Here is a 144,179-nt window from a genome sequence, read left to right as displayed (position 1 = left end):
TTAACAGAACACTAAGCAGTTTCTCAGAAAGCTTCTTTCCAGATTTCATCTGAGGATATTTCTTTTTTCACCATAGCCCTCTATGGGCTTCCAAATATCACTTTGCCAATTCCACAAGAACTGTCTTAGCGATAGGCTTCTTGAGGGGAAAGCTGTAACTCTGTGAGATGATTTCACAGAACACAATGAAGTTTCTCAAAAAGCTTCTTTCTCTTTGTTATCGGAGGATATTTCCTTTGGCCCTATAGTTTCCAAAGGGATCCGAAATATCTGTTCTCAGATTCCACAGAAATAAGGCTAGCAAAGAGATCCACGAAATACAGATGTAACTCTGTGAGATGAATTAACACCACACTAAGCAGTTTCCCAGAAATCTTCTTTCCATATTTCGTCTGAGGATATTTCCTTTTTCACCATAGCCCTCTATGGGCTTCCAAATATCACTTTGCAAATTCCACAAGAACTGTCTCAGCGAAAGGCATCTTGAGGGGAAATCTGTAACTCTGTGAGATGATTTCACAGAACACAAAGAAGTTTCTCAGAAAGCTTCATTCTCTTTGTTATCGGAGCATATTTCCTTTGGCTCTACAGTCTCCAAAGGGATCCAAAATATCTGTTCTCAGATTCCACAGAAATAAGGCTAGCTAAGAGATCCACGAAATACAGATGTAACTCTGTGAGATGAATTAACAGAACACTAAGCAGTTTCTCAGAAAGCTTCTTTCCAGATTTCATCTGAGGATATTTCCTTTTTCATCATAGCCCTCTATGGGCTTCCAAATATCACTTTGCCAATTCCACAAGAACTGTCTTAGCGAAAGGCTTCTTGAGGGGAAAGCTGTAACTCTGTGGGATGATTTCACAGAACACAACGAAGTTTCTCAGAAAGCTTCTTTCTCTTTGTTATCGGAGGATATTTCCTTTGGCCCTATAGTCTCCAAAGGGATCCGAAATATCTGTTCTCAGATTCCACAGAAATAAGGCTAGCAAAGAGATCCACGAAATACAGATGTAACTCTCTGAGATGAATTAACAGAACACTAAGCAGTTTCTCAGAAAGCTTCTTTCCAGATTTCTTCTGAGGATATTTCCTTTTTCACCATAGCCCTCTAGGGGCTTCCAAATATCACTTTGCCAATTCCACAAGAACTGTCTTAGCGAAAGGCTCCTTGAGGGGAAATCTGTAACTCTGTGAGATGATTTCACCGAACACAAAGAAGTTTCTCAGAAACCTTCTTTCTCTTTGTTATCGGAGGATATTTCCTTTGGCCCTATAGTCTCCAAAGGGATCCGAACTATCTGTTCTCAGATTCCACAGAAATAAGGCTAGCAAATAGATCCACGAAATAGAGATGTAACCCTGTGAGATGAATTAACAGAACACTAAGCAGTTTCTCAGAAAGCTTCTTTCCAGATTTCATCTGAGGATATTTCTTTTTTCACCATAGCCCTCTATGGGCTTCCAAATATCACTTTGCCAATTCCACAAGAACTGTCTTAGCGAAAGGCTTCTTGAGGGGAAAGCTGTAACTCTGTGAGATGATTTCACAGAACACAATGAAGTTTCTCAAAAAGCTTCTTTCTCTTTGTTATCGGAGATTATTTCCTTTGGCCCTATAGTTTCCAAAGGGATCCGAAATATCTGTTCTCAGATTCCACAGAAATAAGGCTAGCAAAGAGATCCACGAAATACAGATGTAACTCTGTGAGATGAATTAACACAACACTAAGCAGTTTCTCAGAAAGCTTCTTTCCAGATTTCATCTGAGGATATTTCCTTTTTCACCATAGCCCTCTATGGGCTTCCAAATATCACTTTGCAAATTCCGCAAGAACTGTCTTAGCGAAAGGCTTCTTGAGAGGAAAGCTGTAACTCTGTGAGATGATTTCACAGAACACAAAGAAGTTTCTCAGAAAGCTTCTTTCTCTTTGTTATCGGAGCATATTTCCTTTGGCCCTATAGTCTCCAAAGGGATCCGAAATATCTGTTCTCAGATTCCACAGAAATAAGGCTAGCAAAGAGATCCACGAAATACAGACGTAACTCTCTGAGATGAATTAACAGAACACTAAGCAGTTTCTCAGAAAGCTTCTTTCCAGATTTCATCTGAGGATATTTCCTTTTTCACCATAGCCCTCTATGGGCTTCCAAATATCATTTTGCCAATTCCACAAGAACTGTCTTAGCGAAAGGCTTCTTGAGGGGAAATCTGTAACTCTGTGAGATGATTTCACCGAACACAAAGAAGTTTCTCAGAAAGCTTCTTTCTCTTTGTTATCGGAGGATATTTCCTTTGGCCCTATAGTCTCCGAAGGGATCCGAAATATCTGTTCTCAGATTCCACAGAAATAAGCCTAGCAAAGAGATCCACGAAATACACATGTAACTCTGTGAGATGAATTAACAGAACACTAAGCAGTTTCTCAGAAAGCTTCTTTCCAGATTTCATCTGAGGATATTTCCTTTTTCACCATAGCCCTCTAGGGGCTTCCAAATATCACTTTGCCAATTCCATAAGAACTCTCTTAGCGAAAGGCTTCTTGAGGGGAAATCTGTAACTCTGTGAGATGATTTCACCGAACACAAAGAAGTTTCTCAGAAAGCTTCTTTCTCTTTGTTATCGGAGGATATTTCCTTTGGCCCTATAGTCTCCAAAGGGATCCGAACTATCTGTTCTCAGATTCCACAGAAATAAGGTTAGCAAATAGATCCACGAAATAGAGATGTAACCCTGTGAGATGAATTAACAGAACACTAAGCAGTTTCTCAGAAAGCTTCTTTCCAGATTTCATCTGAGGATATTTCTTTTTTCACCATAGCCCTCTATGGGCTTCCAAATATCACTTTGCCAATTCCACAAGAACTGTCTTAGCGATAGGCTTCTTGAGGGGAAAGCTGTAACTCTGTGAGATGATTTCACAGAACACAATGAAGTTTCTCAAAAAGCTTCTTTCTCTTTGTTATCGGAGGATATTTCCTTTGGCCCTATAGTTTCCAAAGGGATCCGAAATATCTGTTCTCAGATTCCACAGAAATAAGGCTAGCAAAGAGATCCACGAAATACAGATGTAACTCTGTGAGATGAATTAACACCACACTAAGCAGTTTCCCAGAAATCTTCTTTCCATATTTCGTCTGAGGATATTTCCTTTTTCACCATAGCCCTCTATGGGCTTCCAAATATCACTTTGCAAATTCCACAAGAACTGTCTCAGCGAAAGGCATCTTGAGGGGAAATCTGTAACTCTGTGAGATGATTTCACAGAACACAAAGAAGTTTCTCAGAAAGCTTCATTCTCTTTGTTATCGGAGCATATTTCCTTTGGCTCTACAGTCTCCAAAGGGATCCAAAATATCTGTTCTCAGATTCCACAGAAATAAGGCTAGCTAAGAGATCCACGAAATACAGATGTAACTCTGTGAGATGAATTAACAGAACACTAAGCAGTTTCTCAGAAAGCTTCTTTCCAGATTTCATCTGAGGATATTTCCTTTTTCATCATAGCCCTCTATGGGCTTCCAAATATCACTTTGCCAATTCCACAAGAACTGTCTTAGCGAAAGGCTTCTTGAGGGGAAAGCTGTAACTCTGTGAGATGATTTCACAGAACACAATGAAGTTTCTCAGAAAGCTTCTTTCTCTTTTTTATCGGAGGATACTTCCTTTGGCCCTACAGTCTCCAAAGGGATCCGAAATATCTGTTCTCAGATTCCTCAGAAATAAGGCTAGCAAAGAGATCCACGAAATACAGATGTAAATCTGTGAGATGAATTAACAGAACACTAAGCAGTTTCTCAGAAAGCTTCTTTCCAGATTTCATCTGAGGATAATTCCTTTTTCAACATAGCCCTCTAGGGGCTTCCAAGTATCACTTTGCCAATTCCACAAGAACTGTCTTAGCGAAAGGCTTCTTGAGGGGAAAGCTGTAACTCTGTGGGATGATTTCACAGAACACAACGAAGTTTCTCAGAAAGCTTCTTTCTCTTTGTTATCGGAGGATATTTCCTTTGGCCCTATAGTCTCCAAAGGGATCCGAACTATCTGTTCTCAGATTCCACAGAAATAAGGCTAGCAAATAGATCCACGAAATAGAGATGTAACCCTGTGAGATGAATTAACAGAACACTAAGCAGTTTCTCAGAAAGCTTCTTTCCAGATTTCATCTGAGGATATTTCTTTTTTCACCATAGCCCTCTATGGGCTTCCAAATATCACTTTGCCAATTCCACAAGAACTGTCTTAGCGAAAGGCTTCTTGAGGGGAAAGCTGTAACTCTGTGAGATGATTTCACAGAACACAATGAAGTTTCTCAAAAAGCTTCTTTCTCTTTGTTATCGGAGATTATTTCCTTTGGCCCTATAGTTTCCAAAGGGATCCGAAATATCTGTTCTCAGATTCCACAGAAATAAGGCTAGCAAAGAGATCCACGAAATACAGATGTAACTCTGTGAGATGAATTAACACAACACTAAGCAGTTTCTCAGAAAGCTTCTTTCCAGATTTCATCTGAGGATATTTCCTTTTTCACCATAGCCCTCTATGGGCTTCCAAATATCACTTTGCAAATTCCGCAAGAACTGTCTTAGCGAAAGGCTTCTTGAGAGGAAAGCTGTAACTCTGTGAGATGATTTCACAGAACACAAAGAAGTTTCTCAGAAAGCTTCTTTCTCTTTGTTATCGGAGGATATTTCCTTTGGCCCTATAGTCTCCAAAGGGATCCGAAATATCTGTTCTCAGATTCCACAGAAATAAGGCTAGCAAAGAGATCCACGAAATACAGATGTAACTCTCTGAGATGAATTAACAGAACACTAAGCAGTTTCTCAGAAAGCTTCTTTCCAGATTTCATCTGAGGATATTTCCTTTTTCACCATAGCCCTCTATGGGCTTCCAAATATCATTTTGCCAATTCCACAAGAACTGTCTTAGCGAAAGGCTTCTTGAGGGGAAATCTGTAACTCTGTGAGATGATTTCACCGAACACAAAGAAGTTTCTCAGAAAGCTTCTTTCTCTTTGTTATCGGAGGATATTTCCTTTGGCCCTATAGTCTCCGAAGGGATCCGAAATATCTGTTCTCAGATTCCACAGAAATAAGCCTAGCAAAGAGATCCACGAAATACACATGTAACTCTGTGAGATGAATTAACAGAACACTAAGCAGTTTCTCAGAAAGCTTCTTTCCAGATTTCATCTGAGGATATTTCCTTTTTCATCATAGCCCTCTATGGGCTTCCAAATATCACTTTGCCAATTCCACAAGAACTGTCTTAGCGAAAGGCTTCTTGAGGGGAAAGCTGTAACTCTGTGAGATGATTTCACAGAACACAATGAAGTTTCTCAGAAAGCTTCTTTCTCTTTGTTATCGGAGGATACTTCCTTTGGCCCTAAAGTCTCCAAAGGGATCCGAAATATCTGTTCTCAGATTCCACAGAAATAAGGCTAGCAAAGAGATCCACGAAATACAGATGTAACTCTGTGAGATGAATTAACAGAACACTAAGCAGTTTCTGAGAAAGCTTCTTTCCAGATTTCATCTGAGGATAATTCCTTTTTCAACATAGCCCTCTAGGGGCTTCCAAATATCACTTTGCCAATTCCACAAGAACTGTCTTAGCGAAAGGCTTCTTGAGGGGAAAGCTGTAACTCTGTGGGATGATTTCACAGAACACAACGAAGTTTCTCAGAAAGCTTCTTTCTCTTTGTTATCGGAGGATATTTCCTTTGGCCCTATAGTCTCCAAAGGGATCCGAAATATCTGTTCTCAGATTACACAGAAATAAGGCTAGCAAAGAGATAAACGAAATACAGATGTAACTCTCTGAGATGAATTAACAGAACACTAAGCAGTTTCTCAGAAAGCTTCTTTCCAGATTTCATCTGAGGATATTTCCTTTTTCACCATAGCCCTCTAGGGGCTTCCAAATATCACTTTGCCAATTCCACAAGAACTGTCTTAGCGAAAGGCTCCTTGAGGGGAAATCTGTAACTCTGTGAGATGATTTCACCGAACACAAAGAAGTTTCTCAGAAAGATTCTTTCTCTTTGTTATCGGAGGATATTTCCTTTTGCCCTATAGTCTCCAAAGGGATCCGAACTATCTGTTCTCAGATTCCACAGAAATAAGGCTAGCAAATAGATCCACGAAATAGAGATGTAACCCTGTGAGATGAATTAACAGAACACTAAGCAGTTTCTCAGAAAGCTTCTTTCCAGATTTCATCTGAGGATATTTCTTTTTTCACCATAGACCTCTATGGGCTTCCAAATATCACTTTGCCAATTCCACAAGAACTGTCTTAGCGAAAGGCTTCTTGAGGGGAAAGCTGTAACTCTGTGAGATGATTTCACAGAACACAATGAAGTTTCTCAAAAAGCTTCTTTCTCTTTGTTATCGGAGATTATTTCCTTTGGCCCTATAGTTTCCAAAGGGATCCGAAATATCTGTTCTCAGATTCCACAGAAATAAGGCTAGCAAAGAGATCCACGAAATACAGATGTAACTCTGTCAGATGAATTAACGGAACACTAAGCAGTTTCTCAGAAAGCTTCTTTCGAGATTTCATCTGAGGATATTTCCTTTTTCACCATAGCCCTCTATGGGCTTCCAAATATCACTTTGCAAATTCCACAAGAACTGTCTCAGCGAAAGGCTTCTTGAGGGGAAATCTGTAACTCTGTGAGATGATTTCACAGAACTCAAAGAAGTTTCTCAGAAAGCTTCTTTCTCTTTGTTATCGGAGGATATTTCCTTTGGCTCTACAGTCTCCAAAGGGATCCGAAATATCTGTTCTCAGATTCCACAGAAATAAGGCTAGCAAAGAGATCCACGAAATACAGATGTAACTCTGTGAGATGAATTAGCAGAACACTAAGCAGTTTCTCAGAAAGCTTCTTTCCAGATTTTATGCGAGGATATTTCCTTTTTCATCATAGCCCTCTACGGGCTTCCAAATATCACTTTGCCAATTCCACAAGAACTGTCTTAGCGAAAGGCTTCTTGAGGGGAAAGCTGTAACTCTGTGAGATGATTTCACAGAACACAACGAAGTTTCTCAGAAAGCTTCTTTCTCTTTGTTATCGGAGGATATTTCCTTTGGCCCTATAGTCTCCAAAGGGATCGGTAATATCTGTTCTCAGATTCCACAGAAATAAGGCTAGCAAAGAGATCCACGAAATACAGATGTAACTCTGTGAGGTGAATTAACAGAACACTAAGCAGTTTCTCAGAAAGCTTCTTTCCAGATTTCATCTGAGGATATTTCCTTTTTCACCACAGCCCTCTATGGGCTTCCAAATATCACTTTGCCAATTCCACAAGAACTGTCTTAGCGAAAGGCTTCTTGAGGGGAAAGCTGTAACTCTGTGAGATGATTTCACAGAAAACAAAGAAGTTTCTCAGAAAGCTTCTTTCTCTTTGTTATCGGAGGATATTTCCTTTGGCCCTATAGTCTCCAAAGGGATCGGAAATATCTGTTCTCAGATTCCACAGAAATAAGGCTAGCAAAGAGATCCACGAAATACACATGTAACTCTGTGACATGAATTAACAGAACACTAAGCAGTTTCTCAGAAAGCTTCTTTCCAGATTTCATCTGAGGATATTTCCTTTTTCATCCTAGCCCTCTATGGGCTTCCAAATATCACTTTGCCAATTCCACAAGAACTGTCTTAGCGAAAGGCTTCTTGAGGGGAAAGCTGTAACTCTGTGAGATGATTTCACAGAACACAATGAAGTTTCTCAGAAAGCTTCTTTCTCTTTGTTATCGGAGGATATTTCCTTTGGCCCTACAGTCTCCAAAGGGATCCGAAATATCTGTTCTCAGATTCCACAGAAATAAGGCTAGCAAAGAGATCCACGAAATACAGATGTAAATCTGTGAGATGAATTAACAGAACACTAAGCAGTTTCTCAGAAAGCTTCTTTCCAGATTTCATCTGAGGATATTTCCTCTTTCATCATAGCCCTCTATGGGCTTCCAAATATCACTTTGACAATTCCACAAGAACTGTCTTAGCGAAAGTCTTCTTGAGGGGAAAGCTGTAACTCTGTAAGATGATTTCACAGAACACAAAGAAGTTTCTCAGAAAGCTTCTTTCTCTTTGTTATCGGAGGATATTTCCTTTGGCCCTATAGTCTACAAAGGGATCCGAAACATCTGTTCTCAGATTCCACAGAAACAAGGCTAGCAAAGAGATCCACGAAATACAGATGTAACTCTGTGAGATGAATTAACAGAACACTAAGCAGTTTCTCAGAAAGCTTCCTCCAGATTTCATCTGAGGATAATTCCTTTTTCAACATAGCCCTCTATGTGCTTCCAAATATCACTTTGCCAATTCCGCAAGAACTGTCTTAGCGAAAGGCTTCTTGAGAGGAAAGCTGTAACTCTGTGAGATGATTTCACAGAACACAAAGAAGTTTCTCAGAAAGCTTCTTTCTCTTTGTTATCGGAGGATATTTCCTTTGGCCCTATAGTCTCCAAAGGGATCCGAAATATCTGTTCTCAGATTCCACAGAAATAAGGCTAGCAAAGAGTTCCACGAAATACAGATGTAACTCTCTGAGATGAATTAACAGAACACTAAGCAGTTTCTCAGAAAGCTTCTTTCCAGATTTCATCTGAGGATATTTCCTTTTTAACCATAGCCCTCTATGGGCTTCCAAATATCATTTTGCCAATTCCACAAGAACTGTCTTAGCGAAAGGCTTATTGAGGGGAAATCTGTAACTCTGTGAGATGATTTCACCGAACACAAAGAAGTTTCTCAGAAAGCTTCTTTCTCTTTGTTATCGGAGGATATTTCCTTTGGCCCTATTGTCTCCGAAGGGATCCGAAATATCTGTTCTCAGATTCCACAGAAATAAGGCTAGCAAAGAGATCCACGAAATACAGATGTAACCCTGTGAGATGAATTAACAGAACATTAAGCAGTTTCTCAGAAAGCTTCCTCCAGATTTCATCTGAGGATAATTCCTTTTTCAGCATAGCCCTCTATGTGCTTCCAAATATCACTTTGCCAATTCCGCAAGAACTGTCTTAGCGAAAGGATTCTTGAGAGGAAAGCTGTAACTCTGTGAGATGATTTCACAGAACACAAAGAAGTTTCTCAGAAAGCTTCTTTCTCTTTGTTATCGGAGGATATTTCCTTTTGCCCTATAGTCTCCAAAGGGATCCGAAATATCTGTTCTCAGATTCCACAGAAATAAGGCTAGCAAAGAGATCCACGATATACAGATGTAACTCTCTGAGATGAATTAACAGAACACTAAGCAGTTTCTCAGAAATCTTCTTTCCAGATTTCATCTGAGGATATTTCCTTTTTCACCATAGCCCTCTATGGGCTTCCAAATATCATTTTGGCAATTCCACAAGAACTGTCTTAGCGAAAGGCTTCTTGAGGGGAAATCTGTAACTCTGTGAGATGATTTCACCGAACACAAAGAAGTTTCTCAGAAAGCTTCTTTCTCTTTGTTATCGGAGGATATTTCCTTTGGCCCTATAGTCTCCGAAGGGATCCGAAATATCTGTTCTCAGATTCCACAGAAATAAGGCTAGCAAAGAGATCCACGAAATACAGATGTAACTCTGTGAGATGAATTAACAGAACACTAAGCAGTTTCTCAGAAAGCTTCTTTCCAGATTTCATCTGAGGATATTTCCTTTTTCACCATAGCCCTCTATGGGCTTCCAAATATCACTTTGCCAATTCCACAAGAACTGTCTCAGCGAAAGGCTTCTTGAGGGGAAATCTGTAACTCTGTGAGATGATTTCACAGAACACAAAGAAGTTTCTCAGAAAGCTTCTTTCTCTTTGTTATCGGAGGATATTTCCTTTCGCCCTATAGTCTCCAAGGGATCCGAAATATCTGTTCTCAGATTCCACAGAAATAAAGCTAGCAAAGGGATCCACGAAATACAGATGTAACTCTGTCAGATGAATTAACAGAACACTAAGCAGTTTCTCAGAAAGCTTCTTTCCAGATTTCATCTGAGGATATTTCCTTTTTCACCATAGCCCTGTGGGGCTTCCAAATATCACTTTGCCAATTCCACAAGAACTGTCTTAGCGAAAGGCTCCTTGAGGGGAAATCTGTAACTCCGTGAGATGATTTCACCGATCACAAAGAAGTTTCTCAGAAAGCTTCTTTCTCTTTGTTATCGGAGGATATTTCCTTTGGCCCTATAGTCTCCAAAGGGATCCGAAATATCTGTTCTCAGATTCCACAGAAATAAGGCTAGCAAATAGATCCACGAAATAGAGATGTAACCCTGTGAGATGAATTAACAGAACACTAAGCAGTTTCTCAGAAAGCTTCTTTCCAGATTTCATCTGAGGATAATTCCTTTTTCAACATAGCCCTCTAGGGTCTTCCAAATATCACTTTGCCAATTCCACAAGAACTGTCTTAGCGAAAGGCTTCTTGAGAGGAAAGCTGTAACTCTGTGAGATGATTTCACAGAACACAAAGAAGTTTCTCAGAAAGCTTCTTTCTCTTTGTTATCGGAGGATATTTCCTTTGGCCCTATAGTCTCCAAAGGGATCCGAAATATCTGTTCTCAGATTCCACAGAAATAAGGCTAGCAAAGAGATCCACGAAATAGAGATGTAACTCTCTGAGATGAATTAACAGAACACTAAGCAGTTTCTCAGAAAGCTTCTTTCCAGATTTCATCTGAGGATACTTCCTTTTTCACCGTAGTCCTCTATGGGCTTCCAAATATCACTTTGCCAATTCCACAAGAACTGTCTTAGCGAAAGACTTCTTGAGGGGAAAGCTGTAACTCTGTGAGATGATTTCACAGAACACAAAAAAGTTTCTCAGAAAGCTTCTTTCTCTTTGTTATCGGAGGATATTTCCTTTGGCCCTATAGTCTCCAAAGGGATCCGAACTATCTGTTCTCAGATTCCACAGAAATAAGGCTAGCAAATAGATCCACGAAATAGAGATGTAACCCTGTTAGATGAATTATCAGAACACTAAGCAGTTTCTCAGAAAGCTTCTTTCCAGATTTCATCTGAGGATATTTCTTTTTTCACCATAGCCCTCTATGGGCTTCCAAATATCACTTTGCCAATTCCACAAGAACTGTCTTAGCGAAAGGCTTTTTGAGGAGAAAGCTGTAACTCTGTGAGATGATTTCACAGAACACAAAGAAGTTTCTCAGAAAGCTTCTTTCTCTTTGTTATCGGAGGATATTTCCTTTGGCCCTATAGTCTCCAAAGGGATCGGTAATATCTGTTCTCAGATACCACAGAAATAAGGCTAGCAAAGAGATCCACGAAATACAGATGTAACTCTGTGAGGTGAATTAACAGAACACTAAGCAGTTTCTCAGAAAGCTTCTTTCCAGATTTCATCTGAGGATATTTCCTTTTTCACCATAGCCCTCTATGGGCTTCCAAATATCACTTTGCAAATTCCACAAGAACTGTCTTAGCGAAAGGCTTCTTGAGGGGAAAGCTGTAACTCTGTGAGATGGTTTCACAGAAAACAAAGAAGTTTCTCAGAAAGCTTCTTTCTCTTTGTTATCGGAGGATATTTCCTTTGGCCCTATAGTCTCCAAAGGGATCCGAAATATCTGTTCTCAGATTCCACAGAAATAACGCTAGCAAAGAGATCCACGAAATACAGATGTAACTCTGTGAGATGAATTAACAGAACACTAAGCAGTTTCTCAGAAAGCTTCTTTCCAGATTTCATCTGAGGATATTTCCTTTTTCATCATAGCCCTCTATGGGCTTGCAAATATCACTTTGCCAATTCCACAAGAACTGTCTTAGCTAAAGGCTTCTTGAGGGGAAAGCTGTAACTCTGTTAGATGATTTCAGAGAACACAAAGAAGTTTCTCAGAAAGCTTCTTTCTCTTTGTTATCGGAGGATATTTCCTTTGGCCCTATAGTCTACAAAGGGATCCGAAACATCTGTTCTCAGATTCCACAGAAATAAGGCTAGCAAAGAGATCCACGAAATACAGATGTAACTCTGTGAGATGAATTAACAGAACACTAAGCAGTTTCTCAGAAAGCTTCTTTCCAGATTTCATCTGAGGATATTTCCTTTTTCACCATAGCCCTCTAAGGGCTTCCAAATATCATTTTGCCAATTCCACAAGAACTGTCTTAGCGAAAGGCTTCTTGAGGGGAAATCTGTAACTCTGGGAGATGATTTCACCGAACACAAAGAAGTTTCTCAGAAAGCTTCTTTCTCTTTGTTATAGGAGGATATTTCCTTTGGCCCTATAGTCTCCAAAGGGATCCGAAATATCTGTTCTCAGATTCCACAGAAATAAGGCTAGCAAAGAGATCCACGAAATACAGATGTAACCCTGTGAGATGAATTAACAGAACATTAAGCAGTTTCTCTGAAAGCTTCCTCCAGATTTCATCTGAGGATAATTCCTTTTTCAACATAGCCCTGTATGTGCTTCCAAATATCACTTTTCCAATTCCGCAAGAACTGTCTTAGCGAAAGGCTTCTTGAGAGGAAAGCTGTAACTCTGTTAGATGATTTCACAGAACACAAAGAAGTTTCTCAGAAAGCTTCTTTCTCTTTGTTATCGGAGGATATTTCCTTTGGCCCTATAGTCTCAAAAGGGATCCGAAATATCTGTTCTCAGATTCCACAGAAATAAGGCTAGCAAAGAGACCCACGAAATACAGATGTAACACTCTGAGATGAATTAACAGAACACTAAGCAGTTTCTCAGAAAGCTTCTTTCCAGATTTCATCTGAGGATATTTCCTTTTTCACCATAGCCCTCTACGGGCTTCCAAATATCATTTTGCCAATTCCACAAGAACTGTCTTAGCGAAAGGCTTCTTGAGAGGAAATCTGTAACTCTGTGAGATGATTTCACCGAACACAAAGAAGTTTCTCAGAAAGCTTCTTTCTCTTTGTTATCGGAGGATATTTCCTTTGGCCCTATAGTCTCCAAAGGGATCCGAAATATCTATTCTCAGATTCCACAGAAATAAGGCTAGCAAAGAGATCCACGAAATACAGATGTAACTCCGTGAGATGAATTAACAGAACACTAAGCAGTTTCTCAGAAAGCTTCTTTCCAGATTTCATCTGAGGATATTTCCTTTTTCACCATAGCCCTCTGGGGGCTTCCAAATATCACTTTGCCAATTCGACAAGAACTGTCTTAGCGAAAGGCTTCTTGAGGGGAAATCTGTAACTCTGTGAGATGATTTCACCGAACACAAAGAAGTTTCTCAGAAAGCTTCTTTCTCTTTGTTATCGGAGGATATTTCTTTGGCCCTATAGTCTCCAAAGGATCCGAAATATCTGTTCTCAGATTCCACAGAAATAAGGCTAGCAAAGAGATCCACGAAATACAGATGTAACTCTGTGAGATGAATTAACAGAACACTAAGCAGTTTCTCAGAAAGCTTCTTTCCAGATTTCATCTGAGGATATTTCCTTTTTCATCATAGCCCTCTAGGGGCTTCCAAATATCACTTTGCCAATTCCACAAGAACTGTCTCAGCGAAAGGCTTCTTGAGGGGAAATCTGTAACTCTGTGAGATGATTTCACAGACCACAAAGAAGTTTCTCAGAAAGCTTCTTTCTCTTTGTTATCGGAGGATATTTCCTTTCGCCCTATAGTCTCGAAAGGGATCCGAAATATCTGTTCTCAGATTCCACAGAAATAAGGCTAGCAAAGGGATCCACGAAATACAGATGTAACTCTGTCAGATGAATTAACAGAACACTAAGCAGTTTCTCAGAAAGCTTCTTTCGAGATTTCATCTGAGGATATTTCCTTTTTCACCATAGCCCTCTATGGGCTTCCAAATATCACTTTGCAAATTCCACAAGAACTGTCTCAGCGAAAGGCTTCTTGAGGGGAAATCTGTAACTCTGTGAGATGATTTCACAGAACACAAAGAAGTTTCTCAGAAAGCTTCTTTCTCTTTGTTATCGGAGGATATTTCCTTTGGCTCTACAGTCTCCAAAGGGATCCGAAATATCTGTTCTCAGATTCCACAGAAATAAGGCTAGCAAAGAGATCCACGAAATACAGATGTAACTCTGTGAGATGAATTAACAGAACACTAAGCAGTTTCTCAGAAAGCTTCCTTCCAGATTTTATGTGAGGATATTTCCTTTTTCATCATAGCCCTCTACGGGCTTCCAAATATCACTTTGCCAATTCCACAAGAACTGTCTTAGCGAAAGGCTTCTTGAGGGGAAAGCTGTAACTCTGTGAGATGATTTCACAGAACACAAAGAAGTTTCTCAGAAAGCTTCTTTCTCTTTGTTATCGGAGGATATTTCCTTTGGCCCTATAGTCTCCAAAGGGATCGGTAATATCTGTTCTCAGATTCCACAGAAATAAGGCTAGCAAAGAGATCCACGAAATACAGATGTAACTCTGTGAGGTGAATTAACAGAACACTAAGCAGTTTCTCAGAAAGCTTCTTTCCAGATTTCATCTGAGGATATTTCCTTTTTCACCACAGCCCTCTATGGGCTTCCAAATATCACTTTGCCAATTCCACAAGAACTGTCTTAGCGAAAGGCTTCTTGAGGGGAAAGCTGTAACTCTGTGAGATGATTTCACAGAAAACAAAGAAGTTTCTCAGAAAGCTTCTTTCTCTTTGTTATCGGAGGATATTTCTTTTGGCCCTATAGTCTCCAAAGGGATCCGAAATATCTGTTCTCAGATTCCACAGAAATAAGGCTAGCAAAGAGATCCACGAAATACACATGTAACTCTGTGAGATGAATTAACAGAACACTAAGCAGTTTCTCAGAAAGCTTCTTTCCAGATTTCATCTGAGGATATTTCCTTTTTCATCGTAGCCCTCTATGGGCTTCCAAATATCACTTTGCCAATTCCACAAGAACTGTCTTAGCGAAAGGCTTCTTGAGGGGAATGCTGTAACTCTGTGAGATGATTTCACAGAACACAATGAAGTTTCTCAGAAAGCTTCTTTCTCTTTGTTATCGGAGGATATTTCCTTTGGCCCTACAGTCTCCAAAGGGATCCGAAATATCTGTTCTCAGATTCCACAGAAATAAGGCTAGCAAAGAGATCCACGAAATACAGATTTAAATCTGTGAGATGAATTAACAGAACACTAAGCAGTTTCTCAGAAAGCTTCTTTCCAGATTTCATCTGAGGATAATTCCTTTTTCAACATAGCCCTCTAGGGGCTTCCAAACATCACTTTGCCAATTCCACAAGAACTGTCTTAGCGAAAGGCTTCTTGAGGGGAAAGCTGTAACTCTGTGGGATGATTTCACAGAACACAAAGAAGTTTCTCAGAAAGCTTCTTTGTCTTTGTTATCGGAGGATATTTCCTTTGGCCCTATAGTCTCCAAAGGGATCCGAAATATCTGTTCTCAGATTCCACAGAAATAAGGCTAGCAAAGAGATCCACGAAATACAGATGTAACTCTCTGAGGTGAATTAACAGAACACTAAGCAGTTTCTCAGAAAGCTTCTTTCCAATTTTCATCTGAGGATATTTCCTTTTTCACCATAGCCCTCAAGGGGCTTCCAAATATCACTTTGCCAATTCCACAAGAACTGTCTTAGCGAAAGGCTCCTTGAGGGGAAATCTGTAACTCTGTGAGATGATTTCACGGAACACAAAGAAGTTTCTCAGAAAGCTTCTTTCTCTTTGTTATCGGAGGATATTTCCTTTGGCCCTATAGTCTCCAGAGGGATCTGAACTATCTGTTCTCAGATTCCACAGAAATAAGGCTAGCAAATAGATCCACGAAATAGAGATGTAACCCTGTGAGATGAATTAACAGAACACTAAGCAGTTTCTCAGAAAGCTTCTTTCCAGATTTCATCTGAGGATATTTCTTTTTTCACCATAGCCCTCTAGGGGCTTCCAAATATCACTTTGCAAATTCCACAAGAACTGTCTCAGCGAAAGGCTTCTTGAGGGGAAATCTGTAACTCTGTGAGATGATTTCACAGAACACAAAGAAGTTTCTCAGAAAGCTTCATTCTCTTTGTTATCGGAGCATATTTCCAATGGCTCCACAGTCTCCAAAGGGATCCAAAATATCTGCTCTCAGATTCCACAGAAATAAGGTTAGCAAAGAGATCCACGAAATACAGATGTAACTCTGTGAGATGAATTAACAGAACACTAAGCAGTTTCTCAGAAAGCTTCTTTCCAGATTTTATGTGAGGATATTTCCTTTTTCATCATAGCCCTCTACGGGCTTCCAAATATCACTTTGCCAATTCCACAAGAACTGTCTTAGCGAAAGGCTTCTTGAGGGGAAAGCTGTAACTCTGTGAGATGATTTCACAGAACACAAAGAAGTTTCTCAGAAAGCTTCTTTCTCTTTGTTATCGGAGGATATTTCTTTTGGCCCTATAGTCTCCAAAGGGATCCGAAATATCTGTTCTCAGATTCCACAGAAATAAGGCTAGCAAAGAGATCCACGAAATACACATGTAACTCTGTGAGATGAATTAACAGAACACTAAGCAGTTTCTCAGAAAGCTTCTTTCCAGATTTCATCTGAGGATATTTCCTTTTTCATCGTAGCCCTCTATGGGCTTCCAAATATCACTTTGCCAATTCCACAAGAACTGTCTTAGCGAAAGGCTTCTTGAGGGGAATGCTGTAACTCTGTGAGATGATTTCACAGAACACAATGAAGTTTCTCAGAAAGCTTCTTTCTCTTTGTTATCGGAGGATATTTCCTTTGGCCCTACAGTCTCCAAAGGGATCCGAAATATCTGTTCTCAGATTCCACAGAAATAAGGCTAGCAAAGAGATCCACGAAATACAGATTTAAATCTGTGAGATGAATTAACAGAACACTAAGCAGTTTCTCAGAAAGCTTCTTTCCAGATTTCATCTGAGGATAATTCCTTTTTCAACATAGCCCTCTAGGGGCTTCCAAACATCACTTTGCCAATTCCACAAGAACTGTCTTAGCGAAAGGCTTCTTGAGGGGAAAGCTGTAACTCTGTGGGATGATTTCACAGAACACAAAGAAGTTTCTCAGAAAGCTTCTTTGTCTTTGTTATCGGAGGATATTTCCTTTGGCCCTATAGTCTCCAAAGGGATCCGAAATATCTGTTCTCAGATTCCACAGAAATAAGGCTAGCAAAGAGATCCACGAAATACAGATGTAACTCTCTGAGGTGAATTAACAGAACACTAAGCAGTTTCTCAGAAAGCTTCTTTCCAATTTTCATCTGAGGATATTTCCTTTTTCACCATAGCCCTCAAGGGGCTTCCAAATATCACTTTGCCAATTCCACAAGAACTGTCTTAGCGAAAGGCTCCTTGAGGGGAAATCTGTAACTCTGTGAGATGATTTCACGGAACACAAAGAAGTTTCTCAGAAAGCTTCTTTCTCTTTGTTATCGGAGGATATTTCCTTTGGCCCTATAGTCTCCAGAGGGATCTGAACTATCTGTTCTCAGATTCCACAGAAATAAGGCTAGCAAATAGATCCACGAAATAGAGATGTAACCCTGTGAGATGAATTAACAGAACACTAAGCAGTTTCTCAGAAAGCTTCTTTCCAGATTTCATCTGAGGATATTTCTTTTTTCACCATAGCCCTCTAGGGGCTTCCAAATATCACTTTGCAAATTCCACAAGAACTGTCTCAGCGAAAGGCTTCTTGAGGGGAAATCTGTAACTCTGTGAGATGATTTCACAGAACACAAAGAAGTTTCTCAGAAAGCTTCATTCTCTTTGTTATCGGAGCATATTTCCAATGGCTCCACAGTCTCCAAAGGGATCCAAAATATCTGCTCTCAGATTCCACAGAAATAAGGTTAGCAAAGAGATCCACGAAATACAGATGTAACTCTGTGAGATGAATTAACAGAACACTAAGCAGTTTCTCAGAAAGCTTCTTTCCAGATTTTATGTGAGGATATTTCCTTTTTCATCATAGCCCTCTACGGGCTTCCAAATATCACTTTGCCAATTCCACAAGAACTGTCTTAGCGAAAGGCTTCTTGAGGGGAAAGCTGTAACTCTGTGAGATGATTTCACAGAACACAAAGAAGTTTCTCAGAAAGCTTCTTTCTCTTTGTTATCGGAGGATATTTCCTTTGGCCCTATAGTCTCCAAAGGGATCGGGAATATCTGTTCTCAGATTCCACAGAAATAGGGCTAGCAAAGAGATCCACGAAATACAGATGTAACTCTGTGAGGTGAATTAACAGAACACTAAGCAGTTTCTCAGAAAGCTTCTTTCCAGATTTCATCTGAGGATATTTCCTTTTTCACAACAGCCCTCTATGGGCTTCCAAATATCACTTTGCCAATTCCACAAGAACTGTCTTAGCTAAAGGCTTCTTGAGGGGAAAGCTGTAACTCTGTGAGATGATTTCACAGAAAACAAAGAAGTTTCTCAGAAAGCTTCTTTCTCTTTGTTATCGGAGGATATTTCCTTTGGCCCTATAGTCTCCAAAGGGATCCGAAATATCTGTTCTCAGATTCCACAGAAATAAGGCTCGCAAAGAGATCCACGAAATACACATGTAACTCTGTGAGATGAATTAACAGAACACTAAGCAGTTTCTCAGAAAGCTTCTTTCCAGATTTCATCTGAGGATATTTCCTTTTTCATCCTAGCCCTCTATGGGCTTCCAAATATCACTTTGCCAATTCCACAAGAACTGTCTTAGCGAAAGGCTTCTTGAGGGGAAAGCTGTAACTCTGTGAGATGATTTCACAGAACACAATGAAGTTTCTCAGAAAGCTTCTTTCTCTTTGTTATCGGAGGATATTTCCTTTGGCCCTATTGTCTCCGAAGGGATCCGAAATATCTGTTCTCAGATTCCACAGAAATAGGCTAGCAAAGAGATCGACGAAATACAGATGTAACCCTGTGAGATGAATTAACAGAACATTAAGCAGTTTCTCGGAAAGCTTCCTCCAGATTTCATCTGAGGATAATTCCTTTTTCAGCATAGCCCTCTATGTGCTTCCAAATATCACTTTGCCAATTCCGCAAGAACTGTCTTAGCGAAAGGCTTTTTGAGGAGAAAGCTGTAACTCTGTGAGATGATTTCACAGAATACAATGAAGTTTCTCAGAAAGCTTCTTTCTCTTTGTTATCGGAGGATATTTCCTTTGGCCCTATAGTCTCCAAAGGGATCCGAACTATCTGTTCTCAGATTCCACAGAAATAAGGCTAGCAAATAGATCCACGAAATAGAGATGTAACCCTGTTAGATGAATTAACAGAACACTAAGCAGTTTCTCAGAAAGCTTCTTTCCAGATTTCATCTGAGGATATTTCTTTTTTCACCATAGCCCTCTATGGGCTTCCAAATATCACTTTGCCAATTCCACAAGAACTGTCTTAGCGAAAGGCTTTTTGAGGAGAAAGCTGTAACTCTGTGAGATGATTTCACAGAACACAAAGAAGTTTCTCAGAAAGCTTCTTTCTCTTTGTTATCGGAGGATATTTCCTTTGGCCCTATAGTCTCCAAAGGGATCGGTAATATCTGTTCTCAGATACCACAGAAATAAGGCTAGCAAAGAGATCCACGAAATACAGATGTAACTCTGTGAGGTGAATTAACAGAACACTAAGCAGTTTCTCAGAAAGCTTCTTTCCAGATTTCATCTGAGGATATTTCCTTTTTCATCATAGCCCTCTATGGGCTTGCAAATATCACTTTGCCAATTCCACAAGAACTGTCTTAGCTAAAGGCTTCTTGAGGGGAAAGCTGTAACTCTGTGAGATGATTTCACAGAACACAATGAAGTTTCTCAGAAAGCTTCTTTCTCTTTGTTATCGGAGGATATTTCCTTTGGCCCTACAGTCTCCAAAGGGATCCGAAATATCTGTTCTCAGATTCCACAGAAATAAGGCTAGCAAAGAGATCCACGAAATACAGATGTAAATCGGTGAGATGAATTAACAGAACACTAAGCAGTTTCTCAGAAAGCTTCTTTCCAAATTTCATCTGAGGATATTTCCTTTTTCATCAAAGCTCTCTATGGGCTTCCAAATATCACTTTGCCAATTCCACAAGAACTGTCTTAGCGAAAGGCTTCTTGAGGGGAAAGCTGTAACTCTGTAAGATGATTTCACAGAACACAAAGAAGTTTCTCAGAAAGCTTCTTTCTCTTTGTTATAGGAGGATATTTCCTTTGGCCCTATAGTCTACAAAGGGATCCGAAACATCTGTTCTCAGATTCCACAGAAATAAGGCTAGCAAAGAGATCCACGAAATACAGATGTAACTCTGTGAGATGAATTAACAGAACACTAAGCAGTTTCTCAGAAAGCTTCTTTCCAGATTTCATCTGAGGATATTTCCTTTTTCACCATAGCCCTCTAAGGGCTTCCAAATATCATTTTGCCAACTCCACAAGAACTGTCTTAGCGAAAGGCTTCTTGAGAGGAAATCTGTAACTCTGGGAGATGATTTCACCGAACACAAAGAAGTTTCTCAGAAAGCTTCTTTCTCTTTGTTATAGGAGGATATTTCCTTTGGCCCTATAGTCTCCAAAGGGATCCGAAATATCTGTTCTCAGATTCCACAGAAATAAGGCTAGCAAAGAGATCCACGAAATACAGATGTAACCCTGTGAGATGAATTAACAGAACATTAAGCAGTCTCTCAGAAAGCTTCCTCCAGATTTCATCTGAGGATAATTCCTTTTTCAACATAGCCCTCTATGTGCTTCCAAATATCACTTTGCCAATTCCGCAAGAACTGTCTTAGCGAAAGGCTTCTTGAGAGGAAATCTGTAACTCTGTGAGATGATTTCATAGAACACAAAGAAGTTTCTCAGAAAGCTTCTTTCTCTTTGTTATCGGAGGATATTTCCTTTGGCTCTACAGTCTCCAAAGGGATCCGAAATATCTGTTCTCAGATTCCACAGAAATAAGGCTAGCAAAGAGATCCACGAAATACAGATGTAACTCTGTGAGATGAATTAACAGAACACTAAGCAGTTTCTCAGAAGGCTTCTTTCCTGATTTTATTTGAGGATATTTCCTTTTTCATCATAGCCCTCTATGGGCTTCCAAATATCACTTTGCCAATTCCACAAGAACTGTCTTAGCGAAAGCCTTCTTGAGGGGAAAGCTGTAACTCTGTGAGGTGATTTCACAGAATACAAAGAAGTTTCTCAGAAAGCTTCTTTCTCTTTGTTATCGGAGGATATTTCCTTTGGCCCTATAGTCTCCAAAGGGATCCGAAACATCTGTTCTCAGATTCCACAGAAATAAGACTAGCAAAGAGATCCACGAAATACAGATGTAACTCTGTGAGATGAATTAACAGAACACTAAGCAGTTTCTCAGAAAGCTTGTTTACAGATTTCATCTGAGGATAATTCCTTTTTCAACATAGCCCTCTAGGGGCTTCCAAATATCACTTTGCCAATTCCACAAGAACTGTCTTAGCGAAAGGCTTCTTGAGAGGAAAGCTGTAACTCTGTGAGATGATTTCACAGAACACAAAGAAGTTTCTCAGAAAGCTTCTTTCTCTTTGTTATCGGAGGATATTTTCTTTGGCCCTATAGTCTCCAAAGGGATCCGAAATATCTGTTCTCAGATTCCACAGAAATAAGGCTAGCAAAGAGATCCACGAAATACAGATGTAACTCTGTGAGATGAATTAACAGAACACTAAGCAGTTTCTCATAAAGCTTCTTTCCAGATTTCATCTGAGGATATTTCCTTTTTCACCATAGCCCTCTATGGGCTTCCAAATATCACTTTGCCAATTCCACAAGAACTGTCTCAGCGAAAGGCTTCTTGAGGGGAAATCTGTAACTCTGTGAGATGATTTCACAGAACACAAAGAAGGTTCTCAGAAAGCTTCTTTCTCTTTGTTATCGGAGGATATTTCCTTTGGCTCTACAGTCTCCAAAGGGATCCGAAATATCTGTTCTCAGATTCCACAGAAATAAGGCTAGCAAAGAGATCCACGAAATACAGATGTAACTCTGTGAGATGAATTAACAGAACACTAAGCAGTTTCTCAGAAAGCTTCTTTCCAGATTTTATTTGAGGATATTTCCTTTTTCATCATAGCCCTCTATGGGCTTCCAAATATCACTTTGCCAATTCCACAAGAACTGTCTTAGCGAAAGGCTTCTTGAGGGGAAAGCTGTAACTCTGTGAGATGATTTCACAGAACACAAAGAAGTTTCTCAGAAAGCTTCTTTCTCTTTGTTATCGGAGGATATTTCCTTTGGCCCTATAGTCTCCAAAGGGATCCGAAACATCTGTTCTCAGATTCCACAGAAATAAGGATAGCAAAGAGATCCACGAAATACAGATGTAACTCTGTGAGATGAATTAACAGAACACTAAGCAGTTTCTCAGAAAGCTTCTTTCCAGATTTCATCTGAGGATAATTCCTTTTTCAACATAGCCCTCTAGGGGCTTCCAAATATCACTTTGCCAATTCCACAAGAATTGTCTTAGCGAAAGGCTTCTTGAGAGGAAAGCTGTAGCTCTGTGAGATGATTTCACAGAACACAAAGAAGTTTCTCAGAAAGCTTCTTTCTCTTTGTTATAGGAGGATATTTCCTTTGGCCCTATAGTCTCCAAAGGGATCCGAAATATCTATTCTCAGATTCCACAGAAATAAGGCTAGCAAAGAGATCCACGAAATACAGATGTAACTCTCTGAGATGAAATAACAGAACACTAAGCAGTTTCTCAGAAAGCTTCTTTCCAGATTTCATCTGAGGATATTTCCTTTTTCACCATAGCCCTCTATGGGCTTCCAAATATCACTTTGCCAATTCCACAAGAACTGTCTTAGCGAAAGGCTTCTTGAGGGGAAAGCTTTAACTCTGTGAGATGATTTCACAGAATACAAAGAAGTTTCTCAGAAAGCTTCTTTCTCTTTGTTTTCGGAGGGTATTTCCTTTGGCCCTATAGAATCCAAAGGGATCCGAAATATCTGTTCTCAGATTCCACAGAAATAAGGCTAGCAAAGAGATCCACGAAATACAGATGTAACTCTGTGAGATGAATTAACAGAACACTAAGGAGTTTCTCAGAAAGCTTCTTTCCAGATTTCATTTGAGGATATTTCCTTTTTCATCATAGCCCGCTATGGGCTTCCAAATATCACTTTGCCAAAACCACAAGAACTGTCTTAGCGAAAGGCTTCTTGAGGGGAAAGCTGTAACTCTGTGAGATGATTTCACAGAACACAAAGAAGTTTCTCAGAAAGCTTCTTTTCTTTGTTATCGGAGGATATTTCCTATGGCCCTATAGTCTCCAAAGGGATCGGTAATATCTATTCTCAGATTTCACAGAAATAAGGCTAGCAAAGAGATCCACGAAATACAGATGTAACTCTGTGAGATGAATTAACAGAACACTAAGCAGTTTCTCAGAAAGCTTCCTTCCAGATTTCATCTGAGGATATTTCCTTTTTCACCATAGCGCTCTATGGGCTTCCAAATATCACTTTGCCAATTCCAGAAGAACTGTCTCAGCGAAAGGCTTCTTGAGGGGAAAGCTGTAACTCTGTGAGATGATTTCACAGAAAACAAAGAAGTTTCTCAGAAAGCTTCTTTCTCTTTGTTATCGGAGGATATTTCCTTTGGCCCTATAGTCTCCAAAGGGATCCGAAATATCTGTTCTCAGATTCCACAGAAATAAGGCTAGCAAAGAGATCCACGAAATACAGATGAAACTCTCTGAGATGAATTAACAGAACACTAAGCAGTTTCTCAGAGAGCTTCTTTCCAGATTTCATCTGAGGATATTTCCTTTTTCACCATAGCCCTCAATGGGCTTCCAAATATCATTTTGCCAATTCCACAAGAACTGTCTTAGCGAAAGGCTTCTTGAGGGGAAATCTGTAACTCTGTTAGATGATTTCACAGAACACATAGAAGTTTCTCAGAAAGCTTCTTTCTCTTTGTTATCGGAGGATATTTCCTTTGGCCCTAGAGTCTCCAAAGGGATCCGAAATATCTGTTCTCAGATTCCACAGAAATAAGGCTAGCAAAGAGATCCACGAAATACAGATGTAACTCTGTGAGATGAATTAACAGAACACTAAGCAGTTTCTCAGAAAGCTTCTTTCCAGATTTCATCTGAGGATATTTCCTTTTTCACCATAGCCCTCTAGGGTCTTCCAAATATCACTTTGCCAATTCCACAAGAACAGTCAAAGCGAAACGCTTCTTGAGGGGATAGCTGTAACTCCGTGAGGTGATTTCACAGAACACAAAGAAGTTTCTCAGAAAGCTCCTTTCTCTTTCTTATCCGAGGACATTTCCTTTGGCCCTATAGTCTCCAAAGGGATCCGAAATATCTGTTCTCAGATTCCACAGAAATAAGGCTAGCAAAGAGATCCACGAAATACAGATGTAACTCTGTGAGATGAATGAACAAAACACTAAGCAGTTTCTCAGAAAGCTTCTTTCCAGATTTCATCTGAGGATATTTCCTTTTTCACCATAGCCCTCTATGGGCTTCCAAATATCACTTTGCAAATTCCACAAGAACTGTCGCAGCGAAAGGCTTCTTGAGGGGAAATCTGTAACTCTGTGAGATGATTTCACAGAACACAAAGAAGTTTCTCAGAAAGCTTCTTTCTCTTTGTTATCGGAGGATATTTCCTTTGGCTCTACAGACTCCACCTGGATCTGAAATATCTGTTCTCAGATTCCACAGAAATAAGGCTAGCAAAGAGATCCACGAAATACAGATGTAACTCTGTGAAATGAATTAACAGAACATTAAGCAGTTTCTCACAAAGCTTCTTTCCTGATTTTACTTGAGGATATTTCCTTTTTCATCATAGCCCTCTATGGGCTTCCAAATATCACTTTGCCAATTCCACAAGAACTGTCTTAGCGAAAGGCTTCTTGAGGGGAAAGCTGTAACTCTGTGAGATGATTTCACAGAAAACAAAGAAGTTTCTCAGAAAGCTTCTTTCTCTTTGTTATCGGAGGATATTTCCTTTGGCCCTATAGTCTCCAAAGGGATCCGAAACATCTGTTCTCAGATTCCACAGAAATAAGGCTAGAAAAGAGATCCACGAAATACAGATGTAACTCTGTGAGAAGAATTAACAGAACACTAAGCAGTTTCTCAGAAAGCTTCTTTCCAGATTTCATCTGAGGATAATTCCTTTTTTAACATAGCCCTCTAGGGGCTTCCAAATATCACTTTGCCAATTCCGCAAGAACTGTCTTAGCGAAAGGCTTCTTGAGAGGAAAGCTGTAACTCTGTGAGATGATTTCACAGAACACAAAGAAGTTTCTCAGAAAGCTTCTTTCTCTTTGTTATCGGAGGATATTTCCTTTGGCCCTATAGTCTCCAAAGGGATCCGAAATATCTGTTCTCAGATTCCACAGAAATAAGGCTAGCAAAGAGATCCACGAAATACAGATGAAACTCTCTGAGATGAATTAACAGAACACTAAGCAGTTTCTCAGAGAGCTTCTTTCCAGATTTCATCTGAGGATATTTCCTTTTTCACCATAGCCCTCAATGGGCTTCCAAATATCATTTTGCCAATTCCACAAGAACTGTCTTAGCGAAAGGCTTCTTTAGGGGAAATCTGTAACTCTGTTAGATGATTTCACAGAACACAAAGAAGTTTCTCAGAAAGCTTCTTTCTCTTTGTTATCGGAGGATATTTCCTTTGGCCCTAGAGTCTCTAAAGGGATCCGAAATATCTGTTCTCAGATTCCACAGAAATAAGGCTAGCAAAGAGATCCACGAAATACAGATGTAACTCTGTGAGATGAATTAACAGAACACTAAGCAGTTTCTCAGAAAGCTTCTTTCCAGATTTCATCTGAGGATATTTCCTTTTTCACCATAGCCCTCTAGGGTCTTCCAAATATCACTTTGCCAATTCCACAAGAACAGTCAAAGCGAAACGCTTCTTGAGGGGATAGCTGTAACTCCGTGAGGTGATTTCACAGAACACAAAGAAGTTTCTCAGAAAGCTCCTTTCTCTTTCTTATCTGAGGACATTTCCTTTGGCCCTATAGTCTCCAAAGGGATCCGAAATATCTGTTCTCAGATTCCACAGAAATAAGGCTAGCAAAGAGATCCACGAAATACAGATGTAACTCTGTGAGATGAATGAACAAAACACTAAGCAGTTTCTCAGAAAGCTTCTTTCCAGATTTCATCTGAGGATATTTCCTTTTTCACCATAGCCCTCTATGGGCTTCCAAATATCACTTTGCAAATTCCACAAGAACTGTCGCAGCGAAAGGCTTCTTGAGGGGAAATCTGTAACTCTGTGAGATGATTTCACAGAACACAAAGAAGTTTCTCAGAAAGCTTCTTTCTCTTTGTTATCGGAGGATATTTCCTTTGGCTCTACAGACTCCACCTGGATCCGAAATATCTGTTCTCAGATTCCACAGAAATAAGGCTAGCAAAGAGATCCACGAAATACAGATGTAACTCTGTGAAATGAATTAACAGAACATTGAGCAGTTTCTCACAAAGCTTCTTTCCTGATTTTACTTGAGGATATTTCCTTTTTCATCATAGCCCTCTATGGGCTTCCAAATATCACTTTGCCAATTCCACAAGAACTGTCTTAGCGAAAGGCTTCTTGAGGGGAAAGCTGTAACTCTGTGAGATGATTTCACAGAAAACAAAGAAGTTTCTCAGAAAGCTTCTTTCTCTTTGTTATCGGAGGATATTTCCTTTGGCCCTATAGTCTCCAAAGGGATCCGAAACATCTGTTCTCAGATTCCACAGAAATAAGGCTAGAAAAGAGATCCACGAAATACAGATGTAACTCTGTGAGAAGAATTAACAGAACACTAAGCAGTTTCTCAGAAAGCTTCTTTCCAGATTTCATCTGAGGATAATTCCTTTTTTAACATAGCCCTCTAGGGGCTTCCAAATATCACTTTGCCAATTCCGCAAGAACTGTCTTAGCGAAAGGCTTCTTGAGAGGAAAGCTGTAACTCTGTGAGATGATTTCACAGAACACAAAGAAGTTTCTCAGAAAGCTTCTTTCTCTTTGTTATCGGAGGATATTTCCTTTGGCCCTATAGTCTCCAAAGGGATCCGAAATATCTGTTCTCAGATTCCACAGAAATAAGGCTAGCAAAGAGATCCACGAAATACAGATGAAACTCTCTGAGATGAACTAACAGAACACTAAGCAGTTTCTCAGAAAGCTTCTTTCCAGATTTCATCTGAGGATATTTCCTTTTTCACCATAGCCCTCTATGGGCTTCCAAATATCATTTTGCCAATTCCATAAGAACTGTCTTAGCGAAAGGCTTCTTGAGGGGAAATCTGTAACTCTGTGAGATGATTTCACAGAACACAAAGAAGTTTCTCAGAAAGCTTCTTTCTCTTTGTTATCGGAGGATATTTCCTTTGGCCCTATAGTCTCTAAAGGGATCCGAAATATCTGTTCTCAGATTCCACAGAAATAAGGCTAGCAAAGAGATCCACGAAATACAGATGTAACTCTGTGAGATGAATTAACAGAACACTAAGCAGTTTCTCAGAAAGCTTCTTTCCAGATTTCATCTGAGGATATTTCCTTTTTCACCATAGCCCTCTAGGGTCTTCCAAATATCACTTTGCAATTCCACAAGAACTGTCTTAGCGAAAGGCTTCTTGAGGGGAAATCTGTAACTCTGTGAGATGATTTCACAGAACACAAAGAAGTTTCTCAGAAAGCTTCTTTCTCTTTGTTATCGAAGGATATTTCCTTTGGCCATATAGTCTCCAAAGGGATCCGAAATATCTGTTCTCAGATTCCACAGAAATAAGGCTAGCCAAGGGATCCACGGAATACAGATGTAACTCTGTCAGGTGAATTAACAGAACACTAAGCAGTTTCTCAGAAAGCTTCTTTCCAGATTTCATCTGAGGATATTTCCTTTTTCACCATAGCCCTCTATGGGCTTCCAAATATCACTTTGCCAATTCCACAAGAACTGTCTTAGCGAAAGACTTCTTGAGGGGAAAGCTGTAACTCTGTGAGATGATTTCACAGAACACAAAAAAGTTTCTCAGAAAGCTTCTTTCTCTTTGTTATCGGAGGATATTTCCTTTGGCCCTATAGTCTCCAAAGGGATCCGATTTATCTGTTCTCAGATTCCACAGAAATAAGGCTAGCAAATAGATCCAAGAAATAGAGATGTAACCCTGTTAGATGAATTAACAGAACACTAAGCAGTTTCTCAGAAAGCTTCTTTCCAGATTTCATCTGAGGATATTTCTTTTTTCACCATAGCCCTCTATGGGCTTCCAAATATCACTTTGCCAATTCCACAAGAACTGTCTTAGCGAAAGGCTTTTTGAGGAGAAAGCTGTAACTCTGTGAGATGATTTCACAGAACACAAAGAAGTTTCTCAGAAAGCTTCTTTCTCTTTGTTATCGGAGGATATTTCCTTTGGCCCTATAGTCTCCAAAGGGATCGGTAATATCTGTTCTCAGATTCCACAGAAATAAGGCTAGCAAAGAGATCCACGAAATACAGATGTAACTCTGTGAGGTGAGTTAACAGAACACTAAGCAGTTTCTCAGAAAGCTTCTTTCCAGATTTCATCTGAGGATATTTCCTTTTTCACCATAGCCCTCTATGGGCTTCCAAATATCACTTTGCCAATTCCACAAGAACTGTCTTAGCGAAAGGCTTCTTCAGGGGAAAGCTGTAACTCTGTGAGATGATTTCACAGAAAACAAAGAAGTTTCTCAGAAAGCTTCTTTCTCTTTGTTATCGGAGGATATTTCCTTTGGCCCTATAGTCTCCAAAGGGATCCGAAATATCTGTTCTCAGATTCCACAGAAATAACGCTAGCAAAGAGATCCACGAAATACACATGTAACTCTGTGAGATGAATTAACAGAACACTAAGCAGTTTCTCAGAAAGCTTCTTTCCAGATTTCATCTGAGGATATTTCCTTTTTCATCATAGCCCTCTATGGGCTTGCAAATATCACTTTGCCAATTCCACAAGAACTGTCTTAGCTAAAGGCTTCTTGAGGGGAAAGCTGTAACTCTGTGAGATGATTTCACAGAACACAATGAAGTTTCTCAGAAAGCTTCTTTCTCTTTGTTATCGGAGGATATTTCCTTTGGCCCTACAGTCTCCAAAGGGATCCGAAATATCTGTTCTCAGATTCCACAGAAATAAGGCTAGCAAAGAGATCCACGAAATACAGATGTAAATCTGTGAGATGAATTAACAGAACACTAAGCAGTTTCTCAGAAAGCTTCTTTCCAAATTTCATCTGAGGATATTTCCTTTTTCATCAAAGCTCTCTATGCGCTTCCAAATATCACTTTGCCAATTCCACAAGAACTGTCTTAGCGAAAGGCTTCTTGAGGGGAAAGCTGTAACTCTGTAAGATGATTTCACAGAACACAAAGCAGTTTCTCAGAAAGCTTCTTTCTCTTTGTTATCGGAGGATATTTCCTTTGGCCCTATAGTCTACAAAGGGATCCGAAACATCTGTTCTCAGTTTCCACAGAAATAAGGCTAGCAAAGAGATCCACGAAATACAGATGTAACTCTGTGAGATGAATTAACAGAACACTAAGCAGTTTCTCAGAAATCTTCTTTCCAGATTTCATCTGAGGATATTTCCTTTTTCACCATAGCCCTCTGTGGGCTTCCAAATATCATTTTGCCAATTCCACAAGAACTGTCTTAGCGAAAGGCTTCTTGAGGGGAAATCTGTAACTCTGGGAGATGATTTCACCGAACACAAAGAAGTTTCTCAGAAAGCTTCTTTCTCTTTGTTATAGGAGGATATTTCCTTTGGCCCTATAGTCTCCAAAGGGATCCGAAATATCTGTTCTCAGATTCCACAGAAATAAGGCTAGCAAAGAGATCCACGAAATACAGATGTAACCCTGTGAGATGAATTAACAGAACATTAAGCAGTTTCTCAGAAAGCTTCGTCCAGATTTCATCTGAGGATAATTCCTTTTTCAACATAGCCCTCTATGTGCTTCCAAATATCACTTTGCCAATTCTGCAAGAACTGTCTTAGCGATAGGCTTCTTGAGAGGAAAGCTGTAACTCTGTTAGATGATTTCACAGAACACAAAGAAGTTTCTCAGAAAGCTTCTTTCTCTTTGTTATCGGAGGATATTTCCTTTGGCCCTATAGTCTCAAAAGGGATCCGAAATATCTGTTCTCAGATTCCACAGAAATAAGGCTAGGAAAGAGATCCACGAAATACAGATGTAACTCTCTGAGATGAATTAACAGAACACTAAGCAGTTTCTCAGAAAGCTTCTTTCCAGATTTCATCTGAGGATACTTCCTATTTCACCATAGCCCTCTACGGGCTTCCAAATATCATTTTGCCAATTCCACAAGAACTGTCTTAGCGAAAGGCTTCTTGAGAGGATATCTGTAACTCTGTGAGATGATTTCACCGAACACAAAGAAGTTTCTCAGAAAGCTTCTTTCTCTTTGTTATCGGAGGATATTTCCTTTGGCCCTATAGTCTCCAAAGGGATCCGAAATATCTGTTCTCAGATTCCACAGAAATAACGCTAGCAAAGAGATCCACGAAATACACATGTAACTCTGTGAGATGAATTAACAGAACACTAAGCATTTTCTCAGAAAGCTTCTTTCCAGATTTCATCTGAGGATATTTCCTTTTTCATCATAGCCCTCTATGGGCTTGCAAATATCACTTTGCCAATTCCACAAGAACTGTCTTAGCTAAAGGCTTCTTGAGGGGAAAGCTGTAACTCTGTGAGATGATTTCACAGAACACAATGAAGTTTCTCAGAAAGCTTCTTTCTCTTTGTTATCGGAGGATATTTCCTTTGGCCCTACAGTCTCCAAAGGGATCCGAAATATCTGTTCTCAGATTCCACAGAAATAAGGCTAGCAAAGAGATCCACGAAATACAGATGTAAATCTGTGAGATGAATTAACAGAACACTAAGCAGTTTCTCAGAAAGCTTCTTTCCAAATTTCATCTGAGGATATTTCCTTTTTCACCATAGCCCTCTGTGGGCTTCCAAATATCATTTTGCCAATTCCACAAGAACTGTCTTAGCGAAAGGCTTCTTGAGGGGAAAGCTTTAACTCTGGGAGATGATTTCACCGAACACAAAGAAGTTTCTCAGAAAGCTTCTTTCTCTTTGTTATAGGAGGATATTTCCTTTGGCCCTATAGTCTCCAAAGGGATCCGAAATATCTGTTCTCAGATTCCACAGAAATAAGGCTAGCAAAGAGATCCACGAAATACAGATGTAACCCTGTGAGATGAATTAACAGAACATTAAGCAGTTTCTCAGAAAGCTTCCTCCAGATTTCATCTGAGGATAATTCCTTTTTCAACATAGCCCTCTATGTGCTTCCAAATATCACTTTGCCAATTCCGCAAGAACTGTCCTAGCGATAGGCTTCTTGAGAGGAAAGCTGTAACTCTGTTAGATGATTTCACAGAACACAAAGAAGTTTCTCAGAAAGCTTCTTTCTCTTTGTTATCGGAGGATATTTCCTTTGGCCCTATAGTCTCAAAAGGGATCCGAAATATCTGTTCTCAGATTCCACAGAAATAAGGCTAGGAAAGAGATCCACGAAATACAGATGTAACTCTCTGAGATGAATTAACAGAACACTAAGCAGTTTCTCAGAAAGCTTCTTTCCAGATTTCATCTGAGGATATTTCCTATTTCACCATAGCCCTCTACGGGCTTCCAAATATCATTTTGCCAATTCCTCAAGAACTGTCTTAGCGAAAGGCTTCTTGAGAGGATATCTGTAACTCTGTGAGATGATTTCACCGAACACAAAGAAGTTTCTCAGAAAGCTTCTTTCTCTTTGTTATCGGAGGATATTTCCTTTGGCCCTATAGTCTCCAAAGGGATCCGAAATATCTATTCTCAGATTCCACAGAAATAAGGCTAGCAAAGAGATCCACGAAATACAGATGTAACTCTGTGAGATGTATTAACAGAACACTAAGCAGTTTCTCAGAAAGCTTCTTTCCAGATTTCATCTGAGGATATTTCCTTTTTCACCATAGCCCTCTAGGGGCTTCCAAATATCACTTTGCCAATTCGACAAGAACTGCCTTAGCGAAAGGCTTCTTGAGGGGAAATCTGTAACTCTGTGAGATGATTTCACCGAACACAAAGAAGTTTCTCAGAAAGCTTCTTTCTCTTTGTTATCGGAGGATATTTCCTTTGGCTCTACAGTCTCCAAAGGGATCCGAAATATCTGTTCTCAGATTCCACAGAAATAAGGCTAGCAAAGAGATCCACGAAATACAGATGTAACTCTGTGAGATGAATTAACAGAACACTAAGCAGTTTCTCAGAAGGCTTCTTTCCTGATTTTATTTGAGGATATTTCCTTTTTCATCATAGCCCTCTATGGGCTTCCAAATATCACTTTGCCAATTCTACAAGAACTGTCTTAGCGAAAGCCTTCTTGAGGGGAAAGCTGTAACTCTGTGAGGTGATTTCACAGAATACAAAGAAGTTTCTCAGAAAGCTTCTTTCTCTTTGTTATCGGAGGATATTTCCTTTGGCCCTATAGTCTCCAAAGGGATCCGAAACATCTGTGCTCAGGTTCCACAGAAATAAGACTAGCAAAGAGATCCACGAAATACAGATGTAACTCTGTGAGATGAATTAACAGAACACTAAGCAGTTTCTCAGAAAGCTTGTTTACAGATTTCATCTGAGGATAATTCCTTTTTCAACATAGCCCTCTAGGGGCTTCCAAATATCACTTTGCCAATTCCACAAGAACTGTCTTAGCGAAAGGCTTCTTGAGAGGAAAGCTGTAACTCTGTGAGATGATTTCACAGAACACAAAGAAGTTTCTCAGAAAGCTTCTTTCTCTTTGTTATCGGAGGATATTTTCTTTGGCCCTATAGTCTCCAAAGGGATCCGAAATATCTGTTCTCAGATTCCAGAGAAATAAGGCTAGCAAAGAGATCCACGAAATACAGATGTAACTCTGTGAGATGAATTAACAGAACACTAAGCAGTTTCTCATAAAGCTTCTTTCCAGATTTCATCTGAGGATATTTCCTTTTTCACCATAGCCCTCTAGGGGCTTCCAAATATCACTTTGCCAATTCCACAAGAACTGTCTTAGCGAAAGGCTTCTTGAGGGGAAATCTGTACCTCTGTGAGATGATTTCACCGAACACAAAGAAGTTTCCAGAAAGCTTCTTTCTCTTTGTTATCAGAGGATATTTCCTTTGGCCCTATAGTCTCCAAAGGGATCCGAAATATCTGTTCTCAGATTCCACAGAAATAAGGCTAGCAAAGAGATCCACGAAATACAGATGTAACTCTGTGAGATGAATTAACGGAACACTAAGCAGTTTCTCAGAAAGCTTCTTTCCAGATTTCATCTGAGGATAATTCCTTTTTCAACATAGCCCTCTAGGGGCTTCCAAATATCACTTTGCCAATTCCACAAGAATTGTCTTAGCGAAAGGCTTCTTGAGAGGAAAGCTGTAACTCTGTGAGATGATTTCACAGAACACAAAGAAGTTTCTCAGAAAGCTTCTTTCTCTTTGTTATCGGAGGATATTTCCTTTGGCCCTATAGTCTCCAAAGGGATCCGAAATATCTATTCTCAGATTCCACAGAAATAAGGCTAGCAAAGAGATCCATGAAATACAGATGTAACTCTCTGAGATGAATTAACAGAACACTAAGCAGTTTCTCAGAAAGCTTCTTTCCAGATTTCATCTGAGGATATTTCCTTTTTCACCGTAGCCCTCTATGGGCTTCCAAATATCACTTTGCCAATTCCACAAGAACTGTCTTAGCGAAAGGCTTCTTGAGGGGAAAGCTTTATCTCTGTGAGATGATTTCACAGAATACAAAGAAGTTTCTCAGAAAGCTTCTTTCTCTTTGTTATCGGAGGGTATTTCCTTTGGCCCTATAGTCTCCAAAGGGATCCGAAATATCTGTTCTCAGATTCCACAGAAATAAGGCTAGCAAAGAGATCCACGAAATACAGATGTAACTCTGTGAGATGAATTAACAGAACACTAAGGAGTTTCTCAGAAAGCTTCTTTCCAGATTTCATTTGAGGATATTTCCTTTTTCATCATAGCCCTCTATGGGCTTCCAAATATCACTTTGCCAAAACCACAAGAACTGTCTTAGCGAAAGGCTTCTTGAGGGGAAAGCTGTAACTCTGTGAGATGATTTCACAGAACACAAAGAAGTTTCTCAGAAAGCTTCTTTCTCTTTGTTATCGGAGGATATTTCCTTTGGCCCTAGAGTCTCCAAAGGGATCCGAAATATCTGTTCTCAGATGCCACAGAAATAAGGCTAGCAAAGAGATCCACGAAATACAGATGTAACTCTGTGAGATGAATTAACAGAACCCTAAGCAGTTTCTCAGAAAGCTTCTTTCCAGATTTCATCTGAGGATATTTCCTTTTTCACCATAGCCCTCTAGGGTCTTCCAAATATCACTTTGCCAATTCCACAAGAACAGTCAAAGCGAAACGCTTCTTGAGGGGATAGCTGTAACTCCGTGAGGTGATTTCACAGAACACAAAGAAGTTTCTCAGAAAACTCCTTTCTCTTTCTTATCCGAGGACATTTCCTTTGGCCCTATAGTCTCCAAAGGGATCCGAAATATCTGTTCTCAGATTCCACAGAAATAAGGCTAGCAAAGAGATCCACGAAATACAGATGTAACTCTGTGAGATGAATGAACAAAACACTAAGCAGTTTCTCAGAAAGCTTCTTTCCAGATTTCATCTGAGGATATTTCCTTTTTCACCATAGCCCTCTATGGGCTTCCAAATATCACTTTGCAAATTGCACAAGAACTGTCGCAGCGAAAGGCTTCTTGAGAGGAAATCTGTAACTCTGTGAGATGATTTCACAGAACACAAAGAAGTTTCTCAGAAAGCTTCTTTCTCTTTGTTATCGGAGGATATTTCCTTTGGCTCTACAGACTCCACCTGGATCCGAAATATCTGTTCTCAGATTCCACAGAAATAAGGCTAGCAAAGAGATCCACGAAATACAGATGTAACTCTGTGAAATGAATTAACAGAACATTAAGCAGTTTCTCACAAAGCTTCTTTCCTGATTTTACTTGAGGATATTTCCTTTTTCATCATAGCCCTCTATGGGCTTCCAAATATCACTTTGCCAATTCCACAAGAACTGTCTTAGCGAAAGGCTTCTTGAGGGGAAAGCTGTAACTCTGTGAGATGATTTCACAGAAAACAAAGAAGTTTCTCAGAAAGCTTCTTTCTCTTTGTTATCGGAGGATATTTCCTTTGGCCCTATAGTCTCCAAAGGGATCCGAAACATCTGTTCTCAGATTCCACAGAAATAAGGCTAGAAAAGAGATCCACGAAATACAGATGTAACTCTGTGAGAAGAATTAACAGAACACTAAGCAGTTTCTCAGAAAGCTTCTTTCCAGATTTCATCTGAGGATAATTCCTTTTTCAACATAGCCCTCTAGGGGCTTCCAAATATCACTTTGCCAATTCCGCAAGAACTGTCTTAGCGAAAGGCTTCTTGAGTGGAAAGCTGTAACTCTGTGAGATGATTTCACAGAACACAAAGAAGTTTCTCAGAAAGCTTCTTTCTCTTTGTTATCGGAGGATATTTCCTTTGGCCCTATAGTCTCCAAAGGGATCCGAAATATCTGTTCTCAGATTCCACAGAAATAAGGCTAGCAAAGAGATCCACGAAATACAGATGAAACTCTCTGAGATGAATTAACAGAACACTAAGCAGTTTCTCAGAAAGCTTCTTTCCAGATTTCATCTGAGGATATTTCCTTTTTCACCATAGCCCTCTATGGGCTTCCAAATATCATTTTGCCAATTCCATAAGAACTGTCTTAGCGAAAGGCTTCTTGAGGGGAAATCTGTAACTCTGTGAGATGATTTCTCAGAACACAAAGAAGTTTCTCAGAAAGCTTCTTTCTCTTTGTTATCGGGGGATATTTCCTTTGGCCCTATAGTCTATAAAGGGATCCGAAATATCTGTTCTCAGATTCCACAGAAATAAGGCTAGCAAAGAGATCCACGAAATACAGATGTAACTCTGTGAGATGAATTAACAGAACACTAAGCAGTTTCTCAGAAAGCTTCTTTCCAGATTTCATCTGAGGATATTTCCTTTTCAAACATAGCCCTCTAGGGTCTTCCAAATATCACTTTGCCAATTCCACAAGAACTGTCTTAGCGAAAGGCTTCTTGAGGGGAAATCTGTAACTCTGTGAGATGATTTCACAGAACACAAAGAAGTTTCTCAGAAAGCTTCTTTCTCTTTGTTATCGAAGGATATTTCCTTTGGCCATATAGTCTCCAAAGGGATCCGAAATATCTGTTCTCAGATTCCACAGAAATAAGGCTAGCCAAGGGATCCACGGAATACAGATGTAACTCTGTCAGGTGAATTAACAGAACACTAAGCAGTTTCTCAGAAAGCTTCTTTCCAGATTTCATATGAGGATATTTCCTTTTTCACCCTAGCCCTCTATGGGCTTCCAAATATCACTTTGCCAATTCCACAAGAACCGTCAAAGCGAAAGGCTTCTTGAGGGGATAGCTGTAACTCTGTGAGGTGATTTCACAGAACACAAAGAAGTTTCTCAGAAAGCTTCTTTCTCTTTCTTATCCGAGGACATTTCCTTTGGCCCTATAGTCTCCAAAGGGATCCGAAATATCTGTTCTCAGATTCCACAGAAATAAGGCTAGCAAAGAGATCCACGAAATACAGATGTAACTCTGTGAGATGAATTATCAAAACACTAAGCAGTTTCTCAGAAAGCTTCTTTCCAGATTTCATCTGAGGATATTTCCTTTTTCACCATAGCCCTCTATGGGCTTCCAAATATCACTTTGCAAATTCCACAAGAACTTTCGCAGCGAAAGGCTTCCTGAGGGGAAATCTGTAACTCTGTGAGATGATTTCACAGAACACAAAGAAGTTTCTCAGAAAGCTTCTTTCTCTTTGTTATCGGAGGATATTTCCTTTGGGTCTACAGTCTCCAAATGGATCCGAAATATCTGTTCTCAGATTCCACAGAAATAAGGCCAGCAAAGAGATCCACGAAATACAGATGTAACTCTGTGAGATGAATTAACAGAACACTAAGCTGTTTCTCAGAAAGCTTCTTTCCTGATTTTATTTGAGGATATTTCCTTTTTCATCATAGCCCTCTATGGGCTTCCAAATATCACTTTGCCAATTCCACAAGAACTGTCTTAGCGAAAGGCTTCTTGAGGGGAAAGCTGTAACTCTGTGAGATGATTTCACAGAAAACAAAGAAGTTTCTCAGAAAGCTTCTTTCTCTTTGTTATCGGAGGATATTTCCTTTGGCCCTATAGTCTCCAAAGGGATCCGAAACATCTGTTCTCAGATTCCACAGAAATAAGGCTAGCAAAGAGATCCACGAAATACAGATGTAACTCTGTGAGATGAATTAACAGAACACTAAGCAGTTTCTCAGAAAGCTTCTTTCCAGATTTCATCTGAGGATAATTCCTTTTTCAACATAGCCCTCTAGGGTCTTCCAAATATCACTTTGCCAATTCCACAAGAACAGTCAAAGCGAAACGCTTCTTGAGGGGATAGCTGTAACTCCGTGAGGTGATTTCACAGAACACAAAGAAGTTTCTCAGAAAGCTCCTTTCTCTTTCTTATCCGAGGACATTTCCTTTGGCCCTATAGTCTCCAAAGGGATCCGAAATATCTGTTCTCAGATTCCACAGAAATAAGGCTAGCAAAGAGATCCACGAAATACAGATGTAACTCTGTGAGATGAATGAACAAAACACTAAGCAGTTTCTCAGAAAGCTTCTTTCCAGATTTCATCTGAGGATATTTCCTTTTTCACCATAGCCCTCTATGGGCTTCCAAATATCACTTTGCAAATTCCACAAGAACTGTCGCAGCGAAAGGCTTCTTGAGGGGAAATCTGTAACTCTGTGAGATGATTTCACAGAACACAAAGAAGTTTCTCAGAAAGCTTCTTTCTCTTTGTTATCGGAGGATATTTCCTTTGGCTCTACAGACTCCACCTGGATCCGAAATATCTGTTCTCAGATTCCACAGAAATAAGGCTAGCAAAGAGATCCACGAAATACAGATGTAACTCTGTGAAATGAATTAACAGAACATTAAGCAGTTTCTCACAAAGCTTCTTTCCTGATTTTACTTGATGATATTTCCTTTTTCATCATAGCCCTCTATGGGCTTCCAAATATCACTTTGCCAATTCCACAAGAACTGTCTTAGCGAAAGGCTTCTTGAGGGGAAAGCTGTAACTCTGTGAGATGATGTCACAGAAAACAAAGAAGTTTCTCAGAAAGCTTCTTTCTCTTTGTTATCGGAGGATATTTCCTTTGGCCCTATAGTCTCCAAAGGGATCGGTAATATCTATTCTCAGATTTCACAGAAATAAGGCTAGCAAAGAGATCCACGAAATACAGATGTAACTCTGTGAGATGAATTAACAGAACACTAAGCAGTTTCTCAGAAAGCTTCTTTCCAGATTTCATCTGAGGATATTTCCTTTTTCACCATAGCGCTCTATGGGCTTCCAAATATCACTTTGCCAATTCCACAAGAACTGTCTCAGCGAAAGGCTTCTTGAGGGGAAAGCTGTAACTCTGTGAGATGATTTCACAGAAAACAAAGAAGTTTCTCAGAAAGCTTCTTTCTCTTTGTTATCGGAGGATATTTCCTTTGGCCCTATAGTCTCCAAAGGGATCCGAAATATCTGTTCTCAGATTCCACAGAAATAAGGCTAGCAAAGAGATCCACGAAATACAGATGAAACTCTCTGAGATGAATTAACAGAACACTAAGCAGTTTCTCAGAGAGCTTCTTTCCAGATCATCTGAGGATATTTCCTTTTTCACCATAGCCCTCAATAGGCTTCCAAATATCATTTTGCCAATTCCACAAGAACTGTCTTAGCGAAAGGATTCTTGAGGGGAAATCTGTAACTCTGTGAGATGATTTCACAGAACACAAAGAAGTTTCTCAGAAAGCTTCTTTCTCTTTGTTATCGGAGGATATTTCCTTTGGCCCTAGAGTCTCCAAAGGGATCCGAAATATCTGTTCTCAGATGCCACAGAAATAAGGCTAGCAAAGAGATCCACGAAATACAGATGTAACTCTGTGAGATGAATTAACAGAACCCTAAGCAGTTTCTCAGAAAGCTTCTTTCCAGATTTCATCTGAGGATATTTCCTTTTTCACCATAGCCCTCTAGGGTCTTCCAAATATCACTTTGCCAATTCCACAAGAACAGTCAAAGCGAAACGCTTCTTGAGGGGATAGCTGTAACTCCGTGAGGTGATTTCACAGAACACAAAGAAGTTTCTCAGAAAGCTCCTTTCTCTTTCTTATCCGAGGACATTTCCTTTGGCCCTATAGTCTCCAAAGGGATCCGAAATATCTGTTCTCAGATTCCACAGAAATAAGGCTAGCAAAGAGATCCACGAAATACAGATGTAACTCTGTGAGATGAATGAACAAAACACTAAGCAGGTTCTCAGAAAGCTTCTTTCCAGATTTCATCTGAGGATATTTCCTTTTTCACCATAGCCCTGTATGGGCTTCCAAATATCACTTTGCAAATTCCACAAGAACTGTCGAAGCGAAAGGCTTCTTGAGGGGAAATCTGTAACTCTGTGAGATGATTTCACAGAACACAAAGAAGTTTCTCAGAAAGCTTCTTTCTCTTTGTTATCGGAGGATATTTCCTTTGGCCCTATAGTCTCTAAAGGGATCCGAAATATCTGTTCTCAGATTCCACAGAAATAAGGCTTGCAAAGAGATCCACGAAATACAGATGTAACTCTGTGAGATGAATTAACAGAACACTAAGCAGTTTCTCAGAAAGCTTCTTTCCAGATTTCATCTGAGGATATTTCCTTTTCAAACGTAGCCCTCTAGGGTCTTCCAAATATCACTTTGCCAATTCCACAAGAACTGTCTTAGCGAAAGGCTTCTTGAGGGGAAATCTGTAACTCTGTGAGATGATTTCACAGAACACAAAGAAGTTTCTCAGAAAGCTTCTTTCTCTTTGTTATCGAAGGATATTTCCTTTGGCCATATAGTCTCCAAAGGGATCCGAAATATCTGTTCTCAGATTCCACAGAAATAAGGCTAGCCAAGGGATCCACGGAATACAGATGTAACTCTGTCAGGTGAATTAACAGAACACTAAGCAGTTTCTCAGAAAGCTTCTTTCCAGATTTCATCTGAGGATATTTCCTTTTTCACCCTAGCCCTCTATGGGCTTCCAAATATCACTTTGCCAATTCCACAAGAACCGTCAAAGCGAAAGGCTTCTTGAGGGGATAGCTGTAACTCTGTGAGGTGATTTCACAGAACACAAAGAAGTTTCTCAGAAAGCTCCTTTCTCTTTCTTATCCGAGGACATTTCCTTTGGCCCTATAGTCTCCAAAGGGATCCGAAATATCTGTTCTCAGATTCCACAGAAATAAGGCTAGCAAAGAGATCCACGAAATACAGATGTAACTCTGTGAGATGAATTATCAAAACACTAAGCAGTTTCTCAGAAAGCTTCTTTCCAGATTTCATCTGAGGATATTTCCTTTTTCACCATAGCCCTCTATGGGCTTCCAAATATCACTTTGCAAATTCCACAAGAACTTTCGCAGCGAAAGGCTTCCTGAGGGGAAATCTGTAACTCTGTGAGATGATTTCACAGAACACAAAGAAGTTTCTCAGAAAGCTTCTTTCTCTTTGTTATCGGAGGATATTTCCTTTGGGTCTACAGTCTCCAAATGGATCCGAAATATCTGTTCTCAGATTCCACAGAAATAAGGCTAGCAAAGAGATCCACGAAATACAGATGTAACTCTGTGAGATGAATTAACAGAACACTAAGCAGTTTCTCAGAAAGCTTCTTTCCTGATTTTATTTGAGGATATTTCCTTTTTCATCATAGCCCTCTATGGGCTTCCAAATATCACTTTGCCAATTCCACAAGAACTGTCTTAGCGAAAGGCTTCTTGAGGGGAAAGCTGTAACTCTGTGAGATGATTTCACAGAAAACAAAGAAGTTTCTCAGAAAGCTTCTTTCTCTTTGTTATCGGAGGATATTTCCTTTGGCCCTATAGTCTCCAAAGGGATCCGAAACATCTGTTCTCAGATTCCACAGAAATAAGGCTAGCAAAGAGATCCACGAAATACAGATGTAACTCTGTGAGATGAATTAACAGAACACTAAGCAGTTTCTCAGAAAGCTTCTTTCCAGATTTCATCTGAGGATAATTCCTTTTTCAACATAGCCCTCTAGGGGCTTCCAAATATCACTTTGCCAATTCGACAAGAACTGCCTTAGCGAAAGGCTTCTTGAGGGGAAATCTGTAACTCTGTGAGATGATTTCACCGAACACAAAGAAGTTTCCAGAAAGCTTCTTTCTCTTTGTTATCGGAGGATATTTCCTTTGGCCCTATAGTCTCCAAAGGGATCCGAAATATCTGTTCTCAGATTCCACAGAAATAAGGCTAGCAAAGAGATCCACGAAATACAGATGAAACTCTCTGAGATGAATTAACAGAACACTAAGCAGTTTCTCAGAGAGCTTCTTTCCAGATTTCATCTGAGGATATTTCCTTTTTCACCATAGCCCTAAATGGGCTTCCAAATATCATTTTGCCAATTCCACAAGAACTGTCTTAGCGAAAGGCTTCTTGAGGGGAAATCTGTAACTCTGTTAGATGATTTCACAGAACACAAAGAAGTTTCTCAGAAAGCTTCTTTCTCTTTGTTATCGGAGGATATTTCCTTTGGCCCTAGAGTCTCCAAAGGGATCCGAAATATCTGTTCTCAGATTCCACAGAAATAAGGCTAGCAAAGAGATCCACGAAATACAGATGTAACTCTGTGAGATGAATTAACAGAACACTAAGCAGTTTCTCAGAAAGCTTCTTTCCAGATTTCATCTGAGAATATTTCCTTTTTCACCATAGCCCTCTAGGGTCTTCCAAATATCACTTTGCCAATTCCACAAGAACAGTCAAAGCGAAACGCTTCTTGAGGGGATAGCTGTAACTCCGTGAGGTGATTTCACAGAACACAAAGAAGTTTCTCAGAAAGCTCCTTTCTCTTTCTTATCCGAGGACATTTCCTTTGGCCCTATAGTCTCCAAAGGGATCCGAAATATCTGTTCTCAGATTCCACAGAAATAAGGCTAGCAAAGAGATCCACGAAATACAGATGTAACTCTGTGAGATGAATGAACAAAACACTAAGCAGTTTCTCAGAAAGCTTCTTTCCAGATTTCATCTGAGGATATTTCCTTTTTCACCATAGCCCTCTATGGGCTTCCAAATATCACTTTGCAAATTCCACAAGAACTGTCGCAGCGAAAGGCTTCTTGAGGGGAAATCTGTAACTCTGTGAGATGATTTCACAGAACACAAAGAAGTTTCTCAGAAAGCTTCTTTCTCTTTGTTATCGGAGGATATTTCCTTTGGCTCTACAGACTCCACCTGGATCCGAAATATCTGTTCTCAGATTCCACAGAAATAAGGCTAGCAAAGAGATCCACGAAATACAGATGTAACTCTGTGAAATGAATTAACAGAACATTAAGCAGTTTCTCACAAAGCTTCTTTCCTGATTTTACTTGAGGATATTTCCTTTTTCATCATAGCCCTCTATGGGCTTCCAAATATCACTTTGCCAATTCCACAAGAACTGTCTTAGCGAAAGGCTTCTTGAGGGGAAAGCTGTAACTCTGTGAGATGATTTCACAGAAAACAAAGAAGTTTCTCAGAAAGCTTCTTTCTCTTTGTTATCGGAGGATATTTCCTTTGGCCCTATAGTCTCCAAAGGGATCGGTAATATCTATTCTCAGATTTCACAGAAATAAGGCTAGCAAAGAGATCCACGAAATACAGATGTAACTCTGTGAGATGAATTAACAGAACACTAAGCAGTTTCTCAGAAAGCTTCTTTCCAGATTTCATCTGAGGATATTTCCTTTTTCACCATAGCGCTCTATGGGCTTCCAAATATCACTTTGCCAATTCCACAAGAACTGTCTCAGCGAAAGGCTTCTTGAGGGGAAAGCTGTAACTCTGTGAGATGATTTCACAGAAAACAAAGAAGTTTCTCAGAAAGCTTCTTTCTCTTTGTTATCGGAGGATATTTCCTTTGGGTCTACAGTCTCCAAATGGATCCGAAATATCTGTTCTCAGATTCCACAGAAATAAGGCTAGCAAAGAGATCCAAGAAATACAGATGTAACTCTGTGCGATGAATTAACAGAACACTAAGCAGTTTCTCAGAAAGCTTCTTTCCAGATTTCATCTGAGGATATTTCCTTTTTCACCATAGCCCTCTATGGGCTTCCAAATATCACTTTGCAAATTCCACAAGAACTTTCGCAGCGAAAGGCTTCCTGAGGGGAAATCTGTAACTCTGTGAGATGATTTCACAGAACACAAAGAAGTTTCTCAGAAAGCTTCTTTCTCTTTGTTATCGGAGGATATTTCCTTTGGGTCTACAGTCTCCAAATGGATCCGAAATATCTGTTCTCAGATTCCACAGAAATAAGGCTAGCAAAGAGATCCACGAAATACAGATGTAACTCTGTGAGATGAATTAACAGAACACTAAGCAGTTTCTCAGAAAGCTTCTTTCCTGATTTTATTTGAGGATATTTCCTTTTTCATCATAGCCCTCTATGGGCTTCCAAATATCACTTTGCCAATTCCACAAGAACTGTCTTAGCGAAAGGCTTCTTGAGGGGAAAGCTGTAACTCTGTGAGATGATTTCACAGAAAACAAAGAAGTTTCTCAGAAAGCTTCTTTCTCTTTGTTATCGGAGGATATTTCCTTTGGCCCTATAGTCTCCAAAGGGATCCGAAACATCTGTTCTCAGATTCCACAGAAATAAGGCTAGCAAAGAGATCCAAGAAATACAGATGTAACTCTGTGAGATGAATTAACAGAACACTAAGCAGTTTCTCAGAAAGCTTCTTTCCAGATTTCATCTGAGGATAATTCCTTTTTCAACATAGCCCTCTAGGGGCTTCCAAATATCACTTTGCCAATTCGACAAGAACTGCCTTAGCGAAAGGCTTCTTGAGGGGAAATCTGTAACTCTGTGAGATGATTTCACCGAACACAAAGAAGTTTCCAGAAAGCTTCTTTCTCTTTGTTATCGGAGGATATTTCCTTTGGCCCTATAGTCTCCAAAGGGATCCGAAATATCTGTTCTCAGATTCCACAGAAATAAGGCTAGCAAAGAGATCCACGAAATACAGATGAAACTCTCTGAGATGAATTAACAGAACACTAAGCAGTTTCTCAGAGAGCTTCTTTCCAGATTTCATCTGAGGATATTTCCTTTTTCACCATAGCCCTAAATGGGCTTCCAAATATCATTTTGCCAATTCCACAAGAACTGTCTTAGCGAAAGGCTTCTTGAGGGGAAATCTGTAACTCTGTTAGATGATTTCACAGAACACAAAGAAGTTTCTCAGAAAGCTTCTTTCTCTTTGTTATCGGAGGATATTTCCTTTGGCCCTAGAGTCTCCAAAGGGATCCGAAATATCTGTTCTCAGATTCCACAGAAATAAGGCTAGCAAAGAGATCCACGAAATACAGATGTAACTCTGTGAGATGAATTAACAGAACACTAAGCAGTTTCTCAGAAAGCTTCTTTCCAGATTTCATCTGAGAATATTTCCTTTTTCACCATAGCCCTCTAGGGTCTTCCAAATATCACTTTGCCAATTCCACAAGAACAGTCAAAGCGAAACGCTTCTTGAGGGGATAGCTGTAACTCCGTGAGGTGATTTCACAGAACACAAAGAAGTTTCTCAGAAAGCTCCTTTCTCTTTCTTATCCGAGGACATTTCCTTTGGCCCTATAGTCTCCAAAGGGATCCGAAATATCTGTTCTCAGATTCCACAGAAATAAGGCTAGCAAAGAGATCCACGAAATACAGATGTAACTCTGTGAGATGAATGAACAAAACACTAAGCAGTTTCTCAGAAAGCTTCTTTCCAGATTTCATCTGAGGATATTTCCTTTTTCACCATAGCCCTCTATGGGCTTCCAAATATCACTTTGCAAATTCCACAAGAACTGTCGCAGCGAAAGGCTTCTTGAGGGGAAATCTGTAACTCTGTGAGATGATTTCACAGAACACAAAGAAGTTTCTCAGAAAGCTTCTTTCTCTTTGTTATCGGAGGATATTTCCTTTGGCTCTACAGACTCCACCTGGATCCGAAATATCTGTTCTCAGATTCCACAGAAATAAGGCTAGCAAAGAGATCCACGAAATACAGATGTAACTCTGTGAAATGAATTAACAGAACATTAAGCAGTTTCTCACAAAGCTTCTTTCCTGATTTTACTTGAGGATATTTCCTTTTTCATCATAGCCCTCTATGGGCTTCCAAATATCACTTTGCCAATTCCACAAGAACTGTCTTAGCGAAAGGCTTCTTGAGGGGAAAGCTGTAACTCTGTGAGATGATTTCACAGAAAACAAAGAAGTTTCTCAGAAAGCTTCTTTCTCTTTGTTATCGGAGGATATTTCCTTTGGCCCTATAGTCTCCAAAGGGATCGGTAATATCTATTCTCAGATTTCACAGAAATAAGGCTAGCAAAGAGATCCACGAAATACAGATGTAACTCTGTGAGATGAATTAACAGAACACTAAGCAGTTTCTCAGAAAGCTTCTTTCCAGATTTCATCTGAGGATATTTCCTTTTTCACCATAGCGCTCTATGGGCTTCCAAATATCACTTTGCCAATTCCACAAGAACTGTCTCAGCGAAAGGCTTCTTGAGGGGAAAGCTGTAACTCTGTGAGATGATTTCACAGAAAACAAAGAAGTTTCTCAGAAAGCTTCTTTCTCTTTGTTATCGGAGGATATTTCCTTTGGCCCTATAGTCTCCAAAGGGATCCGAAATATCTGTTCTCAGATTCCACAGAAATAAGGCTAGCAAAGAGATCCACGAAATACAGATGAAACTCTCTGAGATGAATTAACAGAACACTAAGCAGTTTCTCAGAGAGCTTCTTTCCAGATTTCATCTGAGGATATTTCCTTTTTCACCATAGCCCTCAATGGGCTTCCAAATATCATTTTGCCAATTCCACAAGAACTGTCTTAGCGAAAGGCTTCTTGAGGGGAAATCTGTAACTCTGTGAGATGATTTCACAGAACACAAAGAATTTTCTCAGAAAGCTTCTTTCTCTTTGTTATCGGAGGATATTTCCTTTGGCCCTAGAGTCTCCAAAGGGATCCGAAATATCTGTTCTCAGATGCCACAGAAATAAGGCTAGCAAAGAGATCCACGAAATACAGATGTAACTCTGTGAGATGAATTAACAGAACCCTAAGCAGTTTCTCAGAAAGCTTCTTTCCAGATTTCATCTGAGGATATTTCCTTTTTCACCATAGCCCTCTAGGGTCTTCCAAATATCACTTTGCCAATTCCACAAGAACAGTCAAAGCGAAACGCTTCTTGAGGGGATAGCTGTAACTCCGTGAGGTGATTTCACAGAACACAAAGAAGTTTCTCAGAAAGCTCCTTTCTCTTTCTTATCCGAGGACATTTCCTTTGGCCCTATAGTCTCCAAAGGGATCCGAAATATCTGTTCTCAGATTCCACAGAAATAAGGCTAGCAAAGAGATCCACGAAATACAGATGTAACTCTGTGAGATGAATGAACAAAACACTAAGCAGTTTCTCAGAAAGCTTCTTTCCAGATTTCATCTGAGGATATTTCCTTTTTCACCATAGCCCTCTATGGGCTTCCAAATATCACTTTGCAAATTCCACAAGAACTGTCGCAGCGAAAGGCTTCTTGAGGGGAAATCTGTAACTCTGTGAGATGATTTCACAGAACACAAAGAAGTTTCTCAGAAAGCTTCTTTCTCTTTGTTATCGGAGGATATTTCCTTTGGCTCTACAGACTCCACCTGGATCCGAAATATCTGTTCTCAGATTCCACAGAAATAAGGCTAGCAAAGAGATCCACGAAATACAGATGTAACTCTGTGAAATGAATTAACAGAACATTAAGCAGTTTCTCACAAAGCTTCTTTCCTGATTTTACTTGAGGATATTTCCTTTTTCATCATAGCCCTCTATGGGCTTCCAAATATCACTTTGCCAATTCCACAAGAACTGTCTTAGCGAAAGGCTTCTTGAGGGGAAAGCTGTAACTCTGTGAGATGATTTCACAGAAAACAAAGAAGTTTCTCAGAAAGCTTCTTTCTCTTTGTTATCGGAGGATATTTCCTTTGGCCCTATAGTCTCCAAAGGGATCCGAAACATCTGTTCTCAGATTCCACAGAAATAAGGCTAGAAAAGAGATCCACGAAATACAGATGTAACTCTGTGAGAAGAATTAACAGAACACTAAGCAGTTTCTCAGAAAGCTTCTTTCCAGATTTCATCTGAGGATATTTCCTTTTTCACCATAGCCCTCTATGGGCTTCCAAATATCATTTTGCCAATTCCATAAGAACTGTCTTAGCGAAAGGCTTCTTGAGGGGAAATCTGAAACTCTGTGAGATGATTTCACAGAACACAAAGAAGTTTCTCAGAAAGCTTCTTTCTCTTTGTTATCGGAGGATATTTCCTTTGGCCCTATAGTCTCTAAAGGGATCCGAAATATCTGTTCTCAGATTCCACAGAAATAAGGCTAGCAAAGAGATCCACGAAATACAGATGTAACTCTGTGAGATGAATTAACAGAACACTAAGCAGTTTCTCAGAAAGCTTCTTTCCAGATTTCATCTGAGGATATTTCCTTTTCAAACATAGCCCTCTAGGGTCTTCCAAATATCACTTTGCCAATTCCACAAGAACTGTCTTAGCGAAAGGCTTCTTGAGGGGAAATCTGTAACTCTGTGAGATGATTTCACAGAACACAAAGAAGTTTCTCAGAAAGCTTCTTTCTCTTTGTTATCGAAGGATATTTCCTTTGGCCATATAGTCTCCAAAGGGATCCGAAATATCTGTTCTCAGATTCCACAGAAATAAGGCTAGCCAAGGGATCCACGGAATACAGATGTAACTCTGTCAGGTGAATTAACAGAACACTAAGCAGTTTCTCAGAAAGCTTCTTTCCAGATTTCATCTGAGGATATTTCCTTTTTCACCATAGCCCTCTATGGGCTTCCAAATATCACTTTGCCAATTCCACAAGAACCGTGAAAGCGAAAGGCTTCTTGAAGGGATAGCTGTAACTCTGTGAGGTGATTTCACAGAACACAAAGAAGTTTCTCAGAAAGCTCCTTTCTCTTTCTTATCCGAGGACATTTCCTTTGGCCCTATAGTCTCCAAAGGGATCCGAAATATCTGTTCTCAGATTCCACAGAAATAAGGCTAGCAAAGAGATCCACGAAATACAGATGTAACTCTGTGAGATGAATTATCAAAACACTAAGCAGTTTCTCAGAAAGCTTCTTTCCAGATTTCATCTGAGGATATTTCCTTTTTCACCATAGCCCTCTATGGGCTTCCAAATATCACTTTGCAAATTCCACAAGAACTTTCGCAGGGAAAGGCTTCCTGAGGGGAAATCTGTAACTCTGTGAGATGATTTCACAGAACACAAAGAAGTTTCTCAGAAAGCTTCTTTCTCTTTGTTATCGGAGGATATTTCCTTTGGGTCTACAGTCTCCAAATGGATCCGAAATATCTGTTCTCAGATTCCACACAAATAAGGCTAGCAAAGAGATCCACGAAATACAGATGTAACTCTGTGCGATGAATTAACAGAACACTAAGCAGTTTCTCAGAAAGCTTCTTTCCTGATTTTATTTGAGGATATTTCCTTTTTCATCATAGCCCTCTATGGGCTTCCAAATATCACTTTGCCAATTCCACAAGAACTGTCTTAGCGAAAGGCTTCTTGAGGGGAAAGCTGTAACTCTGTGAGATGATTTCACAGAAAACAAAGAAGTTTCTCAGAAAGCTTCTTTCTCTTTGTTATCGGAGGATATTTCCTTTGGCCCTATAGTCTCCAAAGGGATCCGAAACATCTGTTCTCAGATTCCACAGAAATAAGGCTAGCAAAGAGATCCACGAAATACAGATGTAACTCTGTGAGATGAATTAACAGAACACTAAGCAGTTTCTCAGAAAGCTTCTTTCCAGATTTCATCTGAGGATAATTCCTTTTTCAACATAGCCCTCTAGGGGCTTCCAAATATCACTTTGCCAATTCGACAAGAACTGCCTTAGCGAAAGGCTTCTTGAGGGGAAATCTGTAACTCTGTGAGATGATTTCACCGAACACAAAGAAGTTTCCAGAAAGCTTCTTTCTCTTTGTTATCGGAGGATATTTCCTTTGGCCCTATAGTCTCCAAAGGGATCCGAAATATCTGTTCTCAGATTCCACAGAAATAAGGCTAGCAAAGAGATCCACGAAATACAGATGTAACTCTGTGAGATGAATTAACAGAACACTAAGCAGTTTCTCAGAAAGCTTGTTTACAGATTTCATCTGAGGATAATTCCTTTTTCAACATAGCCCTCTAGGGGCTTCCAAATATCACTTTGCCAATTCCACAAGAACTGTCTTAGCGACAGGCTTCTTGAGAGGAAAGCTGTGACTCTCTGAGATGATTTCACAGAAAACAAAGAAGTTTCTCAGAAAGCTTCTTTCTCTTTGTTATCGGAGGATATTTTCTTTGGCCCTATAGTCTCCAAAGGGATCCGAAATATCTGTTTTCAGATTCCACAGAAATAAGGCTAGCAAAGAGATCCACGAAATACAGATGTAACTCTGTGAGATGAATTAACAGAACACTAAGCAGTTTCTCATAAAGCTTCTTTCCAGATTTCATCTGAGGATATTTCCTTTTTCACCATAGCCCTTAGGGGCTTCCAAATATCACTTTGCCAATTCCGCAAGAACTGTCTTAGCGAAAGGCTTCTTGAGGGGAAATCTGTACCTCTGTGAGATGATTTCACCGAACCCAAAGAAGTTTCCAGAAAGCTTCTTTCTCTTTGTTATCAGAGGATATTTCCTTTGGCCCTATAGTCTCCAAAGGGATACGAAATATCTGTTCTCAGATTCCACAGAAATAAGGCTAGCAAAGAGATCCACGAATTACAGATGTAACTCTGTGAGATGAATTAACAGAACACTAAGCAGTTTCTCAGAAAGCTTCTTTCCAGATTTCATCTGAGGATAATTCCTTTTTCAACATAGCCCTCTAGGGGCTTCCAAATATCACTTTGCCAATTCCACAAGAATTGTCTTAGCGAAAGGCTTCTTGAGAGGAAAGCTGTAACTCTGTGAGATGATTTCACAGAACACAAAGAAGTTTCTCAGAAAGCTTCTTTCTCTTTGTTATCGGAGGATATTTCCTTTGGCCCTATAGTCCCCAAAGGGATCCGAAATATCTATTCTCAGATTCCACAGAAATAAGGCTAGCAAAGAGATCCACGAAATACAGATGTAACTCTGTGAGATGAATTAACAGAACACTAAGCAGTTTCTCAGAAAGCTTCTTTCCAGGTTTCATCTGAGGATATTTCCTTTTTCACCATAGCCCTCTATGGGCTTCCCAATATCACTTTGCCAATTCCACAAGAACTGTCTTAGCGAAAGGCTTCTTGAGGGGAAAGCTTTAACTCTGTGAGATGATTTCACAGAACACAAAGAAGTTTCTCAGAAAGCTTCTTTCTCTTTGTTATCGGAGGGTATTTCCTTTGGCCCTATAGTCTCCAAAGGGATCCGAAATATCTGTTCTCAGATTCCACAGAAATAAGGCTAGCAAAGAGATCCACGAAATACAGATGTAACTCTGTGAGATGAATTAACAGAACACTAAGGAGTTTCTCAGAAAGCTTCTTTCCAGATTTCATTTGAGGATATTTCCTTTTTCATCATAGCCCGCTACGGGCTTCCAAATATCACTTTGCCAAAACCACAAGAACTGTCGCAGCGAAAGGCTTCTTGAGGGGAAATCTGTAACTCTGTGAGATGATTTCACAGAACACAAAGAAGTTTCTCAGAAAGCTTCTTTCTCTTTGTTATCGGAGGATATTTCCTTTGGCTCTACAGACTCCACCTGGATCCGAAATATCTGTTCTCAGATTCCACAGAAATAAGGCTAGCAAAGAGATCCACGAAATACAGATGTAACTCTGTGAAATGAATTAACAGAACATTAAGCAGTTTCTCACAAAGCTTCTTTCCTGATTTTACTTGATGATATTTCCTTTTTCATCATAGCCCTCTATGGGCTTCCAAATATCACTTTGCCAATTCCACAAGAACTGTCTTAGCGAAAGGCTTCTTGAGGGGAAAGCTGTAACTCTGTGAGATGATGTCACAGAAAACAAAGAAGTTTCTCAGAAAGCTTCTTTCTGTTTGTTATCGGAGGATATTTCCTTTGGCCCTATAGTCTCCAAAGGGATCGGTAATATCTATTCTCAGATTTCACAGAAATAAGGCTAGCAAAGAGATCCACGAAATACAGATGTAACTCTGTGAGATGAATTAACAGAACACTAAGCAGTTTCTCAGAAAGCTTCTTTCCAGATTTCATCTGAGGATATTTCCTTTTTCACCATAGCGCTCTATGGGCTTCCAAATATCACTTTGCCAATTCCACAAGAACTGTCTCAGCGAAAGGCTTCTTGAGGGGAAAGCTGTAACTCTGTGAGATGATTTCACAGAAAACAAAGAAGTTTCTCAGAAAGCTTCTTTCTCTTTGTTATCGGAGGATATTTCCTTTGGCCCTATAGTCTCCAAAGGGATCCGAAATATCTGTTCTCAGATTCCACAGAAATAAGGCTAGCAAAGAGATCCACGAAATACAGATGAAACTCTCTGAGATGAATTAACAGAACACTAAGCAGTTTCTCAGAGAGCTTCTTTCCAGATCATCTGAGGATATTTCCTTTTTCACCATAGCCCTCAATAGGCTTCCAAATATCATTTTGCCAATTCCACAAGAACTGTCTTAGCGAAAGGATTCTTGAGGGGAAATCTGTAACTCTGTGAGATGATTTCACAGAACACAAAGAAGTTTCCAGAAAGCTTCTTTCTCTTTGTTATCGGAGGATATTTCCTTTGGCCCTAGAGTCTCCAAAGGGATCCGAAATATCTGTTCTCAGATGCCACAGAAATAAGGCTAGCAAAGAGATCCACGAAATACAGATGTAACTCTGTGAGATGAATTAACAGAACCCTAAGCAGTTTCTCAGAAAGCTTCTTTCCAGATTTCATCTGAGGATATTTCCTTTTTCACCATAGCCCTCTAGGGTCTTCCAAATATCACTTTGCCAATTCCACAAGAACAGTCAAAGCGAAACGCTTCTTGAGGGGATAGCTGTAACTCCGTGAGGTGATTTCACAGAACACAAAGAAGTTTCTCAGAAAGCTCCTTTCTCTTTCTTATCCGAGGACATTTCCTTTGGCCCTATAGTCTCCAAAGGGATCCGAAATATCTGTTCTCAGATTCCACAGAAATAAGGCTAGCAAAGAGATCCACGAAATACAGATGTAACTCTGTGAGATGAATGAACAGAACCCTAAGCAGTTTCTCAGAAAGCTTCTTTCCAGATTTCATCTGAGAATATTTCCTTTTTCACCATAGCCCTCTAGGGTCTTCCAAATATCACTTTGCCAATTCCACAAGAACAGTCAAAGCGAAACGCTTCTTGAGGGGATAGCTGTAACTCCGTGAGGTGATTTCACAGAACACAAAGAAGTTTCTCAGAAAGCTCCTTTCTCTTTCTTATCCGAGGACATTTCCTTTGGCCCTATAGTCTCCAAAGGGATCCGAAATATCTGTTCTCAGATTCCACAGAAATAAGGCTAGCAAAGAGATCCACGAAATACAGATGTAACTCTGTGAGATGAATGAACAAAACACTAAGCAGTTTCTCAGAAAGCTTCTTTCCAGATTTCATCTGAGGATATTTCCTTTTTCACCATAGCCCTCTATGGGCTTCCAAATATCACTTTGCAAATTCCACAAGAACTGTCGCAGCGAAAGGCTTCTTGAGGGGAAATCTGTAACTCTGTGAGATGATTTCACAGAACACAAAGAAGTTTCTCAGAAAGCTTCTTTCTCTTTGTTATCGGAGGATATTTCCTTTGGCTCTACAGACTCCACCTGGATCCGAAATATCTGTTCTCAGATTCCACAGAAATAAGGCTAGCAAAGAGATCCACGAAATACAGATGTAACTCTGTGAAATGAATTAACAGAACATTAAGCAGTTTCTCACAAAGCTTCTTTCCTGATTTTACTTGAGGATATTTCCTTTTTCATCATAGCCCTCTATGGGCTTCCAAATATCACTTTGCCAATTCCACAAGAACTGTCTTAGCGAAAGGCTTCTTGAGGGGAAAGCTGTAACTCTGTGAGATGATTTCACAGAAAACAAAGAAGTTTCTCAGAAAGCTTCTTTCTCTTTGTTATCGGAGGATATTTCCTTTGGCCCTATAGTCTCCAAAGGGATCCGAAACATGTGTTCTCAGATTCCACAGAAATAAGGCTAGAAAAGAGATCCACGAAATACAGATGTAACTCTGTGAGAAGAATTAACAGAACACTAAGCAGTTTCTCAGAAAGCTTCTTTCCAGATTTCATCTGAGGATATTTCCTTTTTCACCATAGCCCTCTATGGGCTTCCAAATATCATTTTGCCAATTCCATAAGAACTGTCTTAGCGAAAGGCTTCTTGAGGGGAAATCTGAAACTCTGTGAGATGATTTCACAGAACACAAAGAAGTTTCTCAGAAAGCTTCTTTCTCTTTGTTATCGGAGGATATTTCCTTTGGCCCTATAGTCTCTAAAGGGATCCGAAATATCTGTTCTCAGATTCCACAGAAATAAGGCTAGCAAAGAGATCCACGAAATACAGATGTAACTCTGTGAGATGAATTAACAGAACACTAAGCAGTTTCTCAGAAAGCTTCTTTCCAGATTTCATCTGAGGATATTTCCTTTTCAAACATAGCCCTCTAGGGTCTTCCAAATATCACTTTGCCAATTCCACAAGAACTGTCTTAGCGAAAGGCTTCTTGAGGGGAAATCTGTAACTCTGTGAGATGATTTCACAGAACACAAAGAAGTTTCTCAGAAAGCTTCTTTCTCTTTGTTATCGAAGGATATTTCCTTTGGCCATATAGTCTCCAAAGGGATCCGAAATATCTGTTCTCAGATTCCACAGAAATAAGGCTAGCCAAGGGATCCACGGAATACAGATGTAACTCTGTCAGGTGAATTAACAGAACACTAAGCAGTTTCTCAGAAAGCTTCTTTCCAGATTTCATCTGGGGATATTTCCTTTTTCACCATAGCCCTCTATGGGCTTCCAAATATCACTTTGCCAATTCCACAAGAACCGTGAAAGCGAAAGGCTTCTTGAAGGGATAGCTGTAACTCTGTGAGGTGATTTCACAGAACACAAAGAAGTTTCTCAGAAAGCTCCTTTCTCTTTCTTATCCGAGGACATTTCCTTTGGCCCTATAGTCTCCAAAGGGATCCGAAATATCTGTTCTCAGATTCCACAGAAATAAGGCTAGCAAAGAGATCCACGAAATACAGATGTAACTCTGTGAGATGAATTATCAAAACACTAAGCAGTTTCTCAGAAAGCTTCTTTCCAGATTTCATCTGAGGATATTTCCTTTTTCACCATAGCCCTCTATGGGCTTCCAAATATCACTTTGCAAATTCCACAAGAACTTTCGCAGGGAAAGGCTTCCTGAGGGGAAATCTGTAACTCTGTGAGATGATTTCACAGAACACAAAGAAGTTTCTCAGAAAGCTTCTTTCTCTTTGTTATCGGAGGATATTTCCTTTGGGTCTACAGTCTCCAAATGGATCCGAAATATCTGTTCTCAGATTCCACAGAAATAAGGCTAGCAAAGAGATCCACGAAATACAGATGTAACTCTGTGCGATGAATTAACAGAACACTAAGCAGTTTCTCAGAAAGCTTCTTTCCTGATTTTATTTGAGGATATTTCCTTTTTCATCATAGCCCTCTATGGGCTTCCAAATATCACTTTGCCAATTCCACAAGAACTGTCTTAGCGAAAGGCTTCTTGAGGGGAAAGCTGTAACTCTGTGAGATGATTTCACAGAAAACAAAGAAGTTTCTCAGAAAGCTTCTTTCTCTTTGTTATCGGAGGATATTTCCTTTGGCCCTATAGTCTCCAAAGGGATCCGAAACATCTGTTCTCAGATTCCACAGAAATAAGGCTAGCAAAGAGATCCACGAAATACAGATGTAACTCTGTGAGATGAATTAACAGAACACTAAGCAGTTTCTCAGAAAGCTTCTTTCCAGATTTCATCTGAGGATAATTCCTTTTTCAACATAGCCCTCTAGGGGCTTCCAAATATCACTTTGCCAATTCGACAAGAATTGCCTTAGCGAAAGGCTTCTTGAGGGGAAATCTGTAACTCTGTGAGATGATTTCACCGAACACAAAGAAGTTTCCAGAAAGCTTCTTTCTCTTTGTTATCGGAGGATATTTCCTTTGGCCCTATAGTCTCCAAAGGGATCCGAAATATCTGTTCTCAGATTCCACAGAAATAAGGCTAGCAAAGAGATCCACGAAATACAGATGTAACTCTGTGAGATGAATTAACAGAACACTAAGCAGTTTCTCACAAAGCTTCTTTCCAGATTTCATCTGAGGATATTTCCTTTTTCACAGTAGCCCTCTATGGGCTTCCAAATATCACTTTGCCAATTCCACAAGAACCATCAAAGCGAAAGGCTTCTTGAGGGGATAGCTGTAACTCTGTGAGGTGATTTCACAGAACACAAAGAAGTTTCTCAGGAAGCTCCTTTCTCTTTCTTATCCGAGGACATTTCCTTTGGCTCTATAGTCTCCAAAGGGATCCGAAATATCTGTTCTCAGATTCCACAGAAATAAGGCTAGCAAAGAGATCCACGAAATACAGATGTAACTCTGTCAGATGAATGAACAAAACACTAAGCAGTTTCTCAGAAAGCTTCTTTCCAGATTTCATCTGAGGATATTTCCTTTTTCACCATAGCCCTCTATGGGCTTCCAAATATCACTTTGCAAATTCCACAAGAACTGTCGCAGCGAAAGGCTTCTTGAGGGGAAATCTGTAACTCTGTGAGATGATTTCATAGAATACAAAGAAGTTTCTCAGAAAGCTTCTTTCTCTTTGTTATCGGAGGATATTCCCTTGGCTCCACAGTCACCAAAGGGATCCGAAATATCTGTTCTCAGATTCCACAGAAATAAGGCTAGCAAAGAGATCCACGAAATACAGATGTAACTCTGTGAGATGAATTAACAGAACACTAAGCAGTTTCTCAGAAGGCTTCTTTCCTGATTTTATTTGAGGATATTTCCTTTTTCATCATAGCCCTCTATGGGCTTCCAAATATCACTTTGCCAATTCCACAAGAACTGTCTTAGCGAAAGCCTTCTTGAGGGGAAAGCTGTAACTCTGTGAGATGATTTCACAGAATACAAAGAAGTTTCTCAGAAAGCTTCTTTCTCTTTGTTATCGGAGGATATTTCCTTTGGCCCTATAGTCTCCAAAGGGATCCGAAACATCTGTTCTCAGATTCCACAGAAATAAGACTAGCAAAGAGATCCACGAAATACAGATGTAACTCTGTGAGATGAATTAACAGAACACTAAGCAGTTTCTCAGAAAGCTTGTTTACAGATTTCATCTGAGGATAATTCCTTTTTCAACATAGCCCTCTAGGGGCTTCCAAATATCACTTTGCCAATTCCACAAGAACTGTCTTAGCGACAGGCTTCTTGAGAGGAAAGCTGTGACTCTCTGAGATGATTTCACAGAAAACAAAGAAGTTTCTCAGAAAGCTTCTTTCTCTTTGTTATCGGAGGATATTTTCTTTGGCCCTATAGTCTCCAAAGGGATCCGAAATATCTGTTTTCAGATTCCACAGAAATAAGGCTAGCAAAGAGATCCACGAAATACAGATGTAACTCTGTGAGATGAATTAACAGAACACTAAGCAGTTTCTCATAAAGCTTCTTTCCAGATTTCATCTGAGGATATTTCCTTTTTCACCATAGCCCTTAGGGGCTTCCAAATATCACTTTGCCAATTCCGCAAGAACTGTCTTAGCGAAAGGCTTCTTGAGGGGAAATCTGTACCTCTGTGAGATGATTTCACCGAACCCAAAGAAGTTTCCAGAAAGCTTCTTTCTCTTTGTTATCAGAGGATATTTCCTTTGGCCCTATAGTCTCCAAAGGGATACGAAATATCTGTTCTCAGATTCCACAGAAATAAGGCTAGCAAAGAGATCCACGAAATACAGATGTAACTCTGTGAGGTGAATTAACAGAACACTAAGCAGTTTCTCAGAAAGCTTCTTTCCAGATTTTATCTGAGGATATTTCCTTTTTCACCATAGCCCTCTATGGGCTTCCAAATATCACTTTGTAAATTCCACAAGAACTGTCTCAGCGAAAGGCTTCTTGAGGGGAAATCTGTAACTCTGTGAGATGATTTCACAGAACACAAAGAAGGTTCTCAGAAAGCTTCTTTCTCTTTGTTATCGGAGGATATTTCCTTTGGCTCTACAGTCTCCAAAGGGATCCGAAATATCTGTTCTCAGATTCCACAGAAATAAGGCTAGCAAAGAGATCCACGAAATACAGATGCAACTCTGTGAGATGAATTAACAGAACACTAAGCAGTTTCTCAGAAAGCTTCTTTCCAGATTTTATTTGAGGATATTTCCTTTTTCATCATAGCCCTCTATGGGCTTCCAAATATCACTTTGCCAATTCCACAAGAACTGTCTTAGCGAAAGGCTTCTTGAGGGGAAAGCTGTAACTCTGTGAGATGATTTCACAGAACACAAAGAAGTTTCTCAGAAAGCTTCTTTCTCTTTGTTATCGGAGGATATTTCCTTTGGCCCTATAGTCTCCAAAGGGATCCGAAACATCTGTTCTCAGATTCCACAGAAATAAGGCTAGCAAAGAGATCCACGAATTACAGATGTAACTCTGTGAGATGAATTAACAGAACACTAAGCAGTTTCTCAGAAAGCTTCTTTCCAGATTTCATCTGAGGATAATTCCTTTTTCAACATAGCCCTCTAGGGGCTTCCAAATATCACTTTGCCAATTCCACAAGAATTGTCTTAGCGAAAGGCTTCTTGAGAGGAAAGCTGTAACTCTGTGAGATGATTTCACAGAACACAAAGAAGTTTCTCAGAAAGCTTCTTTCTCTTTGTTATCGGAGGATATTTCCTTTGGCCCTATAGTCCCCAAAGGGATCCGAAATATCTATTCTCAGATTCCACAGAAATAAGGCTAGCAAAGAGATCCACGAAATACAGATGTAACTCTGTGAGATGAATTAACAGAACACTAAGCAGTTTCTCAGAAAGCTTCTTTCCAGGTTTCATCTGAGGATATTTCCTTTTTCACCATAGCCCTCTATGGGCTTCCCAATATCACTTTGCCAATTCCACAAGAACTGTCTTAGCGAAAGGCTTCTTGAGGGGAAAGCTTTAACTCTGTGAGATGATTTCACAGAACACAAAGAAGTTTCTCAGAAAGCTTCTTTCTCTTTGTTATCGGAGGGTATTTCCTTTGGCCCTATAGTCTCCAAAGGGATCCGAAATATCTGTTCTCAGATTCCACAGAAATAAGGCTAGCAAAGAGATCCACGAAATACAGATGTAACTCTGTGAGATGAATTAACAGAACACTAAGGAGTTTCTCAGAAAGCTTCTTTCCAGATTTCATTTGAGGATATTTCCTTTTTCATCATAGCCCGCTACGGGCTTCCAAATATCACTTTGCCAAAACCACAAGAACTGTCTTAGCGAAAGGCTTCTTGAGGGGAAAGCTGTAACTCTGTGAGATGATTTCACAGAACACAAAGAAGTTTCTCAGAAAGCTTCTTTTCTTTGTTATCGGAGGATATTTCCTTAGGCCCTATAGTCTCCAAAGGGATCCGAAATATCTGTTCTCAGATTCCACAGAAATAAGGCTAGCAAAGAGATCCACGAAATACAGATGTAACTCTGTGAGATGAATTAACAGAACACTAAGCAGTTTCTCAGAAAGCTTCTTTCAAGATTTCATCTGAGGATATTTCCTTTTTCACCATAGCGCTCTATGGGCTTCCAAATATCACTTTGCCAATTCCACAAGAACTGTCTCAGCGAAAGGCTTCTTGAAGAGAAAGCTGTAACTCTGTGAGATGATTTCACAGAAAACAAAGAAGTTTCTCAGAAAGCTTCTTTCTCTTTGTTATCGGAGGATATTTCCTTTGGCCCTATAGTCTCCAAAGGGATCCGAAATATCTGTTCTCAGATTCCACAGAAATAAGGCTAGCAAAGAGATCCAGGAAATACAGATGAAACTCTCTGAGATGAATTAACAGAACACTAAGCAGTTTCTCAGAGAGCTTCTTTCCAGATTTCATCTGAGGATATTTCCTTTGTCACCATAGCCCTCAATGGGCTTCCAAATATCATTTTGCCAATTCCACAAGAACTGTCTTAGCGAAAGGCTTCTTGAGGGGAAATCTGTAACTCTGTGAGATGATTTCACAGAACACAAAGAAGTTTCTCAGAAAGCTTCTTTCTCTTTGTTATCGGAGGATATTTCCTTTGGCCCTAGAGTCTCCAAAGGGATCCGAAATATCTGTTCTCAGATTCCACAGAAATAAGGCTAGCAAAGAGATCCACGAAATACAGATGTAACTCTGTGAGATGAATTAACAGAACACTAAGCAGTTTCTCAGAAAGCTTCTTTCCAGATTTCATCTGAGGATATTTCCTTTTTCACCATAGCCCTCTAGGGTCTTCCAAATATCACTTTGCCAATTCCACAAGAACAGTCAAAGCGAAACGCTTCTTGAGGGGATAGCTGTAACTCCGTGAGGTGATTTCACAGAACACAAAGAAGTTTCTCAGAAAGCTCCTTTCCCTTTCTTATCCGAGGACATTTCCTTTGGCCCTATAGTCTCCAAAGGGATCCGAAATATCTGTTCTCAGATTCCACAGAAATAAGGCTAGCAAAGAGATCCAAGAAATACAGATGTAACTCTGTGAGATGAATGAACAAAACACCAAGCAGTTTCTCAGAAAGCTTCTTTCCAGATTTCATCTGAGGATATTTCCTTTTTCACCATAGCCCTCTATGGGCTTCCAAATATCACTTTGCAAATTCCACAAGAACTGTCGCAGCGAAAGGCTTCTTGAGGGGAAATCTGTAACTCTGTGAGATGATTTCTCAGAACACAAAGAAGGTTCTCAGAAAGCTTCTTTCTCTTTGTTATCGGAGGATATTTCCTTTGGCTCTACAGACTCCACCTGGATCCGAAATATCTGTTCTCAGATTCCACAGAAATAAGGCTAGCAAAGAGATTCACGAAATACAGATGTAACTCTGTGAGATGAATTAACAGAACATTAAGCAGTTTCTCACAAAGCTTCTTTCCTGATTTTACTTGAGGATATTTCCTTTTTCATCATAGCCCTCTATGGGCTTCCAAATATCACTTTGCCAATTCCACAAGAACTGTCATAGCGAAAGGCTTCTTGAGGGGAAAGCTGTAACTCTGTGAGATGATTTCACAGAAAACAAAAAGTTTCTCAGAAAGCTTCTTTCTCTTTGTTATCGGAGGATATTTCCTTTATCCCTATAGTCTCCAAAGGGATCCGAAACATCTGTTCTCAGATTCCACAGAAATAAGGCTAGAAAAGAGATCCACGAAACACAGATGTAACTCTGTGAGAAGAATTAACAGAACACTAAGCAGTTTCTCAGAAAGCTTCTTTCCAGATTTCATCTGAGGATAATTCCTTTTTCAACATAGCCCTCTAGGGGCTTCCAAATATCACTTTGCGAATTCCGCAAGAACTGTCTTAGCGAAAGGCTTCTTGAGAGGAAAGCTGTAACTCTGTGAGATGATTTCACAGAACACAAAGAAGTTTCTCAAAAAGCTTCTTTCTCTTTGTTATCGGAGGATATTTCCTTTGGCCCTATAGTCTCCAAAGGGATCCGAAATATCTGTTCCCAGATTCCACAGAAATAAGGCTAGCAAAGAGATGCAAGAAATACAGATGTAACTCTGTGAGATGAATTAACAGAACACTAAGCAGTTTCTCAGAAAGCTTCTTTCCAGATTTCATCAGAGGATATTTCCTTTTTCACCATAGAACTCTATGGGCTTCCAAATATCACTTTGCCAATTCCACAAGAACTGTCTTAGCGAAAGGCTTCTTGAGGGGAAAGCTGTAACTCGGTGAGGTGATTTCACAGAACACAAAGAAGTTTCTCAGAAAGCTTCTTTCTCTTTGTTATCGGAGGATATTTCCTTTGGCCCTATAGTCTCCAAAGGGATCCGAAATATCTGTTCTCAGATTCCACAGAAATAAGGCTAGCAAAGAGATCCACGAAATACAGATGTAACTCTGTGAGATGAATTTACAGAACACTAAGCAGTTTCTCAGAAAGCTTCTTTCCACATTTCATCTGAGGATATTTCCTTTTTCACCATAGCCCTCTACGGGCTTCCAAATATCACTTTGCCAATTCCACAAGAACTGTCTTAGCGAAAGGCTTCTTGAGGCGAAAGCTGTAACTCTGTGAGATGATTTCACAGAACACAAAGAAGTTTCTCAGAAAACTTCTTTCTCTTTGTTATCGGAGGATATTTCCTTTGGCCCTATAGTCTCCAAAGGGATCCGTAATATCTGTTCTCAGATTCCACAGAAATAAGGTTAGCAAAGAGATCCACGAAATACAGATGTAACTCTGTGAGATGAATTAGCAGAACACTAAGCAGTTTCTCAGAAATCTTCTTTCCAGATTTCATTTGCGGATATTTCCTTTTTCACCATAGCCCTCTAAGGGCTTCCAAATATCACTTTTCCAATTCCACAAGAACTGTCTTAGCGAAAGGCTTCTTGAGGGGAAAGCTGTAACTCGGTGAGATGATTTCACAGAACACAAAGAAGTTTCTCAAAAAGTTTCTTTCTCTTTGTATTCGGAGGATATTTCCTTTGGCCCTATAGTCTCCAAAGGGATCCGAAATATCTGTTCTCAGATTCCACAGAAATACGGCTTGCTAAGAGATCCACGAAATACAGATGTAACTCTGTGAGATGAATTAACAGAACACTAAGCAGTTTCTCAGAAAGCTTCTTTCCAGTTTTCATCTGAGGATATTTCCTTTTTCACCATAGCCCTCTATGGGCTTCCAACTATCACTTTGCGAATTCCACAGGAACTGTCTTAGCGAAAGGCTTCTTGCGGGGAAAGCTGTAACTCTGTGAGATGATTTCACAGAACACAAAGAAATATCTCAGAAAGCTTCTTTCTCTTTGTTATCGGAGGATATTTCTTTTGGCCCTATAGTCTCCAAAGGGATCCGAAATATCTGTTCTCATATTCCACAGAAATAAAGGCTAGCAAAGAGATCCAGGAAATACAGATGTAACTCTGTAAGATGAATTAACAGAACACTAAGCAGTTTATCAGAAAGCTTCTTTCCAGATTTCATTTGAGGATATTTCCTTTTTCACCATAGCCCTCTAAGGGCTTCCAAATATCACTTTGCCAATTCCACAAGAACTGTCTTAGCGAAAGGCTTCTTGAGGGGAAAGCTGTAACACTGTGAGATGATGTCCCAGAACACAAAGAAGATTCTGAGAAAGCTTCTTTCTCTTTGTTATCGGAGGATATTTCCTTTGGCCCTATAGTCTCCAAAGGGAACCGAAATATCTGTTCTCAGATTCCACAGAAATAAGGCTAGCAAAGAGATCCACGAAATACAGATGTAACTCTGTGAGATGAATTAAGAGAACACTAAGCAGTTACTCAGAAAGCTTCTTTCCAGATTTCATCTGAGGATATTTCCTTTTTCCCCGTAGCCCTCTATGGGCGTCCAAATATCACTTTGCCAATTCCACAAGAACTGTCTTAGCGAAAGGCTTCTTGAGGGGAAATCTGTATCTCTGTGAGATGATTTCACAGAAAACAAAGAAGTTTCTCCGAAAGCTTCTTTCTCTTTGTTATCGGAGGATATTTCCTTTGACCCTATAGTCTCCAAAGGGATCCGAAATATCTGTTGTCAGATTCAACAGAAATAAAGGTAGCAAAGAGATCCACGAAATACAGATGTAACTCTGTGAGATGAATTAACAGAACACTAAGCAGTTTCTCAGAAAGCTTCTTTCCAGATTTCATCTGAGGATATTTCCTTTTTCACCGTAGCCCTCTATGGGCTTCCAAATATCACTTTGCCAATTCCACAAGAACTGTCTTAGCGAAAGGCTTCTTGAGGGAAAGCTGTAACTCTGTGAGATGATTTCACAGAACACAAAGAAGTTTCTCAAAAAGTTTCTTTCTCTTTGTTATCGGAGGATATTTCCTTTGGCCCTATAGTCTCCAAAGGGATCCGAAATATCTGTTCTCAGATTCCACAGAAATAAGGCTAGCAAAGAGATCCACGAAATACACATGTAACTCTGTGACATGAATTAACAGAACACTAAGCAGTTTCTCAGAAAGCTTCTTTCCAGATTTCATCTGAGGATATTTCCTTTTTCACCATAGCCCTCTATGGGCTTCCAAATATCACCTTGCCAAATCCTCAAGAACTGTCTTAGCGAAAGGCTTCTTGAGGGAAAGCTGTAACTCTGTGAGATGATTTCGCGGAACACAAAGAAGTTTCTCAAAAAGTTTCTTTCTCTTTGTTATCGGAGTATATTTCCTTTAGCCCTATAGTCTTCAAAGGGATCCGAAATATCTGTTCTCAGATTCCACAGAAATAAGGCTAGCAAAGAGATGCAAGAAATACAGATGTAACTCTGTGAGATGAATTAACAGAACACTAAGCAGTTTCTCAGAAAGCTTCTTTCCAGATTTCATCTGAGGATATTTCCTTTTTCACCGTAGCCCTCTATGGGCTTCCAAATATCACTTTGCCAATTCCAGAAGAACTGTCTTAGCGAAAGGTTTCTTGAGGGGAAAGCTGTAATTCTGTGAGATGATTTCACAGAACACAAAGAAGTTTCTCAGAAAGTTTCTTTCTCTTTGTTATCGGAGGATATTTCCTTTGGCCCGATAGTCTCCAAAGGGATCCGAAATATCTGTTCTCAGATTCCACAGAAATAAGGCTAGCAAAGAGATCCACGAAATACAGATGTAACTCTGTGAGATGAATTTACAGAACACTAAGCAGTTTCTCAGAAAGCTTCTTTCCACATTTCATCTGAGGATATTTCCTTTTTCACCATAGCCTTCTATGGGCTTCCAAATATCACTTTGCCAATTCCACAAGAAATGTCTTAGCGAAAGGCTTCTGGAGGGAAAGCTGTAACTCTGTGAGATGATTTCACAGAACACAAAGAAGTTTCTCAAAAAGTTTCTTTCTCTTTGTTATCGGAGGATATTTCCTTTGGCCCTATAGTCTCCAAAGGGATCCGAAATATCTGTTCTCAGATTCCACAGAAATAAGGCTAGCAAAGAGATGCAAGAAATACAGATGTAACTCTGTGAGATGAATTAACAGAACACTAAGCAGTTTCTCAGAAAGCTTCTTTCCAGATTTCATCAGAGGATATTTCCTTTTTCACCATAGAACTCTATGGGCTTCCAAATATCACTTTGCCAATTCCACAAGAACTGTCTTAGCGAAAGGCTTCTTGAGGGGAAAGCTGTAACTCTGTGAGGTGATTTCACAGAACACAAAGAAGTTTCTCAGAAAGCTTCTTTCTCTTTGTTATCGGAGGATATTTCCTTTGGCCCTATAGTCTCCAAAGGGATCCGAAATATCTGTTCTCAGATTCCACAGAAATAAGGCTAGCAAAGAGATCCACGAAATACAGATGTAACTCTGTGAGATGAATTTACAGAACACTAAGCAGTTTCTCAGAAAGCTTCTTTCCACATTTCATCTGAGGATATTTCCTTTTTCACCATAGCCCTCTACGGGCTTCCAAATATCACTTTGCCAATTCCACAAGAACTGTCTTAGCGAAAGGCTTCTTGAGGCGAAAGCTGTAACTCTGAGAGATGATTTCACAGAACACAAAGAAGTTTCTCAGAAAACTTCTTTCTCTTTGTTATCGGAGGATATTTCCTTTGGCCCTATAGTCTCCAAAGGGATCCGTAATATCTGTTCTCAGATTCCACAGAAATAAGGTTAGCAAAGAGATCCACGAAATACAGATGTAACTCTGTGAGATGAATTAGCAGAACACTAAGCAGTTTCTCAGAAATCTTCTTTCCAGATTTCATTTGCGGATATTTCCTTTTTCACCATAGCCCTCTATGGGCGTCCAAATATCACTTTGCCAATTCCACAAGAACTGTCTTAGCGAAAGGCTTCTTGAGGGGAAATCTGTATCTCTGTGAGATGATTTCACAGAAAACAAAGAAGTTTCTCGGAAAGCTTCTTTCTCTTTGTTATCGGAGGATATTTCCTTTGACCCTATAGTCTCCAAAGGGATCCGAAATATCTGTTGTCAGATTCAACAGAAATAAAGGTAGCAAAGAGATCCACGAAATACAGATGTAACTCTGTGAGATGAATTAACAGAACACTAAGCAGTTTCTCAGAAAGCTTCTTTCCAGATTTCATCTGAGGATATTTCCTTTTTCACCGTTGCCCTCTATGGGCTTCCAAATATCACTTTGCCAATTCCACAAGAACTGTCTTAGCGAAAGGCTTCTTGAGGGAAAGCTGTAACTCTGTGAGATGATTTCACAGAACACAAAGAAGTTTCTCAAAAAGTTTCTTTCTCTTTGTTATCGGAGGATATTTCCTTTGGCCCTATAGTCTCCAAAGGTATCCGAAATATCTGTTCTCAGATTCCACAGAAATAAGGCTAGCAAAGAGATCCACGAAATACACATGTAACTCTGTGACATGAATTAACAGAACACTAAGCAGTTTCTCAGAAAGCTTCTTTCCAGATTTCATCTGACGATATTTCCTTTTTCACCATAGCCCTCTATGGGCTTCCAAATATCACCTTGCCAAATCCTAAAGAACTGTCTTAGCGAAAGGCTTCTTGAGGGAAAGCTGTAACTCTGTGAGATGATTTCACAGAACACAAAGAAGTTTCTCAAAAAGTTTCTTTCTCTTTGTTATTGGAGGATATTTCCTTTGGCCCTATAGTCTCCAAAGGGATCCGAAATATCTGTTCTCAGATTCCACAGAAATAAGGCTAGCAAAGAGATCCACGAAATACAGATGTAACTCTGTGAGATGAATTAACAGAACACTAAGCAGTTTCTCAGAAAGCTTCTTTCCAGATTTCATCTGAGGATATTTCCTTTTTCACCGTAGCCCTCTATGGGCTTCCAAATATCACTTTGCCAATTCCAGAAGAAGTGTCTTAGCGAAAGGTTTCTTGAGGGGAAAGCTGTAATTCTGTGAGATGATTTCACAGAACACAAAGAAGTTTCTCAGAAAGCTTCTTTCTCTTTGTTATCGGAGGATATTTCCTTTGGCCCGATAGTCTCCAAAGGGATCCGAAATATCTGTTCTCAGATTCCACAGAAATAAGGCTAGCAAAGAGATCCACGAAATACAGATGTAACTCTGTGAGATGAATTAACAGAACACTAAGCAGTTTCTCAGAAAGCTTCTTTCCAGATTTCATCTGAGGATATTTCCTTTTTCACCATAGCCTTCTATGGGCTTCCAAATATCACTTTGCCAATTCCACAAGAACTGTCTTAGCGAAAGGCTTCTGGAGGGAAAGCTGTAACTCTGTGAGATGATTTCACAGAACACAAAGAAGTTTCTCAAAAAGTTTCTTTCTCTTTGTTATCGGAGGATATTTCCTTTGGCCCTATAGTCTCCAAAGGGATCCGAAATATCTGTTCTCAGATTCCACAGAAATAAGGCTAGCAAAGAGATGCAAGAAATACAGATGTAACTCTGTGAGATGAATTAACAGAACACTAAGCAGTTTCTCAGAAAGCTTCTTTCCAGATTTCATCTGAGGATATTTCCTTTTTCACCATAGAACTCTATGGGCTTCCAAATATCACTTTGCCAATTCCACAAGAACTGTCTTAGCGAAAGGCTTCTTGAGGGGAAAGCTGTAACTCTGTGAGGTGATTTCACAGAACACAATGAAGTTTCTCAGAAAGCTTCTTTCTCTTTGTTATCGGAGGATATTTCCTTTGGCCCTATAGTCTCCAAAGGGATCCGAAATATCTGTTCTCAGATTCCACAGAAATAAGGCTAGCAAAGAGATCCACGAAATACAGATGTAACTCTGTGAGATGAATTTACAGAACACTAAGCAGTTTCTCAGAAAGCTTCTTTCCACATTTCATCTGAGGATATTTCCTTTTTCACCATAGCCCTCTACGGGCTTCCAAATATCACTTTGCCAATTCCACAAGAACTGTCTTAGCGAACGGCTTCTTGAGGCGAAAGCTGTAACTCTGTGAGATGATTTCACAGAACACAAAGAAGTTTCTCAGAAAACTTCTTTCTCTTTGTTATCGGAGGATATTTCCTTTGGCCCTATAGTCTCCAAAGTGATCCGTAATATCTGTTCTCAGATTCCACAGAAATAAGGTTAGCAAAGAGATCCACGAAATACAGATGTAACTCTGTGAGATGAATTAGCAGAACACTAAGCAGTTTCTCAGAAATCTTCTTTCCAGATTTCATTTGCGGATATTTCCTTTTTCACCATAGCCCTCTAAGGGCTTCCAAATATCACTTTTCCAATTCCACAAGAACTGTCTTAGCGAAAGGCTTCTTGAGGGGAAAGCTGTAACTCTGTGAGATGATTTCACAGAACACAAAGAAGTTTCTCAAAAAGTTTCTTTCTCTTTGTATTCGGAGGATATTTCCTTTGGCCCTATAGTCTCCAAAGGGATCCGAAATATCTGTTCTCAGATTCCACAGAAATACGGCTTGCTAAGAGATCCACGAAATACAGATGTAACTCTGTGAGATGAATTAACAGAACACTAAGCAGTTTCTCAGAAAGCTTCTTTCCAGTTTTCATCTGAGGATATTTCCTTTTTCACCATAGCCCTCTATGGGCTTCCAACTATCACTTTGCGAATTCCACAGGAACCGTCTTAGCGAAAGGCTTCTTGCGGGGAAAGCTGTAACTCTGTGAGATGATTTCACAGAACACAAAGAAATATCTCAGAAAGCTTCTTTCTCTTTGTTATCGGAGGATATTTCCTTTGGCCCTATAGTCTCCAAAGGGATCCGAAATATCTGTTCTCATATTCCACAGAAATAAAGGCTAGCAAAGAGATCCACGAAATACAGATGTAACTCTGTAAGATGAATTAACAGAACACTAAGCAGTTTATCAGAAAGTTTCTTTCCAGAATTCATTTGAGGATATTTCCTTTTTCACCATAGCCCTCTAAGGGCTTCTAAATATCACTTTGCCAATTCCACAAGAACTGTCTTAGCGAAAGGCTTCTTGAGGGGAAAGCTGTAACACTGTGAGATGATGTCACAGAACACAAAGAAGATTCTGAGAAAGCTTCTTTCTCTTTGTTATCGGAGGATATTTCCTTTGGCCCTATAGTCTCCAAAGGGAACCGAAATATCTGTTCTCAGATTCCACAGAAATAAGGCTAGCAAAGAGATCCACGAAATACAGATGTAACTCTGTGAGATGAATTAAGAGAACACTAAGCAGTTACTCAGAAAGCTTCTTTCCAGATTTCATCTGAGGATATTTCCTTTTTCCAAGTAGCCCTCTATGGGCGTCCAAATATCACTTTGCCAATTCCACAAGAACTGTCTTAGCGAAAGGCTTCTTGAGGGGAAATCTGTATCTCTGTGAGATGATTTCACAGAAAACAAAGAAGTTTCTCGGAAAGCTTCTTTCTCTTTGTTATCGGAGGATATTTCCTTTGACCCTATAGTCTCCAAAGGGATCCGAAATATCTGTTGTCAGATTCAACAGAAATAAAGGTAGCAAAGAGATCCACGAAATACAGATGTAACTCTGTGAGATGCATTAACAGAACACTAAGCAGTTTCTCAGAAAGCTTCTTTCCAGATTTCATCTGAGGATATTTCCTTTTTCACCGTAGCCCTCTATGGGCTTCCAAATATCACTTTGCCAATTCCACAAGAACTGTCTTAGCGAAAGGCTTCTTGAGGGAAAGCTGTAACTCTGTGAGATGATTTCACAGAACACAAAGAAGTTTCTCAAAAAGTTTCTTTCTCTTTGTTATCGGAGGATATTTCCTTTGGCCCTATAGTCTCCAAAGGGATCCGAAATATCTGTTCTCAGATTCCACAGAAATAAGGCTAGCAAAGAGATCCACGAAATACACATGTAACTCTTTGACATGAATTAACAGAACACTAAGCAGTTTCTCAGAAAGCTTCTTTCCAGATTTCATCTGAGGATATTTCCTTTTTCACCATAGCCCTCTATGGGCTTCCAAATATCACCTTGCCAAATCCTCAAGAACTGTCTTAGCGAAAGGCTTCTTGACGGAAAGCTGTAACTCTGTGAGATGATTTCACAGAACACAAAGAAGTTTCTCAAAAAGTTTCTTTCTCTTTGTTATCGGAGGATATTTCCTTTGGCCCTATAGTCTCCAAAGGGATCCGAAATATCTGTTCTCAGATTCCACAGAAATAAGGCTAGCAAAGAGATCCACGAAATACAGATGTAACTCTGTGAGATGAATTAACAGAACACTAAGCAGTTTCTCAGAAAGCTTCTTTCCAGATTTCATCTGAGGATATTTCCTTTTTCACCGTAGCCCTCTATGGGCTTCCAAATATCACTTTGCCAATTCCAGAAGAACTGTCTTGGCGAAAGGTTTCTTGAGGGGAAAGCTGTAATTCTGTGAGATGATTTCACAGAACACAAAGAAGTTTCTCAGAAAGCTTCTTTCTCTTTGATATCGGAGGATATTTCCTTTGGCCCGATAGTCTCCAAAGGGATGCGAAATATCTGTTCTCAGATTCCACAGAAATAAGGCTAGCAAAGAGATCCACGAAATACAGATGTAACTCTGTGAGATGAATTAACAGAACACTAAGCAGTTTCTCAGAAAGCTTCTTTCCACATTTCATCTGAGGATATTTCCTTTTTCACCATAGCCTTCTATGGGCTTCCAAATATCACTTTGCCAATTCCACAAGAACTGTCTTAGCGAAAGGCTTCTGTAGGGAAAGCTGTAACTCTGTGAGATGATTTCACAGAACACAAAGAAGTTTCTCAAAAAGTTTCTTTCTCTTTGTTATCGGAGGATATTTCCTTTGGCCCTATAGTCTCCAAAGGGATCCGAAATATCTGCTCTCAGATTCCACAGAAATAAGGCTAGCAAAGAGATGCAAGAAATACAGATGTAACTCTGTGAGATGAATTAACAGAACACTAAGCAGTTTCTCAGAAAGCTTCTTTCCAGATTTCATCAGAGGATATTTCATTTTTCACCATAGCCCTCTATGGGCTTCCAAATATCACTTTGAAAATTCCACAGGAACTGTCTCACCGAAAGGCTTCTTGAGGGGTAAGCGGGAACTCTGTGAGATAATTTCACAGAACACAAAGAAGTTTCTCAGAAAGCTTCTTTCTCTTTGTTATCGGAGGATATTTCCTTTGGCCCTATAGTCTCCAAAGGGATCCGAATTATCTGTTCTCATATTCCACAGAAATAAAGGTAGCAAAGAGATGCAGGAAATACAGATGTAACTCTGTGAGATGAATTAACAGAACACTAAGCAGTTTCTCAGAAAGCTTCTTTCCATATTTCATCTGAGGATATTTCCTTTTTCACCATAGCCCTCTATGGGCTTCCAACTATCACTTTGCGAATTCCACACGAACTGTCTTAGCGAAAGGCTTCTTGCGAGGGAAGCTGTAACTCTGTGAGATGATTTCACAGAACACAAAGAAATATCTCAGAAAGCTTCTTTCTCTTTGTTATCGGAGGATATTTCCTTTGGCCCTATAGTCTCCAAAGGGATCCGAAATATCTGTTCTCATATTCCACAGAAATAAAGGCTAGCAAAGAGATCCAGGAAATACAGATGTAACTCTGTGATATGAATTAACAGAACACTAAGCAGTTTATCAGAAAGCTTCTTTCCAGATTTCATTTGAGGATATTTCCTTTTTCACCATAGCCCTCTATGGGCTTCCAAATATCACTTTGCCAATTCCACAAGAACTGTCTTAGCGAAAGGCTTCTTGAGGGGAAAGCTGTAACTCTGTGAGATGATTTCACAGAACACAAAGAAGTTTCTCAGAAAGCTTCTTTCTCTTTGTTATCGGAGGATATTTCCTTTGGCCCTATAGTCTCCAAAGGGAACCGAAATATCTGTTCTCAGATTCCACAGAAATAAGGCTAGCAAAGAGATCCATGAAATACAGATGTAACTCTGTGAGATGAATTAAGAGAACACTAAGCAGTTACTCCAAAAGCTTCTTTCCAGATTTCATCTGAGGATATTTCCTTTTTCCCCGTAGCCCTCTATGGGCGTCCAAATATCACTTTGCCAATTCCACAAGAACTGTCTTAGCGAAAGGCTTCTTGTGGTGAAATCTGTAACTCTGTGAGATGATTTCACAGAACACAAAGAAGTTTCTCAGAAAGCTTCTTTCTCTCTGTTATCGGAGGATATTTCCTTTGGCCCTATAGTCTCCAAAGGGATACGAAATATCTGTTCTCAGATTCCACAGAAATAAGGTTAGCAAAGAGATCCACGAAATACAGATGTAACTCTGTGAGATGAATTAGCAGAACACTAAGCAGTTTCTCAGAAATCATCTTTCCAGATTTCATTTGCGGATATTTCCTTTTTCACCATAGCCCTCTATGGGCTTCCAAATATCACTTTTCCAATTCCACAAGAACTGTCTTAGCGAAAGGCTTCTTGAGGGGAAAGCTGTAACTCTGTGAGATGATTTCACAGAACACAAAGAAGTTTCTCAAAAAGTTTCTTTCTCTTTCTATTCGGAGGATATTTCCTTTGGCCCTATAGTCTCCAAAGGGAACCGAAATATCTGTTCTCAGATTCCACAGAAATACGGCTTGCTAAGAGATCCACGAAATACAGATGTAACTCTGTAAGATGAATTAACAGAACACTAAGCAGTTTCTCAGAAAGATTCTTTCCAGATTTCATCTGAGGATATTTCCTTTTTCCACGTAGCCCTCTATGGGCTTCCAAATATCACTTTGCCAATTCCACAAGAACTGTCTTAGCGAAAGGCTTCTTGAGGGGAAATCTGTAACTCTGTGAGATGATTTCACAGAACACAAAGAAGTTTCTCAGAAAGCTTCTTTCTCTTTGTTATCGGAGGATATTTCCTTTGGCCCTATAGTCTCCAAAGGGATCCGAAATATCTGTTCTCAGATTCCACAGAAATAATTCTAGCAAAGAGATCCACGAAATACAGATGTAACTCTGTGAGATGAATTAACAGAACACTAAGCAGTTTCTCAGAAATCTTCTTTCCAGATTTCATCTGAGGATATTTCCTTTTTCACCATAGCCCTCTAGGGGCTTCCAAATGTCACTTTGCCAAATCCACAAAACTGTCTTAGCGAAAGGCTTCCTGAGTGGAAAGCTGTAACTCTGTGAGATGATTTTACAGAACACAAAGAAGTTTCTCAGAAAGCTTCTTTCTCTTTGTTATCGGAGGATATTTCCTTTGGCCCTATAGTATCCAAATGGATCCGATATATCTGTTATCAGTTTCCACAGAAATAAGGCTAGCAACGAGATCCACGAAATACAGATGTAACTCTGTGAGATGAATTAACAGAACACTAAGCAGTTTCTCAGAAAGCTTTCCAGATTTCATCTGAGGATATTTCCTTTTTCACCATAGCCTTCTCTCGGCTTCAAAATATCACTTTGCAAATTCCACAAGAACTGTCTTATCGAAAGGATTCTTCAGGGGAAAGCTGTAACTCTGTGAGATGATTTCACAGAACACAAAGAAGTTTCTCAGAAAGCTTCTTTCTCTTTGTTATCGGAGGATATTTCCTTTGGCCCTATAGTGTCCAAAGGGATCAGAAATATCTGTTGTCAGATTCCACAGAAATAAGGCTAGCAAAGAGATCCACGAAATACAGATGTAACTCTGTGAGATGAATTTACAGAACACTAAGCAGTTTCTCAGAAACCTTCTTTCCAGATTTCATCTGAGGATATTTCCTTTTTCACCGTAGCCCTCTATGGGCTTCCAAATATCACTTTGCCAATTCCACAAGAACTGTCTTAGCGAAAGGCTTCTTGAGGGGAAATCTGTAACTCTGTGAGATGATTTCACAGAACACAAAGAAGTTTGTCAGAAAGCTTCTTTCTCTTTGTTATCGGAGGATATTTCCTTTGGCCCTATAGTCTCCAAAGGGATCCGAAATATCTGTTCTCAGATTCCACAGAAATAAGGCTAGCAAAGAGATCCACGAAATACAGATGTAACTCTGTGAGATGCATTAACAGAACACTAAGCAGTTTCTCTGAAACCTTCTTTCCAGATTTCATCTGAGGATATTTCCATTTTCACCGTAGCCCTCTATGGGCTTCCAAATATCACTTTGCCAATTCCACAAGAACTGTCTCAGCGAAAGGCTTCTTGCAGGGAAAGCTGTAACTCTGTGAGATGATTTCACAGAACACAAAGAAGTTTCTCAGAAACCTTCTTTCTCTTTTTTATCGGAGGATATTTCCTTTGGCCCTATAGTCTCCAAAGTGATCCGAAATATCTGCTCTCAGAATCCACAGAAATAAGGCTAGCAAAGAGACCCACGAAATACATATGTAACTGTGTGAGAGTAATTAACAGAACACTAAGCAGTTTCTCAGAAATCTTCTTTCCAGATTTCATCTGAGGATATTTCATTTTTCACCATAGCCCTCCATGGGCTTCCAAATATCACTTTGAAAATTCCACAGGAACTGTCTCACCGAAAGGCTTCTTTAGGGGTAAGCGGTAACTCTGTGAGATAATTTCACAGAACACAAAGAAGTTTCTCAGAAAGCTTCTTTCTCTTTGTTATCGGAGGATATTTCCTTTGGCCCTATAGTCTCCAAAGGGATCCGAATTATCTGTTCTCATATTCCACAGAAATAAAGGTAGCAAAGAGATCCACGAAATACAGATGTAACTCTGTGATATGAATTAACAGAACACTAAGCAGTTTATCAGAAAGCTTCTTTCCAGATTTCATTTGAGGATATTTCCTTTTTCACCATTGCCCTCTATGGGCTTCCAAATATCACTTTGCCAATTCCACAAGAACTGTCTTAGCGAAAGGCTTCTTGAGGGGAAAGCTGTAACTCTGTGAGATGATTTCACAGAACACAAAGAAGTTTCCCAAAAATTTCTTTCTCTTTCTATTCGGAGGATATTTCCTTTGGCCCTATAGTCTCCAAAGGGAACCGAAATATCTGTTCTCAGATTCCACAGAAATACGGCTTGCTAAGAGATCCACGAAATACAGATGTAACTCTGTGAGATGAATTAACAGAACATTAAGCAGTTTCTCAGAAAGCTTCTTTCCAGATTTCATCTGAGGATATTTCCTTTTTCACCATAGCCCTCTATGGGCTTCCAACTATCACTTTGCGAATTCCACAGGAACTGTCTTAGCGAAAGGCTTCTTGCGGGGAAAGCTGTAACTCTGTGAGATGATTTCACAGAACACAAAGAAATATCTCAGAAAGCTTCTTTCTCTTTGTTATCGGAGGATATTTCCTTTGGCCCTATAATCTCCAAAGGGATCCGAAATATCTGTTCTCATATTCCACAGAAATAAAGGCTAGCAAAGAGATCCACGAAATACAGATGTAACTCTGTGAGATGAATTAACAGAACACTAAGCAGTTTATCAGAAAGCTTCTTTCCAGATTTCATCTGAGGATATTTCCTTTTTCACCATAGCCCTCTATGGGCTTCCAAATATCACTTTGCCAATTCCACAAGAACTGTCTTAGCGAATGGCTTCTTGAGGGGAAAGCTGTAACTCTGTGAGATGATTTCACAGAACACAAAGAAGTTTCTCAGAAAGCTTCTTTCTCTTTGTAATCGGAGGATATTTCCTTTGGCCCTATAGTCTCCAAAGGGATCCGAAATATCTGTTCTCAGATTCCACAGAAATAAGGCTAGCAAAGAGATCCATGAAATACAGATGTAACTCTGTGAGATGAATTAAGAGAACACTAAGCAGTTACTCCGAAAGCTTCTTTCCAGTTTCATCTGAGGATATTTCCTTTTTCCCCGTAGCCCTCTATGGGCGTCCAAATATCACTTTGCCAATTCCACAAGAACTGTCTTAGCTAAAGGCTTCTTGAGGTGAAATCTGTAACTCTGTGAGATGATTTCACAGAACACAAAGAAGTTTCTCAGAAAGCTTCTTTCTCTTTGTTATCGGAGGATATTTCCTTTGGCCCTATAGTCTCCAAAGGGACCCGAAATATCTGTTCTCAGATTCCACAGAAATAAGGCTAGCAAAGAGATCCACGAAATACAGATGTAACTCTGTGAGATGAATTAGCAGAACACTAAGCAGTTTCTCAGAAATCTTCTTTCCAGATTTCATTTGCGGATATTTCCTTTTTCACCACAGCCCTCTATGGGCTTCCAAATATCACTTTTCCAATTCCACAAGAACTGTCTTAGCGAAAGGCTTCTTGAGGGGAAAGCTGTAACTCTGTGAGATGATTTCACAGAACACAAAGAAGTTTCTCAAAAAGTTTCTTTCTCTTTCTATTCGGAGGATATTTCCTTTGGCCCTATAGTCTCCAAAGGGAACCGAAATATCTGTTCTCAGATTCCACAGAAATACGGCTTGCTAAGAGATCCACGAAATACAGATGTAACTCTGTGAGATGAATTAACAGAACACTAAGCAGTTTCTCAGAAAGCTTCTTTCCAGATTTCATCTGAGGATATTTCCTTTTTCACCATAGCCCTCTATGGGCTTCCAACTATCACTTTGCGAATTCCACAGGAACTGTCTTAGCGAAAGGCTTCTTGCGGGGAAAGCTGTAACTCTGTGAGATGATTTCACAGAACACAAAGAAATATCTCAGAAAGCTTCTTTCTCTTTGTTATCGGAGGATATTTCCTTTGGCCCTATAGTCTCCAAAGGGAACCGAAATATCTGTTCTCAGATTCCACAGAAATAAGGCTAGCAAAGAGATCCATGAAATACGGATGTAACTCTGTGAGATGAATTAAGAGAACACTAAGCAGTTACTCAGAATGCTTCTTTCCAGATTTCATCTGAGGATATTTCCTTTTTCCCCGTAGCCCTCTATGGGCGTCCAAATATCACTTTGCCAATTCCACAAGAACTGTCTTAGCGAAAGGCTTCTTGAGGTGAAATCTGTAACTCTGTGAGATGATTTCACAGAACACAAAGAAGTTTCTCAGAAAGCTTCTTTCTCTTTGTTATCGGAGGATATTTCCTTTGGCCCTATAGTCTCCAAAGGGATACGAAATATCTGTTCTCAGATTCCACAGAAATAAGGTTAGCAAAGAGATCCACGAAATACAGATGTAACTCTGTGAGATGAATTAGCAGAACACTAAGCAGTTTCTCAGAAATCTTCTTTCCAGATTTCATTTGCGGATATTTCCTTTTTCACCATAGCCCTCTATGGGCTTCCAAATATCACTTTTCCAATTCCACAAGAACTGTCTTAGCGAAAGGCTTCTTGAGGGGAAAGCTGTAACTCTGTGAGATGATTTCACAGAACACAAAGAAGTTTCTCAAAAAGTTTCTTTCTCTTTCTATTCGGAGGATATTTCCTTTGGCCCTATAGTCTCCAAAGGGAACCGAAATATCTGTTCTCAGATTCCACAGAAATACGGCTTGCTAAGAGATCCACGAAATACAGATGTAACTCTGTGAGATGAATTAACAGAACACTAAGCAGTTTCTCAGAAAGCTTCTTTCCAGATTTCATCTGAGGATATTTCCTTTTTCACCATAGCCCTCTATGGGCTTCCAACTATCACTTTGCGAATTCCACAGGAACTGTCTTAGCGAAAGGCTTCTTGCGGGGAAAGCTGTAACTCTGTGAGATGATTTCACAGAACACAAAGAAATATCTCAGAAAGCTTCCTTCTCTTTGTTATCGGAGGATATTTCCTTTGGCCCTATAGTCTCCAAAGGGATCCGAAATATCTGTTCTCATATTCCACAGAAATAAAGGCTAGCAAAGAGATCCAGGAAATACAGATGTAACTCTGTGACATGAATTAACAGAACACTAAGCAGTTTATCAGAAAGCTTCTTTCCAGATTTCATTTGAGGATATTTCCTTTTTCACCATAGCCCTCTAAGGGCTTCCAAATATCACTTTGCCAATTCCACAAGAACTGTCTTAGCGAAAGGCTTCTTGAGGGGAAAGCTGTAACACTGTGAGATGATGTCACAGAACACAAAGAAGATTCTGAGAAAGCTTCTTTCTCTTTGTTATCGGAGGATATTTCCTTTGGCCCTATAGTCTCCAAAGGGATCCGAAATATCTGTTCTCAGATTCCACAGAAATAAGGCTAGCAAAGAGATCCACGAAATACAGATGTAACTCTGTGAGATGAATTAACAGAACACTAAGCAGTTTCTCAGAAAGCTTCTTTCCAGAATTCATCTGAGGATATTTCCTTTTTGACCGTAGCCCTCTAGGGGCTTCCAAATATCACTTTGCCAATTCCACAAGAACTGTCTTAGCGAAAGGCTTCTTGAGGGGAAATCTGTATCTCTGTGAGATGATTTCACAGAACACAAAGAAGTTTCTCGGAAAGCTTCTTTCTCTTTGTTATCGGAGGATATTTCCTTTGGCCCTATAGTCTCCAAAGGGATCCGAAATATCTGTTCTCAGATTCCACAGAAATAAAGGTAGCAAAGAGATCCACGAAATACAGATGTAACTCTGTGAGATGCATTAACAAAACACTAAGCAGTTTCTCTGAAAACTTCTTTCCAGATTTCATCTGAGGATATTTCCTTTTTCCACGTACCCCTCTATGGGCTTCCAAATATCACTTTGCCAATTCCACAGGAACTGTCTTAGCGAAAGGCTTCTTGAGGGGAAATCTGTAACTCTTTGAGATGATTTCACAGAACACAAAGAAGTTTATCAGAAAGCTTCTTTCTCTTTGTTATCGGAGGATATTTCCTTTGGCCCTATAGTCTCGAAAGGGATCCGAAATATCTGTTCTCAGATTCCACAGAAATAAGGCTAGCAAAGAGATCCACGAAATACAGATGTAACTCTGTGAGATGAATTAACAGAACACTAAGCAGTTTCTCAGAAACCTTCTTTCCACATTTCATCTGAGGATATTTCCTTTTTCACCGTAGCCCTCTATGGGCTTCCAAATATCACTTTGCCAATTCCACAAGAACTGTCTTAGCGAAAGGCTTCTTGAGGGGAAATCTGTAACTCTGTGAGATGATTTCACAGAACACAAAGAAGTTTCTCAGAAAGCTTCTTTCTCTTTGTTATCGGAGGATATTTCCTTTGGCCCTATAGTCTCCAAAGGGATCCGAAATATCTGTTCTCAGATTCCACAGAAATAATTCTAGCAAAGAGATCCACGAAATACAGATGTAACTCTGTGAGATGAATTAACAGAACACTAAGCAGTTTCTCAGAAAGCTTCTTTCCAGATTTCATCTGAGGATATTTCCTTTTTCATCATAGCCCTCTATGGGCTTCCAAATATCACTTTGCCAAATCCACAAAACTGTCTTAGCGAAAGGCTTCTTGAGTGGAAAGCTGTAACTCTGTGAGATGATTTCACAGAACACAAAGAAGTTTCTCAGAAAGCTTCTTTCTCTTTGTTATCGGAGGATATTTCCTTTGGCCCTATAGTATCCAAATGGATCCGATATATCTGTTTTCAGTTTCCACAGAAATAAGGCTAGCAACGAATTCCACGAAATACAGATGTAACTCTGTGAGATGAATTAACAGAACTCTAAGCAGTTTCTCAGAAAGCTTCTTTCCAGGTTTCATCTGAGGATATTTCCTTTTTCACCATAGCCCTCTATGGGCTTCCAAATATCACTTTGCCAATTCCACAAGAACTGACTTAGCGAAAGGCTTCTTGAGAGGAAAGCTGTAACTCTGTGAGATGATTTCACAGAACACAAAGAAGTTTCTCAGAAAGCTTCTTTCTCTTTGTTATCGGAGGATATTTCCTTAGGCCCTATAGTCTCCAAAGGGACCCGAAATATCTGTTCTCAGATTCCAGAGAAATAAGGCTAGCAAAGAGATCCACGAAATACAGACGTAACTCTGTGAGATGAAGTAACAGAACACTAAGCAGTTTCTCAGAAAGCTTCTTTCCAGATTTCATGTGAGGATATTTCCTTTTTCACCATAGCCCTCTATGGGCTTCAAAATATCACTTTGCCAATTCCACAAGAACTGTCTTAGCGAAAGGCTTCTTGAGGGGAAAGCTGTAACTCTGTGAGATGATTTCACAGAACACAAAGAAGTTTCTCAGAAAGCTTCTTTCTCTTTGTTATCGGAGGATATTTCCTTTGGCCCTATAGTATCCAAAGGGATCCGAAATATCTGTTGTCAGATTCCACAGAAATAAAGGTAGCAAAGAGATCCACGAAATACAGATGTAACTCTGTGAGATGAATTAACAGAACACTTAGCAGTTTCTCAGAAAACTTGTTTTCAGATTTCATCTGAGGATATTTCCTTTTTCACCGTAGCCCTCTATGGGCTTCCAAATAACACTTTTCCAATTCCACAAGAACTGTCTTAGCGAAAGGCTTCTTGAGAGGAAAGCTGTAACTCTGTGAGATGATTTCACAGAACACAAAGAAGTTTCTCAGAAAGCTTCTTTCTCTTGTTAACGGAGGATATTTCCTTTGACCCTATAGTCTCCAAAGGGAACCTAAATATCTGTTCTCAGATTCCACAGAAATAAGGCTAGAAAAGAGATCCACGAAATACAGATGTAACTCTGTGAGATGAATTAAGAGAACACTAAGCAGTTTATCAGAAAGCTTCTTTCCAGATTTCATGTGAGGATATTTCCTTTTTCACCATAGCCCTCTATGGGCTTCCAAATATCACTTTTCCAATTCCACAAGAACTGTCTTAGCGAAAGGCTTCTTGAGAGGAAAGCTGTAACTCTGTGAGGTGATTTCACAGAACACAAAGAAGTTTCTCAGAAAGCTTCTTTCTCTTTGTTATCGGAGGATATTTCCTTAGGCCCTATAGTCTCCAAAGGGACCCGAAATATCTGTTCTCAGATTCCAGAGAAATAAGGCTAGCAAAGAGATCCACGAAATACAGACGTAACTCTGTGAGATGAAGTAACAGAACACTAAGCAGTTTCTCAGAAAGCTTCTTTCCAGATTTCATGTGAGGATATTTCCTTTTTCACCATAGCCCTCTATGGGCTTCAAAATATCACTTTGCCAATTCCACAAGAACTGTCTTAGCGAAAGGCTTCTTGAGGGGAAAGCTGTAACTCTGTGAGATGATTTCACAGAACACAAAGAAGTTTCTCAGAAAGCTTCTTTCTCTTTGTTATCGGAGGATATTTCCTTTGGCCCTATAGTATCCAAAGGGATCCGAAATATCTGTTGTCAGATTCCACAGAAATAAAGGTAGCAAAGAGATCCACGAAATACAGATGTAACTCTGTGAGATGAATTAACAGAACACTTAGCAGTTTCTCAGAAAACTTGTTTTCAGATTTCATCTGAGGATATTTCCTTTTTCACCGTAGCCCTCTATGGGCTTCCAAATAACACTTTTCCAATTCCACAAGAACTGTCTTAGCGAAAGGCTTCTTGAGAGGAAAGCTGTAACTCTGTGAGATGATTTCACAGAACACAAAGAAGTTTCTCAGAAAGCTTCTTTCTCTTGTTAACGGAGGATATTTCCTTTGACCCTATAGTCTCCAAAGGGAACCTAAATATCTGTTCTCAGATTCCACAGAAATAAGGCTAGAAAAGAGATCCACGAAATACAGATGTAACTCTGTGAGATGAATTAAGAGAACACTAAGCAGTTTATCAGAAAGCTTCTTTCCAGATTTCATGTGAGGATATTTCCTTTTTCACCATAGCCCTCTATGGGCTTCCAAATATCACTTTTCCAATTCCACAAGAACTGTCTTAGCGAAAGGCTTCTTGAGAGGAAAGCTGTAACTCTGTGAGGTGATTTCACAGAACACAAAGAAGTTTCTCAGAAAGCTTCTTTCTCTTGTTATCGGAGGATATTTCCTTTGACCCTATAGTCTCCAAAGGGAACCGAAATATCTGTTCTCAGATTCCACAGAAATAAGGCTAGAAAAGAGATCCACGAAATACAGATGTAACTCTATGAGATGAATTAACAGAACACTAAGCAGTTTCTCAGAAAGCTTCTTTCCAGATTTCATCTGAGGATACTTCCTTTTTCACCATAGCCCTCTATGGGCTTCCAAATATCACTTTGCCAATTCCACAAGAACTGTCTTAGCGATAGGCTTCTTGAGGGGAAAGCTGTAACTCTGTGAGATGATTTCACAGAACACAAAGAAGTTTCTCAGAAAGCTTCTTTCTTTTTGTTATCGGAGGATATTTCCTTTGGCCCTATAGTCTCCAAAGGGATCCGAAATATCTGTTCTCAGATTCCACAGAAATAAGGCTAGCGAAGAGATCCACGAAATACAGATGTAACTCTGTGAGATGAATTAACAGAACACTAAGCAGTTTCTCAAAAAGCTTCTTTCCAGATTTCATCTGAGGATATTTCCTTTTTCACGATAGCCCTCTATGGGCTTCCAAATATCACTTTGCCAATTCCACAAGAACTGTCTTAGCGAAAGGCTTCTTGAGGGGAAATCTGTAACTCTGTGACATCATTTCACAGAACACAAGGAAGTTTCTCAGAAAGCTTCTTTCTCTTTGTTATCGGAGGATATTTCCTTTGGCCCTATAGTCTCCAAAGGGATCCGAAATATCTGTTCTGAGATTCCACAGAAATAAGGCTAGCAAAGAGATCCAGGAAATACAGATGTAAATCTGTGACATGAATTAACAGAACACTAAGCAGTTTCTCAGAAAGCTTCTCCCAAATTTCATCTGAGGATATTTCCTTTTTCACCGTAGCCCTCTAAGGGCTTCCAAATATAACTTTGCCAATTCCACAAGAACAGTCTCAGCGAAAGTCTTCTTGAGGGGAAAGCTGTAACTCTGTGAGATGATTTCACAGAATACAAAGAAGTTTCTCAGAAAGTTTCTTTCTCTTTGTTATCGGAGGATATTTCCTTTGGCCCTATTGTCTCCAAAGGGAACCGAAATATCTGTTCTCAGATTGCACAGAAATAAGGCTAGCAAAGAGATCCACGAAATACAGATGTAACTCTGTGAGATGAAGTAACAGAACACTAAGCAGTTTCTCAGAAAGCTTCTTTCCAGATTTCCTGTGAGGATATTTCCTTTTTGACCATAGCCCTCTATGGGCTTCCAAATATCACTTTGCCAATTCCACAAGAACTGTCTTAGCGATAGGCTTCTTGAGGGGAAAGCTGTAACTCTGTGAGATGATTTCACAGAACACAAAGAAGTTTCTCAGAAAGCTTCTTTCTTTTTGTTATCGGAGGATATTTCCTTTGGCCCTATAGTCTCCAAAGGGATCCGAAATATCTGTTCTCAGATTCCACAGAAATAAGGCTAGCGAAGAGATCCACGAAATACAGATGTAACTCTGTGAGATGAATTAACAGAACACTAAGCAGTTTCTCAAAAAGCTTCTTTCCAGATTTCATCTGAGGATATTTCCTTTTTCACGATAGCCCTCTATGGGCTTCCAAATATCACTTTGCCAATTCCACAAGAACTGTCTTAGCGAAAGGCTTCTTGAGGGGAAATCTGTAACTCTGTGACATCATTTCACAGAACACAAGGAAGTTTCTCAGAAAGCTTCTTTCTCTTTGTTATCGGAGGATATTTCCTTTGGCCCTATAGTCTCCAAAGGGATCCGAAATATCTGTTCTGAGATTCCACAGAAATAAGGCTAGCAAAGAGATCCAGGAAATACAGATGTAAATCTGTGACATGAATTAACAGAACACTAAGCAGTTTCTCAGAAAGCTTCTCCCAAATTTCATCTGAGGATATTTCCTTTTTCACCGTAGCCCTCTAAGGGCTTCCAAATATAACTTTGCCAATTCCACAAGAACAGTCTCAGCGAAAGTCTTCTTGAGGGGAAAGCTGTAACTCTGTGAGATGATTTCACAGAATACAAAGAAGTTTCTCAGAAAGTTTCTTTCTCTTTGTTATCGGAGGATATTTCCTTTGGCCCTATTGTCTCCAAAGGGAACCGAAATATCTGTTCTCAGATTGCACAGAAATAAGGCTAGCAAAGAGATCCACGAAATACAGATGTAACTCTGTGCGATGAATAAACAGAACACTAAGCAGTTTCTCAGAAAGCTTCTTTCCAGATTTCATCTGAGGATATTTCCTTTTTCACCATAGCCCTCTATGGGCTTCCAAATATCACTTTGCCAATTCCACAAGAACTGACTTAGCGAAAGGCTTCTTGAGAGGAAAGCTGTAACTCTGTGAGATGATTTCACAGAACACAAAGAAGTTTCTCAGAAAGCTTCTTTCTCTTTGTTATCGGAGGATATTTCCTTTGTTCCTATAGTCTCCAAAGGGACCCGAAATATCTGTTCTCAGTTTCCACAGAAATAAGGCTAGCAAAGAGATCCACGAAATACAGATGTAACTCTGTGAGATGAAGTAACAGAACACTAAGCAGTTTCTCAGAAAGCTTCTTTCCAGATTTCCTGTGAGGATATTTCCTTTTTGACCATAGCCCTCTATGGGCTTCCAAATATCACTTTGCCAATTCCACAAGAACTGTCTTAGCAAAAGGCTTCTTGAGGGGAAAGCTGTAACTCTGTGAGATGATTTCACAGAACACAAAGAAGTTTCTCAGAAAGCTTCTTTCTCTTTGTTATCGGAGGATATTTCCCTTGGCCCTATAGTCTCCAAATGGACCCGAAATATCTGTTCTCATATCCCACAGAAATAAGGCTAGCAAAGAGATCCAGGAAATACAGATGTAACTCTGTGAGATGAATTAACAGAACACTAAGCAGTTTCTCAGAAAACTTCTTTCCATATTTCATTTGAGGATATTTCCTTTTTCACCATAGACCTCTATGGGCTTCCAAATATCACTTTGCCAATTCCACAAGAACTGTCTTAGCGAAAGGCTTCTTGAGGGGAGAGCTGTAACTCTGTGAGATGATTTCACAGAACACAAAGAAGTTTCTCAGAAAGCTTCTTTCTCTTTGTTATTGGAGGATATTTCCTTTGGCCCTATAGTCTCCAAAGGGAACCGAAATATCTGTTCTCGGATTCCACAGAAATAAGGCTAGCAAAGAGATCCATGAAATACAGATGTAACTCTGTGAGATGAATTAACACAACACTAAGCAGTTTCTCAGAAAGCTTCTTTCCAGATTTCATCTGAGGATATTTCCTTTTTCACCATAGCCCTGTATGGGCTTCCAAATATCACTTTGAAAATTCCACAGGAACTGTCTTAGCGAAAGGCTTCTTGAGGGGAAAGCTGTAACTCTCTGAGATGATTTCACAGAACACAAAGAAGTTTCTCAGAAAGCTTCTTTCTCTTTGTTATCGGAGGATATTTCCTTTGGCCCTATAGTCTCCAAAGGGATCCAAAATATCTCTTCCCAGATTCCACAGAAATAAAGGTAGCAAATAGATCCACGAAATACAGATGTAACTCTGTAAGATGAATTAACAGAACACTAAGCAGTTTCTCAGAAAACTTCTTTCCATATTTCATTGAGGATATTTCCTTTTTCACCATAGACCTCTTTGGGCATCCAAATATCACTTTGCCAATTCCACAAGAACTGTCTTAGCGAAAGGCTTCTTGAGGAGAAAGCTGAGACTCTGTGAGATGATTACACAGAACCCAAAGAAGTTTCTCAGAAAGCTTCTTTCTCTTTGTTATCGGAAGATATTTCCTTTGGCCCTATAGTCTCCAAAGGGATCCGAAATATCTTTTCCCAGATTCCACAGAAATAAAGGTAGCAAAGAGATCCACGAAATACAGATGTAACTCTGTGAGATGAATTACCAGAACACTAAGTAGTTTCTCAGAAAGCTTCTTTCCAGATTTCATCTGAGGATATTTCCTTTTTCACCATAGCCCCCTATGGGCTTCCAAATATCACTTTGCCAATTCCACAAGAACTGTCTTAGCGAAAGGTTTCTTGAGGGGAAAGCTGTAACTCTGTGAGATGATTTCACAGAACACAAAGAAGTTTCTCAGAAAGCTTCTTTCTCTTTGTTATCGGAGGATATTTCCTTTGGCCCTATAGTCTCCAAAGGGATCCGAAATATGTGTTCTCAGATTCCACAGAAATAAGGCTAGGAAAGAGATCCACGAAATACAGATGTAACTCTGTGAGATGAATTAACAGAACACTAAGCAGTCTCTCAGAAAGCTTCTTTGCAGATTTCATCTGAGGATATTTCCTTTTTCACCATAGCCCTCTAAGGACTTCCAAATATAACTTTGCCAATTCCACAAGAACTGTCTCAGCGAAAGGCTTCTTGAGGGGAAAGCTGTAACTCTGTGAGATGATTTCACAGAACACAAAGAAGTTTCTCAGAAAGTTTCTTTCTCTTTGTTATCGGAGGATATTTCCTTTGGCCCTAGAGTCTCCAAAGGGATCCGAAATATCTGTTCTCAGATACCACAGAAATAAGGCTAGCAAAGAGATCCACGAAATACAGATGTAACTCTGTGAGGTGAATTAACAGAACACTAAGCAGTTTCTCAGAAAGCTTCTTTCCAGATTTCATCTGAGGATATTTCCTTTTTCACCATAACGCTCTATGGGCTTCCAAGTATCACTTTGCCAATTCCACAAGAACTGTCTTAACTAAAGGCTTCTTGAGAGGAAAGCTGTAACTCTGTGAGATGATTTCACAGAACACAAAGAAGTTTCTCAGAAAGCTTCTTTCTCTTTGTTATCGGAGGATATTTCCTTTGGCCCTATATTCTCCCAAGGGTTCCGAAATATCTGTTCTCAGATTCCACAGAAATAAGGCCAGCAAAGAGATACACGAAATACAGATGTAACTCTCTGACATGAATTAAGAGAACACTAAGCAGTTTCTCAGAAAGCTTCTTTCCAGATTTCATCTGAGGATATTTCCTTTTTCACCGTAGGCCTCTATGGGCTTCCAAATATCACTTTGCCAATTCCACAAGAACTGTATTAGCGAAAGGCATCTTGAGGGGAAAGCTGTAACTCTGTGAGATGATTTCACAGAACTCAAAGAAGTTTCTCAGAAATCTTCTGTCTCTTTGTTATCGGAGGATATTTCCTTTGGCCCTATAATCTCCAAAGGGATCCGAAATATCTGTTCTCAGATTCCACAGAAATAAAGCTACCAAAGAGATCCACGTAATAGAGATGTAATCTGTGAGATGAATTAACAGAACACTAAGCAGTTTCTGAGGAAGCTTCTTTCAGATTTCATTTGAGGATATTTTCTTTTTCACCATAGCCCTCTCTGGGCTTCCAAATATCACTTTGCCAATTCTACAAGGAGTGTCTTAGCGAAAGGCTTCTTGAGGGGAAAGCTGTAACTCTGTGAGATGATTTCACAGAACACAAAGAAGTTTCTCAGAAAGCTTCTTTCTCTTTGTTATCCGAGGATATTTGCTTTGGCCCTATAGACACCAAAGGGACCCGAAATATCTGTTCTCAGATTCCACAGATATAAGCCTAGCAAAGAGATCCACGTAACAGAGATGTATCTCTGTGAGATGAATTAACAGAACACTAAGCAGTTTCTGAGGAAGCTTCTTTCCAGATTTCATTTCAGGATATTTTCTTTTTCACCATAGCCCTCTCTGGGCTTCCAAATATCACTTTGCCAATTCCACAGGGACTGTCTTAACGAAAGGCTTCTTGAAGGGAAAGCTGTAACTCTGTGAGATGATTTCACACAACACAAAGAAGTTTCTCAGAAAGCTTCTTTCTCTTTGTTATCGGAGGATACTTCCTTTGGCGCTATACTCTCCAAAGGGATCCGAAATATCTGTTCTCAGATTCCACAGAAATAAGGCTAGCAAAGAGATCCACAAAATACAGATGAAACTCTGTGAGATGAATTAACAGAACACTAAGCAGTTTCTCAAAAAGCTTCTTTCAGATTTCATCTGAGGATATTTCCTTTTTCACCGTAGCCCTCTATGGGTTTCCAAATATCACTTTACCAATTCCACAAGAACTGACTTAGCGAACGGCTTCTTGACAGGAAAGCTGTAACTCTGTGAGATGATTTCACAGAACACAAAGAAGTTTCTCAGAAAGCTTCTTTCTCTTTGTTATCGGAGGATATTTCCTTTGGCCCTATAGTCTCCAAAGGGACCCGAAATATCTGTTCTCAGTTTCCACAGAAATAAGGCTAGCAAAGAGATCCACGAAATACAGATGTAACTCTGTGAGATGAAGTAACAGAACACTAAGCAGTTTCTCAGAAAGCTTCTTTCCAGATTTCCTGTGAGGATATTTCCTTTTTCACCATAGCCCTCTCTGGGCTTCCAAATATCACTTTGCCAATTCCACAAGAACTGTCTTAGCGAAAGGCTTCTTGGGGGAAAGCTGTAACTCTGTGAGATGATTTCACAGAACACAAAGAAGTTTCTCAGAAAGCTTCTTTCTCTTTGTTATCGGAGGATATTTCCTTTGGCCCTATAGTCTCCAAAGGGACCCGAAATATCTGTTCTCATATCCCACAGAAATAAGGCTAGCAAAGAGATCCAGGAAATACAGATGTAACTCTGTGAGATGAATTAAAAGAACACTAAGCAGTTTCTCAGAAAACTTCTTTCCATATTTCATTTGAGGATATTTCCTTTTTCACAATAGACCTCTATGGGCTTCCAAATATCACTTTGCCAATTCCACAAGAACTGTCTTAGCGAAAGGCTTCTTGAGGGGAGAGCTGTAACTCTGTGAGATGATTTCACAGAACACAAAGAAGTTTCTCAGAAAGCTTCTTTCTCTTTGTTATTGGAGGATATTTCCTTTGGCCCTATAGTCTCCAAAGGGAACCGAAATATCTGTTCTCAGATTCCACAGAAATAAGGCTAGCAAAGAGATCCACGAAATACAGTTGTAACTCTGTGAGATGAATTAACAGAACACTAAGCAGTTTCTCAGAAAGCTTCTTTCCAGATTTCATCTGAGGATATTTCCTTTTTCACCATAGCCCTGTATGGGCTTCCAAATATCACTTTGAAAATTCCACAGGAACTGTCTTAGCGAAAGGCTTCTTGAGGGGAAAGCTGTAACTCTGTGAGATGATTTCACAGAACACAAAGAAGTTTCTCAGAAAGCTTCTTTCTCTTTGTTATTGGAGGATATTTCCTTTGGCCCTATAGTCTCCAAAGGGAACCGAAATATCTGTTCTCAGATTCCACAGAAATAAGGCTAGCAAAGAGATCCACGAAATACAGTTGTAACTCTGTGAGATGAATTAACAGAACACTAAGCACTTTCTCAGAAAGCTTCTTTCCAGATTTCATCTGAGGATATTTCCTTTTTCACCATAGCCCTCTATGGGCTTCCAAATATCACTTTGCCAATTCCACAAGAACTGTCTTAGCGAAAGGCTTCTTGAGGGGAAACCTGAAACTCTGTGAGATGATTTACCAGAACACAAAGAAGTTTCCCACAAAGCTTCTTTCTCTTTGTTATCGGAGGATATTTCCTTTGGCCCTATAGTCATCAAAGGGAACCGAAATATCTGTTCTCAGATTCCACAGAAATAAGGCTAGCAAAGAGATCCACGAAATACAGTTGTAACTCTGTGAGATGAATTAACAGAACACGAAGCAGTTTCTCAGAAAGCTTCTTTCCAGATTTCATCTGAGGATATTTCCTTTTTCACCATAGCCCTGTATGGGCTTCCAAATATCACTTTGAAAATTCCACAGGAACTGTCTTAGCGAAAGGCTTCTTGAGGGGAAAGCTGTAACTCTGTGAGATGATTTCACAGAACACAAAGAAGTTTCTCAGAAAGCTTCTTTCTCTTTGTTATTGGAGGATATTTCCTTTGGCCCTATAGTCTCCAAAGGGAACCGAAATATCTGTTCTCAGATTCCACAGAAATAAGGCTAGCAAAGAGATCCACGAAATACAGTTGTAACTCTGTGAGATGAATTAACAGAACACTAAGCAGTTTCTCAGAAAGCTTCTTTCCAGATTTCATCTGAGGATATTTCCTTTTTCACCATAGCCCTATATGGGCTTCCAAATATCACTTTGCCAAATCCACAAGAACTGTCTTAGCGAAAGGCTTCTTGAGGGGAAACCTGAAACTCTGTGAGATGATTTACCAGAACACAAAGAAGTTTCCCACAAAGCTTCTTTCTCTTTGTTATCGGAGGATATTTCCTTTGGCCCTATAGTCATCAAAGGGACCCGAAATATCTGTTCTCAGATTCCACACAAGTAAGGCTAGCAAAGAGATCCCTGAAATACAGATGTAACTCTGTGAGATGAATTAACAGAACACTAAGCAGTTTCTCAGAAAACTTCTTTCCAGATTTCATCTGAGGATATTTCCTTTTTCACCATAGCCCTCTATGGGCTTCCAAATATCACTTTGCCAATCCCACAAGAACTGTCTTAGCGAAAGGCATGTTGAGGGGAAAGCTGTAACTCTGTGACATAATTTCACAGAACACAAAGAATTTTCTCAGAAAGCTTCCTTCTCTTTGTTATCGCAGGATATTTCCTTTGGCCCTATAGTCTCCAAAGGGATCCGAAATATCTGTTCTCAGATTCCACAGAAATAAGGCTAGCTAAGAGATCCACGAAATACAGATGTAACTCTGTGAGATGAATTAACAGAACACGAAGCAGTTTCTCAGAAAGCTGCTTTCCAGATTTCATCTGAGGATATTTCCTTTTTCACCATAACCCTCTATGGGCTTCCAAATATCACTTTGCCAATTCCACAAGAACTGTCTTAGCGAAAGGCTTCTTGAGAGGAAAGCTGTAACTCTGTGAGATGATTTCACAGAACACAAAGAAGTTTCTCAGAAAGCTTCTTTCTCTTTGTTATCGGAGGATATTTCCTTTGGCCCTATATTCTCCCAAGGGTTCCGAAATATCTGTTCTCAGATTCCACAGAAATAAGGCCAGCAAAGAGATCCACGAAATACAGATGTAACTCAGTGACATGAATTAAGAGAACACTAAGCAGTTTCTCAGAAAGCTTCTTTCCTGATTTCATCTGAGGATATTTCCTTTTTCACCGTAGGCCTCTATGGGCTTCCAAATATCACTTTGCCAATTCCACAAGAACTGTCTTAGCGAAAGGCATCTTGAGGGGAAAGCTGTAACTCTGTGAGATGATTTCACAGAACACAAAGAAGTTTCTCAGAAATCTTCTGTCTCTTTGTTATCGGAGGATATTTCCTTTGGCCCTATAATCTCCAAAGGGATCCGAAATATCTGTTCTCAGATTCCACAGAAATAAAGCTAGCAAAGAGATCCACGTAATAGAGATGTAATCTGTGAGATGAATTAACAGAACACTAAGCAGTTTCTGAGGAAGCTTTTTTCCAGATTTCATTTGAGGATAATTTCTTTTTCACCATAGCCCTCTCTGGGCTTCCAAATATCACTTTGCCAATTCTACAAGGACTGTCTTTGCGAAAGGCTTCTTGAAGGGAAAGCTGTAACTCTGTGAGATGATTTCACAGAACACAAAGAAGTTTCTCAGAAAGCTTCTTTCCCTTTGTTATCCGAGGATATTTCCTTTGGCCCTATAGACACCAAAGGGACCCGAAATATCTGTTCTCAGATTCCACAGATATAAGCCTAGCAAAGAGATCCACGTAACAGAGATGTATCTCTGTGAGATGAATTAACAGAACACTAAGCAGTTTCTGAGGAAGCTTCTTTCCAGATTTCATTTGAGGATATTTTCTTTTTCACCATAGCCCTCTCTGGGCTTCCAAATATCACTTTGCCAATTCCACAAGGACTGTCTTAACGAAAGGCTTCTTGAAGGGAAAGCTGTAACTCTGTGAGATGATTTCACACAACACAAAGAAGTTTCTCAGAAAGCTTCTTTCTCTTTGTTATCGGAGGATACTTCCTTTGGCCCTATAGTCTCCAAAGGGATCCGAAATATCTGTTCTCAGATTCCACAGAAATAAGGCTAGCAAAGAGATCCACAAAATACAGATGAAACTCTGTGAGATGAATTAACAGAACACTAAGCAGTTTCTCAAAAAGCTTCTTTCAGATTTCATCTGAGGATATTTCCTTTTTCACCATAGCCCTCTATGGGCTTCCAAATATCACTTTGCCAATTCCACAAGAAATGTCTTAGCGAAAGGCTTCTTGGGGGAAAGCTGTAACTCTGTGAGATGATTTCACAGAACACAAAGAAGTTTCTCAGAAAGCTTCTTTCTCTTTGTTATCGGAGGATATTTCCTTTGGCCCTATAGTCTCCAAAGGGACCCGAAATATCTGTTCTCATATCCCACAGAAATAAGGCTAGCAAAGAGATCCAGGAAATACAGATGTAACTCTGTGAGATGAATTAACAGAACACTAAGCAGTTTCTCAGAAAGCTTCTTTCCAGATTTCATCTGAGGATATTTCCTTTTTCACCATAGCCCTGTACGGGCTTCCAAATATCACTTTGAAAATTCCACAGGAACTGTCTTAGCGAAAGGCTTCTTGAGGGGAAAGCTGTAACTCTGTGAGATGATTTCACAGAACACAAAGAAGTTTCTCAGAAAGCTTCTTTCTCTTTGTCATCGGAGGATATTTCCTTTGGCCCTATAGTCTCCAAAGGGATCCGAAATATCTCTTCTCAGATTCCACAGAAATAAGGGTAGCAAAGAGATCCACGAAATACAGATGTAACTCTGTAAGATGAATTAACAGAACACTAAGCAGTTTCTCAGAAAACTTCTTTCCATATTTCATTGAGGATATTTCCTTTTTCACCATAGACCTCTTTGGGCATTAAAATATCACTTTGCCAATTCCACAAGAACTGTCTTAGCGAAAGGCTTCTTGAGGGGAAAGCTGTGACTCTGTGAGATGATTTCACAGAACACAAAGAAGTTTCTCAGAAAGCTTCTTTCTCTTTGTTATCGGAGGATATTTCCTTTGGCCCTATAGTCTCCAAAGGGATCCGAAATATCTTTTCTCAGATTCCACAGAAATAAAGGTAGCAAAGAGATCCACGAAATACAGATGTAACTCTGTAAGATGAATTAACAGAACACTAAGCAGTTTCTCAGAAAGCTTCTTTCCAGATTTCATTTGAGGATATTTCCTTTTTCACCATAGCCCTCTATGGGCTTCCAAATATCACTTTGCCAATTCCACAAGAACTGTCTTAGCGAAAGGCTTCTTGCGGGGAAACCTGAAACTCTGTGAGATGATTTCCCAGAACACAAAGAAGTTTCCCACAAAGCTTCTTTCTCTTTGTTATCGGAGGATATTTCCTTTGGCCCTACAGTCATCAAAGGGACCCGAAATATCTGTTCTCAGATTCCACACAAATAAGGCTAGCAAAGAGATCCCTGAAATACAGATGTAACTCTGTGAGATGAATTAACAGAACACTAAGCAGTTTCTCAGAAAACTTCTTTCCAGATTTCATCTGAGGATATTTCCTTTTTCACCATAGCCCTCTATGGGCTTCCAAATATCACTTTGCCAATCTCTCAAGAACTGTCTTAACGAAAGGCATGTTGAGGGGAAAGCTGTAACTCTGTGAGATAATTTCACAGAACACAAAGAAGTTTCTCAGAAAGCTTCCTTCTCTTTGTTATCGCAGGACATTTCCTTTGGCCCTATAGTCTCCAAAGGGATCCGAAATATCTGTTCTCAGATTCCACAGAAATAAGGCTAGCTAAGAGATCCACGAAATACAGATGTAACTCTGTGAGATGAATTAACAGAACACTAAGCAGTTTCTCAGAAAGCTTTTTTCCAGATTTCAATTGAGGATATTTTCTTTTTCACCATAGCCCTCTCTGGGCTTCCAAATATCACTTTGCCAATTCTACAAGGACTGTCTTAGCGAAAGGCTTCTTGAGGGGAAAGCTGTAACTCTGTGAGATGATTTCACAGAACACAAAGAAGTTTCTCAGAAAGCTTCTTTCTCTTTGTTATCCGAGGATATTTCCTTTGGCCCTATAGACACCAAAGGGACCCGAAATATCTGTTCTCAGATTCCACAGATATAAGCCTAGCAAAGAGATCCACGTAACAGAGATGTATCTCTGTGAGATGAATTAACAGAACACTAAGCAGTTTCTGAGGAAGCTTCTTTCCAGATTTCATTTGAGGATATTTTCTTTTTCACCATAGCCCTCTCTGGGCTTCCAAATATCACTTTGCCAATTCCACAAGGACTGTCTTAACGAAAGGCTTCTTGAAGGGAAAGCTGTAACTCTGTGAGATGATTTCACACAACACAAAGAAGTTTCTCAGAAAGCTTCTTTCTCTTTGTTATCGGAGGATACTTCCTTTGGCCCTGTAGTCTCCAAAGGGATCCGAAATATCTGTTCTCAGATTCCACAGAAATAAGGCTAGCAAAGAGATCCACAAAATACAGATGAAACTCTGTGAGATGAATTAACAGAACACTAAGCAGTTTCTCAAAAAGCTTCTTTCAGATTTCATCTGAGGATATTTCCTTTTTCACCATAGCCCTCTATGGGCTTCCAAATATCACTTTGCCAATTCCACAAGAAATGTCTTAGCGAAAGGCTTCTTGGGGGAAAGCTGTAACTCTGTGAGATGATTTCACAGAACACAAAGAAGTTTCTCAGAAAGCTTCTTTCTCTTTGTTATCGGAGGATATTTCCTTTGGCCCTATAGTCTCCAAAGGGACCCGAAATATCTGTTCTCATATCCCACAGAAATAAGGCTAGCAAAGAGATCCAGGAAATACAGATGTAACTCTGTGAGATGAATTAACAGAACACTAAGCAGTTTCTCAGAAAGCTTCTTTCCAGATTTCATCTGAGGATATTTCCTTTTTCACCATAGCCCTGTATGGGCTTCCAAATATCACTTTGAAAATTCCACAGGAACTGTCTTAGCGAAAGGCTTCTTGAGGGGAAAGCTGTAACTCTGTGAGATGATTTCACAGAACACAAAGAAGTTTCTCAGAAAGCTTCTTTCTCTTTGTCATCGGAGGATATTTCCTTTGGCCCTATAGTCTCCAAAGGGATCCGAAATATCTCTTCTCAGATTCCACAGAAATAAAGGTAGCAAAGAGATCCACGACATACAGATGTAACTCTGTAAGATGAATTAACAGAACACTAAGCAGTTTCTCAGAAAACTTCTTTCCATATTTCATTGAGGATATTTCCTTTTTCACCATAGACCTCTTTGGGCTTCCAAATATCACTTTGCCAATCTCTCAAGAACTGTCTTAACGAAAGGCATGTTGAGGGGAAAGCTGTAACTCTGTGAGATAATTTCACAGAACACAAAGAAGTTTCTCAGAAAGCTTCCTTCTCTTTGTTATCGCAGGACATTTCCTTTGGCCCTATAGTCTCCAAAGGGATCCGAAATATCTGTTCTCTGATTCCACAGAAATAAGGCTAGCTAAGAGATCCACGAAATACAGATGTAACTCTGTGAGATGAATTAACAGAAGACTAAGCAGTTTCTCAGAAAGCTTCTTTCCAGATTTCATCTGAGGATATTTCCTTTTTCACCATAGCCCTCTATGGGCTTCCAAATATCACTTTGCCAATCTCTCAAGAACTGTCTTAGCGAAAGGTTTCTTGAGGGGAAATCTGTAACTCTGTGAGATGATTTCACAGAACACAAAGAAGTTTCTCAGAAAGCTTCTTTCTCTTTGTTATCGGAGGATATTTCCTTTGGCCCTATAGTCTCCAAAGGGATCCGAAATATCTGTTCTCAGATTCCACAGAAATAAGGCTAGCAAAGAGATCCACGAAATACAGATGTAACTCTGTGAGATGAATTAACAGAACACTAAGCAGTTTCTCAGAAAGCTTCTTTCCAGATTTCATCTGAGGATATTTCCTTTTTCACCATAGCCCTCTAAGGACTTCCAAATATAACTTTGCCAATTCCACAAGAACTGTCTCAGCGAAAGGCTTCTTGAGGGGAAAGCTGTAACTCTGTGAGATGATTTCACAGAACACAAAGAAGTTTCTCAGAAAGTTTCTTTCACTTTGTTATCGGAGGATATTTCCTTTGGCCCTAGAGTCTCCAAAGGGATCCGAAATATCTGTTCTCAGATTCCACAGAAATAAGGCTAGCAAAGAGATCCACGAAATACAGATGCAACTCTGTGAGGTGAATTAACAGAACACTAAGCAGTTTCTCAGAAATCTTCTTTCCAGATTTCATCTGAGGATATTTCCTTTTTCACCATAACCCTCTATGGGCTTCCAAATATCACTTTGCCAATTCCACAAGAACTGTCTTAGCGAAAGGCTTCTTGAGAGGAAAGCTGTAACTCTGTGAGATGATTTCACAGAACACAAAGAAGTTTCTCAGAAAGCTTCTTTCTCTTTGTTATCGGAGGATATTTCCTTTGGCCCTATATTCTCCCAAGGGTTCCGAAATATCTGTTCTCAGATTCCACAGAAATAAGGCCAGCAAAGAGATCCACGAAATACAGATGTAACTCTGTGACATGAATTAAGAGAACACTAAGCAGTTTCTCAGAAAGCTTCTTTCCAGATTTCATCTGAGGATATTTCCTTTTTCACCGTAGGCCTCTATGGGCTTCCAAATATCACTTTGCCAATTCCACAAGAACTGTGTTAGCGAAAGGCATCTTGAGGGGAAAGCTGTAACTCTGTGAGATGATTTCACAGAACACAAAGAAGTTTCTCAGAAATCTTCTGTCTCTTTTTTATCGGAGGATATTTCCTTTGGCCCTATAATCTCCAAAGGGATCCGAAATATCTGTTCTCAGATTCCACAGAAATAAAGCTAGCAAAGAGATCCACGTAATAGAGATGTAATCTGTGAGATGAATTAACAGAACACTGAGCAGTTTCTGAGGAAGCTTCTTTCCAGATTTCATCTGAGGATATTTCGTTTTTCACCATAGCCCTCTCTGGGCTTCCAAATATCACTTTGCCAATTCCAGAAGAACTGTCTCAGGGAAAGGCTTCCTGAGGAAAAGCTGTAACTCTGTGGGATGATTTCACAGAACACAAAGAAGTTTCTCAGAAAGTTTCTTTCTCTTTGTTATCGGAGGATATTTCCGTTGGCCCTATCGTCTCCAAAGGGAACCGAAATATCTGTTCTCAGATTCCACAGAAATAAGGCTAGCAAAGAGATCCACGAAATACAGATGTAACTCTGTGAGATGAATTAACAGAACACTAAGCAGTTTCTCAGAAAGCTTCTTTCCAGATTTCATCTGAGGATATTTCCTTTTTCATCATAGCCCTCTATGGGCTTGCAAATATCACTTTGCCAATTCCACAGGAACTGTCTTAGCGAAAGGCTTCTTGAGGGGAAAGGTGTAACTCTGTGGGATGATTTCACAGAACACAAAGAAGTTTCTCAGAAAGCTTCTTTCTCTTTGTTATCCGAGGATATTTCCTTTGGCCCTATAGACACCAAAGGGACCCGAAATATCTGTTCTCAGATTCCACAGATATAAGCCTAGCAAAGAGATCCACGTAACAGAGATGTATCTCTGTGAGATGAATTAACAGAACACTAAGCAGTTTCTGAGGAAGCTTCTTTCCAGATTTCATTTGAGGATATTTTCTTTTTCACCATAGCCCTCTCTGGGCTTCCAAATATCACTTTGCCAATTCCACAAGGACTGTCTTAACGAAAGGCTTCTTGAAGGGAAAGCTGTAACTCTGTGAGATGATTTCACACGACACAAAGAAGTTTCTCAGAAAGCTTCTTTCTCTTTGTTATCGGAGGATACTTCCTTTGGCCCTATAGTCTCCAAAGGGATCCGAAATATCTGTTCTCAGATTCCACAGAAATAAGGCTAGCAAAGAGATCCACGAAATACAGATGTAACTCTGTGAGATGAATTAACAGAACACTAAGCAGTTTCTCAGAAAGCTTCTTTCCAGATTTTATCTGAGGATATTTCCTTTTTCACCATAGCCCTCTATGGGCTTCCAAATATCACTTTGCCAATTCCACAAGAACTGTCTTAGCGAAAGGCATCTTGAGGGGAAAGCTGTAACTCTGTGAGATGATTTCACACAACACAAAGAAGTTTCTCAGAAAGCTTCATTCTCTTTGTTATCGGAGGATATTTCCTTTGGCCCTATAGTCTCCAAAGGGATCCGAAATATCTGTTCTCAGATTCCACAGAAATAAGGCTAGCAAAGAGATCCACGAAATACAGATGTAACTCTGTGAGATGAATTAACAGAACACTAAGCAGTTTCTCAGAATCTTCTTTCCAGATTTCATCTGAGGATATTTCCTTTTTCATCATAGCCCTCTATGGGCTTGCAAATATCACTTTGCCCATTCCACAGGAACTGTCTTAGCGAAAGGCTTCTTGAGGGGAGAGCTGTAACTCTGTGAGATGATTTCACAGAACACAAAGAAGTTTCTCAGAAAGCTTCTCTCTCTTTGTCATCGGATTATATTTCCTTTGGCCCTATAGTCTCCAAAGGGATCCGAAATATCTGCTCTCAGATTCCACAGAAATAAGGCTAGCAAAGAGATCCACGAAATACAGATGTAACTCTGTGAGATGAATTAACAGAACACTAAGCAGTTTCTCAGAAAGCTTCTTTCCAGATTTCATCTGAGGATATTTCCTTTTTCACCATAGCCCTCTATGGGCTTCCAAATATCACTTTGCCATTTCCACAAGAACTATCTTAGCGAAAGGCTTCTTGGAGGAAAGCTGTAACTCTGTGAGATGATTTCACAGAACACAAAGAAGTTTCTCAGAAAGCTTCTTTCTCTTTGTTATCGGAGGATATTTCCTTTGGCCCCATAGTCTCCAAGGGGATCCGAAATATCTGTTCTCAGATTCCCCAGAAATAAGACTAGCAAAGAGATCCACGAAATACAGATGTAACTCTGTGAGATGAATTAACAGAACACTAAGCAGTTTCTCAGAAAGCTTCTTTCCAGATTTCATCTGAGGATATTTCCTTTTTCACCGTAGCCCTCTATGGGCTTCCAAATATCACTTTGACAATTCCACAAGAACTGTCTTAGCGAAAGGCTTCATGAGTGGAAAGCTGTAACTCGGTGAGATGATTTCACAGAACACAAAGAAGTTTCTCAGACAGCTTCTTTCTCTTTGTTACCGGAGGATATTTCCTTTGGCCCTGTAGTCTCCAAAGCGATCCGATATATCCGATCTCAGATTCCACAGAATTAAGACTAGCAAAGAGATCCACGAAATACAGATGTAACTCTGTGAGATGAATTAACAGAACACTAAGCAGTTTCTCAAAAAGCTTCTTTCCAGATTTCATCTGAGGATATTTCGTTTTTCACCATAGCCCTCTCTGGGCTTCCAAATATCACTTTGCCAATTCCAGAAGAACTGTCTCATGGAAAGGCTTCTTGAGGAAAAGCTGTAACTCTGTGGAATGATTTCACAGAACACAAAGAAGTTTCTCAGAAAGTTTCTTTCTCTTTGTTATCGGAGGATATTTCCGTTGGCCCTATCGTCTCCAAAGGGAACCAAAATATCTGTTCTCAGATTCCACAGAAATAAGGCTAGCAAAGAGATCCACGAAATACAGATGTAACTCTGTGAGATGAATTAACAGAACACTAAGCAGTTTCTCAGAAAGCTTCTTTCCAGATTTCATCTGAGGATATTTCCTTTTTCATCATAGCCCTCTATGGGCTTCCAAATATCACTTTGCCCATTCCACAGGAACTGTCTTAGCGAAAGGCTTCTTGAGGGGAAAGCTGTAACTCTGTGAGATGATTTCACAGAACACTAAGAAATTTCTCAGAAAGCTTCTTTCTCTTTGTTATCGGAGGATATTTCCTTTGGCCCTATAGTCTCCAAAGGGATCCGAAATATCTGTTCTCAGATTACACAGAAATAAAGCTAGCAAAGAGATCCACGTAATATAGATGTATCTCTGTGAGATGAATTAACAGAACACTAAGCAGTTTCTGAGGAAGCTTCTTTCCATATTTCATTTGAGGATATTTTCTTTTTCACCATAGCCCTCTCTGGGCTTCCAAATATCACTTTGCCAATTCCACAAGGACTGTCTTAGCGAAAGGCTTCTTGAGGGGAAAGCTGTAACTCTGTGAGATGATTTCACAGAACACAAAGAAGTTTCTCAGAAAGCTTCTTTCTCTTTGTTATCGGAGGATATTTCCTTTGGCCCCATAGTCTCCAAGGGGATCCGAAATATCTGTTCTCAGATTCCACAGAAATAAGGCTAGCAAAGAGATCCACGAAATAAAGATGTAACTCGGTGAGATGAATTAACAGAACACTAGGCAGTTTCTCAGAAAGCTTCTTTCCAGACTTCATCTGAGGATATTTCCTTTTTCACCATAGCCCTCTATGGGCTTCCAAATATTACTTTGCCAATTCCACAAGAACTGTCTTAGCGAAAGACTTGTTGAGGGGAAAGCTGTAACTCTGTGAGATGATTTCACAGAACACAAAGAAGTTTCTCAGAAAGCTTCTTTCTCTTTGTTATCGGAGGATATTTCCTTTGGCCCTTTAGTCTCCAAATGGATCCGAAATATCTGTTCTCAGATTCCACAGAAATACGGCTAGCAAAGAGACCACGAAATACAGATGTAACACTGTGAGATGAATTAACAGAACACTAAGCAGTTTCTCAGAAAGCTTCTTTCCAGATTTCATCTGAGGATATTTCGTTTTTCACCGTAGCCCTCTAAGGGCTTCCAAATATCACTTTGCCAATTCCACAGGAACTGTCTTAGCGAAAGGCTTCTTGAGGGGAAAGCTGTAACTCTGTGAGATGATTTCACAGAACAGAAAGAAGTTTCTCAGAAAGCTTCTTTCTCTTTGTTATCGGAGGATATTTCCCTTGGCCCTATAGTCTCCAAAGGGATCCGAAATATCTGTTCTCAGATTCCACAGAAATAAGGCTAGCAAAGAGATCCACGAAATACAGATGTAACTCTGTGAGATGAATTAACAGAACACGAAGCAGTTTCTAAGAAAGCTTCTTTCCAGATTTCATCTGAGGATATTTCCTTTTTCACCATAGCCCTCTCTGGGCTTCCATATATCACTTTGCCTATTCCACAAGAACTGTCTTAGCGAAAGGCTTCTTGAGGGGAAAGCTGTAACTCTGTGAGATGATTTCACAGAACACAAAGAAGTTTCTCAGAAAGCTTCTTTCTCTTTCTTATCGGAGGATATTTCCTTTGGCTCTGCAGTCTCCAAAGGGATCCGAAATATCTGTTCTCATTTTCCACAGAAATAAGGCTAGCAAAGAGATCCACGAAATACAGATGTAACTCTGTGAGATGAATTAACACAACACTAAGCAGCTTCTCAGAAAGCTTCTTTCTAGATTTCATTTGAGGATATTTCCTTTTTCATCATAGCCCTCTATGGGCTTCCAAATATCACTTTGCCAATTCCACAAGAACTGTCTTAGCGAAAGGCTTCTTGAGGGGAAAGCTGTAACTCTGTGAGATGATTTCACAGAACACAAAGAAGTTTCTCAGAGAGCTTCTTTCTCTTTGTTATCGGAGGATATTTCCTCTGGCCCTATAGTCCCCAAAGGGATCCGAAACATCTGTTCTCAGATTCCACAGAAATAAGGCTAGCAAAGAGATCCACGAAGTACAGATGTAACTCTGTGAGATGAATTAACAGAACACTAAGCAGTTTCTCAGAAAGCTTCTTTCCAGATTTCATCTGAGGATAATTCCTTTTCCAACATAGCCCTCTATGGGCTTCCAAATATCACTTTGTCAATTCCACAAGAACTGTCTTAGCGAAAGGGTTCTTGAGAGGAAAGCTGTAACTCTGTGAGATGATTTCACAGAACACAAAGAAGTTTCTCAGAAAGCTTCTTTCTCTTTGTTATCGGAGGACATTTCCTTTGGCCCTATAGTCTCCAAAGGGATCCGAGATATCTGTTCTCAGATTCCACAGAAATAAGGCTAGCAAAGAGATCCACGAAATACAGATGAAACTCTCCGAGGTGAATTACCAGAACACTAAGCAGTTTCTCAGAAAGCTTCTTTCCAGATTTCATCTGAGGATATTTCCTTTTTCACCATAGCCCTCTAAGGGGTAGCAAATATCACTTTGCCAATTCCACAAGAACTGTCTTAGCGAAAGGCTTCTTGAGGGGAAATCTGTAACTCTGTGAGATGATTTCACAGAACACAAAGAAGTTTCTCAGAAAGCTTCTTTCTCTTTGTTATCGGAGGATATTTCCTTTGGCCCTATAGTCTCCAAAGGGATCCGAAATATCTGTTCTCAGATTCCACAGAAATAAGGCTCGCAAAGAGATCCACGAAATACAGATGTAACTCTCTGAGATGAATTAACAGAACACTAAGCAGTTTCTCAGAAAGCTTCTTTCCAGATTTTATCTGAGGATATTTCCTTTTTCACCATAGCCCTCTATGGGCTTCCAAATATCACTTTGCCAATTCCACAAGAACTGTCTTAATGAAAGGCTTCTTGAGGGGAAAGCTGTAACTCTGTGAGATGATTTCACAGAACACAAAGAAGTTTCTCAGAAAGCTTCTTTATCTTTGTAATCGGAGGATATTTCCTTTGGCCCTATAGTCATCAAAGGGACCCGAAATATCTGTTCTCAGATTCCACACAAATAAGGCTAGCAAAGAGATCCCTGAAATACAGATGTAACTCTGTGAGATGAATTAACAGAACACTAAGCAGTTTCTCAGAAAACTTCTTTCCAGATTTCATCTGAGGATATTTCCTTTTTCAACATAGCTCTCTATGGGCTTCCAAATATCACTTTGCCAATCCCACAAGAAATGTCTTAGCGAAAGGCATGTTGAGGGGAAAGCTGTAACTCTGTGAGATAATTTCACAGAACACAAAGAAGTTTCTCAGAAAGCTTCCTTCTCTTTGTTATCGCAGGATATTTCCTTTGGCCCTATAGTCTCCAAAGGGATCCGAAATATCTGTTCTCAGATTCCACAGAAATAAGGCTAGCTAAGAGATCCACGAAATACAGATGTAACTCTGTGAGATGAATTAACAGAACACTAAGCAGTTTCTCAGAAAGCTTCTTTCCAGATTTCATCTGAGGATATTTCCTTTTTCACCATAGCCCTCTATGGGCTTCCAAATATCACTTTGCCAATTCCACAAGAACTGTCTTAGCGAAAGTTTTCTTGAGGGGAAATCTGTAACTCTGTGAGATGATTTCACAGAACACAAAGAAGTTTCTCAGAAAGCTTCTTTCTCTTTGTTATCGGAGGATATTTCCTTTGGCCCTATAGTCTCCAAAGGGATCCGAAATATCTGTTCTCAGATTCCACAGAAATAAGGCTAGGAAAGAGATCCACGAAATACAGATGTAACTCTGTGAGATGAATTAACAGAACACTAAGCAGTTTCTCAGAAAGCTTCTTTCCAGATTTCATCTGAGGATATTTCCTTTTTCACCATAGCCCTCTAAGGACTTCCAAATATAACTTTGCCAATTCCACAAGAACTGTCTCAGCGAAAGGCTTCTTGAGGGGAAAGCTGTAACTCTGTGAGATGATTTCACAGAACACAAAGAAGTTTCTCAGAAAGCTTCTTTCTCTTTGTTATCGGAGGATATTTCCTTTGGCCCTAGAGTCTCCAAAGGGATCCGAAATATCTGTTCTCAGATTCCACAGAAATAAGGCTAGCAAAGAGATCCACGAAATACAGATGTAACTCTGTGAGATGAATTTACAGAACACTAAGCAGTTTCTCAGAAAGCTTCTTTCCAGATTTCTTCTGAGGATATTTCCTTTTTCACCATAACCCTCTATGGGCTTCCAAATATCACTTTGCCAATTCCACAAGAACTGTCTTAGCGAAAGGCTTCTTGGGGGAAAGCTGTAACTCTGTGAGATGATTTCACAGAACACAAAGAAGTTTCTCAGAAAACTTCTTTCTCTTTTTTATCGGAGGATATTTCCTTTGGCCCTATAGTCTCCAAAGGGACCCGAAATATCTGTTCTCATATCCCACAGAAATAAGGCTAGCAAAGAGATCCAGGAAATACAGATGTAACTCTGTGAGATGAATTAACAGAACACTAAGCAGTTTCTCAGAAAACTTCTTTCCATATTTCATTTGAGGATGTTTCCTTTTTCACCATAGACCATATGGGCTTCCAAATATCACTTTGCCAATTCCACAAGAACTGTCTTAGCGAAAGGCTTCTTGCAGTGAAAGCTGTAACTCTGTGAGATGATTTCACAGAACACCAAGAAGTTTCTCAGAAAGCTTCTTTCTCTTTGTTATCGGAGGATATTTCCTTTGGCCCTATAGTCTCAAAAAGGATCCGAAATAACTGTTCTCAGATTCCACAAAAATAAGGCTAGCAAAGAGATCCACGAAATACAGATGTAACTCTGTGAGATGAATTAACAGAACACTAAGCAGTTTCTCAGAAAGCTTCTTTCCAGATTTCATCTGAGGATATTTCCTTTTTCACCATAGCCCTCTATGGGCTTCCAAATATCACTTTGCCAATTCCACAAGAACTGTCTTAGCGAAAGGCTTCTTGAGAGGAAAGCTGTAACTCTGTGAGATGATTTCACAGAACACAAAGAAGTTTCTCAGAAAGCTTCTTTCTCTTTGTTATCGGAGGATATTTCCTTTGGCCCTATAGTCTCCAAAGGGATCCGAAATATCTGTTCTCAGATTCCACAGAAATAAGGCTAGGAAAGAGATCCACGAAATACAGATGTAACTCTGTGAGATGAATTAACAGAACACTAAGCAGTTTCTCAGAAAGCTTCTTTCCAGATTTCATCTGAGGATATTTCCTTTTTCACCATAGCCCTCTAAGGACTTCCAAATATAACTTTGCCAATTCCACAAGAACTGTCTCAGCGAAAGGCTTCTTGAGGGGAAAGCTGTAACTCTGTGAGATGATTTCACAGAACACAAAGAAGTTTCTCAGAAAGCTTCTTTCTCTTTGTTATCGGAGGATATTTCCTTTGGCCCTAGAGTCTCCAAAGGGATCCGAAATATCTGTTCTCAGATTCCACAGAAATAAGGCTAGCAAAGAGATCCACGAAATACAGATGTAACTCTGTGAGGTGAATTAACATAACACTAAGCAGTTTCTCAGAAAGCTTCTTTCCAGATTTCTTCTGAGGATATTTCCTTTTTCACCATAACCCTCTATGGGCTTCCAAATATCACTTTGCCAATTCCACAAGAACTGTCTTAGCGAAAGGCTTCTTGGGGGAAAGCTGTAACTCTGTGAGATGATTTCACAGAACACAAAGAAGTTTCTCAGAAAGCTTCTTTCTCTTTGTTATCGGAGGATATTTCCTTTGGCCCTATAGTCTCCAAAGGGACCCGAAATATCTGTTATCATATCCCACAGAAATAAGGCTAGCAAAGAGATCCAGGAAATACAGATGTAACTCTGTGAGATGAATTAACAGAACACTAAGCAGTTTCTCAGAAAACTACTTTCCATATTTCATTTGAGGATATTTCCTTTTTCACCATAGACCATATGGGCTTCCAAATATCACTTTGCCAATTCCACAAGAACTGTCTTAGCGAAAGGCTTCTTGAGGGGAGAGCTGTAACTCTGTGAGATGATTTCACAGAACACAAAGAAGTTTCTCAGAAAGCTTCTTTCTCTTTGTTATTGGAGGATATTTCCTTTGGCCCTATAGTCTCCAAAGGGAACCGAAATATCTGTTCTCAGATTCCACAGAAATAAGGCTAGCAAAGAGATCCACGAAATACAGATGTAACTCTGTGAGATGAATTAACAGAACACTAAGCAGTTTCTCAGAAAGCTTCTTTCCAGATTTCATCTGAGGATATTTCCTTTTTCACCATAGCCCTGTATGGGCTTCCAAATATCACTTTGAAAATTCCACAGGAACTGTCTTAGCGAAAGGCTTCTTGAGGGGAAAGCTGTAACTCTGTGAGATGATTTCACAGAACACAAAGAAGTTTCTCAGAAAGCTTCTTTCTCTTTGTTATCGGAGGATATTTCCTTTGGCCCTATAGTCTGCAAAGGGATCCGAAATATCTGTTCTCAGATTCCACAGAAATAAAGGTAGCAAAGAGATCCACGTAATAGAGATGTAATCTGTGAGATGAATTAACAGAACACTAAGCAGTTTCTGAGGAAGCTTCTTTCCAGATTTCATCTGAGGATATTTCGTTTTTCACCATAGCCCTCTCTGGGCTTCCAAATATCACTTTGCCAATTCCAGAAGAACTGTCTCAGGGAAAGGCTTCCTGAGGAAAAGCTGTAACTCTGTGGGATGATTTCACAGAACACAAAGAAGTTTCTCAGAAAGTTTCTTTCTCTTTGTTATCGGAGGATATTTCCGTTGGCCCTATCGTCTTCAAAGGGAACCGAAATATCTGTTCTCAGATTCCAGAGAAATAAGGCTAGCAAAGAGATCCACGAAATACAGATGTAACTCTGTGAGATGAATTAACAGAACACTAAGCAGTTTCTCAGAAAGCTTCTTTCCAGATTTCATCTGAGGATATTTCCTTTTTCATCATAGCCCTCTATGGGCTTGCAAATATCACTTTGCCCATTCCACAGGAACTGTCTTAGCGAAAGGCTTCTTGAGGGGAAAGCTGTAACTCTGTGAGATGATTTCACAGAACACAAAGAAGTTTCTCAGAAAGCTTCTTTCTCTTTGTTATCCGAGGATATTTCCTTTGGCCCTATAGACACCAAAGGGACCCGAAATATCTGTTCTCAGATTCCACAGATATAAGCCTAGCAAAGAGATCCACGTAACAGAGATGTATCTCTGTGAGATGAATTAACAGAACACTAAGCAGTTTCTGAGGAAGCTTCTTTCCAGATTTCATTTGAGGATATTTTCTTTTTCACCATAGCCCTCTCTGGGCTTCCAAATATCACTTTGCCAATTCCACAAGGACTGTCTTAACGAAAGGCTTCTTGAAGGGAAAGCTGTAACTCTGTGAGATGATTTCACACAACACAAAGAAGTTTCTCAGAAAGCTTCTTTCTCTTTGTTATCAGAGGATACTTCCTTTGGCCCTATAGTCTCCAAAGGGATCCGAAATATCTGTTCTCAGATTAAACAGAAATAAGGCTAGCAAAGAGATCCACAAAATACAGATGAAATTCTGTGAGATGAATTAAGAGAACACTAAGCAGTTTCTCAGAAAGCTTCTTTCCAGATTTTATCTGAGGATATTTCCTTTTTCACCATAGCCCTCTATGGGCTTCCAAATATCACTTTGCCAATTCCACAAGAACTGTCTTAGCGAAAGGCTTCTTGAGGGGAAATCTGTAACTCTGTGAGATGATTTCACAGAACACAAAGAAGTTTCTCAGAAAGCTTCTTTCTCTTTGTTATCGGAGGATGTTTCCTTTGGCTCTATTGTCTCCAAAGGGATCCGAAATACCTTTTCTCAGATTCCACAGAAATAAGGTTAGCAAAGAGATCCACGAAATACAGATGTAACTCCGTGAGATGAATTAAGAGAACACTAAGCAGTTTCTCAGAAAGATTCTTTCCAGATTTCATCTGAGGATACTTCCTTTTTCACCGTAGCCCTCTATGGGCTTCCAAATATCACTTTGACAATTCCACAGGAACTGTCTAGCGAAAGGCTTCTTGAGGGGAAAGCTGTAACTCTTTGTGATGATTTCACAAAACAGTTAGAAGTTTCTCAGAAAGCTTCTTTCTCTTTGTTATCGGAGGATATTTTCTTTGGCCCTATAATCTCCAAATGGATCCGAAATATCTGTTCTCAGATTCCACAGAAATAAAGCTAGCAAAGAGATCCACGTAATAGAGATGTATCTCTGTGAGAAGAATTAACAGAACACCAAGCAGTTTCTGAGGAAGCTTCTTTCCATATTTCATTTGAGGATATTTTCTTTTTCACCATAGCCCTCTCTGGGCTTCCAAATATCACTTTGCCAATTACTCAAGGACTGTCTTAGCAAATGGCTTCTTGAGGGGAAAGCTGTAACTCTGTGAGATGATTTCACAGAACACAAAGAAGTTTCTCTGAAAGCTTCTTTCTCTTTGTTATCGGAGGATATTTCCTTTGGCCCCATAGTCACCAAAGGGACCCGAAATATCTGTTCTCAGATTCCACAGAAATAAGGCTAGCAAAGAGATCCCCGAAATACAGATGTAACTCTGTGAGATGAATTAACAGAACACTAAGCAGTTTCTCAGAAAGCTTCTTTCCAGATTTCATCTGAGGATATTTCCTTTTTCACCATAGCCCTCTATGGGCTTCCAAATATTACTTTGCCAATTCCACAAGAACTGTCTTAACGAAAGGCTTCTTGAGGGGAAAGCTGTAACTCTGTGAGATGATTCCACAGAACACAAAGAAGTTTCTCTGAAAGCTTCTTTCTCTTTGTTATCGGAGGATATTTCCTTTGGCCCTTTAGTCTCCAAATGGATCCGAAATATCTGTTATCAGATTCCACAGAAATAAGGCTAGCAAAGAGATCCACGAAATACAGATGTCACTCTGTGAGATGAATTAACAGAACACTAAGCAGTTTCTCAGAAAGTTTTTTCCAGATTTCATCTGAGGATATTTCGTTTTTCACCGTAGCCCTCTATGGGCTTCCAAATATCACTTTGCCAATTCCACAAGAACTGTCTTAGCGAAAGGCTTCATGAGTGGAAAGCTGTAACTCTGTGAGATGATTTCACAGAACACAAAGAAGTTTCTCAGAAACGTTCATTCTCTTTGTTATCGGAGGATATTTCCCTTGGCCCTATAGTCTCCAAAGGGATCCGAAATATCTGTTCTCAGATTCCACAGAAATAAGGCTAGCAAAGAGATCCACGAAATACAGATGTAACTCTGTGAGATGAATTAACAGAACACGAAGCAGTTTCTCAGAAAGCTTCTTTCCAGATTTCATCTGAGGATATTTCCTTTTTCACCATAGCCCTCTCTGGGCTTCCATATATCACTTTGCCAATTCCACAGGAACTGTCTTAGCGAAAGGCTTCTTGAGGGGAAAGCTGTAACTCTGTGAGATGATTTCACAGAACACAAAGAAGTTTCTCAGAAAGCTTCTTTCTCTTTGTTATCGGAGGATATTTCCTTTGGCTCTGCAGTCTCCAAAGGGATCCGAAATATCTGTTCTCAGATTCCACAGAAATAAGGCTAGCAAAGAGATCTACGAAATACAGATGTAACTCTGTGAGTGGAAGTCACACATCACAGAGCAGTTTCTCAGAACGCTTCTTTCAAGATTTCATCTGAGGATATTTCCTTTTTCACCATAGCCCTCTAAGGGCTTCCAAATATCACTTTGCCAATTCCACAAGAACTGTCTTAGCGAAAGGCTTCTTGGGGGAAAGCTGTAACTCTGTGAGATGATTTCACAGAACAGAAAGAAGTTTCTCAGAAAGCTTCCTTCTCTTTGTTATCGGAGGATATTTCCTTTGGCCCTATAGTCTCCAAAGGGATCCGAAATATCTGTTCTCAGATTCCACAGAAATAAGGCTAGCAAAGAGATCCACGAAATTCAGATGTAACTCTGTGAGATGAATTAACACAACACTAAGCAGCTTCTCAGAAAGCTTCTTTCCAGATTTCATTTGAGGATATTACCTTTTTCATCATAGCCCTCTATGGGCTTCCAAATATCACTTTGCCAATTCCACAAGAACTGTCTTAGCGAAAGGCTTCTTGAGGGGAAAGCTGTAACTCTGTGAGATGATTTCACAGAACACAAAGAAGTTTCTCAGAGAGCTACTTTCTCTTTGTTATCGGAAGATATTTCCTCTGGCCCTATAGTCTCCAAAGGGATCCGAAACATCTGTTCTCAGATTCCACAGAAATAAGGCTAGCAAAGAGATCCACGAAGTACAGATGTAACTCTGTGAGATGAATTAACAGAACACTAAGCAGTTTCTCAGAAAGCTTCTTTCCAGATTTCATCTGAGGATAATTCCTTTTCCAACATAGCCCTCTATGGGCTTCCAAATATCACTTTGTCAATTCCACAAGAACTGTCTTAGCGAAAGGGTTCTTGAGAGGAAAGCTGTAACTCTGTGAGATGATTTCACAGAACACAAAGAAGTTTCTCAGAAAGCTTCTTTCTCTTTGTTATCGGAGGATATTTCCTTTGGCCCTATAGTCTCCAAAGGGATCCGAAATATCTGTTCTCAGATTCCACAGAAATAAGGCTAGCAAAGAGATCCACGAAATACAGATGTAACTCTCCGAGGTGAATTACCAGAACACTAAGCAGTTTCTCAGAAAGCTTCTTTCCAGATTTCATCTGAGGATATTTCCTTTTTCACCATAGCCCTCTAAGGGGTAGCAAATATCACTTTGCCAATTCCACAAGAACTGTCTTAGCGAAAGGCTTCTTGAGGGGAAAGCTGTAACTCTGTGAGGTGATTTCACAGAACACAAAGACGTTTCTCAGAAAGCTTCTTTCTCTTTGTTATCGGAGGATATTTCCTTTGGCCCTATAGTCTCCAAAGGGATCCGAAATATCTGTTCTCAGATTCCACAGAAATAAGGCTCGCAAAGAGATCCACGAAATACAGATGTAACTCTCTGAGATGAATTAACAGAACACTAAGCAGTTTCTCAGAAAGCTTCTTTCCAGATTTCATCTGAGGATATTTCCTTTTTCACCATAGCCCTCTATGGGCTTCCAAATATCACTTTGCCAATTCCACTAGAACTGTCTTAGTGAAAGGCTTCTTGAGGGGAAAGCTGTAACTCTGTGAGATGATTTCACAGAACACAAAGAAGTTTCTCAGAAAGCTTCTTTCTCTTTGTTATCGGAGGATATTTCCTTTGGCCCTATAGTCACCAAAGGGACCCGAAATATCTGTTCTCAGATTCCACAGAAATAAGGCTAGCAAAGAGATCCACGAAATACAGATGTAACTCTGTGAGATGAATTAACAGAACACTAAGCAGTTTCTCAGAAAGCTTCTTTCCAGATTTCATCTGAGGATATTTCCTTTTTCACCATAGCCCTCTCTGGGCTTCCAAATATCACTTTGCCAATTCCACAAGAACAGTCTTAGCGAAAGGCATCTTGAGGGGAAAGCTGTAACTCTCTGAGATGATTTCTCAGAACACAAAGAAGTTTCTCAAAAAGTTTCTTTCTCTTTATATTCGGAGGATATTTCCTTTGGCCCTATAGTCTCCAAAGGGATCCGAAATATCTGTTGTCAGATTCCACAGAAATAAGGCTAGCAAAGAGATCCACGAAATACAGATGTAACTCTGTGAGATGAATTAACAGAACACTAAGCAGTTTCTCAGAAAGCTTCTTTCCAGATTTCATCTGAGGATATTTCCTTTTTCACCATAGCCCTGTCTGGGCTTCCAAATATCACTTTGCCAATTCCACAAGAACTGTCTTAGCGAAAGGCTTCTTGAGGGGAAAGCTGTAACTCTGTGAGGTGATTTCACAGAACACAAAGAAGTTTCTCAGAAAGCTTCTTTCTCTTTGTTATCGGAGGATATTTCCTTTGGCCCTATAGTCTCCAAAGGGATCCGAAATATCTGTTCTCAGATTCCACAGAAATAAAGCTAGCAAAGAGATCCACGTAACAGAGATGTATCTCTGTGAGATGAAATAACAGAACACTAAACAGTTTCTGAGGAAGCTTCTTTCCAGATTTCATTTGAGGATATTTCCTTTTTCACCACAGCCCTCTATGGGTTTCCAAATATCACTTTGCCAATTCCACAAGAACTGTCTTAGCGAAAGGCTTTTTGAGGGGAAAGCTGTAACTCTGTGAGATGATTTCACAGAACACAAAGAAGTTTCTCAAAACGTTTCTTTCTCTTTGTTATCGGAGGATATTTCCTTTGGCCCTATAGTCTCCAAAGGGATCCGAAATATCTGTTCTCAGATTCCACAGAAATAAGGCTTGCAAAGAGATCCACGAAATACAGATGTAACTCTGTGAGATGAATGAACAGAACACTAAGCAGTTTCTCAGAAAGCTTCTTTCCAGATTTCATCAGAGGATATTTCCTTTTTCACCATAGAACTCTATGGGTTTCCAAATATCACTTTGCCAATTCCACAAGAACTGTCTTAGCGAAAGGTTTCTTGAGAGGAAAGCTGTAACTCTGTGAGGTGATTTCACAGAACACAAAGAAGTTTCTCAGAAAGCTTCTTTCTCTTTGTTATCGGAGGATATTTCCTTTGGCCCTATAGTCTCCAAAGGGATCCGAAATATCTGCTCTCAGATTCCACAGAAATAAGGCTAGCAAAGAGATCCACGAAATACAGATGTAACTCTGTGAGCTGAATTAACAGAACACTAAGCAGTTTCTCAGAAAGCTTCTTTCCAGATTTCATCTGAGGATATTTCCTTTTTCACCATAGCCCTCTATGGGCCTCCAAATAACACTTTGCCAATTCCACAAGAACTGTCTTAGCGAAAGGCTTCTTGAGGGGAAAGCTGTAACTCTGTGAGATGATTTCACAGAACACAAAGAAGTTTCTCAGAAAGCTTCTTTCTCTTTGTTATCGGAGGATATTTCCTTTGGCCCTATAGTCACCAAAGGGACCCGAAATATCTGTTCTCAGATTCCACACAAATAAGGCTAGCAAAGAGATCCACGAAATACAGATGTAACTCTGTGAGATGAATTAACAGAACACTAAGCAGTTTCTCAGAAAGCTTCTTTCCAGATTTCATCTGAGGATATTTCCTTTTTCACCATAGCCCTCTATGGGCTTCCAAATATCACTTTGCCAATTCCACAAGAACAGTCTTAGCGAAAGGCATCTTGAGGGGAAAGCTGTAACTCTCTGAGATGATTTCACAGAACACAAAGAAGTTTCTCAGAAACCTTCATTCTCTTTGTTATCGGAAGATATTTCCTTTGGCCCTATACTCTCCAAAGGGAGACGAAATATCTGTTCTCAGATTCCACAGAAATAAGGCTAGCAAAGAGATCCACGAAATACAGATGTAACTCTGTGAGATGAATTAACAGAACACTAAGCAGTTTCTCAGAAAGCTTCTTTCCAGATTTCATCTGAGGATATTTCCTTTTTCACCATAGCCCTCTTTGGGCTTCCAAATATCACTTTGCCAATTCCACAAGAACTGTCTTAGCAAAAGGCTTCTTGAGGGAAAGCTGTAACTCTGTGAGATGATTTCACAGAACACAAAGAAGTTTCTCAAAAAGTTTCTTTCTCTTTATATTCGGAGGATATTTCCTTTGGCCCTATAGTTTCCTAAGGGATGCGAAATATCTGTTGTCAGATTCCACACAAATAAGGCTAGCAAAGAGATCCACGAAATACAGATGTAACTCTGTGAGATGAATTAACAGAACACTAAGCAGTTTCTCAGAAAGCTTCTTTCCAGATTTCATCTGAGCATATTTCCTTTTTCATCATAGCCCTCTACGGGTTTCCAACTATCACTTTGCCAATTCCACAGGAACTGTCTTAGCGAAAGGCTTCTTGCGGGGAAAGCTGTAACTCTGTGAGATGATTTCACAGAACACAAAGAAATTTCTCATAAAGCTTCTTTCTCTTTGTTATCGGAGGATATTTCCTTTGGCCCTGTAGTCTCCAAAGGGATCCGAAATATCTGTTCTCAGATTCCACAGAAATAAAGCTAGCAAAGAGATCCACGAAGTAGAGATGTAACTCTGTGAGATGAATTAACAGAACACTAAGCAGTTTCTCTGAAAGCTTCTTTCCATATTTCATTTGAGGATATTTCCTTTTTCACCACAGCCCTCTATGGGCTTCCAAATATCACTTTGCCAATTCCACAAGAACTGTCTTAGCGAAAGGCTTCTTGAGGGGAAAGCTGTAACTCTGTGAGATGATTTCACAGAACACAAAGAAGTTTCTCAGAAAGCTTCTTTATCTTTGTAATCGGAGGATATTTCCTTTGGCCCTATAGTCTCCAAAGGGATCCGAAATATCTGTTCTCAGATTCCACAAAAATAAGGCTAGCAAAGAGATCCACGAAATACAGATGTAACTCTGTGAATGAATTAACAGAACACTAAGCAGTTTCTCAGAAAGCTTCTTTCCAGATTTCATCTGAGGATATTTCCTTTTTCACCATAGCCCTCTATGGCCTTCCAAATATCACTTTGCCAATTCCACAAGAACTGTCTTAGCGAAAGGCTTCTTGAGAGGAAAGCTGTAACTCTGTGAGGTGATTTCACAGAACACAAAGAAGTTTCTCAGAAAGCTTCTTTCTCTTTGTTATCGGAGGATATTTCCTTTGGCCCTATAGTCTCCAAAGGGATCCGAAATATCTGCTCTCAGATTCCACAGAAATAAGGCTAGCAAAGAGATCCACGAAATACAGATGTAACTCTGTGAGCTGAATTAACAGAACACTAAGCAGTTTCTCAGAAAGCTTCTTTCCAGATTTCATCAGAGGATATTTCCTTTTTCACCATAGCCCTCTATGGGTTTCCAAATATCACTTTGCCAATTCCACAAGAACTGTCTTAGCGAAAGGCTTCTAGAGGTAAAGCTGTAACTCTGTGAGATGATTTCACAGAACACAAAGAAGTTTCTAAGAAAGCTTCTTTCTCTTTGTTATCGGAGGATATTTCCTTTGGCCCTATAGTCTCCAAAGGGATCCGAAATATCTGCTCTCAGATTCCACAGAAATAAGGCTAGCAAAGAGATCCACGAAATACAGATGTAACTCTGTGAGATGAATTAACAGAACACTAAGCAGTTTCTCAGAAAGCTTCTTTCCAGATTTCATCTGAGGATATTTCCTTTTTCACCATAGCCCTCTATGGGCCTCCAAATAACACTTTGCCAATTCCACAAGAACTGTCTTAGCGAAAGGCTTCTTGAGGGGAAAGCTGTAACTCTGTGAGATGATTTCACAGAACACAAAGAAGTTTCTCAGAAAGCTTCTTTCTCTTTGTTATCGGAGGATATTTCCTTTGGCCCTATAGTCACCAAAGGGACCCGAAATATCTGTTCTCAGATTCCACACAAATAAGGCTAGCAAAGAGATCCACGAAATACAGATGTAACTCTGTGAGATGAATTAACAGAACACTAAGCAGTTTCTCAGAAAGCTTCTTTCCAGATTTCATCTGAGGATATTTCATTTTTCACCATAGCCCTCTATGGGCTTCCAATTATCACTTTGCCAATTCCACAAGAACTGTCTTAGCGAAAGGCTTCTTGAGGGAAAGCTGTAACTCTGTGAGATGATTTCACAGAACACAAAGAAGATTCTCAAAAAGTTTCTTTCTCTTTGTTATCGGAGGATATTTCCTTTGGCCCCGTAGTCTCCAAAGGGATCCGAAATATCTGTTCACAGATTCCACAGAAATAAGGCTAGCAAAGAGATGCACGAAATACAGATGTAACTCTGTGAGATGAATTAAGAGAACACTAAGCAGTTTCTCAGAAAGATTCTTTCCAGATTTCATCAGAGGATATTTCCTTTTTCACCATAGAACTCTATGGGCTTCCAAATATCACTTTGCCAATTCCACAAGAACTGTCTTAGCGAAAGGCTTCTTCAGATGAAAGCTGTAACTCTGTGAGGTGATTTCACAGAACACAAAGAAGTTTCTCAGAAAGCTTCTTTCTCTTTGTTATCGGAAGATATTTCCTTTGGCCCTATAGTCTCCAAAGGGATCCGAAATATCTGCTCTCAGATTCCACAGAAATAAGGCTAGCAAAGAGATCCACGAAATACAGATGTAACTCTGTGAGATGAATTAACAGAACACTAAGCAGTTTCTCACAAAGCTTCTTTCCAGATTTCATCTGAGGATATTTCCTTTTTCACCATAGCCCTGTCTGGGCTTCCAAATATCACTTTGCCAATTCCACAAGAACTGTCTTAGCGAAAGGCTTCTTGAGGGGAAAGCTGTAACTCTGTGAGGTGATTTCACAGAACACAAAGAAGTTTCTCAGAAAGCTTCTTTCTCTTTGTTATCGGAGGATATTTCCTTTGGCCCTATAGTCTCCAAAGGGATCCGAAATATCTGTTCTCAGATTCCACAGAAATAAAGCTAGCAAAGAGATCCACGTAACAGAGATGTATCTCTGTGAGATGAAATAACAGAACACTAAACAGTTTCTGAGGAAGCTTCTTTCCAGATTTCATTTGAGGATATTTCCTTTTTCACCACAGCCCTCTATGGGTTTCCAAATATCACTTTGCCAATTCCACAAGAACTGTCTTAGCGAAAGGCTTTTTGAGGGGAAAGCTGTAACTCTGTGAGATGATTTCACAGAACACAAAGAAGTTTCTCAAAACGTTTCTTTCTCTTTGTTATCGGAGGATATTTCCTTTGGCCCTATAGTCTCCAAAGGGATCCGAAATATCTGTTCTCAGATTCCACAGAAATAAGGCTTGCAAAGAGATCCACGAAATACAGATGTAACTCTGTGAGATGAATGAACAGAACACTAAGCAGTTTCTCAGAAAGCTTCTTTCCAGATTTCATCAGAGGATATTTCCTTTTTCACCATAGAACTCTATGGGTTTCCAAATATCACTTTGCCAATTCCACAAGAACTGTCTTAGCGAAAGGTTTCTTGAGAGGAAAGCTGTAACTCTGTGAGGTGATTTCACAGAACACAAAGAAGTTTCTCAGAAAGCTTCTTTCTCTTTGTTATCGGAGGATATTTCCTTTGGCCCTATAGTCTCCAAAGGGATCCGAAATATCTGCTCTCAGATTCCACAGAAATAAGGCTAGCAAAGAGATCCACGAAATACAGATGTAACTCTGTGAGCTGAATTAACAGAACACTAAGCAGTTTCTCAGAAAGCTTCTTTCCAGATTTCATCTGAGGATATTTCCTTTTTCACCATAGCCCTCTATGGGCCTCCAAATAACACTTTGCCAATTCCACAAGAACTGTCTTAGCGAAAGGCTTCTTGAGGGGAAAGCTGTAACTCTGTGAGATGATTTCACAGAACACAAAGAAGTTTCTCAGAAAGCTTCTTTCTCTTTGTTATCGGAGGATATTTCCTTTGGCCCTATAGTCACCAAAGGGACCCGAAATATCTGTTCTCAGATTCCACACAAATAAGGCTAGCAAAGAGATCCACGAAATACAGATGTAACTCTGTGAGATGAATTAACAGAACACTAAGCAGTTTCTCAGAAAGCTTCTTTCCAGATTTCATCTGAGGATATTTCCTTTTTCACCATAGCCCTCTATGGGCTTCCAAATATCACTTTGCCAATTCCACAAGAACAGTCTTAGCGAAAGGCATCTTGAGGGGAAAGCTGTAACTCTCTGAGATGATTTCACAGAACACAAAGAAGTTTCTCAGAAACCTTCATTCTCTTTGTTATCGGAAGATATTTCCTTTGGCCCTATACTCTCCAAAAGGGAGACGAAATATCTGTTCTCAGATTCCACAGAAATAAGGCTAGCAAAGAGATCCACGAAATACAGATGTAACTCTGTGAGATGAATTAACAGAACACTAAGCAGTTTCTCAGAAAGCTTCTTTCCAGATTTCATCTGAGGATATTTCCTTTTTCACCATAGCCCTCTTTGGGCTTCCAAATATCACTTTGCCAATTCCACAAGAACTGTCTTAGCAAAAGGCTTCTTGAGGGAAAGCTGTAACTCTGTGAGATGATTTCACAGAACACAAAGAAGTTTCTCAAAAAGTTTCTTTCTCTTTATATTCGGAGGATATTTCCTTTGGCCCTATAGTTTCCTAAGGGATGCGAAATATCTGTTGTCAGATTCCACACAAATAAGGCTAGCAAAGAGATCCACGAAATACAGATGTAACTCTGTGAGATGAATTAACAGAACACTAAGCAGTTTCTCAGAAAGCTTCTTTCCAGATTTCATCTGAGCATATTTCCTTTTTCATCATAGCCCTCTACGGGTTTCCAACTATCACTTTGCCAATTCCACAGGAACTGTCTTAGCGAAAGGCTTCTTGCGGGGAAAGCTGTAACTCTGTGAGATGATTTCACAGAACACAAAGAAATTTCTCATAAAGCTTCTTTCTCTTTGTTATCGGAGGATATTTCCTTTGGCCCTGTAGTCTCCAAAGGGATCCGAAATATCTGTTCTCAGATTCCACAGAAATAAAGCTAGCAAAGAGATCCACGAAGTAGAGATGTAACTCTGTGAGATGAATTAACAGAACACTAAGCAGTTTCTCTGAAAGCTTCTTTCCATATTTCATTTGAGGATATTTCCTTTTTCACCACAGCCCTCTATGGGCTTCCAAATATCACTTTGCCAATTCCACAAGAACTGTCTTAGCGAAAGGCTTCTTGAGGGGAAAGCTGTAACTCTGTGAGATGATTTCACAGAACACAAAGAAGTTTCTCAGAAAGCTTCTTTATCTTTGTAATCGGAGGATATTTCCTTTGGCCCTATAGTCTCCAAAGGGATCCGAAATATCTGTTCTCAGATTCCACAAAAATAAGGCTAGCAAAGAGATCCACGAAATACAGATGTAACTCTGTGAATGAATTAACAGAACACTAAGCAGTTTCTCAGAAAGCTTCTTTCCAGATTTCATCTGAGGATATTTCCTTTTTCACCATAGCCCTCTATGGCCTTCCAAATATCACTTTGCCAATTCCACAAGAACTGTCTTAGCGAAAGGCTTCTTGAGAGGAAAGCTGTAACTCTGTGAGGTGATTTCACAGAACACAAAGAAGTTTCTCAGAAAGCTTCTTTCTCTTTGTTATCGGAGGATATTTCCTTTGGCCCTATAGTCTCCAAAGGGATCCGAAATATCTGCTCTCAGATTCCACAGAAATAAGGCTAGCAAAGAGATCCACGAAATACAGATGTAACTCTGTGAGCTGAATTAACAGAACACTAAGCAGTTTCTCAGAAAGCTTCTTTCCAGATTTCATCAGAGGATATTTCCTTTTTCACCATAGCCCTCTATGGGTTTCCAAATATCACTTTGCCAATTCCACAAGAACTGTCTTAGCGAAAGGCTTCTAGAGGTAAAGCTGTAACTCTGTGAGATGATTTCACAGAACACAAAGAAGTTTCTAAGAAAGCTTCTTTCTCTTTGTTATCGGAGGATATTTCCTTTGGCCCTATAGTCTCCAAAGGGATCCGAAATATCTGCTCTCAGATTCCACAGAAATAAGGCTAGCAAAGAGATCCACGAAATACAGATGTAACTCTGTGAGATGAATTAACAGAACACTAAGCAGTTTCTCAGAAAGCTTCTTTCCAGATTTCATCTGAGGATATTTCCTTTTTCACCATAGCCCTCTATGGGCCTCCAAATAACACTTTGCCAATTCCACAAGAACTGTCTTAGCGAAAGGCTTCTTGAGGGGAAAGCTGTAACTCTGTGAGATGATTTCACAGAACACAAAGAAGTTTCTCAGAAAGCTTCTTTCTCTTTGTTATCGGAGGATATTTCCTTTGGCCCTATAGTCACCAAAGGGACCCGAAATATCTGTTCTCAGATTCCACACAAATAAGGCTAGCAAAGAGATCCACGAAATACAGATGTAACTCTGTGAGATGAATTAACAGAACACTAAGCAGTTTCTCAGAAAGCTTCTTTCCAGATTTCATCTGAGGATATTTCATTTTTCACCATAGCCCTCTATGGGCTTCCAATTATCACTTTGCCAATTCCACAAGAACTGTCTTAGCGAAAGGCTTCTTGAGGGAAAGCTGTAACTCTGTGAGATGATTTCACAGAACACAAAGAAGATTCTCAAAAAGTTTCTTTCTCTTTGTTATCGGAGGATATTTCCTTTGGCCCCGTAGTCTCCAAAGGGATCCGAAATATCTGTTCACAGATTCCACAGAAATAAGGCTAGCAAAGAGATGCACGAAATACAGATGTAACTCTGTGAGATGAATTAAGAGAACACTAAGCAGTTTCTCAGAAAGATTCTTTCCAGATTTCATCAGAGGATATTTCCTTTTTCACCATAGAACTCTATGGGCTTCCAAATATCACTTTGCCAATTCCACAAGAACTGTCTTAGCGAAAGGCTTCTTCAGGTGAAAGCTGTAACTCTGTAAGGTGATTTCACAGAACACAAAGAAGTTTCTCAGAAAGCTTCTTTCTCTTTGTTATCGGAAGATATTTCCTTTGGCCCTATAGTCTCCAAAGGGATCCGAAATATCTGCTCTCAGATTCCACAGAAATAAGGCTAGCAAAGAGATCCACGAAATACAGATGTAACTCTGTGAGATGAATTAACAGAACACTAAGCAGTTTCTCAGAAAGCTTCTTTCCAGCTTTCATCTGAGGATATTTCCTTTTTCACCATAGCCCTCTATGGGCCTCCAAATAACACTTTGCCAATTCCACAAGAACTGTCTTAGCGAAAGGCTTCTTGACGGAAAAGCTGTAACTCTGTGAGATGATTTCACAGAACACAAAGAAGTTTCTCAGAAACCTTCATTCTCTTTGTTATCGGAAGATATTTCCTTTGGCCCTATACTCTCCAAAGGGAGACGAAATATCTGTTCTCAGATTCCACAGAAATAAGGCTAGCAAAGAGATCCACGAAATACAGATGTAACTCTGTGAGATGAATTAGCAGAACACGAAGCAGTTTCTCAGAAACCTTCTTTCCAGATTTCATCTGAGGATATTTCCTTTTTCACCATAGCCCACTTTGGGCTTCCAAATATCACTTTGCCAATTCCACAAGAACTGTCTTAGCGAAAGGCTTCTAGAGGGAAAGCTGTAACTCTGTGAGATGATTTCACAGAACACAAAGAAGTTTCTCAAGAAGTTTCTTTCTCTTTATATTCGGAGGATATTTCCTTTGGCCCTATAGTCTCCAAAGGGATCCGAAATATCTGTTGTCAGATTTAACAGAAATAAGGCTAGCAAAGAGATCCACGAAATACAGATGTAACTCTGTTAGATGAATTAACAGAACACTAAGCAGTTTCTCAGAAAGCTTCTTTCCAGATTTCATCTGAGGATATTTCCTTTTTCATCATAGCCCTCTATGGGCTTCCAACTATCACTTTGCCAATTCCACAGGAACTGTCTTAGCGAAAGGCTTCTTGCGGGGAAAGCTGTAACTCTGTGAGATGATTTCACAGAACACAAAGAAATTTCTCATAAAACTTCTTTCTCTTTGTTATCGGAGGATATTTCCTTTGGCCCTATATTCTCCAAAGGGATCCGAAATATCTGTTCTCAGATTCCACAGAAATAAAGCTAGCAAAGAGATCCACGAAGTAGAGATGTAACTCTGTGAGATGAATTAACAGAACACTAAGCAGTTTCTCTGAAAGCTTCTTTCCATATTTCATTTGAGGATATTTCCTATTTCACCATAGCCCTCTATGGGCTTCCAAATATCACTTTGCCAATTCCACAAGAACTGTCTTAGCGAAAGGCTTCTTGAGGGGAAAGCTGTAACTCTGTGAGATGATTTCACAGAACACAAAGAAGTTTCTCAGAAAGCTTCTTTATCTTTGTAATCGGAGGATATTTCCTTTGGCCCTATAGTCTCCAAAGGGATCCGAAATATCTGTTCTCAGATTCCACAAAAATAAGGCTAGCAAAGAGATCCACGAAATACAGATGTAACACTGTGAGATGAATTAACAGAAAACTAAGCAGTTTCTCAGAAAGCTTCTTTCCAGATTTCATCTGAGGATATTTCCTTTTTCACCATAGCCCTCTATGGCCTTCCAAATATCACTTTGCCAATTCCACAAGAACTGTCTTAGCGAAAGGCTTCTTGAGAGGAAAGCTGTAACTCTGTGAGATGATTTCACAGAACACAAAGAAGTTTCTCAGAAAGCTTCTTTCTCTTTGTTATCGGAGGATATTTCCTTTGGCCCTATAGTCTCCAAAGGGATCCGAAACATCTGCTCTCAGATTCCACAGAAATAAGGCTAGCAAAGAGATGCACGAAATACAGATGAAACTCTGTGAGATAAATTAACAGAACACTAAGCAGTATCTCAGAAAGCTTCTTTCCAGATTTCATCTGAGGATATTTCCTTTTTCATCATAGCCCTCTATGGGCTTCCAACTATCACTTTGCCAATTCCACAGGAACTGTCTTAGCGAAAGGCTTCTTGCGGGGAAAGCTGTAACTCTGTGAGATGATTTCACAGAACACAAAGAAATTTCTCATAAAGCTTCTTTCTCTTTTTTATCGGAGGATATTTCCTTTGGCCCTATAGTCTCCAAAGGGATCCGAAATATCTGTTCTCAGATTCCACAGAAATAAAGCTAGCAAAGAGATCCACGAAGTAGAGATGTAACTCTGTGAGGTGAATTAAAAGAACACTAAGCAGTTTCTCTGAAAGCTTCTTTCCATATTTCATTTGAGGATATTTAATTTTTCACCACAGCCCTCTATGGGCTTCCAAATATCCCTTTGCCAATTCCACAAGAACTGTCTTAGCGAAAGGCTTCTTGAGGGGAAAGCTGTAACTCTGTGAGATGATTTCACAGAACACAAAGAAGTTTCTCAGAAAGCTTCTTTATCTTTGTAATCGGAGGATATTACCTTTGGCCCTATGGTCTCCAAAGGGATCCGAAATATCTGTTCTCAGATTCCACAAAAATAAGGCTAGCAAAGAGATCCACGAAATACAGATGTAACTCTGTGAGATGAATTAACAGAACACTAAGCAGTTTCTCAGAAAGCTTCTTTCCAGATTTCATCTGAGGATATTTCCTTTTTCACCATAGCCCTCTCTGGGCTTCCAAATATCACTTTGCCAATTCCACAAGAACTGTCTTAGCGAAAGGCTTCTTGAGGGGAAAGCTGTAACTCTGTGAGATGATTTCACAGAACACAAAGAAGTTTCTCAGAAAGCTTCTTTCTCTTTGTTATCGCAGGATATTTCCTTTGGCCCTATAGTCTCCAAAGGGATCCGAAATATCTGTTCTCAGATACCACAGTAATAAAGCTAGCAAAGAGATCCACGTAACAGAGATGTATCTCTGTGATGTGAATTAACAGAACACTAAACAGTTTCTGAGGAAGCTTCTTTCCAGGTTTCATTTGAAGTTATTTCCTTTTTCACCACAGCCCTCTATGGGTTTCCAAATATCACTTTGCCAATTCCACAAGAACTGTCTTAGCGAAAGGCTTCTTGCGGGGAAAGCTGTAACTCTGTGAGATGATTTCACAGAACACAAAGAAGTTTCTCAGAAAGCTTCTTTCTCTTTTTTATCGGAGTATATTTCCTTTGGCCCTATAGTCTCAAAAAGGATCCGAAATATCTGTTCTCAGATTCCACAAAAATAAGGCTAGCAAAGAGATCCACGAAATACAGATGTAACTCTGTGAGATGAATTAACAGAACACTAAGCAGTTTCTCAGAAAGCTTCTTTCCAGATTTCATCTGAGGATATTTCCTTTTTCACCGTAGCCCTCTATGGGCTTCCAAATATCACTTTGCCAATTCCACAAGAACTGTCTTAGCGAAAGGCTTCTAGAGGGAAAGCTGTAACTCTGTGAGATGATTTCACAGAACACAAAGAAGTTTCTCAGAAAGCTTCTTTCTCTTTGTTATCGGAAGATATTTCCTTTGGCCCTATAGTCTCCAAAGGGAGACGAAATATCTGTTCTCAGATTCCACACAAATAAGGCTAGCAAAGAGATCCACGAAATACATATGTAACTCTGTGAGATGAATTAACAGAACACTATGCAGTTTCTCAGAAAGCTTCTTTCCAGATTTCAACTGAGGATATTTCCTTTTTCACCATAGCCCTCTCTGGGCTTCCAAATATCACTTTGCCAATTCCACAAGAACAGTCTTAGCGAAAGTCATCTTGAGGGGAAAGCTGTAACTCTCTGAGATGATTTCTCAGAACACAAAGAAGTTTCTCAGAAACCTTCATTCTCTTTGTTATCGGAAGATATTTCCTTTGGCCCTATAGTCTCCAAAGGGAGACGAAATATCTGTTCTCAGATTCCACAGAAATAAGGCTAGCAAAGAGATCCACGAAATACAGATGTAACTCTGTGAGATGAATTAACAGAACACTAAGCAGTTTCTCAGAAAGCTTCTTTCCAGATTTCATCTGAGGATATTTCCTTTTTCATCATAGCCCTCTATGGGCTTCCAACTATCACTTTGCCAATTCCACAGGAACTGTCTTAGCGAAAGGCTTCTTGCGGGGAAAGCTGTAACTCTGTGAGATGATTTCACAGAACACAAAGAAATTTCTCATAAAGCTTCTTTCTCTTTTTTATCGGAGGATATTTCCTTTGGCCCTATAGTCTCCAAAGGGATCCGAAATATCTGTTCTCAGATTCCACAGAAATAAAGCTTGCAAAGAGATCCACGAAGAAGAGATGTAACTCTGTGAGATGAATTAAAATAACACTAAGCAGTTTCTCTGAAAGCTTCTTTCCCTATTTCATTTGAGGATATTTCCTTTTTCACCACAGCCCTCTATGGGCTTCCAAATATCACTTTGCCAATTCCACAAGAACTGTCTTAGCGAAAGGCTTCTTGAGGGGAAAGTTGTAACTCAGTGAGATGATTTCACAGAACACAAAGAAGTTTCTCAGAAAGCTTCTTTTTCTTTGTAATCGGAGGATATTTCCTTTGGCCCTATAGTCTCCAAAGGGATCCGAAATATCTGTTCTCAGATTCCACAGAAATAAAGCTAGCAAAGAGATCCACGTAACAGAGATGTATCTCTGTGAGATGAATTAACAGAACACTAAACAGTTTCTGAGGAAGCTTCTTTCCAGATTTCATTTGAGGATATTTCCTTTTTCACCATAGCCCTCTATGGGTTTCCAAATATCACTTTGCCAATTCCACAAGAACTGTCTTAGTGAAAGGCTTCTTGCGGGGAAAGCTGTAACTCTGTGAGATGATTTCACAGAACACAAAGAAGTTTCTCAGAAAGCTTCTTTCTCTTTGTTATCGGAGGATATTTCCTTTGGCCCTATAGTCTCAAAATGGATCCGAAATATCTGTTCTCAGATTCCACAAAAATAAGGCTAGCAAAGAGATCCACGAAATACAGATGTAACTCTGTGAGATGAATTAACAGAACACTAAGCAGTTTCTCAGAAAGCTTCTTTCCAGATTTCATCTGAGGATATTTCCTTTTTCACCGTAGCCCTCTATGGGCTTCCAAATAACACTTTGCCAATTCCACAAGAACTGTCTTAGCGAAAGGCTTCTTGAGAGGAAAGCTGTAACTCTGTGAGATGATTTCACAGAACACAAAGAAGTTTCTCAGAAAGCTTCTTTCTCTTTGTTATCGGAGGATATTTCCTTTGGCCCTATAGTCTCCAAAGGGATCCGAAATATCTGTTCTCAGATTCCACAGAAATAAGGCTAGCAAAGAGATCCACGAAATACAGATGTAACTCTGTGAGATGAATTAACAGAATATTAAGCAGTTTCTCAGAAATCTTCTTTACAGATTTCATTTGAGGATATTTCCTTTTTCACCGTAGCCCTCTATGGGCTTCCAAATATCACTTTGCCAATTCCACAAGAACTGTCTTAGCGAAAGGCTTCTTGAGGGGAAAGCTGTAACTCAGTGAGATGATTTCACAGAACACAAAGAAGTTTCTCAGAAAGCTTCTTTCTCTTTGTTATCGGAGGATATTTCCTTTGGCCCTATAGTCTCCAAAGGGATCCGAAATATCTGCTCTCAGATTCCACAGAAATAAGGCTAGCAAAGAGATCCACGAAATACAGATGTAACTCTGTGAGATGAATTAACAGAACACGAAGCAGTTTCTCAGAAAGCTTCTTTCCAGATTTCATCTGAGGATATTTCCTTTTTCATCATAGCCCTCTATGGGCTTCCAACTATCACTTTGCCAATTCCACAGGAACTGTCTTAGCGAAAGGCTTCTTGTGGGGAAAGCTGTAACTCTGTGAGATGATTTCACAGAACACAGAGAAATTTCTCATAAAGCTTCTTTCTCTTTTTTATCGGAGGATATTTCCTTTGGCCCTATAATCTCCAAAGGGATCCGAAATATCTGTTCTCAGATTCCACAGAAATAAAGCTAGCAAAGAGATCCACGAAGTAGAGATGTAACTCTGTGAGATGAATTAACAGAACACTAAGCAGTTTCTCTGAAAGCTTCTTTCCATATTTCATTTGAGGATATTTCCTTTTTCACCACAGCCCTCTCTGGGCTTCCAAATATCCCTTTGCCAATTCCACAAGAACTGTCTTAGCGAAAGGCTTCTTGAGGGGAAAGCTGTAACTCTGTGAGATGATTTCACAGAACACAAAGAAGTTTCTCAGAAAGCTTCTTTTTCTTTGTTATCGGAGGATATTTCCTTTGGCCCTATAGTCTCCAAAGGGATCCGAAATATCTGTTCTCAGATTCCACAAAAATAAGGCTAGCAAAGAGATCCACGAAATTGATGTAACTCTGTGAGATGAATTAACAGAACACTAAGCAGTTTCTCAGAAAGCTTCTTTCCAGATTTCACCTGAGGATATTTCCTTTTTCACCATAGCCCTCTCTGGGCTTCCAAATATCACTTTGCCAATTCCACAAGAACTGTCTTAGCGAAAGGCTTCTTGAGGGGAAAGCTGTAACTCTGTGAGATGATTTCACAGAACACAAAGAAGTTTCTCAGAAAGCTTCTTTCTCTTTGTTATCGGAGGATATTTCCTTTGGCCCTATAGTCTCCAAAGGGATCCGAAATATCTGTTCTCAGATTCCACAGAAATAAAGCTAGCAAAGAGATCCACGTAACAGAGATGTATCTCTGTGAGATGAATTAACAGAACACTAAACAGTTTCTGAGGAAGCTTCTTTCCAGATTTCATTTGAGGATATTTCCTTTTTCACCACAGCCCTCTATGGGTTTCCAAATATCACTTTGCCAATTCCACAAGAACTGTCTTAGCGAAAGGCTTCTTGCGGGGAAAGCTGTAACTCTGTGAGATGATTTCACAGAACACAAAGAAGTTTCTCAGAAAGCTTCTTTCTCTTTGTTATCGGAGGATATTTCCTTTGGCCCTATAGTCTCAAAAAGGATCCGAAATATCTGTTCTCAGATTCCACAGAAATAAGGCTAGCAAAGAGATGCACGAAATACATATGTAACTCTGTGAGATGAATTAAGAGAACACTAAGCAGTTTCTCAGAAAGATTCTTTCCAGATTTCATCAGAGGATATTTCCTTTTTCACCATAGAACTCTATGGGCTTCCAAATATCACTTTGCCAATTCCACAAGAACTGTCTTAGCGAAAGGCTTCTTCAGATGAAAGCTGTAACTCTGTGAGGTGATTTCACAGAACACAAAGAAGTTTCTCAGAAAGCTTCTTTCTCTTTGTTATCGGAAGATATTTCCTTTGGCCCTATAGTCTCCAAAGGGATCCGAAATATCTGCTCTCAGATTCCACAGAAATAAGGCTAGCAAAGAGATCCACGAAGTACAGATGTAACTCTGTGAGATGAATTAACAGAACACTAAGCAGTTTCTCAGAAAGCTTCTTTCCAGCTTTCATCTGAGGATATTTCCTTTTTCACCATAGCCCTCTATGGGCCTCCAAATAACACTTTGCCAATTCCACAAGAACTGTCTTAGCGAAAGGCTTCTTGAGGGAAAAGCTGTAACTCTGTGAGATGATTTCACAGAACACAAAGAAGTTTCTCAGAAACCTCATTCTCTTTGTTATCGGAAGATATTTCCTTTGGCCCTATAGTCTCCAAAGGGATCCGAAATATCTGTTCTCAGATTCCACAGAAATAAAGTTAGCAAAGAGATCCACGAAGTAGAGATGTAACTCTGTGAGATGAATTAACAGAACACTAAGCAGTTTCTCTGAAAGCTTCTTTCCATATTTCATTTGAGGATATTTCCTTTTTCACCACAGCCCTCTATGGGCTTCCAAATATCACTTTGCCAATTCCACAAGAACTGTCTTAGCGAAAGGCTTCTTGAGGGGAAAGCTGTAACTCTGTGAGATGATTTCACAGAATACAAAGAAGTTTCTCAGAAAGCTTCTTTCTCTTTGTTATCGGAGGATATTTCCTTTGGCCCTATAGTCTCCAAAGGGATCCGAAATATCTGCTCTCAGATTCCACAAAAATAAGACTAGCAAAGAGATCCACGAAATACAGATGTAACTCTGTGAGATGAATTAACAGAACACTAAGCAGTTTCTCAGAAAGCTTCTTTCCAGATTTCATCTGTGGATATTTCCTTTTTCACCATAGCCCTCTATGGCCTTCCAAATATCACTTTGCCAATTCCACAAGAACTGTCTTAGCGAAAGGCTTCTTGAGAGGAAAGCTGTAACTCTGTGAGATGATTTCACAGAACACAAAGAAGTTTCTCAGAAAGCTTCTTTCTCTTTGTTATCGGAGGATATTTCCTTTGGCCCTATAGTCTCCAAAGGGACCCGAAATGTCTGTTCTCAGATTCCACACAAATAAGGCTAGCAAAGAGATCCACGAAATACAGATGTAACTCTGTGAGATGAATTAACAGAATACTAAGCAGTTTCTCAGAAAGCTTCTTTCCAGATTTCATCTGAGGATATTTCCTTTTTCACCATAGCCCTCTCTGGGCTTCCAAATATCACTTTGCCAATTCCACAAGAACTGTCTTAGCGAGAGGCTTCTTAAGGGAAAGGTGTAACTCTGTGAGATGATTTCACAGAACACAAAGAAGTTTCTCAGAAAGCTTCTTTCTCTTTGTTATCGGAGGATATTTCCTTTGGCCCTATAGTCTCCAAAGGGATCCGAAATATCTGTTCTCAGATTCCACAGAAATAAAGCTAGCAAAGAGATCCACGAAGTAGAGATGTAACTCTGTGAGATGAATTAACAGAACACTAAGCAGTTTCTCTGAAAGCTTCTTTCCATATTTCATTTTAGGATATTTCCTTTTTCACCACAGCCCTCTATGGGCTTCCAAATATCACTTTGCCAATTACACAAGAACTGTCTTAGCGAAAGGCTTCTTGAGGGGAAAGCTGTAACTCTGTGAGATGATTTCACAGAACACAAAGAAGTTTCTCAGAAAGCTTCTTTTTCTTTGTAATCGGAGGATATTTCCTTTGGCCCTATAGTCTCCAAAGGGATCCGAAATATCTGTTCTCAGATTCCACAAAAATAAGGCTAGCAAAGAGATCCAAGAAATACAGATGTAACTCTGTGAGATGAATTAACAGAACACTAAGCAGTTTCTCAGAAAGCTTCTTTCCAGATTTCATCTGAGGATATTTCCTTTTTCACCATAGCCCTATCTGGGCTTCCAAATATCACTTTGCCAATTCCACAAGAACTGTCTTAGCGAAAGGCTTCTTGAGGGGAAAGCTGTAACTCTGTGAGATGATTTCACAGAACACAAAGAAGTTTCTCAGAAAGCTTCTTTCTCTTTGTTATCGGAGGATATTTCCTTTGGCCCTATAGTCTCCAAAGGGATCCGAAATATCTGTTCTCAGATTCCACAGAAATAAAGCTAGCAAAGAGATCCACGTAACAGAGATGTATCTCTGTGAGATGAATTAACAGAACACTAAGCAGTTTCTGAGGAAGCTTCTTTCCAGATTTCATTTGAGGATATTTCCTTTTTCTCCACAGCCCTCTATGGGCTTCCAAATATCACTTTGCCAATTCCACAAGAACTGTCTTAGCGAAAGGCTTCTTGCGGGGAAAGCTGTAACTCTGTGAGATGATTTCACAAAACACAAAGAAGTTTCTCAGAAAGCTTCTTTCTCTTTGTTATCGGAGGATATTTCCTTTGGCCCTATAGTCTCAAAAAGGATCCGAAATATCTGTTCTCAGATTCCACAAAAATAAGGCTAGCAAAGAGATCCACGAAATACAGATGTAACTCTGTGAGATGAATTAACAGAACACTAAGCAGTTTCTCAGAAAGCTTCTTTCCAGATTTCATCTGAGGATATTTCCTTTTTCACCATAGCCCTCTATGGGCTTCCAAATATCACTTTGCCAATTCCACAAGAACTGTTTTAGCGAAAGGCTTCTTGAGAGGAAAGCTGTAACTCTGTGAGATGATTTCACAGAACACAAAGAAGTTTCTCAGAAAGCTTCTTTCTCTTTGTTATCGGAGGATATTTCCTTTGGCCCTATAGTCTCCAAAGGGATCCGAAATATCTGTTCTCAGATTCCACAGAAATAAGGCTAGCAAAGAGATCCACGAAATACAGATGTAACTCTGTGAGATGAATTAATAGAACGCTAAGCAGTTTCTCAGAAATCTTCTTTACAGATTTCATTTGAGGATATTTCCTTTTTCACCATAACCCTCTATGGGCTTCCAAATATCACTTTGCCAATTCCACAAGAACTGTCTTAGCGAAAGGCTTCTTGAGGGGAAAGCTGTAACTCTGTGAGATGATTTCACAGAACACAAAGAAGTTTCTCAAAAAGTTTCTTTCTCTTTGTTATCGGAGGATATTTCCTTTGGCCCTATAGTCTCCAAAGGGATCCGAAATATCTGTTCTCAGATTCCACAGAAATAAGGCTAGCAAAGAGATCCACGAAATACAGATGTAACTCTGAGAGATGAATTAACAGAACACTAAGCAGTTTCTCAGAAAGCTTCTTTCCAGATTTCATCAGAGGATATTTCCTTTTTCACCATAGAACTCTATGGGTTTCCAAATATCACTTTGCCAATTCCACAAGAACTGTCTTAGCGAAAGGTTTCTTGCGAGGAAAGCTGTAACTCTGTGAGGTGATTTCACAGAACACAAAGAAGTTTCTCAGAAAGCTTCTTTCTCTTTGTTATCGGAGGATATTTCCTTTGGCCCTATAGTCTCCAAAGGGATCCGAAATATCTGCTCTCAGATTCCACAGAAATAAGGCTAGCAAAGAGATCCACGTAATACAGATGTAACTCTGTGAGATGAATTAACAGAACACTAAGCAGTTTCTCAGAAAGCTTCTTTCCAGATTTCATCTGAGGATATTTCCTTTTTCACCATAGCCCTCTATGGGCCTCCAAATAACACTTTGCCAATTCCACAAGAACTGTCTTAGCGAAAGGCTTCTTGAGGGGAAAGCTGTAACTCTGTGAGATGATTTCACAGAACACAAAGAAGTTTCTCAGAAAGCTTCTTTCTCTTTGTTATCGGAGGATATTTCCTTTGGCCCTATAGTCACCAAAGGGACCCGAAATATCTGTTCTCAGATTCCACACAAATAAGGCTAGCAAAGAGATCCACGAAATACAGATGTAACTCTGTGAGATGAATTAACAGAACACTAAGCAGTTTCTCAGAAAGCTTCTTTCCAGATTTCATCAGAGGATATTTCCTTTTTCACCATAGAACTCTATGTGTTTCCAAATATCACTTTGCCAATTCCACAAGAACTGTCTTAGCGAAAGGTTTCTTGAGAGGAAAGCTGTAACTCTGTGAGGTGATTTCACAGAACACAAAGAAGTTTCTCAGAAAGCTTCTTTCTCTTTGTTATCGGAAGATATTTCCTTTGGCCCTATAGTCTCCAAAGGGATCCGAAATATCTGCTCTCAGATTCCACAGAAATAAGGCTAGCAAAGAGATCCACGAAATACAGATGTAACTCTGTGAGATGAATTAACAGAACACTAAGCAGTTTCTCAGAAAGCTTCTTTCCAGCTTTCATCTGAGGATATTTCCTTTTTCACCATAGCCCTCTATGGGCCTCCAAATAACACTTTGCCAATTCCACAAGAACTGTCTTAGCGAAAGGCTTCTTGAGGGAAAAGCTGTAACTCTGTGAGATGATTTCACAGAACACAAAGAAGTTTCTCAGAAACCTCATTCTCTTTGTTATCGGAAGATATTTCCTTTGGCCCTATAGTCTCCAAAGGGATCCGAAATATCTGTTCTCAGATTCCACAGAAACAAGGCAAGCAAAGAGATCCACGAAATACAGATGTAACTCTGTGAGATGAATTAACAGAACACGAAGCAGTTTCTCAGAAAGCTGCTTCCCAGATTTCATCTGAGGATATTTCCTTTTTCACCATAGCCCTCTATGGGCTTCCAAATATCACTTTGCCAATTCCACAAGAACTGTCTTAGCGAAAGGCTTCTTGAGGGAAAGCTGTAACTCTGTGAGATGATTTCAGAGAACACAAAGAAGTTTCTCAGAAAGCTTCTTTCTCTTTGTTATCGGAGGATATTTCCTTTGGCCCGGTAGTCTCCAAAGGGATCCGAAATATCTGTTCTCAGATTCCACAGAAATAAAGTTAGCAAAGAGATCCACGAAGTAGAGATGTAACTCTGTGAGATGAATTAACAGAACACTAAGCAGTTTCTCTGAAAGCTTCTTTCCATATTTCATTTGAGGGTATTTCCTTTTTCACCACAGCCCTCTATGGGCTTCCAAATATCACTTTGCCAATTCCACAAGAACTGTCTTAGCGAAAGGCTTCTTGAGGGGAAAGCTGTAACTCTGTGAGATGATTTCACAGAACACAAAGAAGTTTCTCAGAAAGCTTCTTTATCTTTGTTATCGGAGGATATTTCCTTTGGCCCTATAGTCTCCAAAGGGATCCGAAATATCTGTTCTCAGATTCCACAAAAATAAGACTAGCAAAGAGATCCACGAAATACAGATGTAACTCTGTGAGATGAATTAACAGAACACTAAGCAGTTTCTCAGAAAGCTTCTTTCCAGATTTCATCTGTGGATATTTCCTTTTTCACCATAGCCCTCTACGGCCTTCCAAATATCACTTTGCCAATTCCACAAGAACTGTCTTAGCGAAAGGCTTCTTGAGAGGAAAGCTGTAACTCTGTGAGATGATTTCACAGAACACAAAGAAGTTTCTCAGAAAGCTTCTTTCTCTTTGTTATCGAAGGATATTTCCTTTGGCCCTATAGTCTCCAAAGGGATCCGAAATATCTGCTCTCAGATTCCACAGAAATAAGGCTAGCAAAGAGATCCACGAAATACAGATGTAACTCTGTGAGATGAATTAACAGAACACTAAGCAGTTTCTCAGAAAGCTTCTTTCCAGATTTCATCAGAGGATATTTCCTTTTTCACCACAGCCCTCTATGGGCCTCCAAATAACACTTTGCCAATTCCACAAGAACTGTCTTAGCGAAAGGCTTCTTGAGAGGAAAGCTGTAACTCTGTGAGATGATTTCACAGAACACAAAGAAGTTTCTCAGAAAGCTTCTTTCTCTTTGTTATCGGAGGATATTTCCTTTGGCCCTATAGTCACCAAAGGGACCCGAAATATCTATTCTCAGATTCCACACAAATAAGGCTAGCAAAGAGAACCACGAAATACAGATGTAACTCTGTGAGATGAATTAACAGAACACTAAGCAGTTTCTCAAAAAGCTTCTTTCCAGATTTCATCTGAGGATATATACTTTTTCACCATAGCCCTCTATGGGCTTCCAAATATCACTTTGCCAATTCCACAAGAACTGTCTTAGGGAAAGGCTTCTTGAGGGAAAGCTGTAACTCTGTGAGATGATTTCACAGAACACAAAGAAGTTTCTCAAAAAGTTTCTTTCTCTTTGTATTCGGAGGATATTTCCTTTGGCCCTATAGTCTCCAAAGGGATCCGAAATATCTGTTGTCAGATTCCACAGAAATAAGGCTAGCAAAGAGATCCACGAAATACAGATGTAACTCTGTGAGATGAATTTACAGAACACTAAGCAGTTTCTCAGAAAGCTTTTTCCAGATTTCATCTGAGGATATTTCCTTTTTCATCATAGCCCTCTATGGGCTTCCAACTATCACTTTGCTAAATCCACAGGAACTGTCTTAGCGAAAGGCTTCTTGCGGGAAAGCTGTAACTCTGTGAGATGATTTCACAGAATACAAAGAAATTTCTCAGAAAGCTTCTTTCTCTTTGTTATCGGAGGATATTTCCTTTGGTCCTACAGTCTCCAAAGGGATCCGAAATATCTGTTCTCAGATTCCACAGAAATAAAGCTAGCAAAGAGATCCACGAAGTAGAGATGTAACTCTGTCAGATGAATTAACAGAACACTAAGCAGTTTCTCTGAAAGCATCTTTCCATATTTCAGTTGAGCATATTTCCTTTTTCACCACAGCCCTGTATGGGCTTCCAAATATCACTTTGCCAATTCCACAAGAACTGTCTTAGGGAAAGGCTTCTTGCGGGGAAAGCTGTAACTCTGTGAGATGATTTCACAGAACACAAAGAAGTTTCTGAGAAAGCTTCTTTCTCTTTGTTATCGGGGGATATTTCCTTTGGCCCTATAGTCTCAAAAAGGATCCGAAATATCTGTTCTCAGATTCCACAAAAATAAGGCTAGCAAAGAGATCCACGAAATACAGATGTAACTCTGTAAGATGAATTAACAGAACACTAAGCAGTTTCTCTGAAAGCTTCTTTCCAGATTTCATCTTAGGATATTTCCTTTTTCACCATAGCCCTCTATGGGCTTCCAAATATCACTTTGCCAATTCCACAAGAACTGTCTTAGTGAAAGGCTTCTTGAGAGGAAAGCTGTAACTCTGTGAGATGATTTCACAGAACACAAAGAAGTTTCTCAGAAAGCTTCTTTCTCTTTGTTATCGGGGGATATTTCCTTTGGCCCTATAGTCTCCAAAGGGATCCGAAATATCTGTTCTCAGATTCCACAGAAATAAGGCTAGCAAAGAGATCCACGAAATACAGATGTAACTCTGTGAGATGAATTAACAGAACACTAAGCAGTTTCTCAGAAATCTTCTTTCCAGATTTCATTTGAGGATATTTCCTTTTTCACCGTAGCCTTCTATGGGCTTCCAAATATCACTTTGCCAATTCCACAAGAACTGTCTTAGCGAAAGGCTTCTTGAGGGGAAAGCTGTAACTCTGTGAGATGATTTCACAGAACACAAAGAAGTTAATCAAAAAGTTTCTTTCTCTTTATATTCGGAGGATATTTCCTTTGGCCCTATAGTCTCCAAAGGGATCCGAAATATCTGTTGTCAGTTTCCACAGAAATAAGGCTAGCAAAGAGATCCACGAAATACAGATGTAACTCTGTGAGATGAATTAACAGAACACTAAGCAGTTTCTCAGAGAGCTTCTTTCCAGATTTCATCTGAGGATATTTCCTTTTTCAACAAAGCCCTCTATGGACTTCCAAGTACAGTTTGCCAACTCCACAAGAACTGTCTTAGCGAAAGGCTTCTTTAGGGGAAAGCTGTAACTCTGTGAGATGATTTCACAGAACACAAAGAAGTTTCTCAGAAAGCTTATTTCTCTTTGTTATCGGAGGATATTTCCTTTGGCCCTATAGTCTTCAAACGGATCCAGGCATCTGTTCTCAGATTCCACAGAAATAAGGCTAGCAAAGAGATCCACGAAATACAGATGTAACTCTGTGAGATGACTTAACAGAACACTAAGCAGTTTCTCAGAAAGCTTCTTTCCAGATTTCATCTGAGGATATTTTCTTTTTCACCATAGCCCTCTATAGGCTTCCAAATATCACTTTGCCAATTCCAGAAGAACTGTCTTAGCCAAAGGCTTCTTGAGGGGAAAGCTGTAACTCTGTGAGATGATTTCACAGAACACATAGAAATTTCTCAGAAAGCTTCTTTCTCTTTGTTATCGGAGTATATTTCCTTTGGCCCTATAGTCTCCAAAGGGAACCGAAATATCTGTTCTCAGATTCCACAGAAATACGGCTAGCAAAGAGATCCAGGAAATACAGTTGTAACTCTGTGAGATGAATTAACAGAACACTAAGCAGTTTCTCAGAAAGCTTCTTTCCAGATTTCATCTGAGGATATTTCCTTTTTCACCATAACCCTCTAAGGGCTTCCAAATATCACTTTGAAATTCCACAAGAACTCTCTTAGCGAAAGGCTTCTTGAGGGGATAGCTTTAACTCTGTGAGATGATTTCACACAACACAAAGAAGTTTTTCAGAAAGCTTCTTTCTCTTTGTCATCGGAGGATATTTCCTTTGGCCCTATAGTCTCCAAAGGGATCCGAAATATTTGTTCTCAGATTCCACAGAAATAAGGCTAGCAAAGAGATCCACGAAATACAGATGTAACTCTGTGAGATGAATTAACAAACACTAAGCAGTTTCTCAGAAAGCTTCTATCCAGATTTCATCTGAGGTTATTTCCTTTTTCACCAAAGCCCTCTATGGGCTTCCAAGTATCAGTTTGCCAATTACACAAAAACTGTCTTCGCGAAAGGCTTCTTGAGGGGAAAGCTGTAACTCTGTGAGATGATTTCACAGAACACAAAGAGGTTTCTCAGAAAGCTTCTTTCTCTTTGTTATCGGAGGATATTTCCTTTGGCCCTATAGTCTCCAAAGGGATCCGAAATATCTGTTCTCAGATTCCACAGAAATAAGGCTAGCAAAGAGATCCACAAAATACAGATGTAACTCTGTGAGATGAATTAACAGAACACTAAGCAGTTTCTCAGAAAGCTTCTTTCCAGATTTCATCTGAGGATATTTCCTTTTTCACCATTGCCCTTTACGGGCTTCCAAATATCACTTTGCCAATTCCCCAAGAACTGTCTTAGCGAAAGGCTTCCTGAGGGGAAAGCTGTAACTCTGTGAGATGATTTCACAGAACACAAAGAAGTTTCTCAGAAAGTTTCTTTCTCTTTGTTATCGGAGGATATTTCCCTTGGCCCTATAGTCTTCAAATGGATCCGAGGCATCTGTTCTCAGATTCCTCAGAAATAAGGCTAGCAAAGAGATCCACGAAATACAGATGTAACTCTGTGAGATGACTTAACAGAACACTAAGCAGTTTCTCAGAAAGCTTCTTTCCATATTTCGTCTTAGGATATTTCCTTTTTCACCATAGCCCTCTAAGGGCTTCCAAATATCACTTTGCCAATTCCACAAGAACTGTCTTAGCGAAAGGCTTCTTGAGGGGAAAGCTGTAACTCTGTGAGATGATTTCACAGAACACAAGGAGGTTTCTCAGAAAGCTTCTTTCTCTTTGTTATCGGAGGATATTTCCTTTGGCCCTCTAGTCTCCTAAGGGATCCGAAATATCTGTTCTCAGATTCCACAGAAATAAGGCTAGCAAAGAGATCCACGAAATAGAGATGTAACTCTGTGAGATGACTTAACAGAACACTAAGCAGTTTCTCAGAAAGCTTCTTTCCATATTTCGTCTTAGGATATTTCCTTTTTCACCATAGCCCTCTAAGGGCTTCCAAATATCACTTTGCCAATTCCACAAGAACTGTCTTAGCGAAAGGCTTCTTGAGGGGAAAGCTGTAACTCTGTGAGATGATTTCACAGAACACAAGGAGGTTTCTCAGAAAGCTTCTTTCTCTTTGTTATCGGAGGATATTTCCTTTGGCCCTCTAGTCTCCAAAGGGATCCGAAATATCTGTTCTCAGATTCCACAGAAATAAGGCTAGCAAAGAGATCCACGAAATACAGATGTAACTCTGTGAGATGAATTAACAGAACACTAAGCAGTTTCTCAGAAAGCTTCTTTGCAGATTTCATCTAAGGATATTTCCTTTTTCACCATTGCCCTTTAGGGGCTTCAAAATATCACTTTGCCAATTCCACAAGAACTCTTAGCGAAAGTCTTCTTGAGGGGAAAGCTGTAACTCTGTGAGATGATTTCACAGAACACAAAGAAGTTTCTCAGAAAGCTTCTTTCTCTTTGTTATCGGAGGATATTTCCTTAGGCCCTATAGTCTCCAAAGGGAACCCAAATATCTGTTCTCAGATTCCACAGAAATAAGGTTAGCAAAGAGATCCACGAAATACAGATGTAACTCTGTGAGATGAATTAACAAAACACTAAGCAGTTTCTCAGAAAGATTCTATCCAGATTTCATCTGAGGATATTTCCTTTTTCACCAAAGCCCTCTATGGGCTTCCAAGTATCAGTTTGCCAATTCCACAAAAACTGTCTTAGCGAAAGGCTTCTTGAGGGGAAACCTGTAACTCTGTGAGATGATTTCACAGAACACAAAGAGATTTCTCAGAAATCTTCCTTCTCTTTGTTATCGGAGGATATTTCCTTTGGCCCTATAGTCTCCAAAGGGATCCGAAATATCTGTTCTCAGATTCCACAGAAATACGGCTAGCAAACAGATCCACGAAATACAGATGTAACTCTGTGAGATGAATTAACAGAACTCTAAGCAGTTTCTCAGAAAGCTTCTTTCCAGATTTCATCTGCGGATATTTCCTTTTTCACCATAGCCCTCTAAGGGCTTCCAAATATCACTTTGCCAATTCCAGAAGAACTGTCTTAGCGAAAGGCTTCTTGAGGGGAAAGCTGTAACTCTGTGAGATGATTTAACAGAACACAAGGAAGTTTCTCAGAGAGCTTCTTTCTCTTTGTTATCGGAGGATATTTCCTTTGGCCCTCTAGTCTCCAAAGGGATCCGAAATATCTGTTCTCAGATTCCACGGAAATAAGGCTAGCAAAGAGATCAACGAAATACAGATGTAACTCTGTGAGATGAATTAACAGAACACTAAGCAGTTTCTGAGAAAGCTTCTTTCCAGATTTCATCTGAGGATATTTCCTTTTTAACCATTGCCCTTTACGGGCTTCAAAATATCACTTTGCCAATTCCACAAGAACTGTCTTAGCGAAAGGCTTCTTGAGGGGAAAGCTGTAACTCTGTGAAATGATTGCAGAGAACACAAAAAAGTTTCTCAGAAACCTTCTTTCTCTTTGTTATCGGAGGATATTTCCCTTGGCCCTATAGTCTTCAAATGGATCCGAGGCATCTGTTCTCAGATTCCACAGAAATAAGGCTAGCAAAGAGATCTACGAAATACAGATGTAACTCCGTGAGATGACTTAACAGAACACTAAGCAGTTTCTCAGAAAGCTTCTTTCCATATTTCATCTGAGGATATTTCCTTTTTCACCATAGCCCTCTAAGGGCTTCCAAATATCACTTTGCCAATTCCACAAGAACTGTCTTAGCGAAAGGCTTCTTGAGGGGAAAGCTGTAACTCTGTGAGATGATTTCACAGAACACAAGGAGGTTTCTCAGAAAGCTTCTTTCTCTTTGTTATCGGAGGATATTTCCTTTGGCCCTATAGTCTCCAAAGGGATCCGAAATATCTGTTCTCAGACTCCACAGAAATACGGCGAGCAAAGAGATCCAGGAAATACAGATGTAACTCTGTGAGATGAATTAACAGAACACTAAGCAGTTTCTCAGAAAGCTTCTTTCCAGATTTCATCTGAGGATATTTCCTTTTTCAGCATAGCCCTCTAAGGGCTTCCAAATATCACTTTGCCAATTCCAGAAGAACTGTCTTAGCCAAAGGCTTCTTGAGGGCAAATCTGTAACTCTGTGAGATGATTTCACAGAACACAAGGAAGTTTCTCAGAAAGCTTCTTTCTCTTTGTTATCGGAGGATATTTCCTTTGGCCCTCTAGTCTCCAAAGGGATCCGAAATATCTGTTCTCAGATTCCACAGAAATAAGGCTAGCAAAGAGATCAACGAAATACAGATGTAACTCTGTGAGATGAATTAACAGAACACTAAGCAGTTTCTCAGAAATCTTCTTTCCATATTTCATCTGAGGATATTTCCTTTTTCACCGTAGCCCTCTAAGGGCTTCCAAATATCACTTTGCCAATTCCACAAGAACTGTCATAGCGAAAGGCTTCTTGAGGGGAAAGCTGTAACTCTGTGAGATGATTTCACAGAACACAAGGAGGTTTCTCAGAAAGCTTCTTTCTCTTTGTTATCGGAGGATATTTCCTTTGGCCCTCTAGTCTCCAAAGGGATCCGAAATATCTGTTCTCAGATTCCACAGAAATAAGGCTAGCAAAGAGATCAACGAAATACAGATGTAACTCTGTGAGATGAATTAACAGAACACTAAGCAGTTTCTCAGAAAGCTTCTTTCCATATTTCATCTGAGGATATTTCCTTTTTCACCATAGCCCTCTAAGGGCTTCCAAATATCACTTTGCCAATTCCACAAGAACTGTCTTAGCGAAAGGCTTCTTGAGGGGAAAGCTGTAACTCTGTGAGATGATTTCACAGATCACAAGGAGGTTTCTCAGAAAGCTTCTTTCTCTTTGTTATCGGAGGATATTTCCTTTGGCCCTCTAGTCTCCAAAGGGATCCGAAATATCTGTTCTCAGATTCCACAGAAATACGGCTAGCAAACAGATCCACGAAATACAGATGTAACTCTGTGAGATGAATTAACAGAACACTAAGCAGTTTCTCAGAAAGCTTCTTTCCAGATTTCATGTGAGGATATTTCCTTTTTCACCATAGCCCTCTATGGGCTTCCAAATATCACTTTGCCAATTCCACAAGAACTGTCTTAGCGAACGGCTTCTTGAGGGGAAAGCTGTAACTCTGTGAGATGATTTCACAGAACACAAGGAAGTTTCTCAGAGAGCTTCTTTCTCTTTGTTATCGCAGGATATTTCCTTTGGCCCTCTAGTCTCCAAAGGGATCCGAAATATCTGTTCTCAGATTCCACAGAAATAAGGCTAGCAAAGAGATCCACGAATTACAGATGTAACTCTGTGAGATGAATTAACAGAACACTAAGCAGTTTCTCAGAAAGCTTCTTTCCAGATTTCATCAGAGGATATTTCCTTTTTCACCATTGCCCTTTACGGGCTTCAAAATATCACTTTGCCAATTCCACAAGAACTGTCTTAGCGAAAGTCTTCTTGAGGGGAAAGCTGTAACTCTGTGAGATGATTTCACGGAACACAAAGAAGTTTCTCAGAAAGCTTCTTTCTCTTTGTTATCGGAGGATATTTCCTTTGGCCCTATAGTCTCCAAAGGGAACCGAAATATCTGTTCTCAGATTCCACAGAAATAAGGCTAGCAAAGAGATCCACGAAATACAGATGTAACTCTGTGAGATGAATTAACAGAACACTAGGCAGTTTCTCAGAAATTTTCTTTCCAGATTTCATCTGAGGATATTTCCTTTTTCACCATAGCCCTCTATGGGCTTCCAAATATCACTTTGCCAATTCCACAAGAACTGTCTTAGCGAAAGGCTTCTTGAGGGGAAAACTGTAACTCTGTGAGATGATTTCACAGAACACAAAGAAGTTTCTCAGAAAGCTTCTTTCTCTTTGTTATCGGAGGATATTTCCTTTGGCCCTCTAGTCTCCAAAGGGATCCGAAATATCTGTTCTTAGATTCCACAGAAATAAGGCTAGCAAAGAGATCCACGAAATACAGATGTAACTCTGTGAGATGAATTAACAGAACACTAAGCAGTTTCTCAGAAAGCTTCTTTCCATATTTCATCTGAGGATATTTCCTTTTTCACCATAGCCCTCTAAGGGCTTCCAAATATCACTTTGCCAATTCCACAAGAACTGTCTTAGCGAAAGGCTTCTTGAGGGGAAAGCTGTAACTCTGTGAGATGATTTCACAGAACACAAGGAGGTTTCTCAGAAAGCTTCTTTCTCTTTGTTATCGGAGGATATTTCCTTTGGCCCTATAGTCTCCAAAGGGATCCGAAATATCTGTTCTCAGATTCCACAGAAATACGGCTAGCAAACAGGTCCACGAAATACAGATGTAACTCTGTGAGATGAATTAACAGAACACTAAGCAGTTTCTCAGAAAGCTTCTTCCCAGATTTCATCTGAGGATATTTCCTTTTTCACCATTGCCCTTTACGGGCTTCAAAATATCACTTTGCCAATTACACAAGAACTGTCTTAGCGAAAGGCTTCTTGAGGGGAAAGCTGTAACTCTGTGTGATGATTTCACAGAACACAAAGAAGTTTCTCAGAAAGCTTCTTTCTCTTTGTTATCGGAGGATATTTCCCTTGGCCCTAGAGTCTTCAAATGGATCCGAGGCATCTGTTCTCAGATTCCACAGAAATAAGGCTAGCAAAGAGATCCACGAAATACAGATGTAACTCTGTGAGATGACTTAACAGAACACTAAGCAGTTTCTCAGAAAGCTTCTTTCCATATTTCGTCTGAGGATATTTCCTTTTTCACCATAGCCCTCTAAGGGCTTCCAAATATCACTTTGCCAATTCCACAAGAACTGTCTTAGCGAAAGGCTTCTTGAGGGGAAAGCTGTAACTCTGTGAGATGATTTCACAGAACACAAAGAGATTTCTCAGAAAGCTTCCTTCTCTTTGTTATCGGAGGATATTTCCTTTGGCCCTATAGTCTCCAAAGGGATCCGAAATATCTGTTCTCAGATTCCTCAGAAATACGGCTAGCAAACAGATCCACGAAATACAGATGTAACTCTGTGAGATGAATTAACAGAACACTAAGCAGTTTCTCAGAAAGCTTCTTTCCAGATTTCATCTGAGGATATTTCCTTTTTCACCATAGCCCTCTAAGGGCTTCCAAATATCACTTTGCCAATTCCACAAGAACTGTCTTAGCGAAAGGCTTCTTGAGGGGAAAGCTGTAACTCTGTGAGATGATTTCACAGAACACAAGGAGGTTTCTCAGAAAGCTTCTTTCTCTTTGTTATCGGAGGATATTTCCTTTGGCCCTCTAGTCTCCTAAGGGATCCGAAATATCTGTTCTCAGATTCCACAGAAATAAGGCTAGCAAAGAGATCCACGAAATAGAGATGTAACTCTGTGAGATGACTTAACAGAACACTAAGCAGTTTCTCAGAAAGCTTCTTTCCATATTTCGTCTTAGGATATTTCCTTTTTCACCATAGCCCTCTAAGGGCTTCCAAATATCACTTTGCCAATTCCACAAGAACTGTCTTAGCGAAAGGCTTCTTGAGGGGAAAGCTGTAACTCTGTGAGATGATTTCACAGAACACAAGGAGGTTTCTCAGAAAGCTTCTTTCTCTTTGTTATCGGAGGATATTTCCTTTGGCCCTCTAGTCTCCAAAGGGATCCGAAATATCTGTTCTCAGATTCCACAGAAATAAGGCTAGCAAAGAGATCCACGAAATACAGATGTAACTCTGTGAGATGAATTAACAGAACACTAAGCAGTTTCTCAGAAAGCTTCTTTGCAGATTTCATCTAAGGATATTTCCTTTTTCACCATTGCCCTTTAGGGGCTTCAAAATATCACTTTGCCAATTCCACAAGAACTCTTAGCGAAAGTCTTCTTGAGGGGAAAGCTGTAACTCTGTGAGATGATTTCACAGAACACAAAGAAGTTTCTCAGAAAGCTTCTTTCTCTTTGTTATCGGAGGATATTTCCTTAGGCCCTATAGTCTCCAAAGGGAACCCAAATATCTGTTCTCAGATTCCACAGAAATAAGGTTAGCAAAGAGATCCACGAAATACAGATGTAACTCTGTGAGATGAATTAACAAAACACTAAGCAGTTTCTCAGAAAGATTCTATCCAGATTTCATCTGAGGATAATTCCTTTTTCACCAAAGCCCTCTATGGGCTTCCAAGTATCAGTTTGCCAATTCCACAAAAACTGTCTTAGCGAAAGGCTTCTTGAGGGGAAACCTGTAACTCTGTGAGATGATTTCACAGAACACAAAGAGATTTCTCAGAAATCTTCCTTCTCTTTGTTATCGGAGGATATTTCCTTTGGCCCTATAGTCTCCAAAGGGATCCGAAATATCTGTTCTCAGATTCCACAGAAATACGGCTAGCAAACAGATCCACGAAATACAGATGTAACTCTGTGAGATGAATTAACAGAACTCTAAGCAGTTTCTCAGAAAGCTTCTTTCCAGATTTCATCTGCGGATATTTCCTTTTTCACCATAGCCCTCTAAGGGCTTCCAAATATCACTTTGCCAATTCCAGAAGAACTGTCTTAGCGAAAGGCTTCTTGAGGGGAAAGCTGTAACTCTGTGAGATGATTTAACAGAACACAAGGAAGTTTCTCAGAGAGCTTCTTTCTCTTTGTTATCGGAGGATATTTCCTTTGGCCCTCTAGTCTCCAAAGGGATCCGAAATATCTGTTCTCAGATTCCACGGAAATAAGGCTAGCAAAGAGATCAACGAAATACAGATGTAACTCTGTGAGATGAATTAACAGAACACTAAGCAGTTTCTGAGAAAGCTTCTTTCCAGATTTCATCTGAGGATATTTCCTTTTTAACCATTGCCCTTTACGGGCTTCAAAATATCACTTTGCCAATTCCACAAGAACTGTCTTAGCGAAAGGCTTCTTGAGGGGAAAGCTGTAACTCTGTGAAATGATTGCAGAGAACACAAAAAAGTTTCTCAGAAACCTTCTTTCTCTTTGTTATCGGAGGATATTTCCCTTGGCCCTATAGTCTTCAAATGGATCCGAGGCATCTGTTCTCAGATTCCACAGAAATAAGGCTAGCAAAGAGATCTACGAAATACAGATGTAACTCCGTGAGATGACTTAACAGAACACTAAGCAGTTTCTCAGAAAGCTTCTTTCCATATTTCATCTGAGGATATTTCCTTTTTCACCATAGCCCTCTAAGGGCTTCCAAATATCACTTTGCCAATTCCACAAGAACTGTCTTAGCGAAAGGCTTCTTGAGGGGAAAGCTGTAACTCTGTGAGATGATTTCACAGAACACAAGGAGGTTTCTCAGAAAGCTTCTTTCTCTTTGTTATCGGAGGATATTTCCTTTGGCCCTATAGTCTCCAAAGGGATCCGAAATATCTGTTCTCAGACTCCACAGAAATACGGCGAGCAAAGAGATTCAGGAAATACAGATGTAACTCTGTGAGATGAATTAACAGAACACTAAGCAGTTTCTCAGAAAGCTTCTTTCCAGATTTCATCTGAGGATATTTCCTTTTTCAGCATAGCCCTCTAAGGGCTTCCAAATATCACTTTGCCAATTCCAGAAGAACTGTCTTAGCCAAAGGCTTCTTGAGGGCAAATCTGTAACTCTGTGAGATGATTTCACAGAACACAAGGAAGTTTCTCAGAAAGCTTCTTTCTCTTTGTTATCGGAGGATATTTCCTTTGGCCCTCTAGTCTCCAAAGGGATCCGAAATATCTGTTCTCAGATTCCACAGAAATAAGGCTAGCAAAGAGATCAACGAAATACAGATGTAACTCTGTGAGATGAATTAACAGAACACTAAGCAGTTTCTCAGAAATCTTCTTTCCATATTTCATCTGAGGATATTTCCTTTTTCACCGTAGCCCTCTAAGGGCTTCCAAATATCACTTTGCCAATTCCACAAGAACTGTCATAGCGAAAGGCTTCTTGAGGGGAAAGCTGTAACTCTGTGAGATGATTTCACAGAACACAAGGAGGTTTCTCAGAAAGCTTCTTTCTCTTTGTT

Source organism: Macaca mulatta, chromosome 4 (assembly GCF_049350105.2).
Source record: "Macaca mulatta isolate MMU2019108-1 chromosome 4, T2T-MMU8v2.0, whole genome shotgun sequence".
NCBI lineage: Eukaryota > Metazoa > Chordata > Mammalia > Primates > Cercopithecidae > Macaca > Macaca mulatta.
Note: the sequence above shows the minus strand (reverse complement) of the source record.